Source organism: Elgaria multicarinata, chromosome 4 (genome assembly GCF_023053635.1).
Source record: "Elgaria multicarinata webbii isolate HBS135686 ecotype San Diego chromosome 4, rElgMul1.1.pri, whole genome shotgun sequence".
NCBI lineage: Eukaryota > Metazoa > Chordata > Lepidosauria > Squamata > Anguidae > Elgaria > Elgaria multicarinata.
The window spans coordinates 58,433,367-58,552,957 of NC_086174.1; the positions used below are offsets into that span (position 1 = coordinate 58,433,367).

General features: G+C 41.1%; 1 protein-coding gene across 1 annotated transcript; it reads left to right on the forward strand.

Annotated features, from left to right (window-relative positions):
* The first annotated feature begins 4,546 nt into the window (after nt 1-4,546).
* On the forward strand, nt 4,547-74,615 carry NID1 (nidogen 1). The gene is made up of 20 exons (XM_063124347.1): nt 4,547-4,774; nt 18,314-18,613; nt 21,694-21,923; nt 22,562-22,977; nt 25,090-25,239; nt 29,051-29,302; nt 31,367-31,567; nt 34,290-34,532; nt 36,128-36,268; nt 39,004-39,132; nt 45,562-45,705; nt 46,174-46,296; nt 48,887-49,102; nt 51,565-51,737; nt 53,861-53,987; nt 59,355-59,526; nt 63,835-63,992; nt 67,564-67,687; nt 70,093-70,205; nt 72,296-74,615. Exons 1-20 carry the CDS (start codon nt 4,571-4,573, stop codon nt 72,415-72,417), a joined length of 3,738 nt encoding a protein of 1,245 aa, XP_062980417.1. The 5' UTR covers nt 4,547-4,570; the 3' UTR covers nt 72,418-74,615.
* Nucleotides 74,616-119,591: the final 44,976 nt, after the last annotated feature.

Genomic DNA, 119,591 nt, shown 5'->3' on the forward strand with positions numbered 1-119,591 from the left:
CCATAGCAGCAACAAAATGACTGTACCTCTGCCCCCACCCTAAATTATGATGAGAGCAGGTTCAAGTAAATGGCAGAATGAGTCCTTCTGCAGATTGGAATGCTGCAAATCAGAGAAGAGAGGCAAGCATTTTAGATTCAGCATATCAGGCAGCAAAAACACCTGCACTGTAAGTCTCAGCAGTCTGAAGTCTGCCCACCACTGGTTTGGTGGTGGGGCATAGTACACATGACACACATCTCCTGCAGAGGGGAACATCCAGGGGGCTCCAGATGAATGGCCAAGGGGCTGTTGATATTGCTAATGTAGAGCAGCCCCCTGGTATTTCTTCAAACAATGTCTAATCAACATATGGAAATTGCATTTCTCCCCCTGCTGCAAGAGGGGCCGACCAAGGGCAAGATGGATGGATGATATTCTGGAGGTGACAGACTTGACCTTGGGGGAGCTAGGGGTGGCGACAGCCGACAGAAAGCTCTGGCGTGGGCTGGTCTATGAAGTCACGAAGAGTCGGAAGCGACTGAACGAATAAACAACAACAAGCTTTAATGAAGGATAGGTTTACCAACAGTCTTTAAAAGCTGTCATAGCTACAAGTAGTTATAGGGTCAAATAATGAGCTCCATTACACCAGCAGTCATCATGTCTGGTATCTGGTATTGCAGCACAGGACTCACATGATATCATCCCTGACCTGCATCCATTTATTTATTTAGAATATTTATATACCGCTCCCCATTGAAAAATTTCGGAGCGATGTACAAGGTAAAATGAAAATAAAAACAGAATAAAACAGTTAAAACAAAATTTAAAAAGAAGCAAAAATCAGAAATCCAAGGCTGCATGTTAAAGAAAGGCTTCTTGGAATAAAGAAGTTTTCAGGAGGCGCCGAAAGGAGAACAAGGTCGGAGCCTGCCTGACCTCCAGAGGCAGGGAATTCCACAGGAGGGGTGCCACCACGCTGAAGGCTCTTCCCCTGGTGGATTCCAATCGGAGGATGGATCTAGGTGGAACCACCAGGAGCAGGCCCTCGGATGACCTCAGTGACCGGGCAGGTTGGTAAGGGAGAAGGCACTCTCTCAGGTATCCTGGTCCCAAGTTGTTTAGGGCTTTGTACACAAGTACAAGAACCTTAAACCTGGCCTGGTAGCGAATAGGCAGCCAGTGCAGTTCCCTCAGCAGAGGAGTTACATGTTGGAAAGGGGCAGCTCCAGACAACAGCCGAGCTGCAGCATTCTGCACTAGCTCCAGCTTCCGGAGCAGCTTCAAGGGCAGCCCCACATAGAGCGCGTTGCAGTAATCCAATCTTGAGGTTACCAATGCCTGTACCACTATGGTCAAGCTATCCCTGCCCAGGAGAGGCCGTGGTTGGCGAACCAACCGAAGATGGTAAAAGGCACTCTGAGCCGTGGCCTATAATGATAGAAATGGGTTTAAGAGTACCCCCAAACTACGAACCTGTTCTTTCAGAGGCAGAGCAACCCCATCCAGAACAGGCAATGAGCCTGTCTCCCGGACTCGGGAACCACTCACCCACAGGGCTTCTGTCTTGCCAGGATTCAGTCTCAGTTTATTGGCCCTCATCCAGCCCATTACTGAGTCTAGGCACTGGTCCAGGACCTGCACAGCATCACCTGATTCAGTTGTCACAGGGAGATAGAGCTGCGTGTCATCAGTGTATTGATGGCATTTAGCTCCAAATCCCCTAATGACCGCTCCCAACGGCTTCATATATATGTTAAATAACATTGGGGACAAGATGGTGCCCTGCGGCACTCCATAGCTCAATTGCCAAGAGGCCGAGGACTGGTCACCCAATACTACTCTCTGAAAACGACCCCGTAGGTAGGACCGGAACCACTGTAAAACAGTGCCTCCGATGCCCATCCTACGGAGTCGATCCAGGAGGATACCATGGTCGATGGTATCAAAAGCCACCGAGAGATCAAGCAGGATTAACAGGGTTGCATTCCCCCTGTCCCTCTCTCGATAAAGGTCATCCATCAGGGCGACCAAGGCTGATTCAGTCCCGTAACCAGATCGGAGCCCAGACTGGAATGGATCTAGATAATCAGTATCCTCCAAGAATGCCTGCAGTTGCTCCGCCACAACCCTCTCAAGTACCTTCCCTAAAAAAGGAGTGTTAGCAACTGGGCGGTAGTTGCCTAATACCGTCGGGTCCAGGGTGGGCTTCTTCAGGAGTGGTCACACTACTGCCTAAGGACAGCAGGAACCACCCCTTCCTGGAGAGAAGCATTTATCACCCCTTGGACCCACCCAGTCAGACCCCCTCGGCTTGCTTTTATAAGCCAGGAGGGACAGGGATCGAGAGGGCAAGTGGTCGGTCGCACTGCTGCAAGCACCTTGTCCACATCATCAGGCCGCAATAACTGGAATTGATCCCACAAAATTGGGCAGATGGTGGCATCGGACACCTCAACTGGAGCTGCACTAAAAACGTCAAGCTCGCTGCGGAGAGAAGCGATCTTGTCCTCAAAGAGTGATGCAAAAAGGTCACAGCGGGTCCTTGAGGGAGCCAGGGCCCCATTTGCTGGGGATGATGTTAGCAGTCCCCGGACCACCCGGAAGAGCTCCGCTGGACGGCTACTCGAGGACACAACGGAGGCAGCAAAATAAGCCTTCTTTGCTGCCTGCACTGCCACGCAATAGGCATGATTATGTGCTCTACAGCGTGCTCGGTCATCTTCGCTTCGAGTCTTGCGCCATTTGCGCTCTAGCAGACGTCCAGCCTGTTTCATTGACCGCAACTCCTTAGTATACCAAGGAGCAGAGCGGGCTCTACAGGACTGGAGAGGGCACTCAGGTGCGATCAAGTCGATGGCCCTCCGCATCTCACCATTCCACAGTGAGGCTAGGGCCTCGGCTGGATCACCAGCTCTCCATTTCAGCTCTTTTCCTTCATTTTGCATATTATTTTGGTGTGGGGAAAGTCTGGATTATTTTCCCCAAATAGATTTAATGCGCCCTTAAGCTTCTGTGTAGTGCTGTCCTCTTGCTTTTTCCTTTTGCGGGAGGGGCCATGTGCTTTGAATGGAATCTTTCTGATGAAAGAGGAGGGTGGGCTAGTTTTCCTCCTCCTGTGCTTAGTTGGTTACTGCTCCAACCCCACCCTCCTTGCCCGCAGAAACAGAGCCCAGCCGATGAAATGTTAAATCAGTAAATTGCTAGACAACAAAGCCAGAGCAAGGGGAGGGGAAGAAGCCCATGTCCCTGAGGACCCCAGCAGATCTCTATTTTTATGAACTGGGGCTGTGCATTATCAAAGTAAAGGAAAACGGATCGTCCACAAATGCAAACAGGTGGAATTTCACATTGGTGGAGTATCAGGTTGGGGGGGGGGAATTAAACAATTCCTAAAAAATTAAGGGATGAACCGATCTGATTCAAATTTAGAATCATAGAATAGTAGAGTTGGAAGGGGCCTATAAGGCCATCGAGTCCAACCCCCTGCACAATGCAGAAATCCACCCTAAAGCATACCTGACAGACGGTTGTCCAGCTGCCTCTTGAATGCATGCCTAAATTTGGCATGCCTAAAGCCCTACTTAAGAGCTCTCACAGTCCCAACTTTCATCTCTTTAGCTTTAAAAATAAGGGAGCAGCTGTAAGCATTTTGGTTAATTCCTATAGGAGCTCCAATGAGTGAGGGGGTAAGGCTGCCACTTGATCACAATGTCTATCAATGACAAGAACCAATGCACCGGAGGGGGCAGGAGAAGGGGCGGGGAAGGAAGACGCAATAGCAGCAGGAGAGCAAACAAGTAAAAAGAGAGTTCACCGGTATAGTGACGATTGTGAAAAGGAGGAAAGCTTGCATCACTTATGAAATGGAGTTAAAAAAAACACAGAGGCAAACCAGGGAAGAAAATAGGTGTGATGGAGCTCATTAACATTCTGAGTTTTCAGAGGAGCCTGGACTGGTCTGTGTTGGGAGGGCTTGATGTCAACTTGATGTGATCCTGCAAGTCAGTTCCTGGTATCACTTGGGATCCTTTCTATAATGTAAATAGTAACATAGGAGTCAGCCTTTCACACAGTCAGACTCAGGGTCTATCTAGCCCTGTATTATTAACACTGACTTGCAGCAGTACTCCAGGGTTTCAGGCAGGAATTTTTCCAGCTCTGCCTGGAGCTGCCAAGGATCAAACCTGGGACCTTCTGCAGGCAAAAGGCAGGAGCTATGTCCGTTATGCCTTCATCGACATGAACGTTCATGGAGTGTGGGTAACATGTCTCACATTCTAACATAACTGGTGGGGGAGGGCGGAAACGTCTCCCGGTTCTGGGGGCGGAAGGTTGGGTAAGTCAGATCAGTTTTATGGATGGATTGGGATGCAGAAGCCAGGAGGGAAGCAGAAGCCCGCCCTCTCATTGCGATAGGGTGGATTTTTTAAAACTCTCCGTTGATTCGTTGGCTCCGCATCCCAGCAAGCGTCTCCCCCTCCTCACTTTGCTCCGCAGCCCCGGCGGGGTTTAAAGCATGCAGCTTTTTAGACTATTCGGTCGTCTCGCCCTGGAGCTTCTTGGAGGAGCTGGAAGGAGCAAGACCATGGTCAGCTTGCGGGGCTTGAGCTTGTGGGCGCTGCTGGCGCTGGCGCGGCCCGGGGCTTGCTCCCCTCGCGAGGGGCTCCTCTTCCCCTTCGGCTTGGAGCGAGGCGACGCGGAGCTGCAGCCCGGGGACGACGAAAGCTCCCTGCCCTTGGAGCTCAGCACCCCGCTGCGCTTCTACGGCTCCAGCGTCAACTCCCTCTATGTGAGTGCGTGCCGGGGTCCGTGGGGGGTGGGGAGGGGGGAGAGGAGGAGGGTGGGCTGTGTGGCGCGAGGAGAGGAGGAGGAGTGGCGAGTAAGTCCTGGCAAGGACAAGAACGGGAGGGAAGGCGGTGCGGCTGTGGGAGGAAGGGGGCAGTGAGCCCCATGGAGGGCTGAAGGCTGGGAATGAGCAGGGGTGGCTGTCACTAGTGTGGAGCAACAGTGGCGGAGAGACTGCTGCTGCTCGCGCTGGTGGTCAAACGCAGGAAAGGGCTGCTTGTGGTGCAGACTTATTCAGCCAGGTGCCCTCTAGAAGTGTTGGACTCCAGTTCTCAACACTGCCTAGCTGGCTGGCGATGGAGTTCTAGTCCAACCAGTGGAGGCTGGTGGCTCCGATGTCAGTGGGGCTGGGAATCGGCTCCGGGTTTCAGTCAGAACCAGGCAGAAGTCTGAAGGAGCTATCCAAGATGCGAAGGGGTGGCAGAACTGCAGAGGAACTTGGAGAGCTCTTTTGGAGTTCTGGCTGGTTCTGACTAAAACGCGTAGTGGATTTACCGCCCCAGTGACATCGGAGTCACCAGCCTCCACTGAGTCCACCATATCTGGAGGGTACCAAGTTGAGGAGACTGCTGCGGTGGGTGGTTGCTTAATTCCTAGAAGGGGGGAGTGGTTCGGTCTCAATCCTATTTGGAATTCTTACCCTTTGAGTTGGGAGGCCTTTTCTCTGCTTCCAAATGTGTGGCTATGGCTGATTTGTGTTTCCTCTGTGGTGGCGGTGCGGCTCAGAGGCACTGCCATTGGCTCTATATGTATTACTTATAAGTCGTTCGTCTTAGGGATGAGCCTTGTGACTGAAAACTGATTCCTGGGGAGGCACATATTGAGCCTTGGTATGCAGGGATCCAAATAAACATTCTTTAAAACAAAAGGCACTCCCTTGGGTTCTCTTACAGCTGTGTATTCTCTGAACCAAGCAGCACCCCTTGTATTCCGTGAAGCGGTTGGGATGTTCTGTCATTAAAGACTGATATAAGCAGAGTTCATCCCATAACATGGACAACTTCTGGCAAACTGCATTGCATATCAGGAGAAGATAGGCAGGAGGAAATCAAGGAGGTGACTGCTGGGTAGGAAGGGGAGAGAATTTCCAGAACTGTTTTGGCAAATTGTTTTTTCTTTCTTTTGCTAATTCTAAACAAATAAAAAGCAGATGGGCTTTGTCCTTTCCAGGACTTCCATTCCCAACTGGAACACACAATGCTGCTGTCATTTCAGCAATTTACTCCACTGCACTCTAGGTCATGCAACTAAATTATGGCTGTATCATTGAGTACAAAGGGTCAGATCCTTTTCTGTTCTAAATAATTGGCATTCCTCTCTTGGCACTATATCAGCCAAGGATTTAGTCCGTAGTGGTCCTTTTCTGCAGAACAGTGGATTAGTTTGTTTGCTTTTCTTATTCCAGACGTGACCTTACTCTCCCAGTACAGTATTGGAACTGAGCTATGTTTGGTTGTCTTGCTATTCTTCTGGTTCTCAGAATTATGCACTTTTTGCAACATTCAGATCTTTCAAAATACCTGGATTGTGTTGTATTTCAATACATTTTCCCCTCATTTAAAAGGCTAAATAGTGTAAATGCTTTGAATGGTGTGACTTATTTGGTTGTAACGTCAAAACATGGTTTAGCATTATAGGAATAAGTTGGCACAAATTCCAGGTTTGCGAACTCCCTCCTCCCTTCTCTTGCGGCAATTAGTAGGTTATAGTTCTTGTTTGTGCCAAACTATAGTTTGCCATTTCATCAGAACTGGCAAATGGGGCCTTGTCTATAAACTAGTTTGGCTTATGACCCTGGTTTGCACGCAAAGGAAAGCCATAGATTTCCTATTCTGACAAAACAGCAAATTATGGATTGTCACAAACAAGGATCAAAATGTATTCAGTGTTTTGTGCAAGGTAAGGAGGAAGGAGAAATAGGAATGCATGAGTCTGTGGCTTGTACCTGCTCTGCCATGGTTTGGCAGTACATTTGAACACACCGCAATTCTTATTGACACAATATATGCTGATGTGTCACTAGTGCTTGGCTCTTAAAACTTGGGACCCAAGTACTTGAGGTACCATCTTCTCCCATATCAGTATGCCTGTGTATTAAGATCAGTGTCTCACACTTCCCTTTGGATACCCCCACCATGTTAGGCATGACTGGAGATGGGCCTTTTTGTTTGTGGAATCCTGCTTGTGGAATCCTCTCACTAGACTGGCTTGCTGGCATCACACTGCTATCTTTTACAGTAGATGCCATCATGTGAATACTTTTCATTTTACCAGGCCTTTTGAATCACTGGTGTTCCATCCTTGCAGTTGTTGAAAAGTTTGCTGCTGGCCTTAATTATTGTTTTATCATTATATTGTCAGGCAGTTTGATAATTAATTAATAAATGCTCTAGTCCTCCTTTGCCAGACCCTCTTGTGAACTCTAAGTCACCTCCCACTTACACAACATCTTGTTAATTTCTTCCTAGACATTATAGACTCTGGCCTCCATCTAGAGAGGAAATCAATTGAAATTACTGTGATATAAGTAATGATGACTAACCTCCCATAACTTTCTTCTTAGGGCTCATCTACACCAAGCAGGATATTCCACTATGAAAGCAGTATGAAAGCAGTACATAAAAGGCAAGAGCCACACTACTGCTTTATAGCAGTATTGAAGTGCACTGACATCTGTTGGGGCCCATTGACACATACCCATATACCACTTTCATATCCTGCTTGGTGTGGCTCTTGCCTTTTACATACCGCTTTCATACCACTTTCATAGTGCTATATCCTGCTTGGTGTAGATGAGCCCTTAGCATGACATTCTTTGGCTACTATATTACTCTTTGGGCCTGTTCAGACATCATGCTAAGCCATGGTTAGGCTGCTAACCCTTTTGCAGCAACTGGTTAGTGAGTGTGTTTAAACCATGGTTATATAGCTACCATGGTTAGGAATGATTCAAATGACACACGAAGGCTCAGTTCAGAGAACACATTTCTCAATGGTGGTTTTAGAACTTCATGATGGAGTTTTTATACCACTGTTGAGAAATGTGTTGTCTGTCGAGAAAGCTCCATGCAACAGTGGAGGTTTTTTTGGAAAACACTCCAGACAGAATAGCCACACTGTGCAGAACAGAGTTCCTGCACAGCCGTTATGTTGGGCTCTGTGGCGTTTCCTATTGTGTTGAGTTGACTTTTCCAACTGGCTACAGCGTTCCCTGGCAAGAGCGGTGAAAGGAGCAAGTGCTGCTCTAGGAGAGCCTCCAGGATTGTTTTTTTTTTCCCAGCAATGGCTGATGGGATACAATCTGGAGGACCAGGGTTGAGAGAGAGGGACGGAGGAGAAACTGTCAATCAATCATCGTGATGGATTTTACTCAACTCCACGGTAGCCCATACTCACACAATGGTGGAGTTAGAACATGTTGTGTGGGGAGTACCTCCTAAAAATTCAACCACTAAGTAGAGTTTTCACGCTGCTTTGACTAACATGTTGACTGAACTGAGCCTAAGTCATGGTTCACACGACACACTAAGCCATAATGTTTTGCTCAAAACACTTAACCATGATGGTTTAGCATGTTGTCTGAACAGGGCCATCAAATCCCACCTCACTCTATCATCTCTTGCACCCTGCCTCAAAACATAACTTTTCCATGTGTTCCTTCTTGCTCTTACTGCGTAGTGCTATAGCATGCAGCAAGAACTAAGCTCACTGAGTAACTTAGGTTGGGCTGACTGTTTTTGCAGTGTAACCCTATTTTGCAGCCTTGTCAGGATGAAAATGCCAATCTGAGCTTTTTGTTGGAATGGCAGGAAACAATTGTAATACTGTAGGGATTTAGCTTAGAGTACCACCAAGACTGATGGTGTAGTTTAAATATTATTATATTTAAGAATATCTAGACCAAACTACCACTCCAGTAGATATCTATATCTGAGATGTTAAAATTATTTACTCTTGAGGCTTCAAAATAAGTTGGGTTTTTTAAAATAAAATCTAGCATTGAATACACACATTGGGTTCTACGTTTAGCACACATTAGTCAATTAACAAGACTAATTGTCTTGCATCTGTCTAAAAGCTAAAGAACATTGGTCAAATGTGTCCTGCCAGACTGGCTCATCTGCCCTGCAGGGCCTCCGGTGAAGCCCCACCCCATCAGAAAGAGAAGGCAATGGAGGAGCATACATGGAAGGTGACAGAGGAGCAACACTTGTTGAGTCCAGAGTGAAGCTGGCGCCTCAGTGGCTTTTGCTCCACCTGGGTTTTCCCAAGCTGGGAAGAGCCCACACAGAAGCTCCAGTCTGGGGACATGACATCAAGGGGCAGGGCCTCACCCCCTGATGTCATCTGTATCCGAATGATAAGAACAGAGTGCGTAGCGCGCAATGAAAGTTTGGCCTGCAAAATCCTAGCACTTTTCTTGAGAAGGTCGTTGAGGGAATAAATAATACTCACAGCCCTTATTCATCAGTAAAGTTCTTTTACTGAGGTTTTTTCATCAGTTTAGTCTAAACTTTCATTTACACGCATGTCATCATAATACATCAACGCGGATCTCCAAACACCCAATACCTAACACCTAACAAGATGCCATTAAACATTGTGCACCTTAAATACATATCACCACTAGTATTGCACCATACTTAATTGTCCAATTAACCAATTCTCCTCTGTCCATGTCTGACACGTAGACCACGTCCTCCACGTTCCGGTTGCAATCTTGCCAAGTCCAGAAACATGATTACAAAGCTTTTAACCCCTTACAATCATTTAACCCTCAACAATTTGGCCTGCAGGGACCCCAGGGGGTAGTCCGCGCCCTAGGCCCAAAAAAGATTCCCACTCCTGCCGTAGAACATTGAAACCAGCATAAGTGCTATTATTGCTTTGGGTAACTCTAGTATGCACTTGTTCTGAGTGACGTTAGCCAATACTTTCTTTTTTTCTTGTGGATGATCAATCTAAAGTGAATGTTCCTAAATTCCCTGTCTGGTACTACTTATGAAATGATTTCAGTATAAGTAGCACAGATAATCCATTCTGATGTAACGTTTTCTGCACATGTTTATGGCATCACTTAAACTCATTACTTATACAGTATATGTTGAGCACTGGCCCCTCTTTGAGAAGATGGCTTACAGATTATGTTCTTTTTTTCAGGTTAAGTTATTATGGGAGAAATGTTTCCAAGGAAAGTGTAATCTCTCTATGCCACTGGGATTGGGTGGGACAGAACAAAAATCTAAGCAAAAATCCAAATAAAACAAAAGCAAGTGCATACTAGCATGAATGTCAGGATATGGAAATATTTCATTAAATGAAATAGTTTGATTGGGTGTGACAATAGTCTAGATTTTGAAAAAGCACTTGACAATTTATGTTTTAGAATATAACTCTCAGCTGTATTGTGAACCAAACTAATCCATGTTACAGTAATACTTGAAAGCATCAGATAGTTCAAAACTTTAGCCACAATTACAACTACTTGACAACACTTTTGTATGAGCGTGCTGATCTTGTATGATTATAGGATGCTCAGTGAGAACAGTGGCCTGCCTTATGCTCAGAGAACCAGCGTGGTGTAGTGGTTAGAGTGTCAGACTGGGCGTTGGGAGATCTGTCCTAGTCCCCATTCAGCCATAGAAGCTCACTGGGTGACTCTGGGCCAGTCACAGACTCTCAGCCCAGCCTACCTCACAAGGTTGTTGTGAGGATAAAATGGAGAGGAGGAGGGTTATGTACATTGTCTTGGGTTCCTTGAAGGAAAAAAGGCAGGATATAAATGCAATAAATAAATAAATAAATAAATATCTGGTCCTTACTGTTTGTTTTGTCTAACAACAACTCTTGACAGTTTCAGGTAGAAGTCCTTCCTGGCTCTGCTACTGGAGAGCCCTGTGGGTGCTCTTTGGGTGGTGGTGGTTCTGCTTGCAAAGCACATGCTGTACTGCTGAGCTATGTCTTCTCTACCACAGAGCTATGGCCTTCTGATATTAATTGCACAGAACTCATGTACATGTGAATGTCCCTACACTGTGAGGCTGAGGTGCTGTGAATTGCATTGCTTGAAACATGAGGGCTTTTCTTCAAATCCCAGTACTATTCAACTAGTTGCTTTCTCTTCTCTACTATTTCCTCCTGCTGCTGGTCCTTTTGTAAATGTCTTTAGTTAATCGAGGCAGAACTATGTCTAAAGTGTGTGGCATGTTTTCTTACATCCCATAAATGTAGCTTAGTCATCTGTGTCTTTCAGAAGTACTGCATCCTAAAAATATATCAAGAGGTTGAGTTCTGTCAAATCAAATGGGGTTATACCTTAAAAGGAAATGATGAATGATACTGTTATTATTGTCTCCAGACAATTACCGATGATCAGGGTTTTTTCCTCCAGCACTTCATATAAATATTAGTCTCTAATAATAAGCAGTCTTACTGTAAGATGAATATCTTGGTTTGGACAGACAGTTGGTTATGTTTGCTTTTAAACTCATGTTCAGTCATACTTTAAAGGGAGGCACACAGACTTCATCAGACTTTAAATACATTTCCATACTTAAATTGCCTCGGGAGTAGAGTCATTCCTTATCCTATTGAAGTCAATGGCAAAATTCTCATTATTATTAAAATCTGTACAATACTCTTAATTACTAAACTACAGTAATTATTAATTAATAATTTTATGTTAACCTGTATAATGACAAATGTACAAAATAGAAAACCACACTGTTAGAAGCAGAGGACTGTGGGTTGTAGCAGCAGTTCTATTCACCCTAAAGGATTTGATAGAAGAGAACAAGCTTCTTGGGCAAGAGTGGCAGAGAAGAAGACAGAACAGAGTGGATTACAAAAGACAGATGTTAATAACTGGACGCAGGTATTAAGTCCAGATATAAAGTCAGTCTCTTACCACATAGGGCTGCTTGGTTTTCTGGCAAGAGGGAACTTTGGTGCTTGGAGAAGAAGCACTGACTTAGTAAGCTCTCAGTGCTCAAAGGACCTTTCGAATTCACAACAAGAGCCACTAAGTGTCCTGATTCCAAGCCTTCTCACTGAGAAAGCTTTATTCAACAAATAAACATTGCTTCACATGTGATGGGAGTGTGAATTCTAGGAGCTGTCCTCTAAGCTTAATTAGCCTAACAAAGCCAGGCAATTGCCTTTCAACTAAAACTGGACAGTTTCCCTGCAATCCAACAGGCACTTTACCTCAGGGAGGGTCTTTTGGAGAAGCCTCTGATGAGCGGCTACCCTAAGGGACAGCCTCCTACCTCCTTTCAACTCCACCCACTTGACCCAGTGGTGGACTCTGGGATCTGCAGATGACTTGTCCACCACTATCACTTGGGAGTGTTGGGACTCCAGGCTGCAAGGCACACATTCAGATTTGATCACCATCTTTACCTCCAGCCCATTTTCACCATCTTTACCTCACATTATAAGAACACAAGAAGAGCCATGCTGGATTGGACCAAGAGTCAACCTAGACCAGCATTCTGTTCACACAGTAGCCAACCAGCTGCCCACGGAAACCCACAGGCAGGACTTGGGTACAACAGTAACTTCATGCCTGAGACCCCACCAACAGGTGTAAATAGGCATACTGATACTGGAGGTAGCATATACGTATCAGAACTAGAAGCCATCAATAGCCTTACCCTCCATAAATTTGTCTAATCCCCTTTTAAAGCCATTCAAAGTGGTGGCAAACACTACACCTTGTGGAAGTGAATCCCATAGTTTAATTATGAGCTGAGTACTTCCTTTTACCTGTCCTGAATCTCCTACCAATCAGCATCATGGAATGAGCCTGGGCTCTAGTATTATGAGAGAGGAAGAAAAATGTCAATCATTTCCATAGTGATTTAATATATCATGAGCTCAAACTCTCCATCTGGGAGTATGAAGTAGATACTGCTTTCCAAGTCAGACCTACTGAGTCTCCCACACCAGTGAAAGGTGTAGTTGTCAATTGGAAATTACTACTTTCCCTGTTTCATCCACATTCCTTTGTCCTGTTTCTGGATTACAATTTTGTCATTCATGCAAAGTTTATATTCTGACATCCCATTTAGGTACTTCTTCTAGATACATGAGTGCTCAGAACCTGACCTTGTGGTGACATTAGCAAGTTCACTCTCTCCCGTATATCCAGGAAGTGCTGATTGTAATTATTAATGTCTTTCAGACAAGAATTCACTGTGATGGAGTGGAGGAGGTCTGAGGGAAAGGGAAACATTAGATTGTAAAATTAAATTAAATTACCTAATTGGGGGAAATGGTGAAGGAATATATATAAAAGGAATTATAATTTTTAAGTAATGATTGGGCCCAAGGAAAAGTGAAACAATACACTAACATTTATTAAATTGGAGAATTGATTTACATTGCCTAATCGGGGAAAACGATGGGGTGGAGGGTATGAATTTAAAAGAACATATCTAAAAGCAATTATAAATTATAGAAAATGGCTGGGTCTGAGGAAAAGTGAAACCATGAATAAAGAAGAACATTAACTTGGAGAATTAATTTGAATAGCGTAGTTGGGGTAAATGGTGGACGTGGAGTGATACCAATTGAAAGTACATCTCTCAAAGTAATGATAATGATAACAAATAAGACTGTGTGTAAACATCTATCCATGGAAGTGTGTGTGTGTGTGTGTGTGTGTGTGTGTATGTATGTATGTATGTATGTATGTGTGTATATATATGTGTACACCATATTTGTGGCCCCGCCAACCAGAATGTAGCCTTTGGGGTTGACATTCTGTACCTTTGTCTTAGAGGAACCCAAAGTCCATGGAGGTGTAGATATTTTGCATTGATCTGGGTAGGAATGTATGATTGCTGCGATCGTCTTGTCATGGTTAGGAAATACCAAATATGCAATGCAAACCGCAAAGATGGAAGCTATTAAGTTTTTTCCTCTTGATCTCTTAAAGTAGTCTGTGTCTTTCTGCCAGGTAGCAGGGAACTGTAAACACAGGCCTGGTAAATTAGTATCTGTAGCCTGATCTACATATGAAGAAGGCGGTGATGAAAGAATGCATTGCATCAGTTCAGACTTCAGTTGGGATGGGAGACCTTTGTGTTTCTGCAGTGTCATGAGGGATTTCCTGCAGTTTAAAATAATAATAATAGCAGCTGAAAGGTTAGGAAGTTAATTGGTTCAAGGCTGTGGCACTGGGCAAGCAGGGGTGAGAGTTAACCCTCCCACATACCATTTTAAAAAATTAAATCTCTCTGTTCCCCAAAGATGCTTTTTTGTTCCACAGGACAAATACAATATTTGTATAATTTCCCCCAGAGGACAGACAGCAATTTTGGCAGGGGTGTTAATTGGCAAAGTGACATGGGGGAGTGGGGAAGTTAGCTCCCCATGCCAGTAATGTGAGAAGGAGGAGGAGGAGGAGATGATGATGATGATGATGATGATGATTAGGATATTGTTGTGTCTATTATTCTATGCATATTTCATTAAAATGCCAAATGTAATAACTGCTTTTCCAGTAAGAGTGAAAACTGACAAATTATTAAGCACAATGGCTCTGAGGTAGCAGAATGTCTAACAACCACAATAAGAACATTATCTAGAATTATCGTGGGCTGCTTGTTACTTTTATCTATGATTTTCTTAATTTATCTTGATGGAAACATGAATCAGCGATATGAAAGTTAATCCACAAGCTTATGTGTGTGGACACTGAGCATGACATCATCCCAGGGGGTGGAAAGAGCTTGTAGCTATTATTTCAGAGGAACTAGCCCTATTCCCACGGAGAAGGGGGTTAGGGTAATTATGGAACAGGGACGTGTAGCCTTCAAAAAGGTGAATCCAGGAAATGAAAGACCAGTCAACTTGAAGTTGATACTATAAATTCAGTCCTGTTTAACTTCAGAACCTATATCAAACAGGTTCTAACACCCCAGTGGGTAACCACTAAACTGAAACAGGCAAACTTCACCAAAGATAATTTAAATCTATTTAATGTTTTATTTTGAGAAAATTACAACAGTAACATGGTGGTTATATGAGCATTAGAAACATTCTCTGTTATTACAGGGAAAGAGAACATAACAAAAATATGAGATTAACTAAAAGAATTGCAATTGCCAAAGCTGGTACTACAACTTTAGCTAACAAGATAACGACTTGAGCTTCTAACATTGTTTTGACTCATCTTTCCTTATCCACCACTTGTATTTTAAAGCTAAACTAAAATATGCTAAACAATTATTAACTCTCCCTTTTTACTTCCTCCTGCACGTTACTTTCTTTAGGCATGTGAGGAATTAAAGGTAGAACCTAGAGTAAAAGGAAAAACCCAAGAATTAGAAATAATTCTAAGATCTATCTTCAGAGACAACTCCAAGCTTCAAACTCAGAATCATAGAATAGCAGAGTTGGAAGGGGCCTACAAGGCCATCGAGTCCAACTCCCTGCTCAATGCAGGAATCCACCCTAAAGCATCCCCGACAGATGCTTGTCCAGCTGCCTCTTGAAGGCCTCTAGTGTGGGAGAGCCCACAACCTCCCTAGGTAACTGATTCCATTGTCGCACTGCTCTAACAGTCAGGAAGTTTTTCCTGATGTCCAGCTGGAATCTGGCTTCCTTTAACATGAGTCCATTATTCCGTGTCCTGCACTCTGGGAGGATCGAGAAGAGATCCTGGCCCTCCTCTGGGTGACAACCTTTTAAGTATTTGAAGAGTGCTATCATGTCTCCCCTCAATCTTCTCTTCTCCAGGCTAAACATGCCCAGTTCTTTCAGTCTCTCTTCATAGGGCTTTGTTTCCAGACCCCTGATCATCCTGGTTGCCCTCCTCTGAACACACTCCAGCTTGTCTGCGTCCTTCTTGAATTGTGGAGCCCAGAACTGGACGCAATACTCTAGATGAGGCCAAATCTTGTTTAACTTCAGGAAAATATCTAAGGGCTCATCTACACCAAGCAGGATATTCCACTATGAAAGCTGTATGAAAGTGGTGTGTGTGTGTGTGTGTGTGTGTGTGTGTATGTATATATATATATATATATATATATATATATATATATATGTATGTATGTATGTATGTATGTATGTTTTGGCCAAAGGTGAGGGTGCCAGTGAATGATGAGACGACTATCTTCCATTCATAAATGGGCTTGCATGAGTCATTAAACCACCCAGTCACCGATCAGAAATGAGGTGACTCCTTATCCCCAACAACCTCACATTTTACTACCACATGTTTTGGGAACTTCTTTGGCATTACCACTAACAGGTTAATTTGAAATTTCCTAAAACATGGCAAAACAGTCTGCCAGCTTGGCATGTTATCTTGATTGCTGTATTTCTCCAGGGTATATCTTCTTTGAACTCATAATCACCTGAACATATCTTCCCAATTGGTGCTCATGCTCAGTGCTATGATTTGCCCTGCCCAACTAGCGTTGAGTAAGGACATTTTCTTATCTGAAGATGTACATCATGAGAAGTGGAACACTAATTTTCCTCCTCCTAGTGGGCATTCAAGTATGCTCTGTTCCTCTGCTTTTCTCGGTTATACAGTCATATCTGCTTGTCTGCCTTTGTGACCTTGAGCTTGCTTTTGAAAAGCCACTACTAAAGGCAACTGTATTTCCACCCCTCTTCTTCAAAGTCTTAGAGGTATTATAATGCCATAACATCAATTAGCATTGAATGAAAACTTGAAAGTCTTTGTGCCCTTTGTGCCCATTTGTCAGGGGTCTGGAGTATACGTATGAGGTTGTCTTAAATATGAATCTGGGTTTTTTTTAGGGGTCTTTTAGGTCTCCCCCAAATCTTCACTCAGGTCATTTAACCATTCCAGATCAAATTAGCCATCTTTAGTTTTTAGTAGCTTCTTCAGAGCAAAATTATTTAACCTTTTTAGTCCCAGATTAATTCCCAAAATTCTGGTGAAGATGAACCGCCCAGAGAGCTCCGGCTATTGGGCGGTATAGAAATGTAATAAATAAATTAATTAAGTGGTTTGTCTGTGAGCATCTAGAAAAGGAAATACTGCACTGATTACTATGACAAGACAATAAAAGGTAGGCTGGGTGATACTACTGTTCAGTGGATCAACAGCTGTTTGAACAATCATATTTAACAAGTGTTTATTAATGGTTTTGCTGCAACCCAGAGGATTTGAATAAAATGCTACAGGGCTATATTCTAGGTTCTGTGCTGTTCACCATCTTTATAAATTACTTGGATAAGAGTGTAGAGGAGGTGCGTATCAAACTTGCAGAAGACAAAGAGCTGGGAGGGATAGCTAATGCCATAGAAGCCAAAATCAAGAGTCAAAAATATATTGATGGGCTGAAACACTGGGCTCAAATGAGCAAGATGAAATTCACCAGAGATAAAGGCGGAACTTTATATTCAGGAATGAAAATTAAAGGCACAAGTATAGGGTAGGGGAGTTTTGGCTTGGCATCAGTACATCTGAAAAGGATCTAGGTGTCCTAGCTGATCCCAACTAGAACATGAGCCAGTAGTGCAATGCATTGCTATTTAAAAAAAAGCTATTGTAATCTTAGGCTGTATTAACATAAGCATAGTGTCCAGATCATGCAAAGTAATAAGCCCTATTCAGGCATTATGAAATTGTAAGCATGAGGTAATATGTGTCCTGGCCAGTCCCCCTCCACTTCCCAGGTTGTAATAGAGAGGTTGTAATAGAATTGCCCGGATTTTGTGAAATCTGTCCCCCGTGAGCTTCATGGATTGTGCAGTGTGGTTCATTCTAGCTTCAATTCACAGACTGATTAGAATTTTTTCCTTGAAAAAAGATGTCAATAATCCTGTAAGAAAGTTTGCAACAATAAACATAATTTATCTTAGTACGTAACATTTAGCGCATTATTCCCAATACCATTTGACTTTCCCTGCGAACATTTTCCAGCATGGCATATGCCTCAGCAGAAAGTTGTGTATTTTCATTTTGGCCCATCTTGAATTTCTCCAGTCCCCCTAGGCTGTAATTATGTTCTATTGAATGCAGCTACAGTCCTCTTAGCAATCAGAAACTGTGTGAAGGACTGTTCAGCCAAACACTGTTACAGCCTCCCTTCAGACCTTCCAAATCAGTAAATTCTTTCTGGTAGAGTCTAAAGGCGTAGTTCAGGAACCCTGAGCAAACAAGTCAAAGGGTTGTTGCAAAGATAAGGGCCAGAAGAATTCCTCTCGTAATTGCAATAATTGGTAGAACAACTGCATCGTAACTGTTTAATTTTATTTTATTTTCAATGGGTTCACACTGATATGCATTATTTCAATTCAGTTATGTTTTCCTTGATGCTGATGGCACACATGGAAATATAATTGGTAGGGCAGGGAAATACTTTATATATTTGATTTCAGTCTTGAAATAAAGTTATTTTCAGACTAGGAAATGCTACTCACCATTATTAGCAGCTTATATAAAATAAGTATTTGGGGTTTTGTAACATTTTACTCAACTTTTTTTTATTAGGTTCTTACAAATGGCATCATTGCAGTGAGTGAACCATCAAGGGAAGAAGATTATCTTAGCCAATTTCCTCTCAATTTTGGAGGTATCGCTCCTTTTTATGCTGATTTGGATACTACAGGCGGACATGGGAAGATATATTATAGGGAAGATTCATCTTCTGATGTTCTCCAGCTTGCTGCTGAGTATATTAAAAGGGGCTTTCCAGAGACTGACTTTGACCCAAGCAATGTCATAATTGTTACTTGGGATTCTGTGGCTCCTTATGCAGGACCTAGAGAAGACACCACATTACAAATCAAGGTGAGCATGTGACAGCCTAGCAAGTGATAGATTAGAAGGCACAGATTTAGTGAGCCACTATTATTTTAAATGACCAAACTATATGCAGAATGTGTATGTTTATTTGAAAGTAAGCCCCACTGAGTCCATTGGTCTTATCCTCCAGTACAGCCTTTCCTAACCCGGTGCCCTGCAGATTGTTTTGGACTACAACTCAGCATGGCCAATAATCAGGGATTATGTGAGCTGTAGTCCAACACATCTGGAAGGTTGGAAAAAGTTCTCCTAGTAAGTAGATTTAGGACCGCAGCTTTGCAGTGCAGTTCTATACATGTCTCCTCAGAAATAAGCCCCATTACATCTAATGGGGCTTATTCCCAGGTAAGTAGCTATAGGAATACATCCTAAGAATTGGTAACATACAAGCTTTTGGGAAAGAAATATAATTGTAAAATAGTATGAACTGATCTTAATTGCTATGCACGTTCGGAACTTCACGTAAGATATGCAAACACCCATACTTATGCAAACCTTGCTGAATTACCTGGAATTATTATTATTATTATTATTATTTATTTATATAGCACCATCAGTGTACATGGTGCTGTACAGAGTAAAGCAGTAAATAGCAGGACCCTGCCGCATAGGCTTACAATCTAATAAAATCAAAGTAAAACAATAAGGAGTGGAAGAGAATGCAAACAGGTACAGGGTAGGGTAAGCAGGCACAGGGTACGGTAAAACTAACAGTAGAAAGTAAAAGTAGAAGTCTGCACAACATCAAGTTTTAAAAGCTTTAGGAAAAAGAAAAGTTTTTAGTTGAGCTTTAAAAGCTGCGGTTGAACTTGTAGTTCTCAAATGTTCTGGAAGAGCGTTCCAGGCGTAAGGGGCAGCAGAAGAGAATGGACGAAGCCGAGCAAGGGAAGTAGAGGCCCTTGGGCAGGCGAGAAACATGGCATCAGAGGAGCGAAGAGCACGAGCGGGGCAATAGTGTGAGATGAGAGAGGAGAGATAGGAAGGAGCTAGACCGTGAAAAGCTTTGAAGGTCAGCAGGAGAAGTTTATATTGGATTCTGAAGTGAATTGGAAGCCAATGAAGAGATTTCAGAAGCGGAGTAACATGGTCGGAGCGGCGAGCCAAGAAGATGATCTTTGCGGCAGAGTGGTGAACAGAAACCAACGGACTGATGTGAGAAGAAGGAAGGCCAGAGAGAAGAAGGTTGCAGTAGTCCAACCGTGAAATAACCAGCGCATGAACAAGCGTTTTGGCAGAAGAGACAGACAAAAATGATCGAATCCTGGCAATATTATACAGGAAATACAATGGGTTGGCTCCAGACTTGTCCTTTGAATGTTTGTGGAAGGGACCAAGGTCCAGTTGACACTTCCACAGGCAGAAGCTGCAGGAAGAAGGAATAGTCCAAAAAATTCCTCTCTGCCCTCCAGCAGGAGCATCTGTGGATGGAGATCTACTCACAGCCAGTCTGGATCCAACCTGCAGTTGATGGTGTTTGTTGCTACTTATTGACGTTAAGAATTTAAGAATTTCACATCTAGTTCTATGTAGGCAACTTGATATGCAGTAATCAGCTGAGTTAATGGTAGACTTGGCACAACAATTGCAGTGACACACTTGAATTTTAATTTTCCAAATGCATTTCCAAAAACCTGAATTATGTTTTCTCCTTCTTTTTTGCATCCCTGTAGTAAGACGTAGGGTGGCCACTTGTGAATCACCCAAAAAGGGACAAAAGATTATGCCTATTTGCATAAAATTTGCATATGCTGATTCATATGTATAGATGCAAATTTAGAAATAATTTTAATTTAAATAGAAATACAGTACATCCCAGCACAGTGCAGAACACTATGACCTGATGACCTGTGTGCCTACCTGTCTAGTCTGCTGTCCAGGTGCTGCTGATGGGCAACTTCATGGTCTAGCATTTCCTTCTGATGGTTCTTTGTCTTTATACTGGACTTGGGCTGGACAGCTCTTCAAATCAAGGACAGTCCTCTGTAAATGAGGACACACGGCCACCCTAGGACCACGTGAAATGAGTGGAGCATATTTTTAAGTAAAGAAGTTTGAGGTTTTGCATTATTTATTTATTTATTTATTTTTATATCGCCCAATAGTCGAAGCTCTCGGAGCGGTTTACAGCAATTCATCATATCATAAAATACTGCATAAAATATAAATACACAAAAATTAAATCAACTTAGACAGCAATTTAGACAGTTTCAATAAAATACTAGACCTGTTTACATGGCCGGCATAGATACCCCATCAAATGCCATTAAAGTCTTCGGTTATTTAATACATCTAATTATATCAAACAAGAGAAAATACAACATAAAAGGGAAACAGTAATCTTTTAAGGCTTTCCTGTTGAATGTTATTTTATTTATTAATACCCAATAAATTAGACTTAACAAAAGTCTTGTATATAGAATTTAACACTCTTGTTTGGTGTGCAAACATTTGTGTCAGCTGTATGTCATAAATGACAAACTTCTTCAAGCATATGGCCGTTTTGCTTTAAAAGAATTGCTAAACTTCTTTTAGTGCTTCTGAAAGTAGCCTTGATGCTATACAGCCTGTTTTATAAAGCATAGATCTATAATCCCTGGCTAGGGGAGCAGAGGCGTTGGTCTTGTACATCTTAAACTGCAAGCTGTCTTGTGCTGCATAGCAAACTGCTTCTGAAACTGAGGGCACTTTTGAAAACAATTTGTCATGGGCATATGCTATTCAAAGGGGAGGAGGGATTCAAAAATCCTGTATTATGTGTCCTAGGCAAACCTTCAACATATCTAAACTGGTTCTTTGGATCCTGGCTTACAACTTTTTCATGTCATGAATTATAAGATTCTGTGATGTTAAAAATCTTATGTCACTGTTCAAAACAATTCCTGTTTTTGCAAGAACAGTTTTGAGGGTGCTAATAATAATTAAAGATGTCTTGTTTCATATTCTGTAATATGTTAGAATTATGTTACATAAACTCAGTTTATATTTATGAGTTGTATACATTGTTATTCTTATATCTAATTCTTATATTTATTTTTCTACAAATAAAATTTAAATCTTTCCAACAGAGAAACACATTTCAGGCTGTTTTAGCATCTTCTGATTCCAGTTCCTATGCAGTTTTCCTTTATCCAGAAGATGGCTTGCAGTTCTACAGTACACATTCTAAAAATGATAATGAAGTTGTCCCTGCTACTGTTGGCTTTAGTCAACCCTCTACAAATTACTTCTTATGGGTAAAACCTGGATCATACAATATAATTGCTAATGATGAAGAAATCCTTGGGACTCTGCACAGGTATGCTTTTATTAAAATAAATCCAAAACATTTTTTGATATGTGATTTTCTCCCTCCCTCTCTCTCTCTCTCTCTCTCTCTCTCTCTCTCTCTCTGGGAAAAGTACTCAGAAATTTTAAAGATCACTCCCCCGCTGCACTCTCTCTCTCTCTCATTACTATTGATGAAGCACCATCAATGTGTGTGACATTTTATAGACCTAAAATTAAAGTCCTATTCTAAAAGGCAGTCAAAAATTGGACAGTATGAATGGGCAACAAAGAGAGGAAGGGATGGTGGAGGAAGAGCTGCTACAGCATGAATGTTTGTTCATGAGAATATGAATAAATGAATTGTTCATACATTAAGGCCCAGCTTCTGCATTACTTAAGTGGCATAGAAGCTGCTGAGAACTGGTGCCATGTAGTTACTATTTCACTTGAAAAAGTCTGATTTTAAGCAAATGTGTCAGCATTTGAACCGCCCAGAGAGCTTCGGCTATTGGGTGGTATAAAAATGTAATAAATAAATAAATAATAAATAAGCACAGCTATTTTGGAATTAGTGGTGTAGAAGTTATTTAACTTGTTAAATGTATAATATTTACAGTGATTGGTATGGTTGTTATAATGTATAGTTAGATATTTCTTGCCTTCTAGGAGCAGCAATTTGGGAAAACAAGGAGTCTGGGCATTTGAGATTGGTGGCTCAGATAATATCCTGTCAGCCAAAGTCACTCAGACCCCTGCCAGTGCAGAATATGGTGACTACGACCAATTCCAGGAAGTGACTACAGACCCCTCCATATCACATCAAGATTTCATTGAAATAAGCCAACCAGAAGCATCTTATGACATTTCTAGCAGAGGAGATAGTCTACACACTAGCTATAACTTACCTCAGCCAGCTGCTGAAGATGATTTTCAGTCTCCGTACCAGATTTTAACAGAACGTCCTCCAGTTGAACCTCCACTCCCAACAGGGAAAAACCCACCTCTCCAGTTTCCGGGCCAGCAGTTTCCCCGGCAACACACTCAGATTATTGATGTGGAAGAAGTTGATGAAACTGGAATTGGTAAGATCAAGGTCATTTCAGGAACTATAGAATGAGTAATATGCTGATCTAATCCAATAACCTATTTTAACACACATACTCAGAGACTCAGGCATACATCCTCTAAAGTCAATTCCTCTCCCCCAGAAAACTTTAAGCCATGAGGGTCCAGTTCTTCTCAGAGCATAAGAGGCACATACAGAAGTGAAATTGGACACACATCTTTCAAAGCCAATTTTCTTGCCCAGCTTGCCATTGCTGAAGGCTCATGTCTTCATACTGCTGCCTGTGTTCACTGCCCTAATAAAAACAGCATGTTTGTGCAGCCTTCAGTCTCTGATGGTTGAGGAGTGGAGGGCTTAAATTACCCCCTGGCCTGCCTGGCCACTGTGGCCACCTCACTCCTCAGGTATCATTGTGTATGTGGAGGTAGAGGTTGGGCAAATAATGCCTGAACAGCTAAATAGCCCCGTTGAAGGAAATGGAGTACCCTACTTTCAGTATCTGCCCCTACAACTGAAATAACATTTGTTACCAACATGATGACATATAATGTGATGTTATATTAGTTTGCTTTTCCTTATATAGTTGATAGAAGCAGAATGCAATTACATAGATCACGGAAATCATCATTCACAACTGGTATGAAGGAAAGTGCCATGAATCAAAATCTTGTGCCAGTTCCAGAAATCAGTGCAGTGTTGCTTATGCATTCTGCCGTGATCCATGGATTTGTTTTCTGTGCTGTTGTGTAAATCAGGGCAGGCAAACTGGCGCCATCCAGAAGTTTTGGACTACAATTCTGTAATCCAAAATATCTGGAGGGCACTAAGATGGTTGTGCCTGCTGTAAGCCATAGTTCCCCATGAAACCATCTGCACATTATGATTGCTGCTGCAGCATATCCATCAGAAGTCTTCGTACTGATCTGGTTCTTACAATTGCAGGATTGTTAATAAGCCACGGTGGCCTGTTAATCACCCTGCCCATGTGTGCCAGACCGATTAGTAGAATTACCCTCAACAATGTGGCTTGTTATGCCACGTGAAACCAGCCAAGATAGCTTGTTACCATGGTTAACAAGCCAGCCAGAACTTATTAACCATGACAACAAGCCACCCTGGCCAGGTTCACACAACACAACAAGCTGTGCTGCTGAGGGTAATTATGCTAATCCCACCTGGAACGTCACCAGCACACACAGCAGGGGAAACAGGCCACAGTCACGATCATGTGAACTGGGAAATGGTTTGAAGGGCACTCTCCTATTTCCAAATATGTGCTAGCAATCTGATGCCCAGGAACTGTGATGGGCTCCTGAGCAAACGTCAGTTGTCTGTTTGCAGACATAGATCTTCCCTTCATATTTTAAGGTGTTAACTGCAGGGACATGTGATTTAGATCTGGCAGATAAGCTGCAAATACTATTTTTTTTTGTACCTTATGAAGAAGCTCTCAATTGTGCATGGGTCAAAAGACCACCAAGTCTCCTCTTTCATGTGAGCTGCCTTTACCAGCAAGTCCATGGATCAGACTGGAAACTAGAATTGCCGAATAATTGGTATTTCATGGTGGTGATTGCCCTGGCAGTGCAATTCTTAAAAATCTATCTAGTAAATCATTCCCTCTTTTTGTGATGCTCAACAGTGAGTGATAATGCGTTTGCAATGCAAAATGGCATTATCCATGCACAATAGGGAGGTGTCATCAGGCTTAAGGAAATGCCAAGAGTTGCAGAAGTACAAAAACAGCCCAGTAATGAATGAGGCATGGAATGCTGACTGAGGAAGAAAGAAAACCATGTAGAGGTGGGAATGGAATAGTGTTTCCTGAAAGAAGATGTGGCTGGCTGGCTGAAATGCTGAACAGGAACACTTGGCCCTGCAACGTTTTTGTTGGAAGTCCTGCTCGTATTTTCATAATGTCTTTGTAGGAATGTGTCTCTTGTAGGACAGTGCTGCTACATTTTGTTGCCTGGTAGATTGTCTGTTTCACAAATGCCAGACAAAAGAACTGGGGAAATAAAATGCACCAGGAGTACCTTAGGATGCTTTGTGGTTGGGAAAGAGACAGCATTGCTGACCTCTCTTTGAAATGCATTATGCTGAGAACTTTTATTTCCCCTCTCTACAGTGTTCCATTACAGTACAGATGTCCAGCAAAGCTGTGCAAACAATCACAATCAGTGTTCCTTTCATGCTGTTTGCAAAGACTATCCAAATGGCTTTTGTTGCAGTTGTATTGCCGGTTACAAAGGCAACGGCAAGCAGTGTGTAGCAGAAGGTAATTTTTATATTGTTTCACAACCAGACTTTCGAAAATATAGCACAACACATTTCGGAAGGATCCTTTTCTTTGTTGAATACAAGCATTGCCATACAGTGGCCCCGTTCAGACAACATGCTAAACCATGCTGCTTAACCACAAAATGGTTAATGGATTGCATGCATTCCATTAACCATTTTGTGGTCAAGCAGCATGGTTTAGTGTGTTGTCTGAACAGGGCCTATGGTAGACGAGGGATTGTGGAGGTCTAATATTAGATCTTCAATGATGCCCAGTCTAGGGTATATCAGTGAACACTGCAGTGATGAAGGCAAGTGCTGTCACCTACCACTTTTTTTAAAATTGAGGGAGATATAACAATATTTGGAGAAAGGGATGAAACTTGCGTTTATAGTGTCACTAAACATCTTACTGAAAGAAGTGAAGGCGTTAACCAGTTAACGACATATCTGTAACACCAGAATAACTGAACTTGTCGAATTTCATAAATTGTGAGAAGAAACTAGATGACATAATACTGCTATAATCAGATAATGAATACAATTGTAGAGTTGTTGGATGGATAAATATATTTGTTTGAACTTTAGAAGCAAGTAAGCAAGATAGTACACCTAATAGTCCAAAACGGGAGATTAATTGAAATTAGAATGGATTCCATCATTAAGGGCGCAATCCTGTGGAGATAATCTGCAGCCCCTGAAGTCGGAGGCTGCTGAGTATCCAATGCAGGGTGTATAATACAGCTTCACCAGTTTCCTCCCCTTCCCGCCCCAGGGAATGCCCCCTTCTCTCTATCTCCGCACTCTGTTTCTAAGCCCTGAGACGTACCCAGCATGGTGAAAACTGCACCAGCTAGAAGGGGGCAGGGCAGGGAGTGCAGTTATTCATGACTAAGAAGTCATTTTTTGGGAAATGCTTTCTAAGCTTGGTTAATAGTATTGGTGGTGTTCCTAGTTTTGGTCATTGGTATGTTTCTCATATGTTGTATCAACATGATGCCTTGTTTGGGGAAAGTCTCTTGTTCTCTCTATGTATTTTTCTGTGTGTGTCTCATACAACAATTCCCTTCTAATTTTCTACATATCCTAATGTTTTATAATTGTCTATATATAATATAGACAATATATGATGCAGAGAGAGAACATTGTAGTGTGGTTCTGCATTGAACGGACTGAGGCAAAGTACCATATTGAGTAGATGGATACTTTGAATTAGGTTGACCTCCTGATGCAGATTCTTATCTTTTTGCCATTGTTTTTAAGAACAAGCAAGCAAGTTCAATTTGACTTTCTAAAGGTGATGAAAATTATATCTTGACATAAAAGAACTGTTCGTTGAAAGCAAGGAACACAGCTGGAAAATTTTAAGTAACAGTGCCAAAAACATTTAATATTTATTCTGCCACAACATAGGCAACTAAAAGCTCTGTTTAGCATAAAGTATCTCTAGTTGTAGAAACCATTTCAAATTCTTCAGGATGAGATATTCCCTAAAGAAGAGCTGTGTGAACTTGGTTTGCAATTATCCTGAATTGTAAATATGTATTATTCCAGATTAGCAGAATAGATGTGGAAATGTAAATCTGAAAGTCAAAAGAGGTTAACAATAAACAGATTTTATGTGGTTCCTTTTACTATTTTAGATGCTTGTTAGAATATTAGCTTTTCTTTCCTTCTTTGGCCTTTTTCAGCTATCTTAGTTGCAAAGAAAACCATTTGTTACTGTGTTTTGAGCAGGGTAATACAATAACTTTAATTATGTTTTCAAACTCTTACTCCTTTAGAAGATTTTCCAATTTTGCCATATTATTTTGAAAATTATAGATTTGCTGCCAGTAGGTTAGAATATTGAGCAAGGAACTCAATATTAGATTTCCAACATCAACATGCCTTTTATATGAATTTACAGTTAGAAGTTCACTTGCTTTGATGTGCATTATATCCATTAATAGTGATTTGTAAATAACCTTTACTGATCTGTATACCCAAAGTCCTTTTTTCTTGGCTTCTAGCTTTGCCTTGGAACTTATCCACTGGTAATCACTCTTTCAAAAAGTAGTTATAGTGAACCACTTAGTATTAGTTTCTAGGTTTCACCTTACAGAGAGGACAGAAAGCAGAAGCAAGAGATCTAATGTCTACTTTCCCTTCTAGGGGTTAGTGTCCTTTTTCCTGTGTTTAGATGTTATGGTAAACTGGTTTAGCAACCCAGAAAGCCAGGTGGGTTCAATGTAAATGCGGTTAAATGTAAGCAAGTGTAAAGTGATGCATGTTGTGGCAAAATTTCCCAACTTCATGTATACAATGATGGGACAGACCAAGAATCTTGGGCTTCAGGTGGTCAGCTTCATGAAAATGTCAACCCATTGTGTGGGTGCTGTGAAGGAAGGCAAATTCCATATTAAGCATAATTAGGAAAGGAATTGAAAATAAAACTGCCAATATTGTACTGTGGAGAAAGTGGATATGGAGACATTTTTTCTCCATCTCATAATACTAGAACCTGGGGTAATCCAATGTAACTGATTTGTTGGAGATTTAGGAAAGATAAAAGGTAGTACAGAGCATAGTTCAACTATGAAATTCACTACCATATCAATTTGGATGGCTTTAAAAGGGGATTGCACAAATTTCTGGAAGAGAAGACTATCAAGTGTTACTAGTCCTGACAGCGATATCCTACCTCCAGTTTCAGAGGCAGTATGCTTATGTACACCAATTGCTGGAGAACATGCCAGGAGGGTGGTGGTGTATTCATGTCCTGCTTGTGAGTTTCCCTTGGGCAGCTGGTTGGCCACTGTGCTGGACTAGATGGGCCCTTAGTCTGATCCAGTGAAGCTCTCCTTATATTGTTATGTTCAGGTGTGCAAGGCAAGGGGGAGCACACACATGTCCCATTCCTGTTCCATATGTGATGTCTGAACCAAACAAGAATGTTCTTGTATGCTTTTGTGGTTTTAAATTGTATGTTTTTGCGATTTTAAATTTTTGTATATTGTTTTTAAGTGTTCTTAGCCCATGTAAACTGCCCAGAGAGACTTGGCTATGGGGCGGTATACAACTGTAAATAATGATAACTTGAAAAGCAGATGCTGCAGTGGGTGTATAAGAGAAAGAAACATGGGTGTGAGCAGTACATCTTTAAGCCCTAGTTTGTTCATGAGGATAAGACAGTGGCAAGTGCTTGATTATCTTTTCCTCTGTTGGGCTTTTACATCATGGGCAGACAGGAAGTAGATTGGGTGATTTGAAGTAGATCAGCGAGGGTTTCTGATTTCTAGTTGTTTAACAATGGCTGGCCTTGAGTTATCACTTCTCTTTTAGCCTCATTGTTCCTCACCTGTAATGTAATTGCATTTGACTACTTGGTTTTTGTGCAGCTCTGCTAGTTACTTTTAGAGCTGTGTTAGAATCCCTGTTCTGTAGTAACTCAAATGTAGATAGGTATATGCAGGTCACCCCAGTGGTTGGGGTGCAGTACAAATGCATGAATATGGTTCATGTGTTGTAGCAAATCATGGGCTCCACACTCTTAACCAGTATTTTGCACCTTGTTCCTCTCATGCCACTCTTTTATACCTGGCTCTGGTTGGTGGATCCTTAGATTCCACAAGTTTGAAGTTTGGTTTATGCAATTGGGGACATGTGAGAATTTTTGTATGTAACACCTATGTCAAGCTTATTCATTAACACATTGTCTTGTCTCTTAAACTGTGGGCCTCAATGCTTTGAAAATGCAAGTCAATTTGGGCTAGAAAGTTACCTCTTCATGTTAAAGGAAATTGCTTGCTTAACTTTTGCTGTGCTAGGTTCTCCTCAGCGAGTCAATGGGAAAGTCAAAGGACGAATCTTTGTCGGAAACAACCCAGTACCGATTATTTTTGAGAACACTGATCTCCATTCTTACGTCGTGATGAACCATGGGCGTGCATATACTGCCATCAGTACAATTCCAGAAACTTTGGGGTTCTCCTTACTCCCACTTGCCTCCATTGGAGGTGTTATTGGATGGATGTTTGCTGTGGAGCAGCAAGGGTATAAAAATGGATTCAGTGTTACTGGTAAGCTTTACATTGATCCTTAAAGAGTTGCTTCATATTTTTGCAGTGAATTCTGCATTCGCAGGAACACCGTAGTAAAACTTTTCACTGTTGCCAGCAATCTCTGCTCCAGAGACAGGCCTCAGAAATATAATGCTGCTGTTCCTTAATGGACTGTTTTTTGCAACATTACTGCCATCCCTCTATTAATACCTTTGAGGATGAGGAGACTTATCTTTGAAAATGAGCTTCCAGGCACAGTGGAGCCTCCAGGCACAGATATAGAAGACTGGATTGTCTGCTGCACAACCTAGAAGTGGGTGAGAGAGGTAGAGTGTGGGCATTATGCGTGGGATGTTGTAGGCTGCCAAAACCAGGAGAAAAAGAATGAGATGACAAGGGAGTTTGGCAACAGAAGAAGCTAGTAACAAAATAAGCTCTCTGTAGCAACCAGTGATGTAGTTGTGCTGTAACCTTAGTTCCCCCCAAGATTCCTTCTCTCTGGGTGGTAGATTAAGGGAAGTGTAGGCATTGGATCATCATACTACATGCCTATGAAAATGAAAGCAAACAATTGCTTTACTTCCATATTTTTTGGTATTGCCTTAAAGCTAAACGTGATTAGTACAAACCAAGTAGACAGGAAACTCTCTCCAATGAAGGTCAGATAAGGCTTTTCTGAATTTCATTTTTTACACTTTTCCTTTAAAACAACTACTACTCACTGATATTGCTTGAAATGTGTTTTTATTTGCAAGGTCATAAGGAGAAAAGATAATATATTTCCTAGATTAAGGCTGCAGATCCTATACCTGTTTTCTTGGTAGTAAACTCTTTTAACTCAATGAGGCTTACTTCTGAGTAGGCATGCATTGGCTTGCACTGTAAAAAAAAAGTAAAAGTAAAACGTAATTAGGAGTAAAACTGTTTGCCCCAATTTGTTTTAATTTTTAGGAGAATTAAGGCTGGGGAGAAGAACTGATTCTGAAATCTGTGCTCTTTCTCATTGAAACAAGAACTGTTTCTCAGCCCACCACAGTACAGGTGATAACCTGAGACACCCCTCCCACAATACCTGGCTCTGAGGAAGCCACGCATTTGGGTCTGGCTTTGGCGAGCTCTTTGAAGAGCTACACTGGCCAGAGCAGCCAACGCAGCTCCTCAGTGACAACAGTGGGGTGAGAGGTAGGGATGGGGTGGCTGGACATAGCGGCAGCAATAGGGGCATCTCCCATCACAGGTAGTGAGGTGCTTGCGTTAGCACTGCTACTATCCCATTGTTGCTACTTCTCTAATCCAAAGCACACATTACTTTAAAGATGTAGCAAGCAGTGACATCTTTTTTTTACTCTGCAGTAAGCACATTAAAGCAAATGGATCACTATTGGCAATATATATTGCAGGCTGCTTCCCAGATCTGCAGGGGTGAGGGGAGGGTTAAAATCACCATCCCCCCCCATGCTAGGGGCTTGATATGGATCAAGACTTCTGCACTTACTCTAAAGTAAAAAGAATGTAAAGAGATGAAGTTGTTTGCTGCATCTGTAAAGTAGCTGTGCTTTGGTTCTCTGAGAATGCAAAATTAGGTGAAATGCACAACGAGTCATCAACTTCATCTCATTTTTGGTGAAATGATGGATGAGAAGCCTTAGCATTTTTGCTTATTTTCTCTTTTTAAAAATGGGCATAAACACCAGCACTAGGGCAAAGTTAAGCATACTATATTATTATTTAAAAAAAATGATAGTAAAACTTTTTCTCTTCAGTTTTGCAATCCCTGATAGTTTCACCTTATCCTTGAAACTGACATTTGTCCATTTCATCTCATTTTTTGAGGCAAACCTAGGGGTGTTTTTCTATTCCCAGTTGAAGCAAACTTGGGGATTTTGTCTGTCCTTTCACTCTCTGGCAATCTAAGTACTTTTCCATTGGAGTACAAAACCTCCAGCGGAAACCTCATATCCTGAGGTATAACTTTGAGAGCATCTTTAGTTTAAGGAAGCTCAGGTCTTGACCATAAATGTTTCAGCAGAGAGGTGAATATTTCTTTAAACATGTAAATAAGTGATTTCATTGATCTTCTAGGTGGTGAATTTACAAGACAAGCTGAAGTTACGTTCCTCAACAGCAATGAAAAGGTGACCATTAAACAGAAGTTCAGTGGAATTGATGAACATCGACATCTTACAATCAGTACAGAACTTGAGGGCAAAGTGCCTGAAATCCCATTTGGTTCTTCTGTACATATAGAGCCCTATACTGAGCTGTATCACTCTTCTAGTTCTGGTGAGTTAAAAATACTTGTTAAACCTTGCTGCTGCCTTCTCTTAACATGCTGTCTAAGGCCATAGATAGACCTAAGGTTTATCCCTGGATCGTCCAGGGGTCAAACCTGTTCATCTAGGTGACACACAGGGGATCCAGTGCTCAGGCAGGGGCGAACCCTGGATGATCCCAGGATAAACCTTAGCTGTGGCCTGTGTCTGCTACAGGAATGAACACTGAAATAAGAGCCCTCTATTCTTTGTTAGATTTGACAAGGCAGGAACTATTACTCTGCTGAGTATAGGAGATGTGCTATAACATTTGAAGAGCCTTCTTTTTAGTACAAGCTGAAGGGGCAGGATTGCCATTTGAGATTGATAAATAAATGGTCAAGGAACACCTAATTTCTTTGAATGAGTTCAAATCTCCAGGGCCCCATGCATTGCATTCTAAAGTAATAAATGAGCTGGCAGAAGAACTCTCGGAACCACTGTCTATAATCTTTGCAAAATCATGGAGAACGGAAGTGATGGATGACTGGAGGAGGGCTAATGTTAACCCAGCCTTCAAAAAGGGCAAAAAGGAGGAACATGGGAACTACAGACTAGTTAGTCTGACATCAATACCTGGGAAAATTTTGGAGCAGATTATAAAGAAGTCAATCTGTAAGCATCTTGAAAACAATGCAGTGATTATTAAAGGCCAGCATGGATTTGTCAAAAACAAATTCTGCCCGAGTAATCTGATCTTATTCTTTGATTGGGTAACCTCCCTTGTGGACTGTTGGAATGCTGTGGACATAAAGGCCTGGTTCAGACAACACGCTAAACCATGCTGCTTAACCACAAAATGGTTAAGCAGCATGGTTTAGCATGCTGTCTGAACCAGGACAATATATCTTAATTTCAGCAAAGCTTTTAACAAAGTACCACATTACATTCTGATTAGCAAACTAGCTAAAAGTGGGCTAGATGGAACAACTATTAGGTGGATCCACAGTTGGCTACAGAATCGGACTCAAACAGTGCTTATCAATGGTACCTTCTCAAAGTGGGGGGAGGTGACGAGTGGGGTACCGCAGGGCTCGGGGCTCTTCAACATTTTTATTACTGACTTGGGTGAGGAGGTGCAGAGAACACTTATCAAATTTGCAGATGACACAAAATTGGGTGGGATAGCTGGAAGACAGGAACAAACTTCAAAGTGATCTTGATAGGCTGGAACTCAGGGCTGAAAGCAACAGAATGAAATTTAATAGGGATTAATGCCAAGTCCTACACCTAGGAAAAATAAATGAAATGCACAGTTACAAGACAGGGGATACTTGGCTCAGCAATACTACAAGCAAGAAGGATCTTGGAATTGTAGCTCACAGGCTGAATATGAGCCAACGGTGTGATATGGCTTCAAAAAAAGCAAACACTATTTTGGGATGCATTAATAGAAGTATAGCTTCCAAATCACGGAAGGTACTGGTTCCCCTCTATTCAGCATTGGTTAGGCCTCATCTTGAGTACTGCGTCCAGTTCTGGTCACCACACTTCAAGAAGGATACAGACAAGCTGGAGGGGGTTCAGAGGAGGGCAACGAGGATGATCAGAGGTCTGGAAACAAAGCCCTATGAGGAGAGACTGAAAGAAGTGGGCATGTTTAGCCTTGAGAAGAGAAGACTGAGGGGAGACATGATAGCACTCTTCAAATAATTGAAAGGTTGTCACACAGAGGAGGTCTAGGATCTCTTCTCAGTCATCACAAGACAGAAAATAATGGGCTCAAGTTACAGGAAGCCAGATTCCGGCTGCACATCTGGAAAAACATCCTGACTGTTAGAGCAGTATGATAATGGAATCAGTTACCAAGGGAGGTTGTGGGATCTCCCACACTAGAGGCCTTCAAGAGGCAGCCAGACAGCCATTTGTCATGTATGCTTTAAGGTGGATTCCTGCATTGAGCAGGGGGTTGGATTCAATGGTCTTATAGGCCCCTTCCAACTCTACTATTCTCTGGTTCTCTGAATACAGCCCTCAGCAGAAGAATGGTTGCTCATCCTGATTTAAAATGAAGATTCTACAAGCAATTCAGTTTACAATTTGAACAACTGCTTTATGTGTCTGAGTTGTTCAGTCTGTTTCAGCATTTGACACAATCAATTGTAGTTTCTGATAGCTCATGCTATTAACATGAAATGTTAGTCTTTTAGATGCTATAAGTCAAAGTATTTCTTCAGTTCTGAAAACTGCAGATAAGAAAATAAAAGGAAATTGCTGCTGCCTGACTTGGCTTTAAATTGTCAAGGGAAAACAAAATGGTCCTAATTTCTAGCCTTATATAAAACATTGGGTTGAATCCAAAGTAGCACTTAGTGGGGTTCCAATTGTGCTAGGGGATTTCTGTAATTCTTCCTCCTCTGCCCTTTGTCTCCTGAAGAGCTGCTCTGGAGGGCTTGGGGACCCTCTAGAGCAACATGAGAGCCAACACAGGAATCAACAAAGATCACATCCCCACCTCCTTCCTCCAACAGAGAGTCCCCACTGAACACTGGTGCCTTTTCTGAATAGAAGGAGCTTTTCCACTCATGGTATAGCAAATCTGGCTCCAGCCCAACAATTGTAACATTTGGTTGCTTATTGGTAATATTTAAATGCTCTCTTTTACAGTATATATGAGTACAAAGGATTCTACAAAGTCTACTCATAATTTTGAGTTTCCTCGTTATTAATATGAGATTATTTCTTTGTTTCAGTTATCACATCATCATCGACCAGAGAGTATACTGTGACAGAGCCAGAAAGAGATGGGGTGTCTCCAACTTACACTGTTCCCTACCAGTGGCGACAGACAATCTCATTTGATGAGTGCATTCACGATGACTCTCATCATTCTATTTCAGCCACTCAGCAATTGTCAGTGGACAGTGTCTTTGTCTTATATAACAAAGATGAACAAATTTTGCGATATGCAATGAGCAACTCAATTGGCCCAATTGGTATGTTCAGTGATAATTATTCTGATTTACTTCCTTTGCACTGTTTTAGCATTTCTTAGGATCCAGACTCTTTTACCCTTTAACTTTGTACTTGTGGGCTGTCCATCCAGTCCAACATCTTGATTCCCACAGAGGCTAGCCAGATGCCTCCAGGAGGCCCACAAATAAAAGTTAAAGGGAATAGCTCATCCCCACTGTTTCTCCCCAGCAACTGGTATTCATTGCCTCTGAATGTGGAGGTTCTATTGACAGACTGCCCCCCCTATGAATTTCACCAATCCCCTTTTAATGCCATCTAAGTGAGTAGCCATCACCACATAATGGTCCCGTTCACACAATCAAAAAGCCCACCATGGCTTAAATAAACTATAGTGGACTGTGGAGCCTGCCCATGGCCATTTTGAATATATAACCATGGCTGTAGCTTGTCTTGTCATCTGAACCTGGGAAATGTGTGTTTTGCAAGGGTTAAAAATAACCTTGCATAACCCAAAACAGACCATGGCTATGTGAGGATTATTTATTTATTTATTTATTTATTTATTTATTTATTACATTTATATACCGCCCCATAGCTGAAGCTCTCTGCGCGGTTAACAAAAGTTAAAAACTTTTTAACCTGCACATAACCCACAGTCCCTGGGTGTGGATGACATGACATACTTCAGCTGCAGCTTGAATATGTCCCACGGTGGACTGCAGTGATCATGTGAATCTTTATGGTATTACCTTAAGAGAGAGTTTGGTTTTTAGGAGACTTAACAAAGACTTGTGGGAGCACTGACAACGCAATCCTTGGCATGTCATAAAATCTATTAAAGCAGTGCATTGAAACTTAAAGAACATTGTTACGCATGAACCAGCCCACTGTGTCTGGGTTCAGACATCACATAGCACACCATAATTGGCCTATTGGGGGATGATTGCTTTAAAAGGCTGTAGAATGCACCCAGCATATGCCACAGCAAATCATGGGTTAAGAAAATAGCTTCCCAGCTGATAATGCTATTGCAAATCTTCTATATATATTCATCAGGTAGTGGACACAATCCATTAGGAACTACCCCTCCAATAGATCCTATTGTAAGAAAAGTAGCTTGTAGAAGAACACAGAAATTAAAATGAAATGTTGCACAGTGAATGCAAAGCCACACCATTATTATGGGACATGGGCTGAACTTATTATGCCGTAGTTAATTGAGGTAAAAAACTTGCGTTTCTTTCTCTAGAAGTAATAAATTAATTTAGAGGCTATAAAACCATGGTTTGAAACTTCTACATCTTTACCATATATTACTATGGTTTGTGATTTCATTATTATAGCACGTGTGATATACACTCATGCTATATTTCATATTCAGACACTTTTGTTTGAATATGAAAATCCAGATTCTAAGCATTTCAGAAAATGCTCTCCCAATCCATATATTATCTGCCCAAAGGCCAATCCTTGTATATGCCTAGTCCCTGAGTCCATTCAAGCACAGACAAACCTAGCTTTTAAAAATATTTTTGTTGAGTAGCACAGCACTAGTAGTGTTGGTGAAATCGTTACAAGTATTCTCATGTTACTCTCCTTGGTGGCTTCTTTACAGATTCAGGTGATACAAACCGCAATCCTTGCTACACAGGCACCCATGGCTGTGACACCAATGCAGTTTGTCGCCCAGGAACAGGCAATCAGTTCAGCTGTGAATGCTCAGTGGGCTTCCGAGGGGACGGACGTGCATGTTATGGTATGAAAATATCTCTTCATGGAATTTTTTTGGACTTCCATAGGATCAGCTTGGTATCCTGCAATCCAACTACATTTACTTTCAGCATTTGCGTTTTGCTGTTCAATGTAGTGGCTAAAGTGTTGGACTGGGAGTCGGGAGATCCTGGTTCTAGTTCTCACTCAGCCATGGAAACCCACCGGGTGACTTTGGCCCAGTCACAAACTCTCAGCCCAACCTACCTCACAGAGTTGTTGTTCTGAGGATAAAATGAAGAGGAGGATAATGTACTCTGCATTATTATTATTATTATTATTATTATTATTATTATTATTATTATTTTATATAGTACCATCAATGTACATGGTGCTGTACAGAGTAAAACAATAAAATAGCAAGTCCCTGCCGCATAGGCTTACATTCTAATAAAATCATAATAAAACAATAAGAAGGGGAAGAGAATGCACCAAACAGGCACAGGGTAGAGTAAAACTAACAGTATAAAAGTCAGAACAAAATGGGTTCATTGGAGAAAAAAGGCAGGATATAAATGCAATAATAAATGAATAAATTGCTATAACCTACCTGTCATGCATAGTTTGGGCATTGCCATGGGGGCTTATACTTTTTTGCTAAGATTTAATTAGAAGTAGTCTGGAAAGCTTTGTTCGGCCTCTGGAATGTCAGAATCTGTGTGAATTGATCTCTGTCAGCATTCTCAGAACAGGGATAGGGAGTTGCTCTGCTCCCCGCAGCCACCTGCTTGCCTTGACAGAGAAGTTGTCTATGAGAACTTGATAGAGAAAAGCTGGGGGTTTGCATAAGGATCACCCAGGTTGAAGCATCATCTTGGTGGGCTGAGCAGTTTAGACAGGGGCATTGCTGAAACGTCAAAAGCCCCTGTCTGCCAAGTGGTCTCAAACAGGCCTATGTGTCCCATTTTAAGCTGGTGCAAAGGCGAGGAGCCTTTGTTAGGAACATCTGGTCTGCATTCCCAGAAAACCTCCCTGTTTGGATCCATCATCGTCTGAGACTCTGGGGGCACTCTGCACATGGTCCCTCCTAAGTGGAACTTTGGATTACTAAGAATTCACCATGCAAAGTACTGTGAGGCTTTCAATAGACTTGAACTCTTGTTTGCTGTGGATTATGTGTCTTTGTTGTCAGCTCAGTGTACTGGCAGACTGGATTTGACCTATGACTGTTGGACTTCCTTTCCTCTGCCTGGACTCATGTGAGTTGCCTGTACAAAAGCAGTGGCATGGAACTCCTTGCATTTGAGAGTTTACCTTTCCCCATGATCTTGTTTAAGCCTTGACCATGTTGCATGGTGTTACCAATGTATGGTTGGACTAGCTCTCTTTCGGTGATTTGTTAGGCCTTTCAAGAATTTGCTCCTTTGATTGCCTGAGAGATCATGTCAGGAATCATCCCACTCCCATGTCCGGGTTTTGGACCCATGTATGGATTGACCTTCCCTTGTGTTCAGAACCATGGAAATGGTAATGGGGAAACCACATTGATGGTTTCCCCATCATCACAGTAGTAGTGATTAGCTTTTGACTGTTCTGGAATTTCTTGGAGCCTATAGCTACTGACTATCAGCTATATGATTTCTGAAGTGTGTAACCATTAAGCTTTTGCCGTGGGATTTCCTGCAATAAAGACGTCTTACTGATTTGAGTGACCCATGTCAGTTTGCCAGAAGGTGTGTTTGCCTGAGGGGCCAGGAAACCTGATAATACTGTGGCAAATTTTGTAATACGACTTTTTTTTTTCTGTTATACAATACCTGGCAGAAACACTCACAAATGCATGAAGGCACCTGAGCTCTGACTCAATAGAAATAGCAGTATGATCACCCCAAAGTTGCTACTTGCCCTGCAGCCACGGGGGCCTGATCCAAATTGGGATCACAGCAGGGACAAAGGGTTAAATCCCCACTTTCTCCACACTACAGTCTCAATCCAAGTTCAGGTCCTCCATAGCTGCTGTTAAGTGAAGAAAAAAGCTGCAGGTAAGGACCAAATCACATGACTAATGTCTTATCTAGATTGGCCCTTATTCTCTCAGGGACATACAGTCACATGTCAGGGATGCTTTAGGGTGGATTCCTGCATTGAGCAGGGCTCGATGGCCTTGTAGGCCCCTTCCAACTCTGCTGTTCTATGATTCTATGTATCATCATCCCCCTCCCCCATTTTTAATAACCAAATATCACCTTGGAAGGCTGCAGGTTTAAGCAGATGAAGGATAGTAGAAAAGGTATTTCCCCTCCAGCCATTTTTCTGTTCAGAATTGCTCACCAATGAGGGAATGGCAGCTCTGAGGTGATTTTTGAGCAGGAAAATGGCTGGAAGGCAAAGGACAAAACAGCTCCACTTCTCCACCATTCCTCACTTAAACTATCAGAGTTTGGAGGCAACATTGGGTTAAAAATAAAAATCCATCAGAAGAAATATCACCTGCAACTGTATGTCAAAACTAGTTTGTTGTCATGTTGTTAAATTACTGTACTGAACCCCTAGGAATATGGCAGGATACAAATGAGCCAGTATCCTAATATGGCAAAATCAGGTATTACATTCTTGATCACTGGTGCCTTAATGTGTCATTTGACAGAGACTTCCAGTCTCTGTTCGCAATACATAGGCATCTCTTGTGTTGAACTAAAGCCAAGCTATAGTTATGTCAAGTTCCACATTTCAGGAATTGTATTAGTGACAGCTGTGTAATAACGTTGCTTCTCCTTGTAGATATAGATGAATGCCTGGAGTTATCAACTGTGTGTGGCACCAATGCAATCTGTAATAATCAGCCAGGAACTTTCCGATGTGAGTGTCTAGAGGGATATCAGTTTTCAGCTGATGGACGAACATGTGTGGGTAAGTTTATTTCCAAAACTTCCCTTTGTTGCTTTGAGGAAACTGAGGTCCCCTGGAGGAAGTGCGAAAGTGTCATGTTTTATTCCTCTCTGTTTGGAAGACAAGTAGAAGATAGTAATAATTTAGTCCTTTTATTTTAAAATGTCCTACGTTGTTCTTGAGAATGATTAGGAATGTCAAATCTACTCTTCTTTAATTTTGGAAAGGGAATTTATATGTGTTTTAATATTGTATTTTATATCATGTTTTTATACTGTTTGTTTTATACTTTGAATGATTTTAATTTTTGTGAACCGCACATGGAGCTTCAGCTATTGGGTGGTATAAAATTGCAATAAATAAATGTTTGTTTATAGAAACAATAAATGTTTACCCTGTTTTTCTCTGCCAGAAAAAGCAGCTTACAAAATATAAAAGCTTTAAAAGAGTAACTAAAACACAATAGGTTTCTAAAAGCAGCCGCAAAAACACAAAAGAACAAAATGAAGAGTCAATAAATAAAATTAAGCAGCAGCAGAGTCAAACGCTTCTCCTTTACTCCTGCAGTCAATTTCATAAAGGATGATTGTTGGATAAGCACTGCAGGATTGATCTGCAAATGTGATCTTTGTGCTTTGGACATCATTCAAAGTATGCATCTGGCCTAAGCTTGGCCAGGATTGTTCTTAATTCATGTAAAGTTCTGGTAGGGTTGTCACATCCTGACCAGAAGACTGTGCCATCTACTTCCATTTCACGGATCCCCCATTTCTGTTCGCCAGCAGTCCATTCACTCACCTTCCACCTGCTGTAGGGCAGGGCATCTCCTGCTTGTAATAGCAAACAAGAGAGGAAGCTTGGGTCAATGGACTGCAGAAGTATTTAAATACTTCAAGCAAATGTCACAGAAGCCTCCCTTGTATCATCAGGCAAGTGCTAAACCCTCCACCTTTTTAAAATTGTGTGCTCTGGTTCATATATGCAAAAGTTTTGTGTGATGAGTGTTGCCATCAGGGCAGGACTTTGGGGCAGAAGCCCAGGTGGGCTTTCAGCAATGTGAACCTGAAGGCCCCCCAAATGCAGCAGGCCGGCTTACAGCATTTTGAAGGAAGTGCCCTCATAAGGCTATTTAAATCTAGAGCAGCCTTCCTCAACCTGATGCCTTCCAGATGTTTGGGACTTCAACTACCATCACTTTCAGCCAGCAAGGTCAATGGTCAGGAGATGTAGTCCAAAACAGGTTCCACTTTGGGGGAAGCAGTTCTGTAAGCTTGAAGTGACTATACTGTTTGCTCTGTTAGAATTGTTCTATCTCTACAGTTTATCTAGTGAAGGATGCTGAGGGAAGAGGAGATACTTGTAACTGTAGCTGATTTAAGAATAAACTTCTTTAATATATGGAGGGTACTGAAATTCTTACTGAAGTTTTGTAACATAAGATGGCTTGTGAAGGCTTTCCATTTGTAGTTTTGTAGGATCTGCCAAGCAACTGTATTAAATATTTCCTTTCTTGCATTTTAGTTGTTTGAACATCTGCTTAGAGGAAACTTGAGCTTAAGACTATGGTCAGGAATTTCCTGAATTTCTTTCTCTCTCTCTCCCACTCAGACATAACTGTAACTAGGCGTACAAATTAACCATCCAAGAGGGCAATCCTATGGTTTCTGGGAGAATATCCCAGGGAATGTAGGATTGCTTGGAGTCCCCCTCCAGAGGCCATAGACACTGCTATGGTCTCAGGAGGGGGTTTCTGAGTTCCAATCCCCCTCCCCTGCCTCCTCGCATTTGCATGGGCTTGGAGGGAGGGAAAGGGAATGTTGTGCTGATCAGGAGGGGAGAGAAGAAGAAGAGGGGCTGGGATCCTGTAACCTCACAATTCCAGCCCCACCATTGCTCTTCTTCTAGATGGTTCAAACGCCCATCTGGAGGAAAAAATGGAAAATGGAGAGGCAAAAATCACCTCCGTCCTCCTCTCCCACTGCTGGCAACAGCCTGGCAGGACATCGGATACTCAGAAGCCTCTGTGTAATGGTGGTGCAACTCTAGACTGATAATTTTTATGCTTACTCAGATGTCCTAGTAAGTTATGTAGAGAGCTTTGGCTGTTGGGTGGTATAGAAATGTAATAAATAAATAAAATGTGGGACTTACTTCCAAGTCAGTGTGGATAGGACTGTAACCTCAAGGGTGTTGTCTTTAAAGATGACATGGTATTTGTTTACTTTTTAAATACATGTTGAATTCAGCATCCAAGGCCTTACTTGTGTGCTTGCCTCTTAAGAGCGATGAGGCTGGTGAGAAGAAGGCAGAAGGCTTTCTCAGTAGCAACCACCTGCTTGTGGAACTCTGTTCCAAATGATGTATGCCCGGCCTAGCCACTATAGGCCATCAAGCGGGCCCTAAAGACTTGCCAGTTTATCTTGGCCTCTAATTGAGTTAGGACTTTATGGGGACTGTTTTCTGTATGGTTCTATCTGCTTTTAACTGTTTGTTTTGATTTTATCTTTACTCTTATTGTGGCTTTTCAAAGAACATTGGAAGAGCCATGTTGGATCAGACCAAGGGTCCATCTAGTCCAGGATTTTGTTCGCCAGCCAGCTGTTGGCATACAATGTTTTATGGTATTGTTGTCATTAGGTTTTACTTAAAAGCCAGCGCATAAGTCTTGAATGGGTAGACGTAGATGTTTAAAGACAAGGAATGGAATAATTGCTTTCATGATAGAAAGCATTACGTCAGACTGAGTGCTCTGTAGAATACTTTATAGAGCAAGGTATGAAGGCTAGGGGATCTACCATTGTTTCTTTCTTTCTTCCAAGCAACCCTTGGGAGGATCCCAGGTACAAACTGAAATGGGCTGTGTTCAGACAACATGATAGTCAACAGTGGGTTAATAATCAACTTGACAGTTGTTTATCTAGGGGGTATTCCCCACACAACATGATAATAATCAACCATGGAGTGGATTAGGATCAGCATTCAGTTTACTATTAGTCCACACTGAGTTGACTCACTTATCCCTGGCCCACTCTCTCCCCTAAAGTTCTCCTGCTAGTATCCCATTAGCCATTGCTGCCGAAAATCTATCATGTTGTCTGGACTAGAGCGGCCACTGCACTTTGACCACTCTTGCTTTGTGACTCTGTGGCTGAGGAAATAACCAATGGTGGCTGAGGAAATAAGCAACAGTGCCCTCCACATAACACGATAATCATCGGTGGTTCAAATAGTCAACTCTGCACAGCGTTGTCTATTTGTATTGGTAATTTCAGCCAAATAACCAATCATTGGTTAAAAAACTCCCACCACACAACACAATAATCCATGGTGGGTTAAATAACCAACCATCAGCTATTTAAACCACCGTTGGTTATTGTGTTGTCTGAACCCAATCATGATCTCAGTACTTAGTGGAACTTAATTTGAATGTCTGCACACACAGCCCTCCCACTTTCCATCTTAAGACAGTAAGCAAATGCAGACTCCATGGCTTAATTATCACTCCCTTTATTTCCTTCCTCTCCCCCTTTTTTAGCATTATGTACGATTTTGCCTGATGAAGAGTTCTGAAGCTTCCACAGTATTTTGTGACCTTTGACTTGGCCCAATAAATGTATTATGCTAATATAGAACTTAGAATTTTTTTCTTTTGGAACTGGGCTTTTAGTATTTCTAGTAATAAAAACCGAGTGAGCAAAAAAAGAAAGAAAAACCAAAAGCAAGGGATGGAACCAGGAGTTGTGTGTCTGAAAGGATTTATTATTGCTGATGCGTTTCGGACTAAATCCATTCCTTCATCAAGGCATTCTTATAACGATATAAAATCACTTCTCTCCTGAGCGCTGGTGTTCTATGTGTTCCATTTAGTCCGAAATGCATCAGCAATAATAAATCCTTCAGACACACAACTCCTGGTTCCACCTCTTGCCTTTGGCTTTTTGTTCTTGTTGTTCACTCATTATCTGGGGTTTCCTTTCTCTTTCAGCTATAGTAATAAAAAACCCAGCAACTCTCAAATGCTCCCCTTCCCCAAGTTTAATAAGATTTCACAGAAATAAGAGTTATGAATAGTACTTTTATTTCTGACATGTTTTGGGGTCGTTTTAAATTCCAGATGTCAAAACCCGGTGGTGACTATTCAGTTTGTTATTGTTCTCTGTTTGTTTAAAACTCATTTATCAGCCAACTTTTTAATATCTTACTGAGTTACTGTAGCATTCTGTTGCCAAATTACAATTCTGGGTCATCTGTGGTTTAGTTTTTAGTAAGGTAGTAAATCATCTCCTGTGTTAGGAACAGATAGTTCAACCAGTGTATGTGAGAGGCCTCCAGGGTTTTCTTCTCTCTGTAAATGTTGTCATTGTACGCTAGTAATTGCATAAAGAAAATTCAAGTTGCATTTATTGGTATGATTGGGTTTTTTTTCTTAATCATATGTGTGGATTAAATTTTCTAAATCTAAAAATTGCACACAGTTATCTTTAAATAGTGAAGGCAAATGATCTCCTCTTGGGCTGCTTTCAGGTAATGTGGCTTGTAAGCCCTGCTTGCTCAGACTATGACATCAAGTATTTTTTTAAGGTTGTCATGACCATTGTAGAACCAGATCAGTTTTGGTTTCAATCCCTCTTTATTAGTTATTTACATCATGCACAACTCATTGGCAATTATGGAATATATGAGGAGATTTTCTCTGGAAAAGTTGCATGTTGTCATATATATGCGTATTCCCAAAATAATTCCAAAACTGCATGAAGTCATTTGTGGAGTGGAGAAGGGCATGAAGGTGAATAAGGGGACCTGAGAGGAGGCATTGGCTGATAGGACTTGCATCTCAAATGTGTCATAATGAAGTGATTGAAGGGGTTATAAGGAAGAAAGGCTAGCAATAAAGAGTTTGCTTTTGTCTATGGACAAAACTTTTAGCAGTAGACAGATCAAAGAAAGAATAGATTTTACTACTATAAAAGAGAAAGAAACAGAAAGGAAATTATCTGTTACCCCATCCTGCATGCCTAGGAGGCAGGGAAGATGAAGGATGGGATATAACATTTAAGTGGAAAGATGAAGGCACCTGGCTTTGCAACATTTAGACTGGGTTTGCAAAACATGACAACCCACTATGAGCAGCCAGCTATGGTGGGTTGTCGTGTCATCCAAATATGGGGAGTTCTCAATGGGGTGGCTTATCTTTAGTGAACAAGCCATGGTGAGAACCCACTGGCTTGTTCTAGGATTGTTTGTGCCCAAGTTGAGTTGCTGCATCGTCCAAACCCAGGAAAACAATTTCATTGTGGGTTATCAGGATTGTTTGGTAAAAATGGCAAAAAAAATTGTGCTGCTCTTCACAATTTTGCTGGTGCCACCTCCAGCCTCCCTCGCCTGTGACTGCCTTTCCACCAATGCCAAAATGGCCCTTTGGAAGGATCATTCATTCATTCACCACCTTTTGGGGGAGAGTGCCTCAAAATTTCACAGATGGGGTTGTTGGTCTTTTGCAAGAATGCAGGTTCAGCTGTCCAATATGTATAGTCTTACCTAGTCAATTTCCTTGTATGTTTCAGTGTCAAAGGAGTTGCAAAGTGGAGTAGATCACATAACAAGGAAATTAACAAGATGAGGCTACATATAGGCTAATTTGTGAACAGTTGCAAAGGATTTGGGGAAGAAATAATAATAAAAGAAAGGAGGAACTTTGTAGTGCAATTCAGTAGCACTCGAAAGGGGGGGGAAGTGAATAGATTAGTGTACCACATTGGGGGACAATATCTTCCCCACCTGGCAATGTGATCCTTTCACTTTTAAGAGTTGAACTGACATTTCTCAGTGTCCTCCACCTTTTTCAATACTTCTCTTAGTCAGCAGCTAGTCCAGAAAGGAAAGGTATTAACTCCCTGCCCCACTTTTTGCTGTTCCTTTTTGGAGAAGGTACTGCTGTGGATAGTATGCTTCAGCAGATGTCAGCAAATCTTCCTGACAGTTTTTTGAAAAAGTCCTGAAGAGGCAGCTGTATTGGACAGAATGATTGGGGGCCCATTGGTGGAGATGATACTGCTGGTGCAGCCCCCCCCCCTTTACTCTGTCTCATTCAGCTACCTCCTAAGGATATATTATTATTATTATTATTATTATTATTATTATTATTATTATTATTATTATTATTTTGTAAAGCTGTCAGGAATATTTGTGCAAATTTAAGGGCTGCAAAGTAAGTAGAGGGGACCTGTTGTGTTACTGCAGGTGTGCAAATTTCCCCTCTGTTTACTGTCAAGGTGATTTGTGCACATCCATGAAAGTGCAGTAACTGTTCCAAAAAGTGTGCTGAGGCACAAACTTTTATATATACATAGCATAATACTAGTAAATAATCTACCAAAGATTCTGGTTGATTCTTTTAAAATTTCCATTCAAAAATATTAAACATTCATTCTTCTTTGTACATGTTTCTAGCTGTTGAACGTGAAGTCAATCATTGTGTGACAGGCACACACACTTGTGATATCCCTCAACATGCCCGTTGCATATACACTGGTGGCTCTTCTTACATCTGTGCATGTCTCCCAGGCTTCTCTGGAGATGGACGTTCCTGTGTGGGTGAGTAGCACCATTTACTCCACATTCTATCTTGCATAGAGCTGGCATGTTGCTTTATTCTAGTTTAGCATCTGGTCTGCCATGCCCAGTATGCTCAATTTATATCCTGGGTTCTCTATCCCCCTCCGAATCACTTTAACTGACTGTTTTGCTGTCTAGCCTGGCTATGACCCTATACTTTGCAACCATTTGGCAAACCCACAATCCCTTCATGTATAACGAATTGTTGTTCATGAAACTCAGATAACAATTATTTGAGTGGTAACTCGATGAACATTTAGGCTCATTGCACCAGTGAACTTTAACCAATGTATGTGGTCATGGCTGGCCTGCATATTGGCTGGATGAGATACTTATTCCATGGCTGCTAATGAAAAGAAAAGGGTCCTTCTGCAGAGGACCTAAGGCTGTCCTCGCATGCATATTACTGCAAGAAGTTACTTACCTTAATCCTTTTTTTTTTAACAGATGTAGATGAATGTCAGCTGAGTCGCTGTCATCCAGATGCTTTCTGCTACAACACACCAGGGTCCTTCAGCTGCCAGTGTAAAGCAGGCTATCGTGGGGATGGTTTCCAATGTGTACCGGGAGGTAAACTTTTTCAGAATTACTTTTTAAAAGTCCTAACACAAGTACACTGTTGGGAAAGAGCTAAAGTGGGATTCCATTTAAATTATGGCTGGGCAACGTTGGGGGCTCCAGGAACAATTTTCACCCCCTACCCCATTACCCCCTTCAAGCTGTACTCTCAGGGGCTCTCAGAAAAAAAACTGTTAGTACTACAGAGTGCTGAAAGGGTCAAAATTTAGCTTCAGAACAAGCAAAATTTGACCCATTTTCTGCTCTGTAGCACTAACACAGCCATTATTATTTTTAATACATCTGTTTGTGGCAGACAGGGTGGAAGTTGGGCAAATATTTCCATGCTGCATTTTTGTGTTTGGCTTTTTAATTCCCCACCCCACCCTGCCTTTCATTGATACTAATAGAAGGGAAAATAAATATGCCAGCTCTAGGGTAAATTTTCACCCTTTCTGGAGGCAAGTCAGAGGAATGAGGACCACCCAGGCTTGTTTTTGTTTGTGTTGTGTAGTATAATTGGTCCTCAAAAACATCTCACTACTCAAAATAATCTTGTAGTTAAGGCGTAGAATATGGTGGTTCTCCCAGCAACAGGAACAGCCTTCCAATTCCACTTTGCTTATAATAATGTTTTGGCTACAGTTGTAAAAGTAATTTCAGCTATTGTGAAATTGGCAGTTTATTTTAGTCAACTCAAATAGTCCAAATGCTTTCAGAATCTCTAAATTTCAACTAGAGTATTTGATTCTGCAAATGCAGTAATTATTTTTACATACTAAATCAGTTTCTTGAAGCTTGTAGAAAATGCCTGGAATTTTACATATATTCAGGGCATAGCCAGCTCATTAGTAAAAGAGTTACTGATGTAAGTTACTGATGGCATTCCAGCAGCTATCAAGAATGTCTGTACTTCATTATTCCCTCATGCTCCATTGTTTCAGTTCAAAAAGAAACAGATGTCCAAACCTTGTCAACTCTTCAGCTCCCATAGGCTGTGTTTACCAAACAGAAACAAGCCCAGACTCTCTGGCTAGGGACTGTGACCACTAAAAGTCATTTACCACCATTATTAATATGTGTAGTCCAGTTCACATGGGAAATGCATTGGTGACAAAACCCGGTATCATATTTGCTATGATTAATGACAGAAGCAAAACTGAATGGATTACAACAACAGCATCCTAATGGTGATACGTTAATCTGGTGTTCTTTGAAGCTACCTAGGAGCATCACTTAAAAAGCATATATGACTTCTTTTGATACACTCATCTACAAGATCACAGAAAAAATGGCTGTACACCTCATGAACATTATGTATAGGCCACGGTTTAAAATTATTCCATATGGTGGTTGCCACCACATGGTGGCAATTTCAGCATATGAACTAAGTAATTACCCTTATGGCATGGCAAAATAATAGCAATACTAGTAAGATCCTGTAGTAGCATGGAGAAAGGTACATCATGCAGAGAGCATGATGAGCTACTGCACAGAAACTGCTTACAATTTAAAAGTTGCATCTCTCTAGTGGCTGTAATATGTCTCCTGTCCCTATTTGTTTAAAGCATTTGCTACAACCTTAGGCAATACAATACAGCTTGCCAAAACTGTAGGGTTATTATTATCTCCATAGGTTTATAAGATCAGTCCACTGATGTTTTGGTTTCTGGCAGCCTTTCAGCTAAAGCTGAATATCCAAGAAGGATGTTGGAGCTTCTCCATTCCACAAAACCTGCAGAAGCTGAATTGGCAGATGTAGTATAGTGTAGGAGCTTGGTAGATGTAGTATAGTGTATTGGTATTGGTAGATGTAGTATAGTGTATATAGTATAGTGTAGTGTTGCAACTCCTGAAGCCTGTGAGTCAGCTTACAGAGGTTCTCAGGCTAACCTAGTGCTTGTTCTAACTTACTATGGAAGATCACATGTGATCCTCTACAGTTAGAGGATTTACCACCATTGGTGGTAAAACTGATTTCAGATGTCATTGAAAGTGCAACAGCCTTACCAGTCTTTAGTTTGAGATGCAAAAAGAGATAGAATGTATGCTGTGCTGGTGTAGGTTGGCTGCCCATTTAGAATTGTGTGTTACAAGTGCCTGTTTGTTGAAGAAAAGCAGCATGTACAGCTGAGTTTAAATTGTCTGTCTCTCAGTTATCCAAAATGCTGAGTTATATAAGTTTCTGGGCATCTACAGTCCTTTGCACAGGGGATAAGCGAGAACCCCCTGATTGACAGCTTGTTGGCCACATCCTGGGCTAGATGGACCCTTGGTGTTATCCAGCATGGCTCTTCTTATGTTCTCAACTGTTACCTCCCGGAACTTAGAAGTAAAGGAAGGAGTTTATCCCCTGCAATTGGGCCACTCCAAAATTGTGGCCAGAAGTCTGACTGATGAACCATCTCACCAGCCATTTTTGATGCAGCCTATAAGAGTTCCAATCCATCTTGCAGAACTCCTGGGAACTAAATTTGGCTAGTATATATTGTTAGAATGTGCTACAGTGGGATCATATCAGTTGAATACTATAGAAATAAAATGAAAGAGACATTTGCATCTCTATTTTCTTTTTCTTTTTGATCTTGACTTTTATTCACAGAACTAGAGAAGACAAAATGTCAGCATGAACGAGAACAAATGTTGGCTTTTGGTCCAAGAGGACCCAGACCAGTTGGCCAATTTATTCCTGAATGTGACGTCTATGGGAATTATTTGCCTACCCAGTGCCGTGGAAGTACTGGATATTGCTGGTGTGTAGACAGAGATGGTAATGAGATTGATGGTACCAGAAGTGGCCCAGGAATCCAACCTCCATGTAAGTGGCATTAGGTTATAGCTTATTTTCCTCATTTAGGTTCATGTTTATTGTGCTCCCCTTGTACAACCCTATTCCATGATTTCATATACATTTAGGCAGATATGCTGTTCATGTTTTTAAGCCATGTTCAAAATGTTGACATGACCAAGCACAACAGTAGCTATTATATCTTTGTAAATAAGTTACTAGTTGGAACACAACTGCCTTTGTCACCCCACTCAGTGTCATTCAGTGGTTTGGAGTGTGTTGCCGTGAGTATGCAGATGACACACTTCTCTTCTTTTCCTTCTCTTCAGAGCCAGATGAGGGTGTGGAGGTGATGGGCTGTGCCTGTTCATGGTAATGGACTAGATGAGGGCTAACAAACTGAAGCTCAGTCCAGACAAAATGGAGGCATTGCCAGTGGGTGGTTCCTCAGCCCAGATGAGAGAGGTTCAACCTGTTTTAGAGGGAGTTGCACTCCCCCTGAAAGATCATCAGCTTGTGTAGCTTTGGGGTGCTCCTGGATCTATCACTGTCATTAGATGATCGAGTGGTCTCTGTGGCACAGAGTGCCATTTACCAGCTTCAGTTGGTATCTCAGCTACAACCTTGCTGGAGGAGGATAGTCTAGCTACAGTGATCCATGCCTGGTAACCTCCCATTTTTATTACTGTAATATGCTGAATGTGGGACTGCCTTTGAAGAAGGTCTGGAAACTTCAGCTAATGCAAAATATAGCTGTGATCATTCTAACTGGGACTAGGCATTATGATCCTATTACAGTGTTCGTTTCTTGCCAGCAATGGCTCGAAATTTGCTTCCAGGCTCAGTTCAAAGTGATGCTCTCTCAAGAGAAGTTTGGCTGTCTCCCACATTGCTCTCTTTTCATCACCAGGCTAAGACTTTTCTGTTCTCCCAGAGCTTTAAAGTAATTTAGTATTTTTAGTGGATATATCTTAACCACTAAATTTTAGGCCCTGTGATAGGGTTCTAACTAATGGTCATTTTACTTTCTGTATTCATATTATACTTTATGATGTGTTGGTATGTTTGGTTGATATTGTTGATTGCTCTTATTGGGGTTTTATTTGTATTTTTATGGTATTGTGTGTAAAATTTTATGATGCCTAGAAAAAATATTGATTTATTAAATACATAAATAGTTGATGACTTGAGCTGGGAGTTGGACAGGGAGTTGCATCCCTGTAGGTTTTCCTGGACCTCTTATTTGCTTTCAATATTATTAGCCATGAAAGGGTTACGTCACACCCTTTTGGACATTCTTTCAATGAATGAAGGGGTTTCAGGGTCATGTTGGCTAGCCACCCAACAACAACGGTTTGTGCTCCAGCCACACAACCTGCCAATCGGGGGTTTGGCTACGTGAACAGTTATATTTGTAGGTCTTCTCCAGGCAAGGGCAATCCTGTGTTGTTCCTGTAATATGCCCTATATATAAGTGCCTTTGAAGAACGCTCAGAAACTACTGCTGATCTGCAATGCCATCAGATATTGATTGGGGTGGGCTGCACAGAGAGGGGCTGTAATTTAGTGGCAGAGAACCTGCTTTCCATGCAGAAGGTCCCGGATTTGATCCTTGGCATCTCTAGCTAGGTCTGGGAAAGAATCCTGCCTGAAACCCTGGAGAGCCTCTGCCAATCAGTGTTGGCAATACTGGGCTTGATGGACCAATGGTTCAATATAAGGTAGCTTCCTATGTCATATAATGCCAGATTTATGATACCTTCACTAGTTTTCATTTGATTTCTGGGTCCATAGACCCAAGCATTTTCCTCACTATGATGGGTGCTGACACTGGGCCAGTATTTAATGGGTTTATGAACAAATGAGATAAGACCATTGGCGATTTGGGAAATAACACAGGTAAACGGTAGTGTTTTTGAGTAGTGTGGATGGGGAAGCTTTCTCTTTCCCATGGCCCCATCTCTTCAGGAAAGAAATGTAGAATATAAGAAGCTGCCACTCAGACACTTGGTCCATCTAGCCCAGTATTTCCAACACTGACTGGCAGAGGCTCCCTAGGCAAGTTTCCTTCCTAGCCCTATTTGGAGATGCCAGGGCATGTGCTCTACCACTGAGCCACAACCCCTCCCCATACAAGGCAATGAACAGCTCTGTTCTACCATGCTTTTTTATATGTACCTATAATGGCATGATTCAAGTAAAGTTATGCATTTTTAAATCTCATTAATTTCTATGAATGAAGCATGCGGTGCAAACCTATGCATGTTTACTTGGAGAAAGGCCACTGAGGCCAAAGGGGCATACTCCCAAGTATGGGTGCAAAGGGTTGGTGCAATCGTAAGCATGTTTTACTCTTTCCTATTGTAATGTGCATTGCTTCGATCTGCTAAACTTTGGCTGGATTGTATCCAGTAGAGCAATCTTGTCTCGCAGATGCAGTTTAGCCTTTCTGTGCTTGCACAATCTGACTGCATGTGTTTTCTGTCAATAAGGTCTGGGGACAGTTGCTCCGCCTGTAGTAGTCGGACCCTCCGTAAAACCAGATGCAATTCCTCTGCCTCCAGGAACACACTTACTCATTGCTCAGAGTGGAAAGATTGACCATGTCCCTCTAGAGGGGAATGATATGAGGAAATCAGATGCAAAAGCTTTGCTGTATGTGCCAGTAAGTATACCTTGAACAACATGTGACTGTTTGCATTAGTGAAAACAGAGGTTTTTAATCTGAACAGTTACTATGGAAAAATAAAATTCAAACCAGTATCAGGAGCAATTAATTGCACACCGAATGTTTAAATTTAACCTAACTTCCTAAACATTTTTGGCCCCTGAAATAAAGATAGGGAGAGTTTAGGTTACGATGACTACAGGAAAAAAGGAGCCTGAAATCTTGAAGTTAGGGTTATACCTTTATTTGTAATTTTAGGATGGGGAAATACATGCAAAGAAAAATGTGCTCCTGTTGCACAATCTTCCTTCTGGCATAGCCTCTCAAAGCTATTATAAATGAACATGTACTGTATGTAGAGCTAATTTTTATTGGCTTCCTTAGCAAGTCAAAAAACCCTATAAAGTTTTCATGTTTTAAACAATGTTTGGGACTCTTGAATTTTAGCTGTCCAGACTAGCTGGCTATAAAACTTTATGCAGCTTTTAAACATCACCCACTAAGCTTCCTCTTTATCTTCCTCTTCTTGATGCTCTCTCCTCCTGCTGTAAATTTTATAATCTGCCTTGAAAATTTCCTGTACTCTGGTCAGTCTCCTATACCCGTCCATGTGTTTCTTTTCTAGCTCCTTCTCTGTGTCTGGCCTCAATGAACAAGTAAGTCATTTTTCCATGCTCCCATCTTCTCTTGCAGTTCAATTAAGTGTCTTACTATGTAATGGCTCCCTTGTACTCTCCATCTTGTCCCTCCTTTTGATTCTTAGTAGGTTGTCTTCCTTTACTGATACCTTGGTGTCATTTGGCTTTCCAAATGTGCACTATACATTTAGTATGAGTTGTGCTTTTCCTCTTTCATTTGTAGTACTGTAACTTACAGGTTCTAATTAACATTTGTAGGCATCTTTCCCACAAACTATCATGGAAAATAGCCATGAGAGTATAAGAGAGTAGCTGGAAGGCACAACGAAACTTAGTGGGTTGTAATATTGCCTGAATGTATAAAGGCATAACAGTGATAAGAAGAGGGAAGTATAAAGGCAATAAAATTGTGGGGGACGGGAACCTCATGAAAATATGAAAATATCAAAATTCACATGATTTTGCATAACAAATTTGGATTTTCTATTAACCTTATCTGTCAACCAGCACCTATAGTGCAAATTTGGTGCTTATGAACATTTAAAGCTGTTCTATATGGTGTCAAACCACTGCCTGTCCAGCCCTATTGTCTACTCTGGTTGGCAGCAGTTCTCTTAGACCTCAGGCTGAGGTCTTTTGCTGCCCTTTTCAATTGGAGAAGGCAAAGATTGAATCTGGGAATTCTGTATGCAAGCATGGACTCTGCTGCTGAATCAGAGTCTTCCCATAGTGCTGAAGAAATTACAATTTCCCAAACTATTATGTTAGGTGAAAAATGTATTACTTGGATCCGAAGGACTGATTGGAAGAAAAATATGCACTAGTGCTGTTCCGCAAACACTTGAATGAGATTGCACCCAGGGCCATAATAGGCAAGTTCTATACCAGCTCTGCTTCTGGTTGCAGTAGCAATGGAATAAGCAGTACAACATCTTTGGATTTAATTTCCCATTTCACACGCAGTGCACTAGTGTGAAATGTAAAAGAGACCTCCCATGAGTGGAAGGCTATTGTTGGTTCCAATGCACTAATTCAGGGAAGGGAAACCTGGGCCCTCCAGATGTTGCTGACTACAACTCCCATCATGCTTGACCTTTGGTCATTCTGGTTGAAGCTGATGGGAATTGTAACCCAGCAACATCTGGAGGGCCACATGTTTCCCATCCTTGCTCTAATTATTAGATGCACCAGTCTTCCTGTGCTGTTTCTTCAGATTATTTTCAGAATAGACTGAAGGAGGTCCTGAAGATTTATGTGAAAATCTGCCCCTTTCCCTTCTGCTATGATGCTTTTGCTCCCGGCTCTTACCTTTTCATTTACTGTTGCCACTTATGTTGGATCCTTTACCTACTAGACTTTTAACATTCACCTCTTCTCTAAAGATTATCTAGGTAGTTTTAACCAATGTAATGCTTACCCATTTCTTCTAGCATTAGAAGTGTCGTATGTTTTGAGACTTGTAATAGTCTTTCTAACTTGCAGGATAAAGTTGTTATTGGAGTCGCTTATGACTGCTTGGAGAAGATGGTTTATTGGACAGACATCAGTAGCCCATCCATTAGTCGAGCAAGCCTGGGTGGAGGAGAGCCAACATCCATCATAAAAACAGGTAAGGCTATATGTATTTCTTGGTCACAACATTGGGTTATTTCCAGTTCGGGTCCCTCTGCTGATAGAAGGCTTTCCAATCCAGCGAAGAGTTCCAGCAGTGGAACAGGACATTTGGCTATTCCCCCTCCTCCTGCAACCTTTTACACCACCACCCACACTGTTCAGTAGTGCTCTTCATCCCTCTGGTGTAGATTTTGGAGACTGCAGGAGGGAGGGGGAATTGCCAAAAATTGCCTCTCTCTGTTCTGCTTATGGAAGCCTCTGCTAGTTTGGATACCCTTCATTCAGTGGAAGCTCAGTGGTGGGACCAATTGAATACCACCCATGATTTCCAGCATCAGAGTCCATCCAGAGCCTCATGGCTGTACCTTCTTGGAAGGCAGGGACATGCATGGGGGTGGGGGGAAGGGTACCAAACTGTCTCAACTATTTAAAACCAAAAACAGAAACACCATCACGTTTCTCATATAAACAACCAAATAGCTTGGTGCCTAGCACTGATACTTTTGTGTAAAGTTGGTACAAAAGAATTTGGGAATACAACTATGGGCTCCTCTCAAAGAGTGTTTTATTGCACATCGTGATTGACAGCTCACGAAAGTTTGCAACATCATGAACAATCAGGACGTCTCCCACAGCAGCTGCTGGAAATTCCGTCATGAAAAGAACCACTGTTAAAGTAATAACATCTGAAAAAAGCAGGATCTTCTGCCACTAGATGGTGTTGTCTCAATGGAACTGAATAGAGGGGAGGTATTTAATTCAAACCATGTGGTTACCCCTCTCTGTCCATGTAATTAAGCTCATAACAATCATGCCAAAAAGCAAGAAGTACAAACACTCCGGATAAGCAATGCAATTTCCCCTTAATGTAAATACACCCTTTATTAGTTCAGCTTGTGGGCTTTTGCTTGCCCTTGTGGGTGTTGCTAGCCATTGCATGATGTATTTTAGGCAGGTATTAATAGAAGCAGACCATGGACTTCGTATACTTATTAAGTATATCCACATATGCAATCTTATATAGGTTTGCAGGGGCACATTACTATCTATTCACTATTCAAAAGCCTGTCTGAGCTCAAATCTCCTTATTTCATAGGTGAATATCAGCAGGAGAGAGATATTTAAAAAATAGTGGATTTAGCGTTTCTTTGTGGAACTGGAGAATACTGTGAATACTGTGAAATCAGTGAATACTGATTTCCCCCCCAGGGTAAATGGTCCTTAATGGCTATTAACATTTCTTATTTTGTAATAGTATTTATAGGTTATGTATCTGTGCTGGCAATCTGCCAGTGAAATGGAAACCTTCATCCCCCTGCAGTCCCCCCTCCCCAATCTGCTGCAGAGCAGGGGAAGGACAGCAAGGGTCCTTGTGTGAGTGGAAGTCCACTTGCACGATGTTGGATTTAAACCCTATATTACTCAATTTTAATGTTTAACAATAAAGCCTAAGAATTTGTTGCTTTTGTTGTAGCAATCTTGCATATCATTTTGCTTGCATAATTAGAGCCTAGTTGTATAGCTGCCCATTATTTTATTGCCGGCAATGACCCTTACAACCCAAGCCTAGGGATGTCTACTCAGAAGTAAGTCCTATTGAGTCCAATGGGACTTACTCCCAGGTACATGTATATAGTATTGTAGCCTCAGTGGCAAAAATGACCCTTTGTTTGGTGGTTTACTTAAAAGAAAATGTGTGAAGTGGGTTAAATGTAACTGTACTGTAAAGCAGCCAAAATGCAGAAACCAAATTGGATCATAGGAATCAAAAGTGCTTTTGAAAATGAAATTAATTATATAATCTACATTTGTCTTCCTTGTTACAACATTTATTACATTTCATAAGTTTTGTGTGGTGTCCTTGTACAGATCATTTAAAAGTTTTAATGCAAATGTTCTGATAGTTCATAGTTGAATTCTCCTGTTATATGGCCCCTTCCAGCTCTTGTCTGTCTCTCCAGCTGCACTGCCTGTGAATTCTACAAGTTTCCCAACTTCCACAGCTGCAGAGACTACTCCACAGGGAGAAATGTTCCCCCTTACTGCTATTTAATAAATTGGATTGCTTGTATATCTCTTCATAAGCCAGACTCTGAGACTACAATTCCTTCCAGACAGTCTTGCAGTAATACTAATGCAGTCAAATTGCAAGAAATTACTGCTGAGCTGGGAGAAAGGCTGCTCACAACATGCGTTGTAAATTCCATAGCATCCAAAGGTGGTCAGGGTTTAAGTCTGGCTGCTTTGCCCCACAGTCTGGTAATAAATTTTACTCTAGACCACACAGGCACTGATAGCTGAAACATGGCAGTAAGGTGGCCACTTGTGAGTCATCAAAAAAGAGGTCATAGATCACTAAAAGAGGACAAAAGGTATTTCTGATTTGCATAAAATTTGCATATGGTAATTTATGGGAAACTGCAAATTTAGAAAGAGTGCCTATAATTTGCATTCTTTGTTAACTTCAGTGACTGTTTGAGCAGAGTCACATCCTTGTGCCTCTGTTGGCCCAGTTGGTTTGCTTGAAAAATGGAGTAGAACACCCAACTACGAAATGTTGTTTGAGGCAGGCAGGAGCTAGGAACAGCATATTTCCAGATACTTTTTTTTCTTTTTCTTTTTCTAGAGGGGAAAAAAGGAGAAATTAGGCAGCCTGATAAGAAAATAAATAAATGGAGTATGGATCTGAACTGTTGTATGTTCATGGAGTTTGGGTTTCCTGGAGGGCCGTTCACACATTTTGTTTAATAGCCTACTTTTAGTGCGCTTGTACATATAAAGCAGAGTTTGTGTGGCATTCAGCTGAAATGAAATTATATTCACGGACTTGGCCTCAATTGTGAACAGCCTGTTCTTTAAAAAAAGAAAAGAAACAACATTGTCTTTTGAATGAATCAGATGGGTTTTTTCCAAGCAGAAGAAACCATAACATGCATTTTGAACGAATATAGCTTTGTAAAATCATTTATTCCTCAATCTGCGTTTGAGCTCAGCAAGCCCTGGGGCCAGGATAGTAAGCCATTATCTGCTGTTTCCTGTTGCTTTAGACCTGGTCACTGTCCAAGGAAAACTTTGCACATACGTTTCTCAGAATTGTTCCAAACCTAAATCTGCTCTCCAAGATCTTTAACCACTCTGAAGTTTAAGTCCCATCCTGTTATCTAAGATCAACACTGTTGGTTTTTAAAGCTTGATTACTTCTCGAAAATAGGGGTTCTTTTTTTTTTTTAACAGATCTACAGTTTAACTCATGGCCCTGTTATCAGAAGAAGGCATTGCTTTTTCTGTTCTTTTTATTGGCATATTTGTAAGACCATCCCAATTCCTAGTAAAGCCTATTTTGTTTTCTAAAATAATACAATGGGATTTTTGTGTCTACAGTCAATTATTCCCATAGGACTTGTCTCATGAATATCAAGCGACTCCAGGTGCCCACTGCGGGTCTCTTTACTTGTAGGATTTAGTACTGAAGGAGCAGGTCTCTTTCAGAATAGTATGTTAAGATTCACATGGTTGGTAGGAAGTTTAAGTTAATCCATGTTTTGAGACTTCAAATACATAAAAATTGCAAAAACCATAATTTTAATAGAACCTCTGCTGAGTTGTTTTTTTTAGAATTTCATGCTGTCCAATATCCCATACAGATGAAAACGGGGACATTTCTGTGCAGCTGTGAATGGAGTAGGCGTAGTGACCAGTGACCTGGCCTAGCAGGCAGGCAGTACATCTTAAACTCAAATTGCCCCAAGGAGAAAGCAGAACAAAAAGTGTATACAATGAGACAAAGCATTGATTACAAAGCAAGTCAAATAATATAATACACATATTGGCACTGCATTGCACTTACACTACTTAGAGGGACATTGGTCCCATTTTATGGATGAAGACTAAGGCACAGCAATAAATGACAAGTCCAAGCTCTGTTAGTAAATCCATGGCTAAGGACTCTTAAGCTAAAATAACAATTAAGGATGCAATCCTATGCATATTTGGACAGAAAAAGCCCTACAATTCCCAGTATTCCCCAGCCAGCCATACACCCTAAGTCAGGTATTAGGAACTTGTGGCCCTCCAGATGTTGTGGGACAACAGCTCCCATTAGCCCTAGCCAAACGAGCCAGTGGTGAAGGATGATGGCACTTGCAGTCCAACAACATCTGGAGGGTTCCATGTTCCCTATCCCTGAGTTAAGTTACAATAAATGTAGCTCTTCTGAGCATATGCACATAAATCCCAATTTTCCCCACCACATTCCTTTCAGTAACTTTTCACAAAAACAGGGTTTTTCACCTTAAGTCTTTCACCTACACCATGCTTTCTTGTTACAGCAAAGCTCTATCCCTCCCAATATCCCTGAGCAAACAATTGTTGTTGCTACAAGTGCCACTTCCTTCACATCTAGCTTGGTAACTCTTGGGAAAGACTGGCTGCATTTGTTGCAGACTCCAGAGCTATTTTTAAAAAATTAAGATTGTAATCCTATGTACACTTATCTGGAAGTAAATCCATTGGACACCTACTTCTGAGTATACATACATAGTCTCTAACATCTTCCCACATAGAGATCAGATAAGCTTGAAAATGCAATGATATCTGAAACATTATGCATTATGCTGATGCATTTATTTGCCATTCATCTCACAGTTTTTAAGCAGGAACCATGACATGACAGATCTGGATTTCAAATCTATCATTATAATTCTTATATGGTGGAAGTTCTGTCACATATATCCATGGACTTTCTCCAGCATGGATGATTTGTGTACATAGAATGTTTGGCCTGATACATCATGGTGATTTGTCTGCTGTCCTCTGTCGGAGTGCAGGTTTTGCACAAGCTATGAAGAACTCTGAAACTGTACGCTATTGTACTTCTGCATTAATAAAACAATCCAAAAATGTATTTGTACAATTAGGAAATTATTTTTAGCTTGGTGATTATGATCTTAGACATTTCCATTGTCTCAAGAAAGCAACCTATTAACAGAAAAGCCCATAATGTGTCAGCCGACTCCTTCAAGTTGAAATAAGCATCCGCATGCTTTTACAAATTAAAAAGGCCTTTTGAATTCTATTGTGATACATTTTTTACTCACCATTGTTTTAGGGTATTATTAGACTTGGCATTATGGGGATATTTAAGGACTTGGGGAAGAATCTAATGCTTCACAATCTGATCTTGTTGTACTTTTGTTCAAAGGAAAGTGCTCAGATTTTAGACCTTAATTGGGAATTAGCTGAAACTGCTAAACTATTTTGCTTGTGAACTTATTTCCCCTGAATAGGGAAAGAAGCTGAGATATCTTAGATAAACTATATTTTATTTCAGGATTTCATTTTCTCTTTTTTCCCTTTGTTCCAGATTTGGAAAGTCCTGAAGGAATAGCTCTTGATTATCTCGGGCGCACCATCTTCTGGACAGATTCTCAGTTAGACAGAATAGAGGTCGCAAGGCTAGATGGCAGCCAGCGCCGAGTACTCTTTGACACTGACCTTGTGAACCCCAGAGCCATTGTAGCAGATCCTATGAGAGGGTAGGAAAACACCTTATGAACGTCTGCTATTTTTGGAACATGCTTGTTGATAAGTCACTTTATTGCAGGACCTTTGTCAGATTCTTTCCATGTGCTGAGTATCAGAAAACATGCAGATGGGGTGATCCGGGGGTCATTGTCTACCTGGACTTCCAAAAGGCTTTTGACGAAGTCTGTCAACAAAGACTCCTGAGCAGATTTAGCAGTCATGGAATAAGAAGAGAGATCCTTTTATGGATCAATCACTGCTTAAAGAACAGAAAGTAGTAATAAATGGTAAATTTTCCCAATGGAAGGGAGAATAGTGAGTAAATAATGGGGTCCCACAGGGATTGGTAAGAACATAAGAAGCGCCATGCTGGATCAGATAGAGAATCCATCTAGTCCAGCACTCTGTTCACACAGTGGCCAACCAGCTGTTGACCAGGGACCAACAAAGCAAGACATGGTGCAACAGCACCCTCCCCAGCAACTGGTGCATACAGGCTCAGATACTGGAGGAAGCACATAACCGTCAGGGCTAGTAGCCATTGATATCCTTCTCCTCCGGGAATTTATCCAACCCCCTTTTAAAGCCATCCAAATTGGCTTTAAATCTTGTGGTAGTGAATGCCATAGTTTAACTATATGCTGTGTGAAGAAGTACTTCCTTTTATTTGTCCCAAATCTCCCACCTATCAGCTTCATGGGATGACCCTGGGTTCTAGTATTTTGAGAGAGGGAGAAAAATGTCTCCCAATCCTCATTCTCCACACAATGTATAGTTTTATACATGTCTTATCATGTCTCCCCTTAGCCTCCCTTTTTCAAGCTAAACAATCCCAGCTGTTGTAATCTTCTCTCATAGGGGAGATGCTACAGCTCCTTAATCATTTTAGTTGCCCTTTTCTGCACTTTTTCCAGTTTTATAATATCTTTTTTTGGTGTGGTGACTAGTATTCTAAGTGTGGTTGCACCACAGATTTGTATAAAGATAGTATGATACTAGCAGTTTTATTCCTTTTTTTCGTTTTTATTCTGGTTGTGCTTTTTATATTGTATTGTGTATTTGTGCTTTTAACCTGTTGGTTGTCTTACTATGATTTTAATTTTTGTGAACCGCCCAGAGAGCTTCGGCTATTGGGAGGTATAGAAATGTAATAAATAAATAAATAAATTTTCTTATAATGCCTGACATGGAGTTCGCCTTCTTTACAGCTGCAGCACACTGGGTGACATTTTCATTGAGCTGACCACCACAACCCCAGGGTCTCTTTCTTGTTCAATGACTGCCAGCTCAGATCCCATCAGTTGGGTTTGAAGTTGATTTGGAATTAGGAGTGAGCAGTGAAGTGGCCAAGTTTGCTGATAACACCAAATTATTTAGGGTCTTTAAAACAAAAAGGGGTTGTGAGGAGCTCCAAAAGGATCTCTCCAAACTGGGAGAATGGGCATCTAAATGGCAAACGTGGTTTAATGTAAGCAAGTGTAAAGTGATACACTTCAGGACAAAAAATCCCAATTTCAAGTATAACCAGATGGGACCTGAGCTATCAATGACCAACCAAGAAATAGTTCTTTGGTGGACAGCTCGATGGAAATGCCAACCCTGTTTGTGGCTGCTGTAAAAAAGGCACATGTTAGGCATAATTAGAAATGGAATTGAGAATAAAACTGGCAATATAATACTGCCTTTATACAAATCTATGGTGCAACCACACTTAGAATATTGTGTACAGTATTTTAAAAATTATATTATAGAGCTGGAAAAAGTGCAAAAAAGGGCAACTAAAATGATTAAGGGTCTAGAACATCTCCCCTTTGAGGAAAGGTTACAACAGCTGGGATTTTTTAGCTTGGAAAAAAGGAAGCTAAGGGGAGACATGATAGAGGTGTACAAAATTATGTATGGTATAGAGAATGAGGATAGGGAGACATTTTAACAGGAAGTATTTCTTCACTCAGCACATAGTTAACTATGGAATTGGCTACCACAAGATGTAGAGATGGCCACCAATTTGGAATGCTTTAAAAGGGGGTTAGATACATTCCTGAAGGAGAAGCTACTGGTCCTGTTAACTACGTACTACCTCCAGTATCTGAGGCAGTAGGCTTTTGTACAGAAGTTGCTGGGGAACATGGGTGGGTTGGTGGTGCTGTTGCACTCCCATCCTCCTTGTGGGTTCGTGACCAACAGCCGGTTGGCCACTCTGAACAGAATACTGGATTAAATGGACCCTTGGTCTGATCCAGCATAGCTCTTCATATGTTTTTACAAGTACAAAACATCCCAACAGATATTTGTCATATCCCTTGGTTTCCAGCAGAATTTGTTTCTTAAACCTAGGAAAATCTGATTGGATATGACATGAATTCAGAAGCTTTGTTAGCTTTTCTGCTTTGAGTTTTCACAGTTTAAAGAGGATTTTTTCCTCCTGGGTGATGTTATAATAATAAAGAGTTGAGTGTGTTTGATTTTGTATAATGAACGTTATAGAAAAGCTACATTCCAGGGGGTTGCATGCATACAATTTGTGTAGTCACTTGAGTAGTGGCGATTGCTGAGATCTCTCCATAGCAGCCTCCAGAGAACTTCCAAGTGGCTTCATGAACTCCATTCAGTATAGTGAGCTGTTTGGGGATTTGGCATGAAGGATCCTTGTTCAGAGTATAGTTTTTCTTTGTGAGGCCTTTAACCTGTCACTTTACCACTCCTTCCGGATGGTGTGTGGGTTCTCTATACGCCTGTTTTTTTCATTCTCCTATGTATCACTGTATAGTGCTACATAACCTTTCATTGGTGAAGAAACAAATAAAATAAATATTGAACTTCAGTGTCTGCTTAGAAAGGTCCATGGGCAGACTGAAATCTGCTTGTGAAGATTTAACTGCAAAAGCAATGTTTACATTTGTTGAACTTTCTCAAAAGCACTTTAATTGGCACCAACAGGGAACATGTCTAAAACAATATTTTAAACAGTTGGTGAGAGGCTGAACTGGGGCCATTTATTGCTGAAAAAATTTCAAGCTGACTAAATGGTTAGTTTCACTGAATAAGAAGAGTGAAGCACACTCTGAAAAGGCATATGCGTTTTTTCTGTGTGATTGAAAATAAGGAAGTTTGTCTCTTTGTAGCCAGGTTATATGGACATAAGATCACCTATGTAATTAAGGCAGATGGTTAAGCAGTGTTCTACCACTGTAAATATTGAAAATTCTAATCATTATACAATCAAGACAATTTGCCATAGGTGTATGAAAGTAGGATTTTAGAAGAACCCCACTGCAAATACATGTCATACAGCAGTTTAAAAAAATTGCTTTGAACTATAGTTTTGCGTAGTTTGCAGTCATTTTGTAATCATGCCACCAGTGGTATTTTGTATATAGGCAGGATATAAATTGAATAAAATAATAATAATAATAATAATAATAATAATAATGATTAATATTAATGATATATTCTTTGGAATATGGCACTCTTTCTAACCCAAATGAAACCATTTAGAGAAAACAAGGCAATATGAGTGTGCACTAGGTCCCATAGGGTATTAAACATATTTGTTGCTCCCAGCCCTACAGAGGAAGAGGATTAGACTAAAAGGGAAGGCAAAGAGACTATGTGTTGAATGAGTACAATTGAGACTGTAGAATAGTGTTCCCCAATCTTGTGTCTGCCAGATGCTTTGAATTTCAACTCCCTTCACTCCAGCCAGCACAGCCAGTGGTCAGAAATGCTGGGAAATGTAGTCCAAAAGATTGGAGATGGCTGATATAGAACATCTTCTCTCTCTCTCAATCTCTATGTACGTATAAACTGCCTAGAATTTTCTAGGTGCTGTGCAAAAGTTAATCTCTTTACTTCTTCTTCTTCTTCTTCTTCTTCTTCTTCTTCTTCTTCTTCTTATTATTATTATTATTATTATTTATTTATTTATATAGCACCATCAATGTACATGGTGCTGTACAATGCACATGGTGCTGTACTTATGAGTTTAATGTTTTGGAGTGGACAAGTGAATTTCTAAGCATCTTAACTTGTCTCTTAAACAAAGGATTTTAAAAAATTAGAATATACAATCTGTCCATGGTAAACAAGTGTTACATGATTAACATAACAAGAGAAATACTAAGTAGGTGGGATTCACTCAGAAGTAAGTCTCACTGTGTTCAATGAAAGTTATCCCAGATAAGGGTATAAAGGATTGCAGCCTTAACAGATACTGGTTTAGTGTACTACTCAGGGTACTCATAGCTTTTCCCTTATTAATCAGACTATTTATTTTTCCTGACACCTTATTCACATTCTGTTTTTATTTGTATATCCAGAAATATTTATTGGACAGACTGGAACAGAGAAGCTCCTAAAATAGAAACCTCATACATGGATGGCACAAATAGAAGAATACTTGTTAAAGATGATTTGGGACTACCGAACGGGCTGACATTTGACACTTACTCTTCATCGTTATGCTGGGTAGATGCAGGTAAAGGCTTATCCACAATGTAAAAGGAACTAAATTGATCAACCACTGGCTCCAAAATGGGGGGGACTCCTAAAATGATGGTGGTGGTTGTTTATCATTTCAGTGTCACTTTTTGGCATAGAAAGTGGTCCAGATTTTTATCACACTTATTCTTTCTGTAACTCCAAGACAGGTTTGGCTGAAATATAGTTACTACCTCAAGGACACTAAGCGAGATCCATAGTTAAGCAGATAATTGAACTCAGATCAAATTAAGATTTGACTCTGCCCAATGAATTGTGATGCAGTGTAAGGGTTTGGGAACTTCTAATTTTTGCATTTGAGAAACTTAACAGTTGCCAAAACCTTATACTGGAGTTGAGGCTGGTGGCTCCGATGTCAGTGGGGTTGTGAATCGGCTCCAGGTTTCAGTCAGAATCAATAAGAACTCTAAAGGAGCTAACCAAGGTGTGAATTCCTTTAGAGTTCTGACTGAAACTCAGAGTGGATTCACTGCCTCCACTGACATCAGAGCCTCCAGCCTCCATTGTTACACTTAAAGGACAGTGTCAAGATCATAGATGTGGGGGCCTTCTAGGAGCTGGAATCCGTTGACCCCATCCATCCGTTGAGTTTGATTGACATTCCTGGGGTTCTTTAGGCCAGCCTTCTATTTGTTGGCTGCTGTTTACTTCCCCGGGGGCCCTCATTTTGAACACATCTGGTTCTGCTTCTGCCCTCCTTTGATTTCACTGTGCCCAGTTGAGGAGGAAAGAGTGAGCTGAGCCATCTGTTTCTGTTTTGTCTTCTTAAAAGTATGGGCAAATCCATATGACAGCTTTGGAGTCCACCTATTCCAGCTCTCATTAAACAAACAAAAATGAAAATCCTGGTTTTGTAGTCATTCAGATAAATTTGCAAATGTGATGATCAAGATTCTGAAAAGAGAAAAACAAGGAGGCAAGTAAAATAGAAGTTCATTTTATCCCAAAGGCCAAGCTAGTTTTTAACACTTTCTGAATAACTGCAACCAGAACTGCTATTTTTTTTCTTGCAGTCACAAGAGTTCCTTCTCACGCAAAAATGGCCTGTAAGAGTCATCTTATGGTTATTGCGCCATGTCATATAAATTAATTGTAAAAACAAAACAAAAAGTCCTAAGTACCATTTGAATACTAGCATTTGCCAAGTTCATGAAAATAACAACAAGCCCATTACATCAGTTTACAAATTATACCTGCAAATTAACTGCAGTCCTCTGAGGTTTGATATATTTTAAACATGGAACTTTGTCTTGAACAGGTTGGGCTAAGTACCCTTACTTAATTTAGGGAACTTTGAGCATGGCTTTCTTGATTTAGTGTCAGAACTGTACAACTGATCCCTTCATCTTGGTGTTGTTGTTTTTTAAAAAAACCGCTGTCTAGAAGCACACTCACTCCCCATATCTCTTTCTTTGTTATAGTAAACACATGAGCTCTCATTTTCTTTACGTGTGGCCTGCTTGTTGATAAAATGGTCACTCTTTGAGCTATGTTCCTCTCTTCTTCAGCTGAGTTCTACATACATACTAAAATTATGCTTCTTTTTTTCTTCCTTTTTAAACTTTGAGGCTATTTCTATTTTTAACTTTAATTAGATACTATCTAGGGCATTGGAGTGCACAAAAATGCACCAAGCAATATTGGTATTTTATTTTCTGAAATAAACAAAAAGTCAAAAATCTCAGATATGTCCAGGTCCTTCCATGATAGTTTGTTGGCAGATCTTTGTATTGATGCATTTGTACTAAACAAAAGCATCCTTTCCAAAAATTGATATAGCATAGAGTCTGCACTTTTGATTTAAAAGGTCATGACAAGTGAGATAAAGGATAAAGCTAATGGGGCAAGATGCATGGTCAGTTCTCATCACTCTAGTGCTATAAAAGAAAGTGAAGGGACTTGAATATTGAATACTCAGTTTAAAGAGATTCTAGCTCTGGTCAGATGTCTTCTCATGGTATACATGGTGGTAGTTCAGGATCATGTTGCTCTGGTTCTCCCTAGGCCACCCCAGATGTCCACGAATTGGAGTCCTGTTCAAATAAAAGGACACAGAGTCCGATATGCTATTGTTATAACTTCATTTTTTGGGTCAATGAATACACAGATCAGGCCTATGCACATGGGAGTCTATACATGCAGACTTTGACATGGGTCTGTCAGACTGAAGTAGGAGTCAGAGCAGCACAATTCTAAAACCTCACTGCACTTATATTTATTTTCAACTATTGCTTATAACTGAAAGATACCTCAAGGTAAAAAATTAAGTACAAGATATAAGACAACAGTTAGGGTAAGTAAAATCCTATCCAAATTGTTTGAACATTTCAGAATAAGGCAAAACATGCATTATCTGATTCAATCTAGCATGCAATGCTAAAATAAGACATAGACCTGGTTCACATGATCAAATCAGCTCACCATGGTTTATTTAAGCCACAATGGCTGCGGCATGTGCCAAATGCCATTTTGAATATGCAACCCTTGCGTAACCTAGAACAACCCATGTTTAACCCTTGCATAACCCACCCACCTAGGTTTGCACAACATGACAAGCCATGGTGCATGCGCGCCAGGGTGTGCATATTCAAAATGATATGACATACAAACCAGCTAAGAGTGCTGAATTTCCACACAAAATTTAAATTTAAAGTATATGATCTCCAGTTCACATAAACACATTCTGCTGTACATATCTAACTTTATAAGCTGCAAATGCCTACTTACAACTTTCTCTCTAACAAATTTTTCCTCATCTACTAAGAGTGAAGTTCTGAGTTCATGTTGTAAAGTAAACAAATGTTTATAATAGATAAATAATATTTTCAATCTTCCTTGATGCAATTCTTACAAAGAGATCTTGGAGAAATGTTCTTCTAATCGATGCATTAAAAAGGCATTCTAAAAGGCAATTTTACTGTAGACTGTTAGCTAGATGCTTGCTAACTGATTTTTTAAAAATGTTCTTCCAGGTAGGCCATGGGCATAGTTTGAACTAGAAGGCAGTAAGAACTTTCTCATGAAACCAAACACACATTTAGGGAAGGGTTGTCGCTCAGGGATATTAGGCGACAACCCTTCTGCATGGAGAAGGCCCCAGGTTCAATCCCTGGTATCTCCAGATAGAGCTGGAAAGACTCCTGCCTGAAACTCTGGGAAACCACTGCCACACAGTGAAGCCAATACCAAGCTAGGATCGACCAAGGGTTTGACTCGGGATGAGGCAGCTTCCTACGTTCCTAAGAAGGTCTGCATAAGGCTACTTTTTGCATGAAGCATGGGGAGGTTGTGGTTGAAGCAACACTAAAAATTATATTGTGGATAGGGTGTGTATAATACAAAACAGTTCATAGGAATCAGGGAAAACTGACTATTCACAAAAAAGGATTGTCTGGAAGAGATGTGGACAAAGTTTGGCATGGATGAGCCTAGAAGTTTAGAGGAAACCATAAATTCCATACATATTCCTATTATTGAGTCAGTACGTCCCTGCCCTACAAAAAGACTATTTGTCACATACAAAGACCCATTTGTTTTGTTCTACTCAGGCACCAAACGGGTTGAATGTATGGATCCCAATCAGCTTGGTCGGAGAAAGATCCTTGAAGGAATCCAGTATCCTTTCAGTGTTACAAGCTATGGGAAGAATTTGTTTTACACAGACTGGAGAAGGTATGATTATCTGTGTTTAAAAAGTCCTTGTGTCTTGTTCCTGCCCCCTCCCCCCGGCCCCAACTTTAGTCTCGTAGAAACGTCATTTGTTGTTTTGGCAGTGTGTATATTTTTCCTAAGAGGATTCAGTCTCCTGTCAAGACAAACAGCTGAAGCAGACTTCCTCAGCAGGATGTATTTGTGTTAACTGTTTGTTTACCCTTAATGTGGAGGAATGGAAGTTGGAAGGTAATATCCCTGCCTTACGGCAGCACTTGTAACATATAATACAGAACCTGGTAATTGAAACCCTGCTTCTTTTTCTATTTCCAGATGTTAAATCATAATAAAGAGCCTCTATATTTTAGCCATAATATGTGGAAGGCTGAGGACTGAAATCTTTAGGATGGCTCTGGACAATAATGTAGACACATTCTTGTTATTTAAAAACAACAGTTGAGAGCAAACACAGCAAAATTCCTGGGTCACAGTAGACAGCTGTGAAAGCATTGCTTTAAGGCAAATACAGGCAATTTGTAGCTGTCCACATGTTTCGGCCTACAATTCCCATCATGCCTTACCATTGGCTATGCAGGCTTGAGCTGATGGGAATTGTAGGCCAAAACATCTGAAGGGCCACTGAGACGAGTAACTACTTCTTGCTTGTTTCTTAAACATGCTTGTTTCTTAAACATGAATGGTTATATCTAAGGGCTCATCTACACCAAGCAAGATATTCCACTATGAAAGCGATACATAAAAGGCAGGAGCCACACTACTGCTTTATAGTGGTACTGAAGTGCACTGACAACTGTATGGGCCCATGACACATCTACACCAAGCAGGATATAACACTATGAAAGTGGTATGAAAATGGTATATGGTGTGTGTCCATGGGCCCCAACAGTTGTCAGTGCACTTCAGTATCACTATAAAGCAGTAGTGTGGCTCCTGCCTTTTATAAACCGCTTTCATACCACTTTCATAGTGGAATATCTGCTTGGTGTAGATGAGCGCTAAGATTCACCAGATCAAGAGAGGATACACCAGCTTTAGAGGACAGATCCCACTCAGATTTTTACTAAGTGTTTTGGGCTTCAAGAATTAATGTATATGGGTAGTGTTCTCTGAAATTTCTCTCAGGGCAGCCAACACAAATATGGTATTAAAGAAAATATATTTATTGCTCAGACAGTCTAAGAGAATAACAAATTATAATTACTAAAAGGAGAATGAAGATAGCAGCAAGCATGTTGTTAACATAGAATGACAAGAACCTAGGTTTTACTAACAGTCAATATCAAAGGTTCGTATTTACTTAAATGGAGAGCAAGACCAGCCTAAGCACATAAGGCGGGTTTTTTGTTTTTTCAGGATATCTGTTTTACAAACTGATCAGACCTTGGCCTTTTATAATTTTCACAATACTCATGACCTCGTCTTTAGTTTTGAACTTGGTCATACCACTGCTCTTATTTTTCTTACTGTAGCCAAGACTGCCACTGATACTAGTAATATACAGATGAAGCTATCTTTGCTAAAATAAGCTATGTGCTTGCTTCTAGCACTTAACAGTCCTATTCGTGGCACCCTCTTTCTATTTCTAAGAATATATTCTATTACTCAAAGTTATCTCATAACATATATACATATAGAACTATCACACCTAAAAGATACAATAAATTCTTATCAGTTCTACCCACTACAATCCATATTCCGCTACACTAGTGGCTAGTTATCATCTGTTTGCAGGGAGGGAGGGAAGAGAACAGAAGGTTGGATTAACTCCTCCCCTGTATTCTCACAAATAGATGACTGGGCTTTTAATTTCAGGGAAAGGCATGCACAAGGTGCTCATTTGCATGCAGGATCTGGCTTGGGGTGCTGCTTTGCACACATGCCCCTGGCTAAATTGTTTTTCAGTCATCCAGAAGTTCCTTTAATCAAATTTCCACCCTTTGGAGGTCCCAAACCTGAATATTCTCAAGAATATTCTAGGAAACACTTTTGGCCATAAAAGCATAGGATTTGGCTCCCAAGAATGGGAGCTTTGGATCGGAACTGCTGAATTCTCAAAATTAAGAAAGTCTTTTTTTTATTATTTGGAGGAGATCATTAATTTGGAATGCTGGAACAAACTACTGTGGTCATGCCTATGGACAGGACCAGAATAGGTACTAAACCTCTCACATAAATCACATTTTGTCTTTTCCCTCCCATCCATACCAAGTATGAATTCCCTGATACTAAAATTCCTTATGAATAATATTCTGTAGCAGACCCCAGGCTCTTCCTAATGCACAGAGCTTGGGGTAGAAAGTTAAATATTTTTTAACAGTCTCTTCTTCCAATTCTTTGTTTTTTGTTTTGTTCCATTCTTTCTTTTTCTCCCGACCATCTCACTTTAAAAAATGAACAAACTATAGAGATGCTGTAGTAGCAGTGGATCGCACAAGCTCAAAAGAAAACGATAACTTTCAGCCCCACAAGCGCACTCGTCTTTATGGAATAACTACAGCTTTGGCTGAGTGTCCACAAGGTAATTGCAGAATATTTTGTTTTCATTTATAAGCAACTATGGAATCTGAAAATATGAATTCAGAAATTTCCAGTGGTGTGACAATAACAATAAACTGATAACTCAATAGTAGATATATGGACAACTTTTAAAAAATCTTCTTCCTTTCTCTAGATTGAGTAATTGAAGAAAAACTAATACATAAGAGGCGATTACTCCTTTTTCAGTTGTTTCCTTGCCACATAGATGTTATGGAATTTTCAACAGAAGGGACTGAAATGCCCGTTAAATTAAAATGGTTTTCATGATTTACAAAAAGTATTGTATATGTCCTTGATCGCTTTGGTCATGTTTTATTTTGGAATTGGAACTTGGGGAACACCTTGGGCTCATCTACACCAAACAGGATATTCCACTATGAAAGTGGTATATAAACGGCAAGATCTACACTACTGCTTTATAGCAGTATTGAAGTGCACTGACAACTGTTGGGGCCCATTGACACATACCCATATACCACTTTCATACAGCTTTCATTGTGCTATATCCTGCTTGGTGTAGATGTGTCATGGGCCCCAATAGTTGTCAGTGCACTTCAGTACCACTATAAAGCAGTAGTGTAGATCCTGCAGTGCACTTCAATACTGCTATAAAGCAGTAGTGTGGCTCCTGTCTTTTTATATACCACTTTCATAATGGAATATCCTGCTTGATGTAGATGAGCCCCTTGACTGCCTCCAGTTATTCTTCTTGTGCTATTTCAGTTTGTTTTACAAACAGAAGATATTAGAAAGGAGAAGGTGGTGGACTGAATAAAGTGGTATATTTCAGTTGTATGTGCAAGTTTTCCATTAAATAAACAAACAGTTTAATGTTCCAGTGTTCCTTGTAGAGCTGGAAAAAAACATTGTGGATAGTTTTGTTCAAAGTTTAAAAACCTTATTTGTTAGAGCCATAAGCCTACTGTGTTCAGGAATGGAGTTCCAGTTGCTTAGTGTATTGTTTCTGGATTAACAGTGCTTGAAGTCAAGTTCACTTGTGCCTGGTGTAGAATTTTGAGATGCAAAGGGAGATTGACACTTTTCTAAGACAATGCAGGCTATACATACCAATAGGGTCATCAAGGGGACAATCTCTAGCTGTGGGGCATGTTTTATGGGAATGCACTATAAGCATATGTAAAAGAGAGAGGTGGGGAGGAAGATTTCAAAATATATGGATTGACTCTTCTATTTTTCTGGAAATTTTTAGTAGTGGCTCCAAGCTGTGGGATGCCTTCCCCAGGGAGGAATGCAACCTTCCTGCCACTTAGTCACCAGACAAAACATTTTTATTTATGCAGGCATTTGAAAACATGTTCAGCTAACTCAGCTCTGTTATTGTGATGCAGTGTAGTCACTACCAACCTGTTAAAAGTGAACAGAATTACAGCAACTGTTAGCTGTGATATGCTGAGAAGAATTCCTGGACTCACACTGTACACATTGGGAAGCCCCATCTTTGAGGGAGAAATGAAGTACAAGAGCTTCAGCTATTGGGCGGTATAAAAATGTAATAAATAAATAAATAAATTTATATGTTTCCCAACCCTGTTTAGTGAAAAGTGTGACCTATGCCTTCATTATCCTTCTTTTTGGAATAATTCGAATGGTTTAAGTACTGCTGTCATTCTGGAGCCAATGAACTGAACTAAAAACTAAAGCTGTGGCATCTCTAACACAATGGGCTGCTTCAGATGTAATGATAAGGCATCGTTTCATATTGCATGCTAAACTTTGACAAGCCTTGGGATAATGTGCTCTTTTGGGGCACCTCTTTTGGGCACAAGAGGACAACAGAAGCAACTAATAAGTTTTCTTATTAGTTTAAACTCTAGTTAGTTAAAAATCAACAACACCAGGACCAAACTGAGGTTAATGATCCTGGATTATTCGTTATGGGAAGTGCATGAGCCCAAAGTTCATCACAGTTCATGCATATAGCAAAAACACCCCATGATCAGTTGTGTCTGAAGCGTCCCCATGTTTGTTCTTCCTTTATTGCTTTCTTCTAAATATATAAAAAGGCAAACCAAAACATGTATTAAACACATTCTTGAATTCCCTTTCTAGGACATAACTATTGTTCAGTGAATAATGGAGGCTGCACTCATCTATGCCTGGCTACCCCAGGGGGCCGTTCTTGCCGGTGTCCAGACAATACCATCGGAGTGGATTGTATAGAAAGAAACTGAGAGCTACAGCCGGGAACGTGTCAAGGCAGCTGCCACCTTTTGGAAATGTACTGTCAATAGCTAGTTAAACGGCCAGTCACATTCAAGGAAAGTTCTCAAAGATAAGATCTCCATGCTGCCTGCAGCTAGAAGCCACACAGCACACATGTTAGGACAACAGTGGCTACGTAATGGAATGCTGGTACATCTGTACAACCATTAACTCTACACTTCCCTCCTCTTTTTTTGTTTTTTAAAAGACAAGTCTAATGACCAGCTGTACTTATGCTGGTTAGGTAACACCTAGTCAAATTGTTTTACAAACTGTAGAATGGGGTGTTGATAAGGACAAGAGACTAAGATCTCAGACACCCATGATCACTTGGGTTTACAGGTTTACTTTCAAAAGCCTGCAACTGGTGCAGCTGAGTTGTAAACAGCTGGATGTTGGGCAGTAAAGTCCAGTGAAAGAGTGAAATGGTTGGAATGCCAAATGTAAGAGTATATTTGCGATAACCAGCAAGTTGTTCCAGAGGTTTTAAGAATTATAACCACTATTCCTTCAAACTTTTAAAAGCTGGCAGTACAATTTTATTGCAGTACTTTAGTAAAAGGATTAAAGCAATTTCTTACTAGAAATTGTTGTCTTGTCTGTACAGGACAAATCAGTTTTCTTAATATCACTTTAGTGGGTATTTTCAACTTTTGCTTGTATTTTCCAAATAGAAGTTTATCTTGGGAGCAACGGGTGATGCATTGCCCATTTATACTGGACTAGGTCCTCTGATTTCAATAGATGATTACTGACGCATCTCCCTCTGCATGGGGTTTTGGATTTCTACAGAACAGCATGAATTTGAATTTGCCATGAGCAATCAAGATGGTGAAACAATCCATCAGACAGCCAAGAAATCAGCCATAGGTCTTTCCTTATTATATAAAAAAATCCAGGGCCCCGTTTCTCTGCCAATTGCTAGCAAGCATGATGCAGCCACACTGGAATTAGCCAAGTATGCTGAATAGACCAGATGAAGGTTAAAAAGCATTTCCAAATTCTAATGCCAATGCAATTTTTAGAAGTCTTGCTTTTGCTAGTAAATACATTCAAAAACAACAAATAACCAAAATCCATAGTGATAATGGTTTCTAAATATTCATTTTTTGCAATGCAGCAACTTAATTAAAAAATAAAATGTTAAGATTCTAGAAGACATTGCTTACCAGGCTAAAATATTATTAAAGAAGAGCCAATTCTGAACCTTCTGCTCTGACAACTTTTTCATATTTATCATTAAAATATCAAATGCTATATTAAATGTTTTAATTTTGGTATAACTCTTGTATAACTTTAATGCATTTAATTCTTACACTAATGCTAATAAATATGTCTGCAAAACTGTAAATACCAAAAAACTGTGCTGAAACAAACCAAAGGTGCTTTTAATTACTGTTCTTTGAGTGTTATTTCAATTTCAGGTGACAACACAACAAAGTTTACACGCTGTACCACTGATCACAGCACTGCCAATAAAAGAATTGTTTTGTTTTTGTAAAAAAAAGTTTTTGTACTTGCAGTATAACACAAGTGTCATAAAATTTTATTATTAAAAAGTTTTAGATCTACTTTTTCAACCCATCTGTATCAACATACAGATTTGTTCTCTGACCACCAGTGTCAATAGGTACTTTTAACAAACACAATCCAAGTCCCATGATTTTATACCAGTCCTATAGACATAAAAGAACATCAATGGCAAATGATTTATAAGCAATTCTCCTGGAAAAATACATGAGCTGCTTATCCAGTATTCAGAATCCATTCACGTCAAATATGTCAATGTATATAAGCAGAATAACTACCGGCAGGAATCCCTGGGTCTAGTCAAGGTAATGTACATACTACCCCCAAAGAAATTGTGAAAGCTTAGTTCTGTAATGGACTATACAGATACGGAGTCTCATAGAAACAAAGTTGTTGACCCATATGCCAAATCCCCACAAAAGTTGCACCATTGCATTTGCACCAGGTTGGGGAAGGCTGCAACAGATCATGGTTGAGATACATATTTTTAAGATATGGGGGAAGAAATGTGAAAAGTGTCAAGTTGGGGAGAAGGGAGAATAGATCCATTCCTAGTTTACTGAATTTGTGCTGCCCTGGCTTAAAGATTGTTAAAGAGCATTGACAAGAGATCAAGAAAGCGGAAATTCCTAAGTTTGTTGTGGACTGGCAATCCTTCATAGGAGACTGCTCTACAAATCTCAGGTGCTTTGTAAGGAAATTTTGTTCATTCTTTACTAATGAGTCTGGGTGTAATTCACTTAAGTAGGCGCTAATGATGGTCCTACAATGTTGTCATTCTGTAAGCCTGTGATAAATGGAGTAGACTTTTAAGTATTGCCAGAGAGGTAAAGGGAATAACCAAAATTTCTGCCTATATTGACTTAGGCAATGGTAAACCAGTTGCTGACTAGTTGCTGATATTAAAAACCTCATAAAGAAGTCTCATGAGATGAGAGCGCATAGATTCCAACTGCCAATGTGACAATAAGAAATAGCACAAATAGTGGCACGTTGACCCTTTTAACCAAGGCAAGAAGCTCCATCGTCTTAAGGCAGGAGCAGGGAAACTAATGCTGGACTCCCAACTTCCATCAGCCCCTCTAGCATGGCCAATGGTCAGGCATGATGGGAATTGTAGTCCAATATCTGTAGGGCCACAGGTCCCCATTCCTGCTCTAAGGCCTCAACCAAATTCACTCTCTTGAATCTGTCAGAATCAATCCCCTCAGCATCTACTGTGGAAATCCCTTTGTCAAATTCTAAATCAGAGTCAAAGGCTTGCAAAAGCCACCCAGATGCAGAGCAGAAAAAGGCTGTGGGGTTTGTTTGTGCCACCACTCATTGTGCGCATCAGTATGTTTAGGACATTTTTTTTAACTGGATGATGCAAATATTTTAAAAGGAATTTGGCTGGCATGCAAGGGATTGCCCTGTTTTCAAGAATTCTGAGATAGGTCAGACTGAGAGGTTGTGGTTTATCCAATACCGCACAGTGAATTTCATAGCTTAGAAAGGTTTGAATGTCGTTCCTGAATTTGGTGCTCTACAACACTGGCTGTCACTGGGGAGTGTCTTAGGCCTGAGTGGTGCAGAAACCATTTCCCATGAATATCGCCTCATATTACTCCAGTAAAATCTAGGAAAGCACCACTGAAGTTGACCAATGACATGTCCCCTGCCATGCCATTGATGCCACTCCCCTGTATAGGTACAATGCTGATATGGAAGGAACCATGACATTTGGCTGGTTCATGTGCTTTTCTACAAACGTACAGGAAAGATACAGGACTGGATCATTGGATAATGATGCTCATGCCCTTTGGTAACATATGAATTGGGCCTAAGACTCTTACTATAAGACTTGCAATGCCAGGAAACAAATGCTTATATAAGGCTTAGCAAAAGTCACAATTTTTGCAAGTCTTAGTCTGGGGCCTGCATACCCTGCCAAATGCCTCCTTCTCTATGTTGCTCCCTGCTTACTCAGATGTGCAGGAGAGATACTACTCTATGCCCTACCTTTTAGAGCTGTGAAAGATATGAGATCATGTAACTCTGCCTTTTCTGTGGTGGCACCCAATGGAATATGCTCCCATTGGAAGTGCCTATAACCACATCTCTGAAGGTGGTGGTGGTTCAACAACTAATCAAAACCTAGCTGTTCAGGGAGGTGTTTAATGCTAGGTGATGTGATTCGATTTGGACTTTTATCATCTGCTGTTGTCTTTTATGATATTCTTACAGCTGCATTTCATGTGTACTTATATAAATTACTGTTGTGAGCTGCTTTGGGTGCAATTTAGGCAACTGAACATTCAGCATAGAAACGTTTGAATGAATGAACAAATATGTGCTAGCATTATGCTGTTAGAGGCAAATCAGTTAGTGTAAATGCTTAACACCAAACTCTCCTTAGATCTCCTTAGGCTAAGCAAATTATAGCCTGCAATTGACCATGTTGGTATTTAGTATGGTATTGAGTATATCTCAGATTTCAGAATGATGGAAAATTGCTCCAGGAAGAAACTGAAACATCTGAAAAGCTATAAAATAGTTGGACTGTCACTCTCCAGTGCACTGGGGAAATATTTAGCAATACATGTTAACTATGCTATATTACGTTTTTTGCTTCCTGTGATTTATTATCTGCATGGAATCCACTCCTCAGGGGATGGTTGCCAGCTCAAGACAGCCTGCAAAGTCGCAACATCCTCTGTGGGAGGATTCAGAGTTGGAGAACTACTTGTTCAGCATTCCTCTGATTACACAATTTTGTCACAATACATTGGACATTTGCTCAGTGGAACATGATTAAGAATGACAGGAGATTATTAGAGGATAAGAGAATAAATGGCCCCTAAATGACAGCTTCAGACTTCATCAGTTTAATCTAGGGTTATGCATGGTCCAATTCTCAGGGCAGCATTTCATGGTGCATTGCTTTGGCTTGGGTGTTGTAACAAGTGAAACAGTGTAAAACTCCATTTTAAGAGAAGCTTGCTAAATTCCAACGGTTATAAAGTAGTAACGGTGACATTGCCACTTTAAATGAGGATGTCCATTTTGACTACCACTTTGCTACTTCTAATCAAATAGCTGAGGCCGTGTTAAAACTACAACCCAAGGCCAGTTTGAACAGGGATGTCTGTTCTGGCTTTCTCAATGGATTCTTGGAATTGTAGTTTGCTGGGGGTGGGATGTTGGTATATGTTTGTTGGTGATTATTACTTTCTTACAGAATCTCAGTTCCCGTTGATCTTCTGTGATCGCAAATCATGGCAGTTAAACTAGTTTGTGCATGTCTAAAGTAGCATGAATGCTTGTACAGTAACTAACAGTGCAATAGTAAAGGCCAATGTATTCAGTGGGGTTTATTTCCAGGTAAATGGGTGGAAGATTTCAGCCTAAGCTGATTGCTCTCACATCTGTGATTTCAGTGTGATGCCAAAAGGTTGTTTTAGCACAAATGTTGAAACTCAGAGATGTCTTTATTCCCTGCAGGTAGCAGATTATTTGGAATATACAAATATATTCAAGTGTCCATGGGACGGAAGCAGTAGATCATTTAAGTAAAAAATTAATACAGCTTTCTTTGTGTATTAGTATTTTGTTTCATTATTTGTTTAAGTTTCCAGCTGTTCTGATCCTGAAGGCTCAAGTCTGGTAGCAATGCATAAAAACAGGTATAAAATAAGTTATAATCAATTCAAACTCATTATATATTATGTTATTATCCTGCTTGCCTGCCTATTGTTTCCTAAAAAGCAACTTAGAAAAACCTTTAAAAGTAGCAAATGTTCAACCTTCCTAGCCTAATAAACCTAACCTTGGTTACCTAAAAGTAGTCCAAATAAGGGAATAAATGTGAATAAAATATATTCAGAATACAAAAGATGACACTGCCTAGACAGAACTGTGGGAAACTAGTTGGCACAGGTTCATTATGGATGGCAGCCTATAAAGCTGAGTAATGAATTAGAAGAAAGTTTTTCAATATGATTGTCTAATCCTATAGACACTTATTTGGAAATAAGCCCCACTGAGCTCAGTACATCTTACTTCTGAGTAGACAAATATAAGATTGCACAGGAAATGCTTAACATTTAACTAAGTGATTAATTCAAGTAAACATATGTACAAATTTCAAAAAAATCCTCAGTGAAGATTGTTTCTCCTAATTAGAGAACTTTAAATATTCTCAGTTACAGACAGTAGTGCACCAGAGTCCAAATGGCCTCAAAAACTTAACAAGTTCATCAGTTGCTATCAATACAGTAAAGTGTGCTGACATTGATTTTCATGTTGCCTTTGCTTCTCTGTAATTCTTCATGATAGAGGATTGCCATTCAGACTGAAACTGCAGGCTGTCTGCTAGATTTCGATACATATCAGACAAAAGTCAAACACATTTTACTTTCTAGATAAATACCAATTAGGTGGGATATGCAAAATTTTGTGTTTTTTATTTTTACTTCCACTTTTACTTTTCATAACCATGCTGGGATGGAGAGCTGAAGCCCCTCCCCCTAACAGACTTTTCCATGCTCTCATATTGCAGCCATTTCTTTCCCAGCCCATCTCTGATACCAGGACCAGAATTGATCTGGGACAAGGAGTAAAATGCTTGCAGCAACAGAGTACATGGAGAAAAGACCTGTGTGCCCCAACACACCATAGAGTCTCAACACATACACCCTTCAAAGAACATGGGATGGGATGATGGGACTGCACAGGTGAGTGCATAGCAATATCTGTGAGAGCTTCTTTCTCATGCTCCTGGAATGCACAGATGGGGGCACATGTGGCCAACATGAGCAATAGAGGAGGTAGACACCAGATGTGACCTCGCTCCCTTTCTCAGTACATGAAGGGCATTCTTGTGAACACCCCTACCATCCACGTATACTCTCAGACTTTCACACGCAGGCTCCCTGATCAATGTGATTGCCACTCAACTCCTCTAGACTGTACATCCCACTCACTCTCTCCCAACCTGCCTGCATCCTCTTTCACTTCCTCCTCTCTCAACTTGAGCCTGCCAGCCAGTGTGTGTCCATCTTACTCCTCGCCAGAGCACCAGTGGCCAGACAGGCCACCAATTGTCCTGCTAACATGACTGCCTTCACCATGGCACTGCTGCCACCAACTCTAATTTGCTGCTGCTCGCTACTAAGAATATAAGAAGTGCCATGCTGGATCAGACCAAGGGTCCATCTAGTCCAACACTCTGTTTACACAGTGGCCAACCAGCTTTCGGCCAGGGATCCACAAGCAGGATGCAGGTGCAACAGCACCCTCCCACACATGTTCCCCAGCAATTGGTGTACATAGGCTTACTGCTCCTGATACTGGAGGTAGCACATGGCTATCTGGACTATTGATAACCTTCTCCTTCGCTTTTAAAGACATCCAAATTGGTGGCCTTCACTACATCTTGTGGTAGTGAATTCTGTAGTTTAACTATGATCTGTGTGAAGAAGTACTTCCCTTTATCTGTCCTGAATCTCCACCAGTCAACTTCATGGGATGACTAATATTATGAGAGAGGGAGAAAAATGTCTCCCTATCCACTTCCTCCACACCATTCAAAATTTGGTACACCTCCATCATGTCCCCCCCGACTCAACCTTTTCTCTACACTAAACAATCCCATCTCATAGGGGACTTGCTCCAGCCCTTTGATCATTTTAGTTGCCCCTTTCTGTAATTTTTCCAGCTATCCAATACTATCACCAGTTGAGTGTGAACATCATCCCACCACAATGAAAGAGGCAAGCAAGTGACTTGTACCACTTCTGATGGCCACCAGCATCAGCAGCCATTTCAAATGGCTTCTTTTTCTTCTTTTTTACTCTAATGTAAGCACAGATGGCTTCAATTGGCATCACTACACTCCAGGAGGTGAAGATTAAACCTCTCCCTCCCTCCATTTGCTTCCTGAAATTTCCCTCCATGGGGTGTGAGTCATCAAAATAGAAAGTCTTCATTGAAGTAAATAGATGCAAATGGGGTAAGGGGGTAGGAGAGAGAAGGTTTAATCTGAATCAGAGCCATGTGTACTTAGGGGCTTCCTTGGTGGCACCAGGATGCCATTGCTTTTGCAAAAAAAATAAATGCATTTTTGCTGCTGCAGGGTGGTAGAGGCTAATGCCCATGCAGAAGGCAGTGCAGCCTTTCCAGCGGCCATTCGTCTCATCAGCCCATCCCGCCTTCTGCTTGGGCTTCTGGCAGCCAGTCAGGGGTCACCTTCTGCCTCGACAGTGGAGAGAGGTTAAACAGTGGAAGGGCTGTCTTTGCCTCGCTTCAGCCTAAAAAGTTGGGGTAAGTCCCTGACTTTTTAAATGCAGAGCTTCGCAGAAAAGCCTCGTGGTAGATTTTTGGGTTTAGGCACTTTTCAGATTGGTGCTCAGCACCTTTGAAAATAACACTGATTTGGATCAAGAGAAGAGCGTCCTTCCATGAACAGATCCAGTAGGTTGCCTATATGGAAAGGAGGAGAGGGCTCCTTAACAGTTGTATAGAAAAGGGAATTTCAGCAGGTCCCATTTGTATGCATGCAGCACCTGGTGAAATTCCCTCCTCATCACAACTGTTAAAGATACAGGAGCCCTGTCCTCCTTTCCATATGATCACCTTATTGGAGGGGGAAATGCGATTTTCACTTATTCTCCCTTCCCACTGCAATCTTCTGCTGCACTTCCTACACTGTTCTGGAGAACAGGCACAGCTTTTGGGAGCTGCAGAGGAAAAGGAGAATTGCCGAAAATGGCCTCTCTCCCAGTCCCGCCTGAACAGGAGCACTGTATAAGCAGAAAATTTCCTCCCAGATCCCTGTGTTCAACTCCATTGCAACTGGCTGGCAGGATAGAAAAGGTTATTCTTTGGTGGAAAGCATCCTCTGTTTTCAAGAATGTTATTATATGTCAATGTGGTATAAATCCTGTGTTGCTTTTCCTATATATTTTAAATCTCTTGCTTGGTTTCCTACAGGGCAAAAGAAGTGCTGGTCTCCCATACGTTACAATTGCTCTTCCTCTTTTTCTTTTCCTTTCAATTGGCTGGCTCTTTAACTTCTCCCCAACATCTGTCAGTCTCCCTGTCTTTTATTTTTGTCTTGAAACATTTTTATTCCTTGTTTGGATGCATGGCTTGTCAATTTCCCCCTCATCTCATTCTTGTTTAATTAATGTTTTCACTGAGACTCTCCTCTCTAGAGGCTATAGAAAACTGACTTCCCAATGTGCTTGCTTAACGTTTACTGAGTGCCCGGATAAATCTTCCCTCATTCTACCATTAGAGGGCTCTCCTGTTCTAGAAATTAAAATTTCCCCTACCGTGTGGTGGCATTTGCAGCAACATTTCCCGTCTTTACTGCCATTGCCCCCAATGTCTTAAGATTACTCTCCAGTCTCGCACTGCCCTCTTTCATTTTGCTGAACTAGGTTTTAACTGGTAGGTGCGCTCTATTTCTTATTAACAGATGTCTGATCAGATGTTTTAATATGTTTTTAACTGCTGTGTTTCGTTGATGTCATTTTTTAAATGTATTTTATTATTTTTGTCCACCTCAAGCCCTATTTTTAAGGGAAAGCTGGTATGTAGAATGAATGAATGAATAGAATGGCCTCTTCCCTTTTTGCATTGAAACACTTTTGTGTTTTGCTCTTTGTTCCATAGTTGCTCAGTGAGGGTTCAGTTGGTACATGTTATTGTTGGACAGGAGAGGATTAACGGCTCCATGAATACTGCTGGCTTAGAAGTCTTGGCAAGGTTAACAAGTATCTCCTTAATTAGGGAAATTACAGGTAAATGGGCCCCAATGGCTAGGAATTCGTTGGAGGCTTCTCTGGCAAGTGAGAGCCACTATCACAAAAGAGCATGCTCCCCCACCCCACCCCCACAGAGCTAGTGTGGTGTAGTGGCCAGAGTGTCAGACTGGGAGACGGGAGATACGAGTTCTAGTCCCCACTCGGCCATGGAAACCAACTGGGTGACTTTGGACCAGTCACACACTCTCAGCCCAGCCTACCTCACAGGGTTGTTGTTGTGAAGATAAAATGGAGAGGAGGAGGATAATGTACGTCACCTTGGGTTCCTTGGAGGGAAAAAGGCGGGATATAAATATAATAAATAATAGTGTGAAGACTGTGACCAGGTGACCTTGATGGGCAACTTCAAGGCCCAGCGCTTCTCTTGGTTCTTTATACTGGATTTGGACTGGACAGACCTTCAAATAGAGGACTGTCATCTGTAAAATAATAAAAATGGCACATGGCCACCCAGGCAGGTGAACGGAAAAGAGTCAACAACAGTCCCGTTCTGGGTGTGGGCCTCTGCAGGCGCCTGACTACATCAACCCCTGACACCAGCCCTAAACTATTATCTGTGTTTTCTATGCCATGCCTAGTTTGGCCCCATAAATTTAGGTCCAAAAAGAATTTTCCTCCAATAGTTAATGAGACGTTATGGGGCAACTCTATGCATGTCACTGAATTCAAAGGGATTTACTCCCTGATACGTGAATATAGCATTGCAGGCTGTTGGGGCCTGGCCCAAGCACTGCACTGGGCCCTATAGTTTACAGTCTGAATCTGTTCAGAAGTGGTCCAGAAGGGTTTGGTAGGGCCTAAGAGCTTGGCTATGCTGAGCTACTCATGTATCTGCAAGAGGAAGGGGGCTGGTTTGGGCATAACTATCCTGTGGAATGCCAGAATAGTGTGAGTTTATCTCTGTTGAGTTTCTCAGAGGAAAGCAGGGGGGAGTTAAGACACTCCTGTCCAGCTCCTAGTTTTTGACCTTGAACAACATGCCTAGAGTTAAGAAAGCTAACAGCCTCTCTTGAAACTTGGACTTAGTTTGCCTGAGAGCACGGATCAGAGAGGTCCTGAAAGGAATGTCTCTACTGCCTAGTATTTTCATTCTGTTCAGTGACCCCTGAACTTTGATTTGCCTTGACACTCTGCCCAGTGGAGATTCCAACTTAAGCTCCATTGTTGGACTGATCTTGGCCTTTAGGTATGTATATTTTAGTGTATAACTTGCTCTTGAACCATGTCTTTGATTTGCCTTTGAGTGTGTGCCTGAAGGACTGGGCCCCCAACACAGACGTAGGTTGCAATTCTATGCACACTTACCTGGGAGTAAGTCCCATGAACTAAATGGGATTTACTTCTGAATCGACATGTCCAGGATTACAGTGTTAATCATTCATGGTAGCACTACAAAGATGTGATGGATGTAATTGCATCTAAGAAAGAAAATGGCTATGACACAAAGGCAGGCTGTGCTGCAATTCTGTCCTCTCAATTTTCTTCACTGCCAGTCGTTCCATTTATGTGTCTGGAACCAATTCTAATGTCCTTCTTATGTTGTTGTTTTGTTGCCATGTTAAAAATCAATGAAGTGTTAGTAATAATGATTTTTAAAAAAAAGACAATACCATCCAGATGATGAAACTCCGCTAAATAGGGCATCTCCTTTTTTTAAAAAAAGGAAAAAATTAAGTCTATTGTGCCAGCCCATCTGTTATGCTGTCTTGCTCTACTGAGTGAACACTGTCTGTGCGTGCGTCATTCAGGGGCTGCATTGCCCAAAGGAAAGCCAGGAGGAGAGTTTGTACAGGGCATTCTCTTTCTGTGCATTTTCTCTCTCTTTCTCTCTGTGTGCTTGCACGCATGTTCATAAACACACACACACACACACACACACGCACACACACACCATGTCCTATCTTACAATACATCTGGCGGCAATTCTGGTGATGTCTGCCCTCTTAATAGGACATGCCAATGCCATATTAATTTTCTTTTCCATCCAAACATTTCTATGATTATTCCATGCTTCTTGCATGTTTGATTAGTTCAACACATGTATTTCAACACAAATATGTGAATATTCATCAAAAAACTATCCTTCAAAATTTCTAAAGATATTTTTTAATTCCATCAAGATTTTTATTGATTTTATCGCTGTCCCCCTATATTATGTTATCTGATTCTGTTTTTATTACATATAATTAACACCATTATTGTATTACACTCAACATTTTTACTGTAAGCCACTTTACCACAGGAACATAGGAAGCTGCCTTATAGTAAGCTAGACCATTGGTTCATCTAGTCCAGTACTGTTGACACTGACTTAACAGTGGCTTTCCAGGGTTTCAAGCAGGAATCTTTCCTCACCCTACCTGGAGAAGCCAGGGATCGAACCGGGGACCTTCTTCATGGAAAGCAGGTTCTCTGCCACTAAGTTATAGCCCCTCTCTGTCCCCTAAAACAAAAGTGGGGAACTTCACTTCCACACCCAAATCACCTGTGAGCCACGCTCCTGCCACTGCCATGCTCTGGGATTGCCCCCCAAAATTGGTGGTTTGCTGAATTTTGGCAGAAACCTATGCAGCCTTAGAAACGACAAATTTAGCTTGAAAACAAGCTAGTGTAGAAACAAATACATTAAGTCTTCGATCCTATACATACACAAGTGGAAATAAGGTGCATTGAACTCAGTGGGTCTTACTTCTGAGAAGACACACATAGGATTGCACTGTAAATTAATTAATACCTTCAATGGACTTTCTTTTTCATTTGGATTGCTGCCAAATGATGAGGCACCAAATAATGATGGACTTCCCTTTCCGCCTTCCTTAAGGAAGTCACCACAGGTAATGTGAAGCAATTATTATAATGTTTTCATAGAACTAGTCAGAAAGGCCATCAGCCCTGGCCATATGTTAAGTCTTGACTGAAACACGCTGCAATGATGTATTGATTGTGATTCTACGCATTATAGCTCTTACTCCTTTGTCTCACATTTTTTCTTCAGTAGTATAAACCTTGCCTGTGATAAGGGAAGAGGCCTGACTTGAATTATTTCCAGCATGGCCCTTCAGCCTCACTTCTAGTGGTTACTCTTCTGAAGATGCATAATGAGATTCATTGTGACATGTTTGTATTCTGCCCTTTCTCCAAGAAGCTCATACCAGTCTTTTGACCTCCCGATGGTTCTGTGAGGCAGGTTGCATTGACACATGGTGACATGTTCACCCAGTGAACTTAACTGAACTTGGGTCAGATTTAAACTTGAGCTTTCTGCACTCTATTCCAGTGGTTCTCAAATATTTTGCCTCCAGGGAACACTTTTTTTCATATAGACCTGTCCACTGATTAACACCTAACACATCTTACAACCCCAACATATTGCAGAGGATTTTGAGGCTTGTTCTAAGGGGCTAACCACATGTGACACTAAAAAATAGGATTAGAAATAATGGTGTTTTAAACAAATTAATACTGTGTGTGTGTGTGTGTGTGTGTGTGTGTGTGTGTGTGTGTCTATGAATGAGGGGGTGGTTTAAGCCTTCTTCCCCGCACCCCATTGCCACCTCAGTAAAAATTGCCCCTTCTCCCCTGGTACAGCAGTTGGCATTAGGAAAAAAGGCCTCCTACTAGTGACCAGTGTAGTTAGGCCAAAAGGCACCTACACAGTCCACGCAGGGCACTGTCCTGGCAATTTGAGACTTACTATGTGAACTGAGCATGTGCCAAATTCATCCCTACAACAGGCAAACATCGATAGTGGAAGGCCTGCTGTCATTTAGGAAAACCTGTCTGCCATTACAGATTTTCTCACTGAAGAGGCCCTGGCAAGCCTCCAGGGAACCTTAGGATGCCCCAGAACATAATTTGAAAACCACAGTTCTAGACAGTACACCGTACTGGTAATGCAGATACCCTCTTCATGGAAGGTTGAGGCAGATTACTTTCATTAATAATTCACAGCAATGTACTACAATAATTAATAATCCATTAGTAAACATCACAATACATATGGTAGGACAGATCTGTTCTCTCCAGTCTCTGGAGTGCTGCCAAACATCCATAATCTCTGGGAACAGATGTGTCTTTACCCAGTATGCTAATTGAATACCAGTTGTTGGGGAGTAACAGCAGGAGTGGAGGACTTCACAGAGGCAACAGGATGCCTGCTATGGAACAGGAGACTGAACTAGATGAACCTTTGATCTGAACCTTTCTTTGGTAGAACCCTTCTTAGAGTTCTTAGCGTCTTCCTATATATTCTGCCTGCATTTCCTGTGTTAAAGATCATAGGGTGCAGTAAGGACCTAAACAGTCCTCAAGCAGACCCAGTCTGTCCATGAACTGCATATTCCAGCTAATACTAGCACCAGTGTTGAATCACCAGTTGAAAATGACATGATTAGGCTATCCACGGTAGGAGAAAAATGCCATTAGGAAGGCTAGGTGAGTCAAGTCCTAAGCTGTGTTTCAAATTGCCATTAGAAACACTGGAACTTGATTGTTCAAAATCAGGGGTGGGCAACACACAGCCCTCGGAGCCACCACGGGTGACCTGGCTCCCATCAGCCCCCAGGCATTGCAACACCAGGTATGTGAGTGGAGTCATATCTATGTGACCTGTTTCACAATTCTGCTGGGAAACTGGGCACTTATGGATGCTTCTCCTTGCATGCCCTATTTTGAAGCAAAACCAGGAATGTTGGGAAACAGATTATGCATGGAGGGTCATCTCCACATGCATTCTTTCCCAGTAAGATCACTGAGATGAGAAGGCTCTAGCGCCACCTCCAGTGACTTTTGAGCAGCCTCACTGCAAAGCTAGGGGGAGAGGCTTTAACCTCACCCCATCCAAGTAAAGTATGGGGTCCCCACCGGGGATGGGGTGGGGTGACCTTAAAATCTCCTCTCCACTGCAGCGACCTGAAGAAGGTGTGTGTGCGTGTGTGTGTGTGTGTGTTTGTAAGTACTCACACATGTGCAAATCCTGGCTGCACATCCAACACTACATGCGATCCTCAGGACCATACATGTTGCCCCGCATAAAATTATGCACCTCCTTTCTCAAGCTTCTGCATTCAGAACTGATCTTCAGGACGGTTCCTCCCACCATAATCCTTCAAATGCAGAGAAATGTGGGAAGGTCAGAAATTTGGAACAGCCCTGTATCTTTCGTAGTCTCTGTCATACTGCCATCTCTTTTGTTCCTTTCACAGACACCTGGGCCTAATCTACACCAAGCAGGATATTGCACTATGAAAGCAGTATATAAAAGGCAGAAGTCACACTACTGCTATATAGAAGTATTGAATTGCACTGACAACTGTTGGGGCCCATTGACACATACCATACACCATTTTCATAGTGCTATATCCTGCTAGATTGCCTCCGCCAGTAGGTGTCATGCCTCACCTCGAAGAAGAGTCCTCTGAGGAAGAGAGCCAGCTCATGGCGCCGCAGCCAGAGGCACAGGGAGGGGTGTAGGCCCCAACCGACAGCGTTTCAGAGGTTTCGCAAGTGCAGGAGGCAGAGGAGCAGCCTGGCACATCGGGCTGCTTGCCAGAGATGCCTGAGTTGCAGGAGGCAGAGCTGGATGTAATTCAGCTGGTACAGCAGAGAAAAAGCAAATGGCTAGAACAGCGAAGGAAGAAAAGCCAATCGCAGCAGGAAGAGAGCACAAGTACCACACATGGCCTTGGTGACCCAGCTGTGCTAATTAACAGCCAGCTATAAATCAGACCAGGCCCAGGCATATCTGTCTGAAGGCAAACTGTTCGTTTCCTTGGCTTCTTGACCTGCTGCATCACGACTCTGATTCCTAGACCCTTGGCGACGCTTCTGATACTGCTTTTCTGGACACCCCCTGACTGCTTCCACGCTTGGCTCCACGACCCCTTGGCAACAGACTACAGACTGACCTGACTGAGCTTCTGCTTTGTGATACCTGACTGTAATTTCATGGAGAGGACCTGGACTGCTTGGCCTGCCAACCTGGCTTAAGGCGCGACCCACCTGTAAACAGGACAGTAGGAGGGCAGAGGGAAGACATGCTTCCCCCTCCCCGCCCCAAAATGGATTCCAGGTTTTAGTATAGACTCTGGCTATTTCCTAGTCATTGAGGGCCATTTACCTAAAAAATTCCCAACAAATGAAATACTTCTCAGGGCTATTAATGTATTCTTTAAATAGTCCTACTGGGTCTATTAATCCTCACCTGTCAATCTTGGAACAACACACACACCCGGCCCTTCAAATATATATTTTTTCAGAGCAGCCTAAAATATTATAAAATATCTTAACACAATAAAATACAGGTGAAATTTAAACAGAAGAAAATGCAGCTTAAAAATAAATTAAAATTCAGAGCTAAGGGGTTGGATCCAGATTTAGGCATACAGAGTATGGAGTAGTTTTACTGAAATCAGTGGAATAGTCATTATTAAGTTAGGTCCCATTGAGTCTTCTCTAAGTATGCCTAAGTCTGGATGCGACCCAATGGTTTTTGCTGACCTGAATTCTTTACATGAAGGGTGGAATACAAATGTAATGCCTTGACTGGCACTCCCAGAAGACTATAGGTATATCTTTGGATGTCAAAAATAAAGGATAAAAGTGGTCACATATGCAGCTTTATGTTTCAGCCGTTCCTGAGTTTTAGTGCTCAAGTTCCTTGTGTCCACTCCTTCCATTTAAAACACATTTCCACGCTCGCATTCATTGATACATGTCCACTGATTTATGCTATCTTCCTTGGTGCATGTCAGTGCAGTAAAAATAAGAACCATGCCTACTAGCTAGGATATATACACCTTTTCTAAGGGATCAGGGGAATGTAAATCCAATAAAAGGTATCACTCAAAATCCAGATGGGAACTTAATACATTTTTGTTGTGTTTGCATCACTACACAACTTTTCTGATGCTTCACATTTACTGTGAGTGAAAGGAGGATGCCCCAGTGGCTAGCAGTCTGTTCATTTAATACTCTGCAAAAATAAATAAATCCTGCCAGTCTTATTCCCAGGAGTCCGATGTATTACATAGCTCACACAGCTCTCTCTGACTCAACAGGTGAGTCACCAGTAGCCATTGTTGCTGGGAGCTTTAAATTATTGATGAGCAATTCCTCAGGGTGGCTAATGAAAGCGAAGTAGGTTTGTGGAAAAATTCTATCTGTGCATGTTTGGTATGTGAAAGCACAAGGAAGAACATAATACCAGCACATCCCTCTGTCACAACATTTTGCATCCAGAGTGACATTGTATCTTCAGTTTCTCAGGAAACATTTGAAGCATAACATCTGTTTTCCCCCAGTTATTGGGTCTAAGCTAGCTGAGTGATCCAAATAAATCTAACTGTTTTTATTACACCGCTTATAGAGTCTAAGGTAGAGGAGCAATGTTGTTAGTCCGTTGCAGCAAAAAAAAAGAAGGGAAAAAAAAGAAGAAGAGTTTTGTCTGTCACCTTAAAGATCAGCAGGTACCCAGAACTATTTCAGTAACTTCAGTGGAGTTTGGAGAAGGCCAATATAAAGAAATAAACAATGAGGTAGATGGTTGACGAGTGGACAGAAGACATAACTAAGCTCACTTTTGCTGGCCAAATTCCACTGAGAGTGGTATAAATTTTGTATGTGTGTACCTGTGTGAATAACAGCAGTTCACGTCTCCATGGCCTGGCCGTCTAGACATTTTTCTCCATAGCTGAGCTGTTCTACCAGACATATGCTTCATATGGAGAAAAAGGATTGGGGTGAAGGGAGAGTTCAGTTCTGTTAATCTGTGTACCTCTTTTGCTCTAAATTAGACCCCAAACTCCACTTGATGTTGTCATCAGAGGAGACCTGGGATGCTTCCAGATCAAGGGCTCTTATTCTTGCCAATCAAAAGGCATTGCTTGTGCAGCTGCTATATGGGGAAACCTGGTGAAATTCCCTCTTCATCACACCAGTTAAAGCTGCAGGTGCCCTGCCCTCTTTTAAATCTGATCACTGTAGTATAGCTCCTGTAGCTTTAACTGTTGTGATGAAGAGGGAATTTCACCAGGTTCCTCATATATACAAATGATACCTGCTGAAATTCCCTTTTCTTTGCAACTGTTACAGGAGCCCTGTCTTCCTTTTCATATGGTCACCCTAGAGCCTTTATAGAGCACTGCAGATTTCATAATATTTGCTTGGTTATATACAACCAAAGCATAGCAGAGGCCAACAGGTGCATCTACAAAGCAGCAGATCTCCTACTCTGTATCACAGCCTTTCACCAAGATTACTTCTGAGTAACAAAGATTTCTTCTTCTTACACTTTGATTAGCAACAGTCTGAACCAATCAGATACTGTCTCTGGAGAGACCCAGCCGATGAGAGTACAATAACAGTGAAAGGGCAGTCTTTGAGCATCTCTACATTAAGGGGGGGAAATCACACTCTTCTTACCAAGCTTTTTTCCCCTTGAGGTTGACAGTGTCTTGTAAAGGACCCACACACTTCCATGAGTGTCCAATCATGAGCGTGCAATAAATCGCTTACGGAGTGACACTCTTTAGGTTGCTCACCTGGCCAGCTGCCACAGTGCTTCTTTTTGCTAGTGGGGCTAGAGCAGGCTAGAAGGAGAAGGAGGGAAGGAAGGAGCTGCCACTGCCATCACTTCTGGGGTTTTTGGGGGCCCTTGCCCTGTGCCCCACAGCCTAGCCCAGGCTGCACCACAACCTACTATTTATCTCTCCTCACTCACAAATGATAAGGAACAGTACCACTGTAATTATTCACATGGTATAGGAGTTACATTCTGAAATTTACACTGTGAATGATCTCTGGTGTGTGGGGGTGAAACAGTTTGAATTTTTGTGGGTATAAATCAAAGCAATGTGAACCTGATGTAATGTCTGCTGGGAGAAAAGTATATTAAACAGACAGTCGCAGAGTCTCCAGCAAGATACCCAGGAAATGTTCGTTCCAGTAAAATATCTGTTAATGTGATATAGCTACACTTAATCTAATATAGAATATTTAAAACAGCTTGTACAATTTCAACACTTTAATAATTGGTGCCCTTTACTAATTCATTCTGTTCTGAGTCAATTACATTGTGTTATTTCTTAATAGGTTATCCAAGTCTACTAAGACATTTTTAAAAGTAATAATGGTTTAATGAATGGAAACCATGCATTTTAGAAGGTTTAAATAAATATTTGAGGAACATTAGAAAGCATGGTTCCCCCCACCTGCTGTCCGAAATGGCAGAGTCCATTCAGGACTGAATCACCTCATTTGACTCCATGTGTAGAGTCAGTCAATCACAGCTTCTGGCTTTCATGCAATCATGTCTCTTCCAGGTAAATACTACTCCTCTTTCACCCCTCAGCTTTTGCAAATGATGGATAGGCTGACTGAAAAACCATACATAATATAAACCTCTATAAAAAATCTACCGTAGGTAAACACATTGGGCATGGTCAAGATAAGCTCTGGTTTTAGAAGGAGTTGTTTCAGCATGTGCTTAACCTTCCAACTGAAATCATTGGGGCTAAATACTTAACTCAAGTGGCAGTTGGTACCTGCTGAAGCTGGTTGGGCAGAAGACAGAAGTCATGAGAAGCAGAGCAGTCTTTTGAATCCCCCAAAGACAGCAACTCATACCACAGAAACAAGAAACTAAGGCACATGAACATTAAGATTGTGAATGAGAAGCAGATAATGGGGAATTTAACCAGTCACACAAAAGGACACCTTTGGATCCACAGTTTCCTGTTCTGCAACAATTCCCTTTAGTTAGACAATCAGGTGACTAAGATCATGAGTGCAAAACATGTGCATAGGTGGGAGATGAATCCACACAAATAGACGAAATTAGTGTGACCATATGAGAAGGAGGACAGGGCTCCTGTATCCTTTGTTGTATAGAAAAGGGAATATCAGCAGGTGTCATTTGTAAGCATGCAGCACCTGGTGAAATTCCCTCTTCATCACAACAGTTAAAGCTGCAGGGGCTATACTAGAGTGACCAGATACAAAAGAGGACAAGGCTGCTTTTCTGTGTGGCTCTAGAAGGGATGAGGGAAGCCCTTGGGAAGTGCCACTCATTTTCCACACATGGCGTGAAAGGTAAGGGACAAGCAAAGGCCTTTAAGAATGTCAGAATCCTGGTGCTCTACTGTGTAGCCGGATATTGAACAATTAGATCCTCACACAATGGCTTTCTGAAGAAGAATAGAAAAAACAACACATTCTGGAGTTTTCATCATAAAATAATTATATTGACTATTTTACTGTTGTTTCCTATATATGACCATTTGAGCAGTAAAGCCAATTATATTGTTAAAATCATTGTTCGGACTGTTATATTGTTATTTTCTATATGCCTATTTGAGCTGAAAAGCCAATTGTATTGATTTCATTCATTGTATTTAGATAGCATGATGTGGGTGTCTATATATTTCTGTGAATTTATAAATATACTTCGATTTATATCAGCACTATTAACCTTACAAGTGATTATATTAGCTTAACAATCCATTTTTAGTGGTCCTTTTGCTCTGGTTTTATGTTTCCTCTGAGGGTTCCCCGCTCATCTTCTATGATTTATTCCCACATCACCATAACTTCTAGTTACATCATTCTGGTGCCTGAAGGAGAGAGATTCACTCCACTGTTAGCCACCTCTCGGAAGTGATAGTACTGACATTAATTTCTGTGCCAGGCACCAGACTGACATGAAGGCCAATGCTATGTGTTATGTCCATGGCAAGGACATACAAAGACCATTTCCATTCTTGTGTACTTCTTTGGATCTGAATCTGTTCTGATACTGCTACTTTTCAGTCCTCTCACAAATAGCATATAAATTGGTAAAGCTGGGTCTGCATTGTACCAGTTCAGATGGGAGTTTACATGACTGAATGCTTCCCCATACAAAAATTTAAATGAATTCCAACATGTAGAAAACTAGCATGTCAGGAAGAAGGCTACTATGCTAGGATCCTTCTACGTGTGCAGAAATTTATTTTTATACAAGAATATTCCATTGCGTGAGTCCTCACCTCAGTCTGACTCCCAGACACACATCATATGCTGTTGTGAGAAGCAGGTCTAATGGTAGGTAGTGTTTCTTAATATTGTTTTTTAATAATTTAAGGGGATCTGATTTCCTGAATGTCGATCAGCACAATATGTAAAAAATAAATAAATGTGCCAGAAAACTCCAATCTGTCTAATTTTGTTGTGTTTAATTTTACTGGCAACTGCCGATATATGTATATGGATGGATGGATTTAGGCAATAAACTGAGAATGTTATGCAAATACAAAATATTACTTTATAGAACAGATGGTTTTTAAAAGTAGGTGTGCAAACAGATATTTAAATAGAATATCTAATTCTGAAGCTTCTGTTTGCATGCAATCATTTCCCCTATAGAAAAAGGATTGGAATCATTGTACAGTTGTTTGCATGGCAGAACAGAGTGGATTGGGAAATAAATGAATTGGGGCTATGATTAGTCAACAGTGTAGGAGGTTAGTAAAGTGTTTGTGCTTGTGTTTGGACTTCACTGTTCAATTTAGCTTACATTTGTTTGGTTTTCATGACTAACGACACAATCCTATGCAAGTCTACTCAAAATTAAGCCCCATTGAGTTCAGGTAAAAGTGTATGGGATTGCAACCTAAGATTTAACTAAAAAGAGACCAAGATTCAAAAAGCAACGCCTTTTGTGTTGTGTAAATACAGTATGTCCTATCTATTATTAAGGTACCTGCTTAGATTGTGACAGAGAGCTTCTCTACACAAGCCATTTATTGCATACTCATGATCGGTCAGTTTCAGAAGTTTGCAGGTTCTTTCCTTGACCTCATCAACCTCCAGTGCCTCTCCTGCCATTTTCAAGCTAGGATTTTATAAACCCTGCAAAATTTTATAACCCACGAAATTTTATGAACCCCACAAAAGCTGTAATAAATTGAAATTGCGCAATAAAGCAGTGTCAACTGCTGGGGGAGGTATAAATGAAACATACGGGAAGGAAATGACAAAAACTGTGTGAGGAAGAGTATGTGTATTGTGCTGATGGTTAAACCTGCAAAGACTCCAGAAGATAAAGCCCCAGTAATGCTGTGGGGTTTTTGCTAAGTGTGAAGAAGTTAAGATAATGAATGTCTCATACTAAAGAAACAATATATACTTTGGTGAGCTCATGAAACTCTTTTAGCAGAACCTGGGGGCAGTCTATACACGGGGAAAGACCCATGGTGGCTGAGAACCTGTGCTGCATCAGTTATATGACACAGCCACAGACTCGCAGCCACTGCGAAGCTTTCCCACGAAGCTGTGCTGCGAAAATTTGGGGATTTACCCCGACATTTTCATTGGGAGCAAGGTCAGTATGGCTCTTCTGCCATCTGTCCTAGTTCTTACGGCCAATCCAGGAGGTGGTCCTGGTGGAAGGCAACTGGCGATTGGTCTCCTTACACCAGGAAGAGGGTGGGGTGGGTGTTGTTCCAGTACCTGAATGACCGCTAGAAACCCCAGGCTCCCTCTTTGGCGGTGCCAACTCAGTGCCATGAAGACAGGGCCTTGATGTTCTCATTCCCTCATGGTATGTTTTGTAAGGTTTCCTATAATGTTTAATTGCAAAGGATAGTAACACATTTCTCAGAACAGGAATACAATTCCGTGAAGTCATAGAAAATAGCTTTGGCTATTCGGCGGTATAGAAATGCAATAAATAAATAAATAAAATTCTTGGGTTGTATTCACTGGTGGCTTTGTTCTAGCACAGCCTTCCCCATCCTGGTGCTCTCCAGATGTTTAGGGCCTCAATTCCCATCAGCCCCAGACAGCATGTCCAATGGTCAGGGCTGACGAGAGTTGCAGCCCTAAACCTTTGGAGCATACCAGGTTGGGAAGGCAGTGCTGCTAACAGAAGACACTTCCGCTGACGCAAGGGAGATCAACCAATTTTCATCTATTCTCTCTACCCACTAAAGCACTCTGCCCGCTCCAAGGAGCTACTCTTGAAGGGCTCCCTTGGAACAGTATGGGATACAAGATGGAGGACTGCGCTGTAGTAGGGGTGGAGAGGTGATCAGTTAAAATGGAGTGCCCTGCCTTGCACTTTTCTGTTAGTGGATACAGTCCTTTGGATGGAGTATCTTTTTTATCTAAATAATAGTAAAGAAGAGCACAATGCAAGGTCAGCCTGCTAATGGCAGCTGATCAAAAAGGCTTGGAAATTCAGTCTCTCTAGGCTTCTCTAAAACCATGAATTGCTGTAAAATAGGAACGGATGGCAGCAGATTTCATACTTTTTTTTATTGCCATGTGGCTTCTTTGTTTGTGTCCATGTGAACTAATAGGACATATTTTGCATGCCTCGAGCTGATCACATGCAATTTGGATAATGAAGCTTGCTGTTTGAATAAATGTATTTTATGGTCTGTGCGGATGGCAGCTGAACTGCCCTCCATAAATCATTTACAAGGACAGTCTTGCCATCATTGTTCACATGCAAACTGGCATGTTGAACAGCATAAGACTTGAAATATAGTCTTCTGCTGCAGTCTTTTGTTGGCTTCATTGGGACCATCTGCTTGTGCTAACAAACTGAGATGTGTTAGCTTGCAAAAGCTCCTGGACTAGGCACTGTTATGGATCTGGGAGGGGGATGACTTTACCTACCGGTGGACCCTCTTCTAAGCAGGAGTCCCCCCATAAAAGAATGACTATAGTATGTCACGAGCCTGGATGGACCGCCTGACCCACCTGAGTATGTCCAGCTGTTTGGGGAGTTTCTGAACTCTATTGCCAAGTATCCCTCCCTTCAGCTCAGCCCTAGGAAAAATTAAAAAGAAATGTGCTCTTGGTTTTCTTTCCCAAAGCCCAGAAACACAGGACTCAACAAAAGCCGAAGAACACAAGTGGTAGTTTTGAAACCGGAAAGTCCTTCATGTGGGAATGTTTTTTTTAGTGAGAAATCCTCTTTTAAAGCAACACAGAGAAATGTCCAAAAATAAAAAGGAATTTATTGGGGGCAGTGGGAAGGAAGAAGGGAAAATAAGGGAAGGCAGCAACTACACACACAATACCAAATAAAATAAATAAAGTCAAGTTCTTGGTAAGAACCAAGAGATAGGTCTTTTTCTTTATGGAATGCCTTTCCATGGGAGGGGTGTCTGTATTTCTCCCTACTTTTCAACAGGCCTTAAAAACTTTGTTATTTCAGTCCGCTTTTAACTGATGCTGGCTCATATTTCATATTTTACATTTTAGTGTTTAACTCATTGCTGGTATTGTTATTTTTTATTTGTGTTAGGTTGGTATTTTAATGCCAGTGTTTTAGTTAATTCTATTTAATTTTCTAAATTTTAAATTTTCTGTTTTGCAAACCACCTTGAGAAAGTTTTTTTTTAAATGTTAGATGATTTTAAAATAGTATATATAAGGCTCCCCTTTAATGCCGCAAGTCCCCTCCTTACTTTACTCATGCCCATGTACATACACCCTTGTGTTTCCCATGAACCAGGCTGGTCAGAAGCACAATTTTCTACCTCCTACCAGAAAGAAGAGGCAGCAGCTACTTAGGTGTAAAACATATGGATATATCACTGCCCACAAACCAGCATCATGTCTAGCTCTTGCTGTGTGCAGGAGAAGCAGAGCAATCAGCCATGTGCATGTTGTTTACTTCCTCTTTTGAAAGAGGAAGTATTAAAGTAACGAAAGCGGGGGTGGAGAAGCGAAGGTAGGGAAGCGTGATTTCCCCCTGTCTGATGGACCTCATCATCTTCATTAAAAAAAAAAAAAAAGTTGCAATAGCAATCAACAAAACCCACAAAACCAGGTTGGTACATGTCTCTTCTGTATAAACTAAATACCAATAAAGGTCTAAAGCAGTAGAGATTACATAAAACACTAATAAAAATGATAAAATAGAAGACACATACATACAAACAATTAAACACAAAAAACAGTTACATAAAAAGGAAACTAAGCAAAAATAGAAAGCAGCTGATTTATCCCAATACGATTTTCTATTGGCTGCTATGCAAACCTGGGGTTCCTTTATCAGATAAACATCTTGATAATTTTTTAAAATTTAATTCTAGAGTAATATCATGTGGCTTTGATTTGAATCAGGATTACCATGCACCAGGTGGGGAGGATTAAACTTCTCCTCACACATGCACCATTTTTTCCTGACTCCCAACCACCATGGGTTAAAAAAAAAAAAGAGTGAAAGCCTGTATTGAGTCCAATGGAGTTAGAGGGTTCCATCACACCTACTTCTTTTATCCAGTTTACATTTGTGGTTTCTCCTTCTGTTTCCTTAGCGAGTCCAACGTCGGGCACTTTCACGTCTGTGTGCTACTATGCCAGTGCCCCACCCCTTGGGAAAAGTTTACAGGGAAGGACGAGTGAAGGTTTGTTTGGCTCCTGTCAAAGGGCGGCCAGATGAACAATAATTTCAACTAATTTCTTTTGCAAAGCTGGTCAGGTCCCCTCCTTTGCTCCAAGGTAGCCAAAATACTTACATCTGCATAATTTTTAAAGATAAAGAGATCAAAATTGGCACAGTGATAGGCCTTAAGGAGGGCTTTTAGCATGCCAAGTTTGAATCAGATTGGCACATCCCTTGAGTAAATAGATGTAAGACCTCAGAAGCATAGAGTTGCACACCACTTCTTTCCAGTTTGCTGTTTTAGATGTAAAAAAAAAAAAAGCTTCTGAATGACCACACTATTAAAATTCAGTTCTATATGTGTTTACTCAGAAGTAAGTCTCTCGCTGTTCAATGGAGTTTACTCAAAGGTAGGCATTTATCTGATTTTAGTATGACTTGGATGTAAATGCATTTGAAATCAATGGGATTTACTCTTGAGTAAGGGAACCAGCAGGTCTGTAATTTATGAACTTGGGGATGCACCACTTTGCATGATGAAAGTAAAGGAAAAGCGATCCTTCGCACTGATGGACTGTGAGGAAAAGAGTTTAAGAGGGGAAAATTTTAAAATTCCCCCAAAAAATCAAGGCATGAACCGATCTGATTTAAACATGGCATGCTGGAAGCCCTCCTTAAGAGATATCACTGTACTGATATTGATCTTTTTATCTGTAAAAATTACATATATGTAAGCAATTTTTAAATTTCCATTTTAAAAAATCCTTAAAATCAAGGGATGAACTGATCTGATTCAAACTTGGGGTAGCTAAAGCCCTCCTTAAGAGCTATCACTGTGCCAATTTTGATATCTTTATTTTTAAAAATGAGGGCGCTGCAGGCAAGGAAGGTGCATTTTCCACATTTCTTTTAAGGTGAAAATACCTACTCAGGAGCAAGAACAGAGTTAAATGGGACCCCTCTCCCTCCCCTTCGTGGTTCAGTAGAGAATCATATTCATTGGGTTGATTTTGTTTTTACGGTGGTCGCCTTTTGGGTTCCTTTTGTTCAGCACCCCACCCTCCTCTTTTGTTAGCGAGACCTCCCTTAGACACACACGCGCCCCCCCCAAACAAAGAATGGGATGATTGGATAGAACGCAACAACAGCAATACACAGGAGGGAGGAGCTCATTTATTTCGCAGGGAGGGAAAATAATCCAGATTTAATCATCCCTGCTCCAAAAAGAAACAAAACATGTAGGGGAAGAGGCAAAATGAGTGCAGGACATGGAAGAAGTCAAGTGAGTTTCGGGCTGCAAAACCACATACCAGGCATGGTGAGTGTGTGATAAGTTGCTGGTGTGATGGAGCTCAGAGTCACTATAAGAGTACTACTGTATGGAACAACTGACCGAATCAGAAAACTTTCTATTCTATAGAGGACCATTAGGGATTGGCAATGTAGATTATTAGCAGCTAGGAAGTGGTCTGTTCAACTATCTCTTGTATACTGCCTAATTACTTTTACAAGACATGCATAATTAATTTTAATTGAAAATTGGCTATCATTACTTCCTGTTCATCAAGCCCAACTTAAGCAATGCACAGTCAGCAAATACACACACACACACACACACACACACACACACACACATTATGGGTCTTATCTTTTGATAAACAGCTATTTTAAAAAGTCTGAATCACGATCCCATTAAAACCATTGCCAGAATCTAACGCAAAAGGCTTCCATCATATAGCCACTGTCAAGTATATTTGGTTGTGTGTTGTTGTTGTTTAAATTGGTGTACCTAATTAAAAATACTGGAGAAAAGTATGGGTTATCATCAAAATACTATTGTTTGTTTCTCTGCTTTGTCATTGTTGTTTATTTATTTATTTTCCCTTTCACTATCTGACAATGGGTTTTTTTGGAGATAGATGGAAGACTTGTGACATCTGATGCAGATGCTGGAGTGGAAAGTTGAGAAATTGAATCCAGATGACTAAAGTGAAGTTCTGATTAATGGATACACTTGCCTGTCTTCGTTACTGCTTTGCAGCTCAAATTACAACTCAGATATATCAGAGAATAAATACAGACATCAGGAATGGACAGCAACGCACTATTCAAATTATATTTCTAATTCTATGTCTACATGGAGCACAATGGTCAAGCTGATGATTTCTGTTTGTCTTACTGCTTTCATTCTCTAATTTACAAGTCAGAGTCTGACTACAGGTTACAAGCAAATGCGTGTAAAAAGAAAAGAAAAAACAGCTCGGAAGGGGCAGATTTGAATGGAAAAGGACAGGGGAGGTGTTCAATCCTTTTGGACTTGCTGTTTCCCTGCTCCAGATGCTTCTGGAAGAGAGATAAGCAAAATGTTGCTTATTTATGTTCTCAGCTCTGGGTTAGGGTAAAGCTGCTTGGGGCAGTGGAGAAACAGCAGGAGAGGAAAGGTTTAACCACCCGTTCTGGCCCTTGCCATTTCTTCACTCAAAATCATCCTGCCTGAAACCGATGCTGCCTTATATTAGTCCGGCTTCGATCAAACAACCCATTGCCGCTCACTTAACATGTCTACCCAGAAGTAAGCCCTACTTACTCCTAGGTAACTGGATATAAGTTTGCAGCCCCATCCTATCATCCAAAAGCTCAATATTTTGACATTAAGGAAAGAGTTTTTCTGAGCTTCCATATGGTAGCTACCACAAAATTTTAAGGTAACAGATGGCTTATTCTATTAAACAACAAACAACTTATCTCAGAGCTTCAAACTAATGTATCTTATAAATTTTTTTATATTGTTTGCTAATAGATCCCCATGTTCTGAATTTCCATATTGATGAAAAATGGCTCAAATGCTATTGAGAAAATTCTAGGCTTTGTTATTATTAACAGTACTTTCAGGTTTCCTTTATTCTAATCACTGATGTAGAGGTCCATTTAGTTGTTGGGACTATGAAGCATGAATGACTCATATGTCTTATTATTGATCCAAGTTACATGTCCTATACCCCCCCTTACATGGGAACTTTTAAAATACCCTCAAAATTATTAGTTATCAAATCAGCTGCAAGTTTCCGCTCCTGCAGTTGTGGATTAGGGATTATTGAAGATATGTCCTATTATTTATTACTTTTTACTAATTATGTGGGGATCAGAACAATGTTGTTAAACCCAATAGTGGGTTGCCCTTATGACTGACCCATAACAAAATAAATTTACCCATCAAGCCACTTTACTGAGGAAGAGTGACAGCAAAAATATTCGTAAAAGAACAACCTAAAGAGTTGGAAATTATTATTCCATAAATCTGTTCAAATAAGATTACATGGCACCATGCATCTTAAGTTCACTTTCACTAGAAATTAGGGTCAGGTCACGAGTGAGAATTTTGTTTGGCTTGGTTTTTTTAATATAAGAATTTACCAAAAATCACAAATTACTTCATAAATAGGACAGAAAGATTTTGCAAAGATTATAGACCATGGTTCTGAGACTTCTTCTGCCAGTTCCTTCATTACTTCTAGGATGCAGTTCATTGGGCCCTGGAGATTTGAACTCATTCATAGAAATTAGGTGTTCCTTGACTATTTGTTTATCAGTCTCAAGGTGCAATCCTTCCCCTTCAGCTTGTACTTCACATTTGCCAGGGGTGGGTGGGTCATAGACCTGCTTTTGGCAGAAGACTGAGCCAAAGTAGGAACTGAGCACTTCAGCCTTTTCTTTGTCATCTGTTATCATTATGCCATCCTCAGTGAGTAGTTGAACCACCATTTCTTTCCTCTGTCTCTTACTGTGCACATGCCTGAAGAAAGCTTTTTTGTTGCTTTTAGCATCCCTCGCTAACCTCGGTGGGATCCTTTCCTTGTTAGGGAGTCCCCTAAATCCCATAGTCTTGGTACAGTTATGGTGCATGTCATCAGATTTCATTTAATCAAAATGAATTAAGACATTTATATTGAAACAGCTTATTTAAACTTCTGAATGTTGTGCATTCCCTTTATAATTTATCTGGTTTATTTTTGTTCATAGTAGTAGTAATCCTGCTCATGACTACCATCTGTCCATTCAGATTTCTCATGTAGCAAATAATGACTGTGAGGCTGCAGCTTAGTGTGTTAGCTATCACATGATACAGAGTCCCATGCCTCTTAATCAGAGTATCAAGTGATTAATTCAGTGTGCTTCTTATTTCCTGCCTCCGCCTGTTCTCTACCACTTGAGAAGGAGGCAGCCTGGGTTCACTTCAAAGCTTGCTGTCTTCTTGGCTAGTGTGGCTTTTGTTTTTGGTTTTTTTGCCCTTTTCAGTTTGCCTGAGTTACAAGGGAAACCACAAAATTTTCTGTTGGGGTTTACACAGAATAGCTGCACAGCAGCATGACCATTCATTTATACTGGAAAAACTGCAACAGAAAATGTTTCCGACCGAGTTTGAAACTAAGGCAGGCACGAGAAAGGTCTATAGTTTTAATTAGTTTCAAACCTCAACGTCACAAGATCTTGGTAATTAATGTTTGGGGAGTGCTTTAATTATTTCTAATTATTCTGCACTCTGGGGTATATTGTAGCTTTGTTTGAAGGCAACTACAGTGCAAATGTGCATTTGTAAAAACACAGCAAAGAGTTTTATTAGGTTTTACAACTCATGGGGAGCCCATGCAAATACAAGAGGCTCTCTGTGGCTGAAGATGACCCACAACACATTGGGGAGGCGATAGCAATGGAGGAGCTGGAGGAGCTGGCATGTTCCTCCTTGCTTTCCCTCTGTGTGTGTCCATAGAACAAAGGGGCATCTTCACAGTGCTGCTTTGCCACTCCTTCAGAGTAACCCCCCTGATATTGCTGCTGTGGGTGGGGGCAGGAAATCCCCAGAGCAGCAGGTAGCGTGGGCTCTCCAATGGCCATTCAGCTCGTTGGGCCCACCCCCTGCCCTCTGCTCCTGTTCTGGCAACCTATCAGCGGTCACCATCCACCCTGGAACCCACCCCCCAGCTCAAAGCCGAAGTAAGGTCACGCAGTGGAAGAACAGTGGTGACCTCACGTCAAAGGAAAAAGGGAAATCCCCAACTTTTTAAATTTGCAGCTTCAGGGAAAAGCCCTGTGGTGGTCGTGAGTTGGTGGCTTCATCATATAACCAATGCAGTGCCACAGCACAGCCACCATGGGGCAAATAAGCCATATAGTCAGCCTCTATGTTAGCTTAAGAGAACCAGAGAACTGAGTTGGGACTCTGTAAGATAACAGCATTTTGGGGATGTTGTCTGCCCTTCTTTAGAGATCTGATATGGGGCAATTTTAGCAGGTTTTTTTTAGTGTGTTTAAGCTGTGTTTCCACAAATATTCAGGTTTTACAAACCTGACTATTTGAAAGAAGAAAAAAACCCGCCTCAATGTCCTCCTTCCAAAGGAAACTAAGCTGGGTAGCTGCGTCCCTAGATCTATCATTGCTCGGAGAATTGGGAAGAGCATAACAATATGAATCTTCTACTTTTCCATTGTTTATTCCCTTTTCTTCTTCGTTGTGTCTCATCATAACTTCTAAACCTGCCAGGACAGACTATCTCCTTTAATCATTGTAAGGGAACTAGTTTGTTTTTAGATGCTTGTGAAAGTTTGAAGCCCACAGAGGCAAGGTAATATGGTCAGGCTAGAGGCCTGGAGTTTTCTGTTGGGAGGGTGGATCCTTGAGAGGAGAAGTTTCATTTCCCAGTTAAATTTCGATTCCTGAGTTAAGTTTCGATTCCTGAGTTAAGTTTCATTTCTTCAAGGCTGAAACAATACTTCCTGTTTTGGGGAAGAAGGTATAAAAAGAGGGGGACAGGAAGACTAGAGCATGCAGAAGGAAAAGGAAGCAGCAGCCTGGAAAAGTCTAAATGCAGCTAGGATAAAGAAACTTGCATTTTTGCATCTTTTATTTTCGTTTAAATGCCTGTTGAATCACTCAGCTCTATTGAGTAAATACCTTTATTTGTATGTTGGTTGTTTTAATATAACTAATAAATGATTGTGTTAAGACACGTATCTGGAGTATCACTCACCCCACATCTACAGCCTAAACCCCACTTTATTTGGAAGGGGAAGGTAAAGGAAGGAAGATGGGACTCTTAAGGAGGCAAAAGATACATAAGGTGTTGATCTGGGGGTTCAAGTCATAGGTGGAACCCTGACAGCATTGGGCAAAAGGTGGGACACAATAATAATAATAATAATAATAATAATAATAATAATAATAATAATAATAATAATAATTCTCTGTCAGGGAGCACCCTCACCGCCTGTATTTCTCCCTGCTGCCTCAGATCTCTCTCTCTCTCTGAAATTTGACTGGTGATCAGTTTGATGTTTTCAGATGTGATATATTCAGTGGTGACACCCACTTTGTAGAGTTCCTTTCTCAGAAACAGAAACCCTTCCTTACTGTACAACAATTTTGTAAATATTCACTCAGAATATTTTTAAATTGTTTTAATGGCTGCTGCGTTTTGTCCTTTTCTTATTTGGCTTACATTTTATACCTCCCATACAGGGCTGGCTTAAGATGCCTGAGGCAAAGAACAAGATGATGTTCTTACCCACTCCCTTCTCCTGTCCTCACCACACACACATTCCAGGTGCAGAAACAGACCGGAGTGGAAGATGACTCTTACTCTAATGCTGTCTGTCCCCAGCACAGCGGGCTCCCTTAAGGGTTGCAGGGAAGGTGCACATAAAGCTCTGCTGTCCAATATATTACCACTACTCTCTGCCTCTCAGCATCTGCTGCTTATGGTAAACTGGCCCTGCTCCTGTATATTGTAGAAAGACAACTAATCAATTTATAAATAGTGCATTAAACAGACTTCTGTTTACTTTGCCTCATATCTTTTAGCTATGTATCTTCTGGAATCTGGCAGCATGTCCATAAACGTCTGCCAATGTTCCTCTTGGAAATAAAATCAAATGGATAATATTTTCACAGATTCTGGAACATCATATTTCTCAGTAAACAGACACTCAGACTGCCTCTTTTTTTAGTGTGTGTCTGTGTGCACATACAACCTTTTTGTAGTTTGCTTTCTTGCCTCTCCATTCGTTGCTCTCTTGAAGTATTTTTTAATTGTGAAATCCTTGCTGTCAATTGAGAGCAGCTTTAGGATTTGTGGGGCCCGTGACAGGAAAGAGGAAGGCTGCTAGTAGCTGCTTTGGAAGACAAGAAGCAGACAGAGCTTCCTGATGCTTTTACAGTTGGCTAAAGGGTAACATGAAGGCTGCAAGGGCTAAGTCTGGCAGGAAAACGGGACAGGATTGCAGGGTCCTATGATCTTCATCTGCTGGGGAGTGAGCTCCATCACACCTAGGAAGAAACACTGGTTACCATCATCACTCAGTTACTTCCTATTTGAAAACAGGAAGTAAACAAGGAGCACGAGGCCCATTCAGTCAGGTGTTGTAAACACGATGCTTCTCCCACGCACAGCAGGAGAGAGCAGCAACTGGACTTTTTCTGGTTTTTCTTGTGGCACAAGGAGGGCCAGAAGAGGCAGAAGGCATGAGAGAGGCAGATGAGCGTGCAATAAAACGCTCGTTGGATGGAGCTGTTAAATGCAAATAAGATCTAACAAGCAAAATTAAAAGAAAAGAGAGGAATGTAACATGTAATGCTAAAAAGCCCTAGTCCACCGGCCTCATCCTTTTCCTTTTTATATAGCAAGTCCCATTTAACCCAGATCTCAGGTCAATGTATCAGCCACTTCGTACCTGTCTCTTAAATGATGGACACTTAGACTAAAGAAACAGAATAGAATAGCAAGGTGAGTCATTATAGCACTGTATAATTATGGTATTGTTTATGTCATCACTCTGTCTGAATAAAGACTGATATAACAAAAAGACAAAGAAATTGTCATGTGTTGATGCTGTATCTGCACCAAGTACCTGCCATACTGCCAGGAGTGGGGATTATTTAAGTAAGCTTTTGCACCTACCTTTTTAAGTCTCTCTCTCTCTCTCTCTCTCTCTCTCTCTCTCTCTCTCTCTCTCTCTCTCTCTCTCTCTCTCTCTCTCTCTCTCTCTCGTGTGTATGTGTAATGTATGTTTGCTCAGCTGAGCATGTAAAGAGCCAGCTAGTATCACCAAAAAAAGGAAGAGGCCCTACAGCTGGCAGCTTTTATGACATCAGTCATATTCTGGGAGAATTGATGCTGAAAGCATGCAGCACAAATAGGCGGGTATTAACAAAGCACATACTACAAAGCAAAGCTTCTCCTAGCTGTAGATGTTTCATATAGAGAGAAAAGGATAAAAACCAGGTTGTTTCTCCGTCAGCCTTCCCTTCTCTGCCATTGTCTGAGTTGCTGTAGAGTGCCAGAATGATAATGAACCAGAGGAGATTTAGTCATAAATTCAGTGCAGACAACCATTTACTGATGTTTGCTTCTTGTTCTTTCGTAAGGTTTTCTTCTATGGATTTGCTCAGTCATCTGTAGTAATGAAAGTGTTGTTTCAATGTTGGTGGACTGCACCCCATAGACTCAAACAGACTCCATCTTCCAAACAAACCTAAGTTTTATTTAAACAAAATCTTTACCACAGGGATCTCTCAGGCTGTGGCCTCCCTCTCCTCAGGCCAGAAGCAGTGAGTGTTGCCCTCTACCTCTTCCTGGTTCTTCCCAGGAAGCACAACTCACTCAGGCTGAATCCAGCAGTTCTTTGCAATTGCTTTGGTTTTGTGTGATTTTATTTTCCTGCCACACATTCTAATATGTGGTAATGGCTGGGGGCCCTATGAAAGTGGTAAGTCTTCCCTACACACTAAAAATTGGAGTGACTACTTACACATTGCCAAAGAAGTTGATGAGAATGGTCAGAAATCTGCATAAAATTTGCATGTAAATGTGGTAATTTATATTTATAGATGCAAATTTAGAAATAATGATATAATTTAATAACAAATCCAATTCACCTCACCATAGTGGGGAAGACTCAGTCAGCTTGTCCAGATGCTAACTGTTGATGGGCAGCTTTAAGCCCCCCTTGTTCTCTTGGACTGGACAGCCATTCAAATGGAGGACTGTCCTCTGTAAAGTAGGACACCCGGACACCCAGCCAAAAGTACATGTGTGCCTTCCTTGGAAGCTCCCTAATGGGACTTTTTAATGGAAGCTTAAGTAGGTTCGTTAGTGCAGGATCAAGAAGCTCCCATTCATATGCATAAAATTTACAATATAAGTGTTCAGAGAGTCTAAAAATCATGCTGCCACTGATCCTGGAGGCAGTGTGTTGCAGGGGGAAGGAAGATAGGAATAGTGCAAGAAAGGGGGAAGTGGACAGATAAAACCTTTTCTGCCTCTTGCCTAGTATTAGGACTCTCAGCTCAACCAGTGAAACAGAACGGCAGGAGAATCAGGCCAGACAAAATTAAGTACTTCTTCACATGTATAGAGTTCCATCACATGTATCCCCACCTCCACCACGGTTTGCCTCTACATTTTTTACTTCCATTCCATAAGCGCGGCAGTTAAACATACCACAAGATATGGTGTTGGTCATCAACCTAGATGGCTTTAAAAGATGATTAGCCAATTTCATGAAGGATAAGACTATCCATGGCTACTAGTCATAATAGTCCTGGATAGAAGGCAGCATACTTTTCAATACCAGTTGCTGGGGAACAACAGTGGGAGACGGCTATTGCCTTTCTACCTTGCTTATGTGCTTCCCATAGGCATCTGGTTGGCCACTGTGGGAAACAGAATGCTGCATCAGATAGGCCTTTGGTATGATCCAGCAGAGCTCTTCTTATGTTCTTGAATGCTAGTTTGGCCATAAAAGATACTACAGAAATACAAGGAAATGCTCATAGAAGATAATTATAAGATGGTTTCATTACACTGTAGAGAGTATACTTCTCTTTCCTTCCTCAAGCTAACACTATGTGGTTTTTTCCAAACAATTAGATCATTATTAAATCAATAGAACAGCAAAAGAGAAAGAAATGCTACAAAAGCAAGCCTTCAGAAAAACTTGCATAACACGTTTAAAATGATTCTGCAGCAATTTAAGAGGATATCTAAGAGAACAGCCATTAGTGCTTGTTCTGGGTGGAATAATGATAAAAAGCTTACAAAGTCGTACCTGTGGAGTTTACTTTGTCTGAGCGTGAATCTTGGCTTACACACTCAACATGAAATTAAACGCAAACAAATGGATGAAAGTACATTCTGCCCTTTCTTAAATCTCCAAAGCCGTTGACATCTCTGCAAAAGAATACTCCTGTCCTTGTTGCTGTTTGTTGCCTGGAATATCTCCTAACTGCCACGTTTAATCTGTGCTGCATTCCCACCGCTGTTTCTCATCCATTATATCTCACTGGAAAAGTTATTGTTATTTGAACTACATTTATTTTAATTTTATTTACATTTATCATCTATATAGTAAAACCTTGAGGCATGTAACAAATGAAAGAAAGCATGAAGACCCTTATACAGAATTAAACAATAAAAATGGGATTCTAAGATATATTAAAAGACCCAAGACCTGTTTTAACTTAATCTTAAATTCTACATCTCTCTGAACCAAACCATATACATACTAAACTATAGTCATGTATAGTGAAGAGAAAGTTGTGATGGGAAAATTATTTTTATTTATAATCACTGTTACTATGTGTCCTAAATCACACAGGCTCCAAGTGAACATGCATACTTGATCAGTATGTGTAATCTTAGTTCTTGGGTTTACAGCTCTATCACACCTACTGTTTTTCCTGGTATGCATGTACAATTTTGACCTCCATTTCATTAGCGGGGTAAGGGCTCGTATCTTTAATGATTGTTGCTATACCAGGGGATTCTCTTTTCACTTGTTTGCAGTCTTGCTATTGTGCCTGCCCCACCCTGCCCCTTCTCCTTCCCTCTTCAGTTCATTGGTTCTTGTCGGGTGATGGACGTGGGTGCCTCCACTCAGAACCTGATATATTTATTTATACAGAGCGTTCCCAACATTGGAGTGATCACAATGGTTAAAGTTTGGGAAGTTACAGGCAGGACTTCCTTATGTCGCAGAAGTCCCCAAAGTGTTTGGGAAGCACGGGGGAGGGGGGAGCGAGGAAGACTTCAAATCAGGCACAGAGTCCTCCTGACAGCACAGGGGTGACTTTCTTCACCACCGCTTTGCTTAACATCACGCCAGCTTCCCAACTTTCACACACTCTCCTCCCATGCCTTATTAGAAAAGCATTGCCAAGGTTGCCCCTGCCCCTTCTTCGGTTAAAGATCTCAGCGTGTCCCCCATTTTCACGCTCCACACCCCAATTATTTTATCCCCACTCTCCCAATCCCAACTAATAACACTTAACAACATAGGGTCACTGCACCTGTTCTTCCCAGCTAAAGTCCCAATGAAACAATCAACAATTTTGTGGGTCCAGCCAATGTGATGGACATAACCAAAATGACTACATGTCCCTCATTTGTAAAGTTAAAGAGGTGAAACTTGGCACCATGATAGCTCTTAAGTAGGGCTTTAGGCATGCCCAGTTTGAACACGATCCCTTCATCCATTGATTTTTTGCAATTTTTTAAATTAACCCCCTCAAACCATTCACCCACATAAACACACACATCCCTCTCTGATTCTGCTTTAATCCACCCCTGAGCATTCACGGAGGGAGCTTTTATTCTCCATAAATGTACAGGGGTATGTTAACACAGAAACACTGTGCATGTGTGTGTGTTTATGTGGGTGAATGGTTTGAGGGATTTTTTTAAAAAAAAATCATTAAAAATCAAACAGTGAAGGGATCTCATTCAAACTTGGCATACCTAAAGCCCTACTTAAGAGCTATCATGGTGCATTATCTTTAAAAATGACAACACTTTTTAAAATTAAAATCTCAAACTTAAAAAAATCCTAAATATTAAAGGATGAATAGATCTGCTTTGAACTTGGCATGCCTGAAGCCCTACTTAAGAGCTACCACGGTGCCAAGTTTAATCTCTTTAACTTTACAAATGAAGGAGCTGTAAGCATTTTGGTTAATTCCCATTGAGTGTAATTTTGTGGCAGAGAAGACCCTCTCTGCACACCCCTATTGTCTAGTTTTACAATATTTCATCAGCTAGGTGCCATTTCTGTGGGCAATGAGGGTGGGGTTGGAGCTGCAAAAGTCTGTTCAACTGACTCAGCACATGCTGGCATGTTGAAGGAGAACCACCATGCCCTCCTCTTTCATCACCAAGACATCCCTTCAAAGCACACAACCCAATTTAGGACATGGTGCCAGAATGGCAATACACGCAGGCGGAAGAGCGCTTTAATCCCACATGGAGGAAATAATCCGGATTTTCCCTGCTTTAAGAAAACATGAAAAATGGAGGGGAAGAGGCAGGGTGACTGTAGGACAGGCACGGCATCATGTGAGTACCGTGCTGCAAAACAGCTAACCAGGTATGACAAGAGTGCGATAAAACGCTGGTATGATGGAGCCCAAGGAAAGGGATAGAGAGCTAGGGATCTGGTAGGCAGTGCTGGAAGCCTAGACTCAATGGGGCAAACTCAAAATGTAAATGGAACAGGAGGGGTAGAATGGAGAGATGGTAGAGAGAAATCTGAATGAATGAATGAAGGTTAAAGCACCTATTCCTGTGATGAATGGGTTTTAGAGATGGTGCTTCTTAAAGGGCTCAGTCAGGGTGAGCAGTAGTGTGTTCTCTAGTTAATGGTGGGGTAAAACACCCTGCTTTTACAAAAATGCCTACTGCTTCCAACCTTGCGATGTGAACAGTTAATTTCAACTTCTTTGGAAAAGAAAGATTGAAATAAATATGATCCTTAAGATTTATCTTTCTGGGTCCTGGCTGGAACTGCCGAGTCATAAAGGCCTACACTGCAGAGGTAACATTTGAGTAAACAGCAAGGGATTATTCCCACTGAAAAGTAAACAAGATTGCTTATCGTGGCAATGGTGCAACGTCACAGATTATCTGAAGATGATGAGTAACCTTGCTCCGTCATTCAAGATAGGCCAGGTAAATGGTCTGTTCCTACAAATGAGGAAATACAAGTTCTTGAGAAAGACAGAAGAAGACAAGGTTATGATACAATGAGCAACACAAGTGACTGATCTAACAGGTTTAGAGCCCGCAAAGTTTGCCTATGGCAGGGTTAGATTAAGAAAATACATGAAATGGTAACAATTCATTTCCACATGATGATGATGATGATCATCATCATCGTCATCATCTCTCCATCAGAGTACATGGCTCTTGACTCAGTTTTATAAGTAATTAATAGATTCCTTCCCATAGGAAGGGGCCTATTAAGTAGCTATTAATTTAATAGGCAATAAGGAAGACAACAGAGGGAGAGAAGGTACAGCTGATGTGAGCAAATGCAATTAAGGGTGCAATCCTGATTTTATTTTATTACATTTGATTTATTACATTTATATGCCACCCCATAGCCGAAGCTCTGGGCAGAAGCTTCGGCTATGACAGAAAAATGGTCTGGTAACTCCCAGCATCTCCCAGCCAGCATTTTTTCTTTCTAAACGTGCATAGGTTTGTGCTCTAAATGTAAGCTTAGTTATATAGATGGAAATGTCTAAATGAGGCCTGGTATGATCAAATAGGACTTGTTTGTAGTTGTATGCCAATATGAACAGTGAGAGCCAAATTAGACATAAGGGGGCAGATCGATAACTGGATCTTGCAACATGTTGTTGCTGTTGTAGGGCATCATCAGACTAGTGTTTTATTGCACGCTCATTACTGGGCACTCATGGATTTTTGCAGGTCCTTTTCACGACGTGGTCTGCGTCCCGTGTGCCTCCCGCCCCTTCTAGCCTTCTTTGTGCAATGAAAAAAGACCCCTGTAAATCCGAATTATTTTTGAGACAGAACTTGCCGCTATCTCCTGCTGTGTGCAGGAGAAGCAGCGCGATCAAAACTGCCCACTGAATGGGCCACGTGCACATTGTTTACTTCCTCTTCAAAAGAGGAAGTAATGAGGGACAAACACGCAAGTGGAGAAGCAACAGTAAGGAAATGCAATTTTTCCCTGTGTGATTATGCTCGTAGTTAAAACACCTACAGGCTGGGAAGAGGGAGGTGATGATTTGGCTGAGGCTGTAGTGCTGGAGGAAATAATTTTTTATCCTAGTGATTGGTGAGCTACCTCTGCCTCCCATCAATTTGATTCTGAAAAAAATGGCCAATAGCTTGGCTTATTTCTGAGCTAACCTGAGTCTTTTCTGATTCTTGCTCCTTTCCCACCACCACATTTACTGGGCTAATGAGGTAGTGTTCTGGGCTCTGGTGGTAGCAAGCCATGGTAACCAGGGAGAGGGAAGGCAGGAGCATCTTTTCTGTTCCTCTCTCCATTAAAGGCAGCACTCTACTGGGGGCACAGTATGCAGCAGAAAGGGGGAGGAAGGAGGGAGGGAAGTCTCGTCCCCTCCTCATTCTGATGGTGGCAGTTCTCTGGCACTGGTAGCAGTGGCGGAACATGAGGAGAGGTACACCTCACTCTCCCCTTTCTGTGGTCTAATCTGCACCAAGCAGAATATTGAACTATGAAAACAGTATGAAAGCAGTATATAAAAGGCAGGAGCCACACCAAGCAGGATATAGTGGTATATGGTATGTCTCAATGGGCCCCAACAGTTGTCAGTGCACTTCAATACCACTATAAAGCAGTAGTGTGGCTCCTGGGCAGGATCTACACTACTGCTTTAAAGCGCTTTATAACAGTTTTGACAACCATTGGGGCCCAGGACACACACTATATACAGTTATCAAAACTGTTATAAAGTACTTTAAAGCAGTAGTGTAGATCCGGCCCTGCCTTTTATATACCACTTTCATAGTGCAATATCCTGCTTCGTGTAGATTAGGCCTTTGTCTGGCATAGTGGTATGCAGTGTGACAGAATGCAAGTAGTTCCTGGGAAATGTACTTTTCCTATCATTTCCCAAGGTAATGACTAGAACCTGTCTTTTCCTCCTCTCCTTTGCAGCTAATAGCTGCTTTGGATGGCGGTGGTGGTGGGGATTTACATGAGGGGAAAGGTTATACATGCAGTGAGCCTTCCCTCTGAGTATTCATGCATAGGATTATGTTGCACTATGATGCAAATGTTAGGTTTAGATACACTTAAATCCATTTATTATACTGGAAATCTGGCTTAAGCACAATGCACGAAACACATACTTTGAATAGTGGATAAACATACAGAATGGTCAATATGTTTGCTAATTCTGTGCGTACATACACAAATATAAATACAACCTTTGATGCAGTGACATGAAAGCAATTTGTTATAAAATCTTAGAAATTTGTTATCAAATCTTAGATTTGCAGTTGGTAGGCTTATCGTGTATGTTCAATAGATGAGTAGACGTACAGCATGATCCTGCCTGTACATTTACTCATAATAAGTTCCACTAAGTTCAAAGGGGCTTACTCCCTAGTAGTTGTGCTTAAGATTTGCTGACTTAAAATAGATATACTTATTACTCAACTATTTAGAAAGGACTTGCAGTGTTTAGGCTTGCGTCTGTATATGGTTGTTGAGAAACTGAGACTGACGTGCCCCAGTTATTAAGCCTCTCAGAAGTGTAACTCAGAACAGAACTTCGATCCCTCTTCACTAATTGCAAGTTCACAAAATGATGCACATCTGTCCAAACTTATTTAATTGTTTGTTATCTTATCTATGGCGATTCTATGTGCAGAGATGTTGTTCTCAATCCACTACTCACTCAGGTCAAAGACAAAACTCCCATTAATTATAATGGGACTGGTTTGCACCATTTGACCTTCATAGCATCTTCTCTATTAGTTTAAACAACACTTTATTCTTATCTAAATTATGCAGAGTGAAGTAACTCACACATTTTTTTGCACACTGTGAAGAATCCAACAGTACAAATGTTACCCTTTGCATGGTTATATTGATTTTCAAGGAATTCAGTAAAACAGGTTTGTACATGTTCTCACCCATGGGAATAATACAGATATATCACTTTTCTAACTGTTATCCATTTATCACATACATTTCATGATCAGCAGTTATTCAGTTATTTCCACATAATACGTTTAGGCTATAATCCTATAGCATACACACTTAAATTGGAGTAAGTCCCATTGAATTCAGCAGGGCTTACTTCTGAATAAGGTAGGTATAAGATTGCATTATTTCATATATTCTTTATACTACTTTTCAGTAAACAAACAAACAAACTAAACATATTAAGCATTCATAATATAAAGCAACACTCAAAACAATAAAAAAGTTAAAAGCAAGGGAACAGAAAACAAGAAACCCAAACCACTGAAAGCAGCCAGCAGATATTCTGCATTAAAAAACCTTTGTACCAAAGGCTGCAGTCCTAACACATACACTAGGGAATAAGTCCCATTTAACACAGTTTTCTTCCAAGTAAACATGCATAATATCCCACTGCATGCAGTGGTGTAGTGCAGCCAGGGTTCACAGAGATGTAGTGATGCACTTTTTTTTATTAGCAGGGATGGCGATTTGTCATCCCCTTCAGGCTTTCCTGTTCTCTGGATCTCTCCACACTGGGCTTATAACATGCAATCAAGATAGGTTACTCACTGAAGTTTGCTGGTCCTTTTCATGATATCATCATCTTCCGGTGCCTCTCCTATCATTGTTTAGTTTTATTATGCCATGATTTAAATAACTGAAAATGCAGTAATAAATATAAACCGCCATCAAAAAGGTGGTGTATTTTTGAAACTGCACTATTATTATTATTATTATTATTATTATTATTATTATTATTATTTATTTATTTATTTATTTATATAGCACCATCAATGTACATGGTGCTGTACAGATAACACAGTAAATAGCAAGACCCTGCCGCATAGGCTTACAATCTAATAAGTTGTAGTAAACAATAAATATTGCTGCAATGTTGTAATGCTACTTCCCTATAAAAGAAATGGCCAAATAAAAGGAGGAGGGGGTGAGAGACACATATATTATGCTGATTGTAATCCTGCAACGACTCTGGAAGAAGAAAGCCTGGTAAGGGTGTAAGATTTTTGCTTTGATATAGAGAAGACCCCTCTGAGCTTAGTTCATCACAGTACCTGGGAGTGAGATGGATTCTACTAGCAACAATATATTGTTCACTGTTGTGATGTAAATTATTTTGTGGTGGATTGGTCTTGAATGGGCAATTAAGACCCATAAGCTTTATAAAAGACCTGCTCCTGGTAGAGATGAAAACTGCTGGAACCGGTTATTGATCTGGATCAACAAAGCTGCCTGAATTTTTTTACTCTCCTTGAGTGCGAGGCTATGGTGGCTGTCATGATGAGTGCCTGCACTTCAGAGTTGACCACTACACCACTGACTGCGTGACTGATAAGAATAGGCACCAAAGTCACAGATCTGGGAGGAATGTTTGAGAGCTCAGGTGGGTACTACTGCTGATAAAGCCTTATCCTCAGACACTACCTGCCTAATCCAAAAAATGTCCTTTCTTTTTGATTTTCTGTCCACCCGCTTCATTTCAGGCAGATTTTTTTTTTTAATCTGAGCAAGTTTAGATGTGCAATGTGTCTTATAGGCCTACAGATAGTAGCAGGGCTCTTAAAATGGGTATGGAGCTGTGCAGGGGTGGGGGAGTGTGATTTTTTCGGTGGAGCGCAATTGTGCTCCTCTCCCCTGTTGTTGTTGTTGTTGTTGTTTTAAATGGTGGCAGTCAAGACGCTGGGGAAGGATCACGGAAGCAGGTAAGTCCCTCCCTCCCTCTACACTCTTAAGGTGTAGACATGCCCTTGGTTTCCAGATATCTTGCTACGTTTGCTTCTCCTGTCTTTTTTGTATCTGTTGTTCCGGTCTGTTTCTGGGCTCAATTCAAAGTGCTGGTTATCACCTATAAAGCCCTCGACAGCTCGGGTCCAGGTTATTTGAAAACCGTATTCTCCCATATGAGCCTGCCCATGCTCTGAGAACTTCTGGGGAAGCCTTTCTCTCAGTCCCACCAACATCCCAGGCATGCCTGATGGGTACGCAGGAGAATGCCTTCGCAGTGGCTGCTCCAAGGCTCTGGAACTCCCTTCCCAGGGAGGCTAGGCTGGCTCCCTCTGTGCTACAGTTTTGGAGGCAGACAAAAACTTTTTTGTTTCAGCTGGCTTTTGGAACTATACTGGACCTGTGTTAATGTATTGGATCCCCCCTTTTAATCTGTTACAGTTTTTTAAATTTTTGAACATGTTTTTGATTTTACTGTAGGTTTAATTGTATTTTAACTTTTGTAATTTATGTTTATATGTTTTAATTGTACATGTTTTAATCTTGTAAACTGCCTTAAGTCCCAGTACTGGGGAAAAGGTAGGATAATAATAATAATAATAATAATAATAATAATAATAATAATAATAATAGGTATTTGTTCACAGTATTTTTTGTTCCATTCATGGTGGAAATTTGCAAGTTGGACATCCAGGGGTATAGTACAGCTGGGATGGGACTGTTATTACTAAATGCCACTTTCCATTTCCAGAAGCTGCAAGAAAGGCAAATGCTATTTTGGGCTGCATTAATAGAAGTATAGCTTCCAAATCACGTGAGGTACTGGTTCCTCTCTATTCGGCCCTGGTTAGGCCTCATCTAGAGTATTACGTCCAGTTCTGGGCTCCACAATTTAAGAAGGATGCAGACAAGCTGGAGCGTGTTCAGAGGAGGGCAACCAGGATGATCAGGGGTCTGGAAACAAAGCCGTATGAAGAGAGATTGAAAGAACTGGGCATGTTTAGCCTGGAGAAGAGAAGATTGAGGGGAGACATGATAGCACTCTTCAAATACTTAAAAGGTTTTCACCCAGAGGAGGGCCAGGATCTCTTCTCGATCCCCCCAGAGTGCAGGACACGGAATAATGGGCTCAAGTTAAAGGAAGCCAGATTCCTGCTGGACATCAGGAAAAACTTCCTGACTGTTAGAGCAGTACGACAATGGAATCAGTTACCTAGGGAGGTTGTGGGCTCTCCCACACTAGAGGCCTTCAAGAGGCAGCTGGACAAGCATCTGTCAGGGATGCTTTAGGGTGGATTCCTGCATTGAGCAGGGGGTTGGACTCGATGGCCTTGTAGGCCCCTTCCAACTCTGCTATTCTATGATTTTATAAGCCTTCCACTTCTTTTGTAATCATACATGTGCATAGTCCATCGCAACACTACAAACTGAAGACCTATCAAAGTGGTACATAAAGGCGAAGAGTGGATTCCCAACAATGGTGATACCAAATGCTATAATTTTCATATGTCTTGTAGTTCCATGAGGCAAAATATATTATCCTTAATGTTGGTTTCTCCCCTCTGAACATTCCACATGAGAGCCTTAATGTTACATGAAAATGCCATCTAGGCTGTTCACTGCTTCTTACAGGCCCACTGATGGGAACTGCAAAAATCTGAAGAACGTGGGAAATGAAAGGCAGGGGGAGTCCTATACTCACACCCACTGATAAACACCAAGATGAACATTTAAATAAATGACAATTCCCACTTTGCTGGTAAATTAAACAGGCATGTTTTTTTGGGCTGCTGGAATTAGGAAGGGAAGGAGAAGGAAAAGAAGGAGTAGATTTTTGAATGTGGAAGAAAAGGATTGTGGTCTTAGTTCTAATACTGAAAAGAATGTGCTCAGAGGTATCCTGCTGGTAAATTCTTTGTATGTAGGGCGGGAAGGGGTGGGAAGACTTGCTAATAAACAGTGAGGGAAAGGCACTCTGTACATGCTCCAGAAGTACTTTCCCCATAGGGCTTAGTCCTAGTATTGAAAACTGATAGGATGCAAGGGAAAGGTGTAACCCCCCCCCAAAAGAATATGGTTTTATGAAGTGTTGCTGGAGGAAGAAAAACGAGAAGAGATTGTTGTGTGGAGGGGAAAGGCATGTATTGGTGCGGACGGCTATATGTCCCCCCTCTTGCACCCGTCCCTTAACCTTGTCAGTTCCCTTCTTCCCCAAAATAGGGAGATGAGGGCCACTCTCTATCCCATTCTCATGTCTTGGTGCGTCCCTGCCTCCCCCAAAACAGGAGGGGGGATAGCTGTGTGTGTCTGGTCTCGGTGTACGTGAAAGAAAGAATATGAGAGAGTTTCTATGGGTGTTTATGCTTCCTGTGTTTCTGTACTGTCTTCTGTAAATGGGGAAGCGATAAAAGGGAACTTAGGTATGTATCTTGAATTCTCTACCTTTGGATCCACAGACTGGACTTTGGGCTTGTCTCAATGTTTGTCCTCCGTAAAAATGCATTTTTCCCACATGCGTAATCTTTGACCACATGCATATAAGCAATTTTCACGGACAGTGTAAAAGCCGGAACGGAATAGAACAGGCTGGAACAGCCCCATTATATTAAAAAAAAATACCAAAAACAGTGGCATGTGTTAGCAACATTTTGTAACAATATTTTAGGACTAAAACCATTGCAATATTATATCACTATTAACCCCTGAACTCCCAAAACAACGTCTAGAACAGAATGGGATGGCTGGAACGGCCACTTCTGAACGAGCGATATCAACCAAACACACCAGTCACACATAACTTCATGGCAGGGATGCAATAAGCCACAAAACATCCAAAGAAACTGTGTTCTGATACCAGTTCCGCGCATAGCGCATATTGTGCAAAATGGTCCAGAACAGCAGCTTCCAAGTGAGGTATGTTAACCAAACTCACCAGTCACACATTACCAGGTGAGCCTGATATAATAAGCTCCAAATATTACCCCCAAACCACACTCCGATACCCATTCCGGGCCAAAGTACGTATTGCATAAACCAGGCCGTAACGGCAGCTTCCAAATGAGGTAAGTCAACCAAACTCACCAGACTCACATTACTTGGGGAGACAGATTTAAAAAGTTCCAAATATTGCACCTAAACTATGTTCAGATACCTGTTCCGGGCAAAAGTCCATATTGCGTAAAACAGGCCGTAACGGCAGCTTCCAAATGTGTTAAGTCAACCAAACTCACCAGATGCATATTACTAGGTGGGACAGATATAAAAAGCTCGAAACGTTGCCCCGAAACCACGTTCCAATACCCGTTCCAGGCAAGAGTCCGTATTGTGCGAAACGGGCCGTAACGGCAGCTTCCAAATGAGGTAAGTCAACCAAACTCACCAGACGCACATTACTAGGTGGGACAGATATAAAAAGTTCCAAATATTGCACCTAAACCACGTTACGGCCTGTTTTGTGCAATATGGTCTTTTGCCAGGAACGGGTATCGGAACGCGATTTTGTGGCAACATTTGGAGCTTTTTATATCTGTCACACCTAATAATATAGGTCTGGCGCGTTTGGTTGACTTACATAATTTGGAAACTGCTGTTACGGCCTGTTTTGTGCAATATGGACTTTTGCCCGGAACGGGTATCTAAACATGGTTTAGGTGCAATATTTGGAGCTTATTATATCAGGCTCACCTAGTAATGTGTGACAGGTGAGTTTGGTTAACATACCTCACTTGGAAGCTGCTGTTCCAGCTCGTTTTGCACAATATGAGCTATGCACAGAATGGGTATCGGAACGCTGTTTCTTTGGACGTTTTGTGGCTTATTGTATTCCTGCCATGGAGTTATGTGTGACTGGTGAGTTTGGTTGATATCGCTTGTTCAGAAGTGGCTCTTCTGGCCATCCCATTCTGTTCTGGATGTTGTTTTGGGAGTTCTGGGGTTAATAGTGATATAATATTGCAATGGTTTTAGTCCTAAAATATTGTTCCAAAATGTTGCTAACACATGCCACTGTTTTTGTATTTTTTTTTAATATAATGGGGCCGTTCCAGCCTGTCCCGTCTTTTACACTGTCCCCAATTTTGACCCCTTGGTTCACTTTTTGGACCGATTTGTTCTGCATGCACACCGTTCATTCCTTTCTGATAGCACACTTGCCTTGCTTTTGTTGCAGGATCCGCATAATTTTACTTCAATAAACATGTATATTTTGGGATGCAGGAAAGGGGGCACGGGGCGGGGGGAGGAGGGAGCGCGCGGTTTTGTTCAAGTAAACCTATTACGACGTGAAAAAGTGGCGGCTGAGGGCCAATATCAAAGGAAGAATCGACTTCCAGATGGGTAAGCCCTGTTAAGTCTGTGCAGCAGAAACGACAAAGAGTGTTGTGGCAATTGAAAGGCTAACGAATTTATTATAGTATCATCTTTCCTGGACCAGAGTCAGCTTCAAGCCATTTCGCGAGGTGAAGAGAGACCCAGAGCACGGCTGAAGTTATACGAGAAGGATGCGAGTACGTAATAACGCTAGGGCGGGAAAGCCAGGGCGGAGTAACGAGAAGGAGGGCAGCAGTAGATGACAGCTCGCAGCTCTCTCCGGCTACCGCATAAGAAAGAGGTTTCCCTTCCCTCAAAGCTCCGGTCTGCCATTTCCATTGGTCTTTGAGGCGCA

What these genes read in the sequence shown, in the direction of transcription:
- NID1 (XM_063124347.1), top strand. Translation starts at nt 4,571, where the DNA reads ATGGTCAGCTTGCGGGGCTTGAGCTTGTGGGCGCTGCTGGCGCTGGCG. An exon ending in GGACGGACGTGCATGTTATG is followed by an intron (nt 36,269 to 39,003) that starts GTATGAAAATAT and finishes TTCTCCTTGTAG; the next exon opens with ATATAGATGAATGCCTGGAG. An exon ending in TTTTACACAGACTGGAGAAG is followed by an intron (nt 67,688 to 70,092) that starts GTATGATTATCT and finishes AACAAACTATAG; the next exon opens with AGATGCTGTAGTAGCAGTGG.